This window comes from Schistocerca nitens, chromosome 1 (genome assembly GCF_023898315.1).
Source record: "Schistocerca nitens isolate TAMUIC-IGC-003100 chromosome 1, iqSchNite1.1, whole genome shotgun sequence".
NCBI classification, from domain to species: Eukaryota; Metazoa; Arthropoda; class Insecta; order Orthoptera; family Acrididae; genus Schistocerca; species Schistocerca nitens.
Genome location: NC_064614.1, coordinates 1,162,004,742 through 1,162,148,920, shown reverse-complemented (window position 1 = coordinate 1,162,148,920; position 144,179 = coordinate 1,162,004,742). Strand labels below are relative to the sequence as shown.

The 144,179-nt window shown below is 42.4% G+C and overlaps 1 pseudogene; it reads left to right on the top strand.

Annotated features, from left to right (window-relative positions):
- The first annotated feature begins 38,520 nt into the window (after positions 1-38,520).
- Positions 38,521-116,711, top strand: LOC126232832 (coenzyme Q-binding protein COQ10 homolog B, mitochondrial-like; annotated as a pseudogene).
- The last annotated feature ends 27,468 nt before the right edge of the window (positions 116,712-144,179 follow it).

Genomic DNA, 144,179 nt, shown 5'->3' with positions numbered 1-144,179 from the left:
ACTGAAGTGTGCTTGGCAGTAGTCCAACAGCTAATAACTCGTTCGCAATTGATCGTGTTGGCACGCCTTGCCCGTGAGCCCTCGTATATGTCCTACAGTAGCTGTACATTCTGCCACGGATACCCTTACAGTTCGACATTCTGGCAGGCGTCGCTGCTGCGTGAAGTCCGGAAACTCATCTGTGGGTTTGAGAATGTTCACTTGACCACTGATACGAGAATTCATTGCAAAACTGACGCAGCGTTTCCAACTTGTGTGGCAGTACTCCGATAGGACCAACCCGCCGCTCGGAAGGCCACAGTTTTACCCCTTTCTAACTCGCTCATTTTGCTGTGGGAAGCACGAGTGCGTCTCCATGCCACAGTTGCCTGCTTGCTACACACGTTTACCACACACTAAACCTTTTGGCTATGAGCATTCCATATTAAAGTGTAGACACAGATGGCGCTCTTATAGCCATGCCACTACGCTATCTGTTCGAGGACGACACTGAAACCATTGTCGTCAGTACATCTACTAAACCCCGTGTGGCATATGCCATCATTGGATCCATATCGACGACGTCTTTCGAACTGTACTAACTACTTTTCTGGAAGTCTACTGGGATATGCTGCAACAATGCCATATTTGAAATCCTCTAGGGTCGTTAAACTTGTGCATAGTCTTAATCCTTGGGTTTCCCATGAAGAAAGAGTGCATTGGCGTCACATCAACCAAATGTGCAGGCCAGCTGGTAACGGCTGGTTATCCTAATCAGTAACTAGGAAGAAGCTGGGTGAAGCGCTTTCCTAGCCACAGCCGAGTAGTGGGCTGGGAACTCAATTCGCTGATACTGCATACATCTACATACTGGATCTGGTACTGGTACTGTAGGAGAGCCATCAGCATATATGTAAGAAATTGTGCCAAACTACAACTCGTAAAGGTTTCTTGAATTGAGTCACAACAAATCACATAATCTCCAATAACTCCACACCAAACGCTCACACTGCACTGGCAGTGATGTTCTACCTGCCTCAGCCTTTGCGGATTCTCAGGGGACCAACAATGCATCCTCCTTAAATTCAGCTTTCATTGATTTGTGAAGACAGATTCATCGGTGGAGAGAATTATTCTTTGAAGAAATATCCTTCTCTGCCGATGTCGAAATCAGAACCGAGCAACATAATTCCACACACCTTCCGCTGTTCCGCTGATCAACCCTCTGCTCAAAGCGAGCGACGTAACTGAGGCAGTGGTCAGCACATTCGGCAGAACGACGGCTCACACCCGCGTCCGCTTAGCCTGATTTAGCTTTCCTGTGATTACCCTTAAACCACTTCACGCAAATGTCGGGATGGTTCCTTTCAAAGGGCATGATCAACTTCCTTCCCCATCCCTCCCTACGCCGATGGGACCAAAGACCTTGCTTTTTTTTCCCCTCCCCCAAATCAAACAACCAATCGACCTCTGTTGAAGCTACCCATGATACAGATGCAAGCTATCTGCACACAAAATGCGAACGCGGCTGGCTGAATTATTCCAGAGCCACTCACTGTTTTCTCTGGAGCTTACATGTTGGTTTCAGAAAAGCCGTTGAACCTGTATATTTTAAAACTACGACGCTACAATACAAATTATTACTGATCCATTCGAAAAACTGAGTACGGTACAGATATCTCTGCTATCATAAGAGTCTAGGCGGCATTTACTAAGGACAGAATCAGGACATCTTAAACAGCTCTGTAATTATTTGGGGTTACCAGCTTCGCTAACTGACCATACATACATCGGATGTGAAAGAGTTTGCTGAGCATGCTTCATAGTGTCTTTCAATAATTTTTACGATTTCGTTTTTGTGATGTGTAAACAGAGTCGGCACAGACAAATACTGCTGATCACGTCCTTCAACTGACGATCAATGTCAACAAACAGCGTCAGTTTGTTTCTCGTTACGTATAAAACGATTTTTTAAAGCGTAATTTCGCGTACTTTTTGTAGAGCGTTCCCAAATTAATCCAATGGTATGTTCCGTTCAGTGATACGTGTTAGCAGGGACATTTGAACACGAAGAATAAGCTGCACTGGTAGCGCTGCAACATGCAGAGCAGACATCCGTGGTCAGGGTTACATTCGAGACGACACGGGGCCAGTCAGACAAGCAAGACGTGACGAAGAAATGATTATTGATCTTCCCGTCTTTCGTGATGGTCCACTGAATCAGGGACTAGTTGAGATCAGTGGACGCAACATCAGTAGTAATACAGTCTAATATATCATCGTTTTTAAGAGAATGTAAAGGAATGGCCTGGTGTTTCTGTTGCTATATCCCTAACACGATAATATCTACAGTCTTTCACTAAGGGTTGGGATTAAGACATATGGCAGAGAGCAAACGAAAATCCTTTAATTTATCTTAGTTCCTATGCTTAGTGAAAGCAAAGTCAACACTTTTACAATGCAATTTCTTACCCACTAACAATCAATAAATTTTCTGCAACTGGTTTGTAGTCCAAAAATAACAATGAAATTTTTCTACTCTATTACTGATGGATACGTGATTCACTAACAGTACAAGTAATATAAAAATTTAATCTCGAATTGTAGTCTAAGTAAACTATCCGATAAACGTTTTGAATAAAAATGAAAGTAAATAAGTGAAGCATACAGGAAATGGGAACTCTAAAGTAATCGGTATTTGACTGAATCAGTCTCCTAAAGTAAGTGCTCAAACAAACTGCCGGGCTGTTGATGACAATGTTCCAGTCTAAAAGCGGATCGCCCGGTTTCCCGGGTTCGATTCCCGGCGGGGTCAGGGATTTTCTCTGCCTCGTGATGACTGGGTGTTGTGTGCTGTCCTTAGGTTAGGTTTAAGCAGTTCTAAGTTCTAGGGGACTGATGAGCATAGTTGTTAAGTCCCATAGTGCTCAGAGCCATTTGAACCATTTTTAAAAACGGACGCTAGCTGTTGCGTGCAGTACATCGTATGACTCATTTAGTTCAGAGATCAGTCTGACATGTTTCTCATTTCTTCGCGGTTTGCACGTTTCTCTGCGATCACCATGTCCTTTACTGCTCCCCAGAAGTACTTTTACGCAAGTCCGTTTCGTGTACCAAGAGTAATTGATGCCAGTGCTGTGAAGACTGAAACATTATGGATTATAAAGTAACAAGGATTACGCCACATCTAGAGTGTGAAACCATTTAGATTGTGAAGTTTGTGAGTATAAGGGCGAGTCCAGTTGCTACCTGCGATGTGTTAGAAACATAGGATGATGGAACAGAACAGCGCTCAGTTCAATGTGAGACGGGCGTCGGATGAATTTTAGTAAATGCTGATGCCGTGTAGTGGTACGCTTGAGAATATTTGAGATGTATTTTAAACAGTATGCCGTGTTTGCCCCGATGGAGCGCTAGGGACTTTTTTATGATTTTTTCCCCCTCATTACCGTATATGTGTGCTTTATAGCCCTGAGGGTGCGCTTATGTTGGGTCGAAGAATCCTGAGAGAAAGGTAAGTCCGGTCATTGTTTCAAATAAGTATAGTGTACTGTAACCGCAGCAAATGCAAGGTTTGAGAGATGACCAGAAGAAGCTGACACCTGGACCTAACATCTCAAGGCAGTAACGAAAAAGGTGTAGTGAGACCAAACGTCGAACAGAATGGAGTAGATTTTTGGATTAAGTGTGTTGATTAACAAGGACGCTCTATAACTGTAATTTTGAATTTAAAGATGTGTTGAATAGTGACTGTTATAACCTGGCGTAACTCATAAAAGTAAGTAACGATACAGGCTGTTGTGTTCAGCGGGTTTTCACAAATCATATTGGTATATGTAGCATGTGGTATACAAATCAATTTTTTCGGGTCCACCAGCCAAAGCTGCCGAAGGAAGGATGATTAAGCAGGTCCATTGCGTACCATTACTGGTGACAATCAATAAGAGATGAAAGCAAGGAGATGATGAAAATTGTAAAATTATACTGCTGTAAAATGATGTATCGCAACATATGATAAGCCAGGTTGTGAGAGGTGGAGAGAGTGTAATTATGTTAAGTAATTTCTTCATTAGTTGTGGTGTCACAAACCACTCATTGCTTTATCTGGTCACTGCACCAACTGAAACCTAGGGAGAAAATTATCATCTGACATTTTCCATTCCTTTGTTATATCAAGATGAATTGTCATATCAGAAAGTATACAGTAATGTTAATGGTTGTAAATAAGTTAAGATGACAGAAGTTTAAGGATTCATGACATGATAGAATATATGCAACTTGTTAAGAGGTTGAAAAAAGGTCTTCAATTTTATATATATATCACTCTCTTGTGGGATAAGCTCACTATATATATATATATATATATATATATATATATATATATATATATATATATATACTCCTGGAAATTGAAATAAGAACACCGTGAATTCATTGTCCCAGGAAGGGGAAACTTTATTGACACATTCCTGGGGTCAGATAAATCACATGATCACACTGACAGAACCACAGGCACATAGACACAGGCAACAGAGCATGCACAATGTCGGCACTAGTACAGTGTATATCCACCTTTCGCAGCAATGCAGGCTGCTATTCTCCCATGGAGACGATCGTAGAGATGCTGGATGTAGTCCTGTGGAACGGCTTGCCATGCCATTTCCACCTGGCGCCTCAGTTGGACCAGCGTTCGTGTTGGACGTGCAGACCGCGTGAGACGACGCTTCATCCAGTCCCAAACATGCTCAATGGGGAACAGATCCGAAGATCTTGCTGGCCAGGGTAGTTGACTTACACCTTCTAGAGCACGTTGGGTGGCATGGGATACATGCGGACGTGCAGTGTCCTGTTGGAACAGCAAGTTCCCTTGCCGGTCTAGGAATGGTAGAACGATGGGTTCGATGACGGTTTGGATGTACCGTGCACTATTCAGTGTCCCCTCGACGATCACCAGTGGTGTACGGCCAGTGTAGGAGATCGCTCCCCACACCATGATGCCGGGTGTTGGCCCTGTGTGCCTCGGTCGTATGCAGTCCTGATTGTGGCGCTCACCTGCACGGCGCCAAACACGCATACGACCAACATTGGCACCAAGGCAGAAGCGACTCTCATCGCTGAAGACGACACGTCCCCATTCGTCCCTCCATTCACGCCTGTCGCGACACCACTGGAGGCGGGCTGCACGATGTTGGGGCGTGAGCGGAAGACGGCCTAACGGTGTGCGGGACCGTAGCCCAGCTTCATGGAGACGGTTGCGAATGGTCCTCGCCGATACCCCAGGAGCAACAGTGTCCCTAATTTGCTGGGAAGTGGCGGTGCGGTCCCCTACGGCACTGCGTAGGATCCTACGGTCTTGGCGTGCATCCGTGCGTCGCTGCGGTCCGGTCCCAGGTCGACGGGCACGTGCACCTTCCGCCGACCACTGGCGACAACATCGATGTACTGTGGAGACCTCACGCCCCACGTGTTGAGCAATTCGGCGGTACGTCCACCCGGCCTCCCGCATGCCCACTATACGCCCTCGCTCAAAGTCCGTCAACTGCACATACGGTTCACGTCCACGCTGTCGCGGCATGCTACCAGTGTTAAAGACTGCGATGGAGCTCCGTATGCCACGGCAAACTGGCTGACACTGACGGCGGCGGTGCACAAATGCTGCGCAGCTAGCGCCATTCGACGGCCAACACCGCGGTTCCTGGTGTGTCCGCTGTGCCGTGCGTGTGATCATTGCTTGTACAGCCCTCTCGCAGTGTCCGGAGCAAGTATGGTGGGTCTGACACACCGGTGTCAATGTGTTCTTTTTTTCATTTCCAGGAGTATATATATATATATATATATATATATATATATATATATATATATATATATATAGTGAGCTTATCACTCAAGATATCAATTTACTAAAATTAATGATAAAATGATAAACTATGTCTTGGAGGTAGTAATGATAAGCTGTTCTGTAAAGTCACAACGCCACGAACATTGAAGATGGAGGAGAATGATGATTATCTGAGGAGCAAAACAGTAATTCAATACTAATCTCCATGTATGACAATGTTGCAAGTGACGCGCGATCATGGGAGAGGGAGAGAGGACGCCCTCTGGCTGATGGAGCGGGCTCGGCAATGCTGGGGCGGCGCGCGACTCGTAACGGGATGTCAAGGGGCACTTTGCTGCCGTCTGCCAGCCCTGCCCCTCCTGCAGAATCGGACGGAGGCAAGGCGGAAGAATTACTGGCTGGTTGTGGCTGAGGGCAGTGCACGCCAGCTGGTCATGCCAAGTGGTCAGCACATAGCTGGTCGGTCACCGATGGAACCTGACATTTCGAGCAGAAGACGCGAGGGTAATGAACGACATTCCGGAGCCGTGTGCATTTACATATCTGTGACGAAAAGCAAAGCCGAGTTCATGCCCAAGGTGGCACGGGAGGATAAATACTGAGCAGAAACACTGTAACTTGGTGTTTAGCGCCATAAAGTGGACATAGTTAAAGGAAGGTCACACTAGCAATGGAGTGAGATAGTTAAGTGCTTGGACAATGCCACTACCGGATTTTTGTGAACTTTGTTGAATGAAAGACGAAATTTAGCGAGATTTATTATGATTATTAATATTATTATTCTCGTGTCAGAAACACACATAAAGCAGTGTATACAATTATTGACAGATCAACACAGTTTATATAAGTTTTGACAAAAATTGTCGACTAACTGGAGGAGGTCATTTTCCGCACAGTCTGTTCTTCCCCGCTGTCGTGCATGGTTTTATGTTCTTCAATGTATCCCCATTTTCAGAGGTTATGCCATGATGTTCCCACTCTTGACCTCAGTCTGTTTAAGGGCTACCGGGTTGGCCAATTCTCTTCATGAGCAGGGGCTAAAGATTCCGTAAATCTTTTCCAACCAGGAGGGTGGGATGTCTCAGTCCTCCATAGTTGTAGCGTGGCTTTTTAATCAGTAATTGTTAGTTTCTCTGATGTTCTGAGGAAACTTTTCCTTGACGTTAGTCGTGGAGGGTAGGGCTATTTCCCATTCATGGGATCGTTTTTTCCTGCTCTAGTTCCATTCTTTCCCTGTTTGCTGCTACTTCTCTTGGAATATGAGGCTGTGCAGTTCCTATAAAGTGGTAGAGCCAGTCGACTGGAGTTGACTACCAGCAGCCTGTTACAATTTGCATGTGTCGTTTATGGCAACATCCACCTGTTTGGGATGTGCTGACTTATACGAGACGGGACAGGCATACTCTTCAGTAAAGTAGCATAATGCCGTTGGAGAAGTGTGAATGATTTCAGTTTGGCTTCCCCACTGTGATCCGGCCAGTTTTACCAGTAGATTGTTCGTGGTGGAGACTTTTGATTTGAAATACAACAGTTTTTTTAAGTGTTAGAGATCTGTCGAGTGTTATACCCAGTCATTTTGGAGTGTCAAAGTGTGCCAATTTAACCCCTGGCCATTCTATCTTTAACTTGTTTGTTGTTTCCCTAATCATCATCATTTCATCCCCATCGACACACAAGTCACCGAAGTGGCGTCCTACTTGTACCAGGCAAGCGGTCTACCCGACGGGTGGCCCTCGTCACACGCCATTATTATTAGTATAGATGGAATGCACATGCTTGTGTATTGATAGATTTGTGTTAAGCTGCTTTGTTCTGTAGGACCTTGACGGATCATCAAGAGCACTCCTTAAGCTGATTACTATTGAATAAAAGTTTATGCTTTCGGTTGCGAGAGGGAGATAATCAGCATGCAAGAGACCTGTCGAGACTGTGGGTTGGTCGTTCGTATAATGAACAATAATGGAGCCAACAATTTCCTCGGGAAGGTTAGTTTTCAGTAGCCTCCGTCAGATGTGCTGCCTTTGGAAGTCAACGATGAATCTTCGGTTCTGCAGAAGGTTGATGATGAGCCTGGTGAGGGTGAAATCTTTGGTTGGGCTGTTGAACTTGTTTAATAGTAACTGCTGGTGGAAGGTGTCGTGCGCTGCTGTTAAGTCCACGAATACCACTCCTGTCACCTTACGGTCTTCAAAACCTTCTTACATGAGCTGTGTAAGACTGAGTAATTGTCGTGTGCCGCTTTTACCAGGGCGGAATCAAGCTTGCTGAGGTATAAGCAAGGAATCATTAACATGTGAGAGATGGTTTAAAATCATTCTCTCTAGCAGTTTGTAAATGAGACACATTTAGTGTTATTGGTCTAAAATTCTCTGGACTGTTTCCTTCTTTACCAGATTTCAGCACAGCAATTACTCGACTCTTCCGCCATATCTTTGAAATTTGACGTCTATCAACACATTTATTGAGGAGCTGAAGAATACATTCTTTTGTTGCTACTACAAATCACTTGATTTTCTCAGTTTGTACGTCGAAACCAGCTGACTTAACAGTTTTACTCTGTTTACTAGCCTTCTGTAATTCATCCATCGTTAGTAGGAATACAGGTTGTTATTATGCTCTTGCTCGTCAGCAATTGCTGGTGTGCTATTTGGTTGGCGGTGATATTTTTGTGTGTAGTGGTCTTAGTTGGATCATTGGACAAGTCTCCAGCCTTACGAACTGTCTCTTTTCAGATCCAGATTTTCTTTTGTTTTTATCCATTTTTCCCTTTTTGATGCTCTTATAAAAGAAATGGGTTTGTTTCCTGTTGCTATAGTTTTTCACTGAAAGGCTTTTCTCTAAATAAGTTGCTATATTCTTTAACTAAGGCTGCCTGATCTGACGTGAGCCAAGGGATCTAAAGTTTTCGACAGCTGCGACGGATAGATATTTTGGAATATCTTTTGTGGCTGTGGTGAAGGTGTCATAATGTCCTGGTTTTGGTTCTACAGAAGACACATAGGCGTCCAGTTAATCTGCAGTTCTCGACCACTCAGCCTTTCTAGAGTTAAACATCCTCCGAAATGGGATTTTTTAGGTCTAACAGCAGCAACTATTTGGAAGTTTATTGGTTTATGTTTTTCATTTGAACTTGAGAACAGACAGACTTTATGCACTGTTAGCTAACACTGCTGGTGGTGAATATGAGGTCGGAATTGTATCCTGGCCTCCACCTGACGCTGTTAGATGATACAGGTAGTTTTGCATCGTGGATTATGGTAAGACGATTCATATCTTCCCACTCTCGTACTACTGCTCCATTTTCATCTTAATTATCATAGCCCCAAATGTTACTATGGCTGTTGAAGTCACCAGCCACAATCTGCACGTGTTTATTTTGGTAATTTGTTGATTTATTAATGGTCGTTCAGATTAGTTTACATGTGATGTGTCTACAAAATAGTGTAACTTAATATTTCTGATATAGTTGCTGTAACTTAATATTATAATATAATTTGTGTTTCACTAAATGTTACCTATCTCTTCTTTTGAACCATGATGGCAGTCACTCAAATTAGTTTACATGTCACGTGTCTGCAACATCATATATTGTATAGTTCATTCTGTTGGCCAGATTCTGAACATTGGGAATGCCGTACTTGAAGTGACACAGTTTTCTCTTATTGAATGATGGTGTTTACACAAGGGAGGTTATCTTGTAATCGATTATTGTCCAGTAATGAGGCGACAGAATTTTGATGGTTGTGATAAATCAGAACTACAGACAGTGTATATCAGACATATGTATAGATTAGATATTATTTTTATCATGAGTTAATTCTGAAACTGAAGTCCTTAGTTGTTGGTCATTTTTGAATTGAGTACATTAATATTTGAGTACTGAATCATAAGTAACGAAGTAATTGCATGTTATGTTAGTCAATACATACTGAGTTCACAGAATTGGAGTTTGCCGTGGTATAATTAAGGAATTGACGGTATCTTACATTAGTCGTAACATATTGAGTTTAAAGAACTGGAGTCTGTTGTGAATATGAAGTTTATGGTATTGTAACTTTTTCAGAAACTATCGTTTGTCGTGGTACAATTAAGGAATTAACGATATCTTCCATTAGTCGTTACATATTGAGTTTAGAGGACTGAAGTCTATTTTGAATATGAAGTTTATGGTATTGTAACTTTTTCAGAAAATATCGAGTCCTTTGGAATGAGCCATTTTAGCCTTACAGTACTGTATTAGTGTAACATGTTCATTATGTGGTCCACAAGGGAAAATGCTAGGTATAATTTAATGCTTGTCATTCACCAGAGAGTGCAATTTGTATACGATATCGCACTATAAATTGAAATGTGTATCCTAGTGAAAGTGACATGGGGCACTCCACATAAGTAGTTAGAAGAATGAAGTACTAGGTGTTAATTCATTTAGATGTACATAATGTATGGAAATTGAACGCCTTGATAAAAGTCTATATTTCAAGATATTTTCAGTAACAGTGGTAGACTAAATTGAATCATAATGGACGCGAATGATGTATGGACTGTTTATGCAGAATTATTATGATCAAGTTGATTTCAGATTAATAAGTATGTACCTGAAGCTAGAGAACCCATTCTTGTCGTTTTATTTGATAAACAAAAAGGGAAAAAAACGAACGAATCACTCGTTCCATTGTAAGGACATAGTCAGCCCATTTTTCACCGTGAGGAACATGTGGTGAGACGGACCTGGTAGTTCCAATCCATTACATTATCTCAAGGTATCAGTATTCCTTTACTAGTAATGACAGATTGGTCTCTGTAAGTATTTGCTCTGGTACCGAAAACCTCTGGTGAAGAAGTGGACGCCACTGTTCTTAACTGATTATGTACTAATGCAAATCCTCTTCCCATTCCTGTTACGTTGCTTTTAAATTTCAGAATGGATGTTTGTTTTGGGTGTGATTGCTCGAGTATGACAGTCGTAATGCAAAGATTTATTATTTGTTTGCTTTGCTGCCAACCTAACTCTCGTAGGTAGGCCGGCAAAGACGCACTACTAGCGGCAAAACATAGGGGGGGTTTGGTAGCATGTCCTCCTCTTCCGCCAGCCGAGCGGTTCTAGGCGCTACAGTCTGGAACCGCGTGACCGCTACGGTCGCAGGTTCGAATCCTGCCTCGGGCGTGGATGCGTGTGATGTCCTTAGGTTAGTTAGGTTTAAGTAGTTCTAAGTTCTAGGGGACTGATGACCTCAGAAGTTAAGTCCCATAGTGCTCAGAGCCATTTGAACCATCTGAACCTCCTCTTCCCTTCACGAATGAGAAGACTGACCGTTAGGGTGCTCCTATATTTTTCGTCACCCAGGTTCCGGAAGATTGAGAGTATGGACGGAACCTGTACTAGCCTTCGTCAGGAAGTTTTCTAATGTTACGGCAGTATGAGTTTGTCATAAATAACGTCACTATTCCGTTCTTTTACAGCACCATCACGTTTAGGATTATGTAACGACCACGTTATTTAATCGTTTTCCGAGTATACTCGACAGTTGGAATTCACGATTCAAACATGAGCGTGGAGAGATTTATGATCCAGTTTTAAGTTGTATAGAACAGTAATTCCACACCCTGTCTCGTACCCAATAAATGTAATCCTGAAATGCCCCCTCAGAATGTAGTAATCTGAAATCAGAAATTAATGACAGTAAAGATCCCATGGGGTAGTATACCGTGTCTCATAGTGGTGTAGATAGACTCGGTTAGCTACGTTCTTTGGTTGCATGTGTCCTCCCGCCCCCGCCCCCCCCCCCCCCGCCCCAACTTTGCGTTGTCCGTTTCGAAATAGATTAATTGAATCTTTTAATGTAATAACCAGTTACACAAACCAGGGTGTCTAATGATTATTTGCAAAGCATTGACCGAAGAAACGCAGTGAGTTGCACAGTGCTAGCTTAAATAACACGAATGAATTAACAACGTATTGAGAGATTCGAGACAGAAGAAAAGTGAGTCATTAGAATTATCTGTCAGTAAAGAACACACATTGGCAAGCTAATCTCTTTAATAAGATCAACTCCCACCCAGAATAAATCAGCCTAATGTCCATGTCGTCACTAAAAGCATTCGGCGCACTTTTCGGCATATTCCCAGTGTCTCTGTCTCGTCGTACTATCGCTCAAAAAATTTCTGCACAAGTGTGCCTCCCTTTTAACTCCAGATAACTTTTTTCAACATACACCCGCGCAGCGTTCCTGGTGATATTAGTACACATGTCTAAATAAATAAAAGTAGTGTTACGGAACTCTGTCAGAAAGATTAACTAAACAGGACGCTAGCATAAGAGAGCCTCGGTAGCACTAGAGCACGTTCGTTACTGCTGAAGGCGCGTGCGTGTCGTGTTCCAGAGTGTAGCGTGCTGGGCAGAAGATTCGGGTTCGTCCCCTGTCAGCTCCAATGTCTTAACGTCACTTCTCAGACCGATAAACAATTGTTCGCCTCGTCTTCCCTACCCCACTTGCCGTGTCCCGTTAACTCTGTCCCTGGTGGTGCGCCAATTATTCTTCATGGTTTCAAGCACTGTCATTACATATATATAAAGCGAATACCACACTTCACTAGCAATGGAGACAGCTGTTAATGGGCACGAAAAATTGCGTTTTAGACATCATTCTGTTTGGGATGGGTAACCATCCGGCGCCCTCCGTTGACCCTGGGCATCGTAGGAAAGACGTGGTGAGCAACAAATCTTTGGGCCGACTCCATCTACACAGAGCAAAAACGAAATTGCAAAATTCTGTCGAAACAGCAGGGAAAATGCACCTCGCGATTCTGATGAGGGACACCCTATATTTACGATGTTAGTTCTCTTCACACGTTCCTCATCATGATATTGGTAATGAATGTGATCTGTACAACACGTGACTCACTAGGGAAGGACAGCAGACTGCCGGCCGCGGTGGTCTCGCGGTTCTAGGCGCGCAGTCCGGAACCGTGCGACTGCTACGGTCGCAGGTTCGAATCCTGCCTCGGGCATGGATGTGTGTGATGTCCTTAGGTTAGTTAGGTTTAAGTAGTTCTAAGTTCTAGGGGACTGATGACCACAGCTGTTAAGTCCCATAGTGCTCAGAGCCATTTGAACCATTTGAACAGCAGACTGATAAAATATTTATGTAATTAGTGAAGAAACAATTAGATGTAGCACTTTCGTAATTCTTTTTCTTGCATGGAACAGATATTTTAGTTTGATTCCCGTCTCATAGGTATCCTCTATTTCACCTTTTATACACATCGTTTTTCTAACAATTACTTTTTCGAGTAGAAACGTATTCGACGATACTCTCACCCCCTTTTTCTTTCATTGAAAGCAAATTCTGACCTCTTTTTTATATACACTCTCATTTCTGACCTTCTAATCGTCACTCCCGCTTTTATTCTTCTGGGCGTCACTTAACATAACAACATAAAAAGCAAATCATTGCAGCTGTTCATCAACTATTTTCTTCTGCCACCTGTTATTACTGCACAGTACTACAAACTAGCCGCACAAGCCACTTTGCACACGACCGTGATTATACCTTGCCACGCGACATCGATCGTTCTTCTGCAGCTTGGTCCATATTGGATTTGTCGTTTAGTACGTTAATCAGTGTTCAAAGATTGCATATACTGCACAGTTGAAACTTTTTACATGCATTTGTGTTGTTTAACAGTCGTTTTGTAGGAACAGGTTTCGTGAATGATAAATACCTGTCCACAGCAGATCGCTGAGTGGAACATGTATGATACTTAGTCCCATGATTGTGTTGTTAACGACGACCAGCGAACCACCGAAAACAGTGTCACATCTCCTCCGTCCAAGTGATGTTATGCAGAGCTACGGAATTAAACGCAGAATATTAAAGCAAGGTCTCTCTCAGTACCATCACACAATCGAGGTTTCGATTTCGGTTGCAGACTGTGTGTTCATTTTATAAATAATATGTCTCTGACAGCGCGAAAAATTATATTATCGCTTCCGCGTGCACATGAGCGTTTAAAATTCCCACTACAGCGATCAACGATGTAGTAGCCAACGTATTGATGTAAAGGCCTCAGCGTAATATCAGTTCTACTTACTATTGTTCATCCTATTTTACTGACGTAAGTTAATTGTACTGCTTAATTATCACTTAAGGGAAGTCTTGTATACCATGCTAACATCTTTGTAGAGCTGTTGACTGCTGGTATGTTAACGATGCAAAAATGTGTGGTTAATATTGCTTAGCAGATAAAATTAGAAATATTGCACAGACTTTTAACGCTTTATTTGTAGTAGTAGTAGTATTTTTATTCATCAGTAGATCTCTTTTTACAAGGATAAAGGACATGTCAAACAATTTACAAGTTTAGACCAATTTAAAATAAGGTAATTCGTTTACACAAACCTTTACAGACGTTTAGGTAGAGGCAATAATTAGATTTATTCCTGACATACAATACATTTTTTTACAAACGTAATGCCACAGTGTTCACTCGTAAATCACTATCAGTCACTGCACACACTATACAGGGTGGTTGTAAATTCCCGTTACAGACTTCTAGGACTTTTAGAGACTACAGAGCGTCAAAGTTATAGGCGCGGGCGTCTGTAAATGTACGTATACACGAAGAGCGTAGGGTTGGTAACTTTCAGTGTTAGTAGCGTGGACAAAAACGAGAAAAAATATCCAATAAACGTGGGCTCTGAAGTGCGTACATTAACAGCTATGAACACTCTCTCAGTAGAGGCGGTGTGTTTCGCATTAGCGAAGATGAACGAATGGTCATAGTCCTCAGGTATGCAATTTGGAGCCAACGTTTATTGGACATTTTTTCTCGTCTTTGTCCACACTACCACCACCGAAAGTTACCAGCCCTACACTCTGCGCAGCACAAGAACCGTTACATGTATTCAACGGTCAGAGGCATCAGAACGCTTTTCGTTTGTAACTTTCGACTCATACGTTTCCGGTACAGGGGTCCTTACTTCAGATTAATACATTTATCGTTCTCCATCATCCTAGAGCGTCTGTAACACCGTCACGGAATCACCCCGTGTATACATACATTTACAGACGCCCGCGCCTATAACTTTGACGCTCTGTAGTCTCGTTGGATGACGTTTCCGGACATGGGTTCCTATTCAAAATACGGTGTACTCACTCCCCTCTATAAGTCCTAGAAGTCTGTAACGGGAATTTCCGACCACTCTGTATACACATCGTTTCATAACACTTAACTCACTACTCGCACAAACACACGCACAGTAGTGATATCTGGGCCATTTTCTGTACCGCGACTTTCCGTTTGCTATCCTGAAAAACTAAGTCAGCACCCCATTATAATGAGTGAGATGTTGAACTCGGATAGAGAAAGAGGTGTTAGTACTGTGCTATGCATAGCTTGCGGATAAGTTTCTCTAGAAAAGGAAGAAAAGCAGGAAAAAAAAAAACATAGTGTGAAGGTGATATGTGGAATCTTGGATGTTTTATAATCATTATTATTTATTTGTGTAAAATTTTTTTAACAAACCCCTACTCTGTTTTATCTAAGTCATCCTTCAATGTATAAAATGTATTGAATAACAGGTACTTTTCAGCTACCTTTTTAAATAAGTGTATTTTTGCAATTTCTTTAATCTCTTTTGGTAATTTATTGTACAGTTTTATTCCTTGGTAGAAAATGCTGTTTTGAGTTTTATGTTTACTTTTTCTTGGTAAATGTAGCTGAATCTAGCTCTTGTTCCATGGTCATGGACAGTGCTGTTTGTGCAGTAATTACCAATGTTATATTTTATGTGTACAACTGACTGGTATATGTATTTCTACAGAGCAGTTAAAATCCCCAGTGTTTTGAATAAATCTTTACAATGAGTACGACAACAGTTTTTGATTATTATTCTTATGCTCTTTTTTGGAGTTTGCAAATTGTGTTCATATTTTGTGCATATGTTCCCCAAAACAGAATGCCATCGCTAGGAATTGAGTTTACATTTGAATAGTGTGTAACTAAAAGACACTGCATGATACACACTGATGATAGGATTCTAAGGGCATAACATACTGATGACATTCTGTTTGCAACTACCTTTGTGTGTTCACACCACTTCAACTGAGAATCAATATACATTCTTAGACATTTTGCAATTGTTACACGGTCTATAGAGGAGCCATCTACATTTAATTTAACATTATCATTTTCCTTCCTCAAACTGTAGGTCAAGGCATTAGCTTTCTTTATGTTCAGTCTCACTTTATTGCTCACTGACCAATCGTAAATTTCCTTGAGAGTTTCATTTGCTTTCCCTGCAAGGAGTTGTCCTGTTTTCTCAGTGACTATAATATTGCTGTCATTAGCGAAGAGAATTGTTTCACCATTAGTAAGACTATGGGAAAAGTTACTGTTGTATATCAGGAATAGTATTGGTCCTAATATGCTACCTTGTGGAACCACTATATTAATGTAATTTGGTTCTGTTAGCTGTTTTACTAAATGTTTAGATCTATTTGAAGTATCTGTTATCTCTACTCCCTGTACGCTGTTTGCTAGATATGATCGAAACCAGTCATTAGCTACTCCTCTTATTCCTAATGCTTTCTAATTTACTTAATAGTATCTTGTGGTCGACTGTATCAAAGGCCTTGGGAAGATCCAAAAATATGCCTGTGGCAGTATCATCTTTATCAAGAGCACCACATACAACTTTTTTAAATTCTGCTGTGGCTGATTCTGTACTTTTTCCACTTGGAAACCAAACTGTGATTCACTTAAAATATTTTATTTATTCAGGTAATTCATTGATCAGTCTTTCATAATTGCTTGTATTATTTTTGAGAATGATGACATCAGGGAAATGGGCCAGCAATTTTCTATGTCTTCTGCATTACCTTTCTTAAGCAAAAGTACAACTCTTGCCTGTTTTAACTGATCTGGAAATGTCCCTGATGTGAAGGATTCATTTATTATATTTCTTAAGGGGCCTTGTATAATCTCTATGCATTGTTTCAGTACACACATTGGTACTTCATCGAAGACTACTGGCGTTTTATTTTCTAGTTTTTGAACCGTTTTATTGACTTCATTCTCTGTGGTTGGAAGCAACGTCATTGTATTTAGTGCAACATTATTTAGAGGTGCTATATTTGTTTTAGGGAATTTTTGCTGTAACTTCTCTGCAATACTTGAAAAATGCTCGTTTATATAGTTTGATACGCGTTGTGGATCATTTATTGCCTTACGCCCCTCCCCTGCATTTGTTTGCCTATCTCCATTTCCTTTTTTGTAACATCCCAGACTGCTTCGCTTTTATTCTCTGGATTAGGTATTATTTTGTCATTAAATGACTTTTTTGCTGGAATCAGCACCTTCCTATAGATCTTTTCGAACATATGACAGAAATTTAAGAATTCTGCATCACTACGACTCTTTTTCGTGGAACTGAGGTATTTAAGTGTTTAGGAGGACTTCTTAATACCTACCTACTATCCATCTGTTTTGTGAGATGTTGATACAGACATGCATACTTTAGAAAATGCCTTTTCAAAGTTCAATTTAAATCATGTGGAGGATTTAGAGAATTTCGTATTCACGTTGGTTCCTCTATACACTTCATCCCAGCTTTGATTTGCTAGTTCTTTTCAAATATCTTTTATTTTGATTTATGATAGATGTCGTTTTTAGGCTTTTAGTTTAAGGAATTATTCAATTCCTGGTTTCACTGTTGTTATTTGACAGAGATGGGCTGATAGTCTAAGATCTTTTACAGCTACATCACATTTTTCTCTGTCTATATTTGTGGTAACATGTTCAATTACTGGTGCAGTCATTGTAGTAAGCCTTACTACACTATTGACCAATAGGGATATGCCAAATCTTTGAAGGATATTTATGAGGGTGCTGCTGGATTCATTTACGATATTAGTGTTGATGTTAATGTCCTCACTCACAATTATGTTGACCTTTGTACTTCAGACTTTATCTAGAACCTCTGCTAATTCATTGAAAAAAGTGTCCACACTGCCACTGGGAGACCTATACACACAAAATGATTAATTTCTTGGTAATATCAAGCCTTGTTAATTCAATAGCTGATATGTCAAAGTGTTTCTCTTCACTTCAGACACTGAAATATTATGTCCTGAATATACAAACATTCTATTGTGAATGGTTGTTTATCATTTTTGATAAACTTCTTAAAAATGGTGACAGATGGGCCTGGAAATCCTTAATGAGATCTTGATTCACAAAGACAACTTTAATCTTCTTTGACGCATTCCTTACTAGAGAATACCAATCTTCTGGACTGAAGACATACTCATTCTTTCTCTTTAATTTCTCAATAAGTACTAACATCCTTTCACATGGAAAGAATGAATGGCCACATTCAAGACAGTGATATATTATTTTGTCAAATTTTCCACTTGCAGTTAAAGTAGGCAGAAACTTCAGCATGACTAGATTCTTATTCTGACCTCCACAGTTGTCACTGTAGAGATACAAAGTTTGGGCCTCTGGAGGTACAAAGTTATCTATATGAAGTTTCAAAAATAAGGTTGTCTCACTACAGCTTTTGTTTCCCGTCACTTCATCGTACATGTACATCTTGCTCTCATTAACTGAGCAAGGCAAAGGAAGAGTCTGCTGGAAGTCAAAACACAAAACCTCCATAAAACTATCTAATTTGGTAAATTAAGATATTTCTTTCAAGTCCTTATAAAAACCATCAGCTTTGGCCAAATGTAGATCATGCCATTGCATAAGTAGCATTTTCGTTGTTTCATCTCTTTCACTCTCGATGTCAATTTTCAGGGAATCACACTTAGGATGTGTGTCTGACCTCAGTGCTCCAAATGACAGATTGAATCGTATGCGAAAACTTTTGTTGTAGTACTCATAACTAACGCTTGGTTTTACCTTAACTTTACTGACAGTCTTAATTTTTAAAAGTTTATAGGTTCATATTCCTCCAAACAAAGGAGATGCATCTTCTTTACTGTCAACTCTGAACTTAAATATTTTCTTTTGGAAGTATTTCTATAATAATGTGATAATTGGGATGGGAAAGTCCCTATGTGATCCTCCACTTGAGCTATGAGAGACTGAGATTTCTTACTACATCCTGAATTTTCAGAGAGACATCAGATGACAAGGTGGGGAAGCACTGTGAATCCTATGCTGCGCTAGTCTGTCGATCCTTCCCTTTTTTATGCCATGAAGACCAGAGAATGCTTGTTTACAAACAACTACTTCCTTTGCACCACCATGAACCTAAAATAGATAAATAAATAAATAATTAAAACAATGTAGAACTGGTATTATTAAAAAAAGGGTGTTAGTGCCAAGGTACTCACGAATATATTGAAGAGTAAATACGTGAGTTCATATTAGTTTGTTTAGGGAAAATAATATTTGAGGTCACGCACTGGTTTTGATCATAATCATGTTTTGACCAAAACAATAAAACTATGCGAAAATAGCGTAAAAATGGAATAATATTATTAAAACAGGACGGTAGTGGCCAGACCCAGCACAGGCTGCACTACACTCATTCTTAATAAAGAAAGTAATATTAAAAACACAAAATAAAAGCATCTGCGTGAATCACACGGAACTTTATTAATATTCATAATACAGTGTACACGAAATCAATGAAATGACAACTAACTATGGGATCGAAGTACAACTTCTCTTATGTGGAATATAAAGTCAATCACCGAAACAAATGTAAATTTATAAATATTTCACGAGAATTATTTATACGTCTGACATTCGAAGTCTCAGCTAGCCCCTATCGTGAACCGAGCGCTAAGATGTTTACACCTCAATAAAAATGTAATGGAATATTGTCAGGTATATGCACTGTAGTAAAATGAACACTTTCTGTGCTTTGGAGTATATGAAGACTCGGTTTGGTTGCACTGTTTTACTTCTTTCCTTCCATGTATTAAATAAGGCCGTCTCCTGATATATTAAATTGAAGATTTCTTAATTCATACAATATACAAACACATTTTCATTGGTAAATCTCCAATAACAAAATAATTAAATAACAATATATGTTATACATACCTTGCAACAGGCTTCACTGATATCAAACGTTCTGTATTTTCTTTGCTTTCAATTTATTAAAACTGTCGAGAATAATTTTCTTTATATCCTCAGAAAACCTCTTTGTGCATTGCCTCTTGCATTGGCAACTCTCAGATCTATGTTCTGGAACCAATTTTCCACTGGTGGACATGTGTGCTTGTCCACTAATGCGGTTAAGTTTTCTGTTGACTTGTTTCCATTATGCTATGTTTCTAGCTCTTTTCTTGGATTTCTTACGAAATTCTCGAAGCACGTTAACATTACTGGCACTAGAATTAGGATCATAAACCCTTTCATCAGAGGTATAATAACTCATTGTGGTATAACTATCACATTCAGAGTGAGAACAGGATTTTGCAAGTATTTTGTCCACTTCTCATTCTCAATGGAAAGTGGATATCTAGAGGTGATAACTGGCAGAGCCCCCTAGCGCCTCCTGTTGGAGGTATTGTAGTACCATTCACACACGAGTAGCTGGAGCATGCACTCTAATTGCATTCTGTGCTAATAACTCAAATTCAAAAAAATTGGTCTGTATCCAATCATTCTCATGCTTTCAATTCTACGGCAGATAGGTGTCTGCGTCGCAGGCCTACAATTACGTGCGTCTGTCCTGAGACACTTCTTGAAAGCGGTAATGGCCGGTGCTCTCCTAATTGCTTGATACTCTTCGTCGCTCCAACGACATGCGATACACAGCTGCTACAAGCAGCACAAGTATTTTCGCTAAACCTTTGTAGCGCCTCACACGGCCCAGATACCTTTCCACTACAATGATATTAGTTGATTTTCCAGTCATCTAACGCTTACCTCGGTATGTGCCATTTGAGAATTTGTGCCAAAACTGAAATCAGGTACCTTGTTACGAAATTCCGCGATGAATCAGTGTCGTAAGACCGAATTCAGTACTTCGCCTTATTCCGTTTCGTTGCCAGTACAATCATTTAGTGACTAAATGGATGACTTCGATCCGCTTGCCTTCCTTATGTGAGACCATTACTTCTGAGGGCCTTTCGTCTATCAGTTGACACAATTTTTGTTTCAGATTCTATGAACGCTTTTCCTAATGCTCTCCTTACGCTTAATCCATCTGTTCTTCGTCAAGTAGGCATTGAATTCGCTTAAATCCGTGATGAAAGTCTTTTTGGTTTCATATCAACCTTCCAAGACGGTTACTGAGCGACCTCTTAACACATTGCTCGGCATATACTGGTCTAAAGTGTACTGAAAACGTTTATGAATTTTATTCATTTTTAATTACCGTCTTCCTCAGAGCTGAACATTTGAGGGTAACTACTCAAGTGACGTGTAATCTATATCGTTCCACAGCTGGTAAGTACAAGTATTTTCCCACCTTTCTCGACGTTCCTCGTAACACTCATAGGCATCGACGCTGTCGGTATTATGATCACTCATGCACTCTTCTACACTAATTGATACCAGAAGTTCCGCTCTGTTGCTAGAAGCTATAAGACGATTCCCTCACTACTCAGTTCAGTAACTATCTGTTCAAAGTAATCTTCAGGCAAGACATTCGGAGCAATAGCTCACATTTCCCTGTCTCCGGAACCAGTTTGGATCGCATGACTTTCCACTTGTATAAATAGAAAATTTAAGTCTTCCTCTACAGTGAAGGTAATATCAGGAACCCCACTCGTATTTTGCGAGTTCTCACAAGCGTTCTGCCATTAAAGCCCCTGAAAATGAAATGAAAATGATTGAATGGCATTGATGGCCGGAAGTCCCCACCTGGCAAAATCGGCCGCCGAGTTGCAAGCCCTTTCAGTTCACCACATTGGGCGCCCTGCGTGTCGATTATGATGCGGAAGACATTGCACCTAGTCCCCCAGTGACGAAAACTCTGATCCCACCCGGAATCGAACGTGGCCCGCTGGCCTGCTACATGGCAGTCAGACGCGCCGACCACTCAGCTAGTAGGACGGACACAGCTCCTGAAGCAGATGGTTATAAAAGCATCCGATTTAACATCGTTCACCCACCTTTGACGCATTACGTCACCTACATTATTTCACATTCGTAATCTGCGATAACCTAACTACATATTTCTACACTGAAGAGCCAAAGAAACTGGCACACCTGCCTAATATCGTGTAGGGGCTCTGCGGGCATGAAGAAATGCCGCAAACGACGTGGAATGTATCCGACTAATGTCTGAAGTCGTGCTGAAGGGAAATGACACCATGATCTTGCAAAAAAATGGCTCTGAGCACTATGGGACTCAACTGCTGTGGTTATCAGTCCCCTAGAACTTAGAACTACTTAAACCTAACTAACCTAAGGACATCACACACATCCATGCCCGAGGCAGGATTCGAACCTGCGACCGTAGCAGTCGCACATGATCTTGCAGGACTGTCCATAAATCAGTAAGAGTATGAGGAGGTGGAGATCTCTTCTGAAGAACACGTTGCCAGGCACCCCAGATATGCTCATTAACGTTAATACCTGGGGAGTTTGGTGGCCAGAGGAATTGTTTACACTTAGAAGTCTGTTCCTGGAGCCAATCAGTAGAAATCTCGACGTGTAGGATGTCGCATTGCCCTGCTGGAATTGCCCAAGTCCACCGGAATGAAAATTGACATGAATGGATGCAGGTCATCATACAGGGTACTTATTTTCGTGTCAGCTGTCAGAGTAATATATAGACGTATCAGGGGTCCCACATTACTCCAACTACACACGCCCCTCACCACTGCAGAGCCTCCACCAGCTTAAATAGTCCCCTCTGACATGCAGGGCCCATCCATTGATGAGGTTGCCTCCATCCCCGTACACGTCCATCTGCTCGATACAATTTCAAACGAAACTCGTCCGACGAGGCAACGTATTTCCAGTCATCAACAGTGCAGTATCGATGTTGACGCGTACAGGCGAGGCTTAAAGCTCTGTGCCGTGCTGTCATCAAGCGCACACGAGTGGGCCTTTGCCTCTGAAAGCCCATATCGATGATGTTTCGCTGAAGGGTCCACACTGACCCTTACTGTTGGCCCACCAATGAAATTTGAAGCAATTTGCTGAAGGTTGCACTTCAGTCACGTTGAACGATTCTCTTCAATTGTTGTTGGTCCCGTTCTTGCAGATCGTTTTCCGGCCGCAGCGATGTCGGAGATTTGATGTTTCATCGGATTCCTTATATTTACGATACACTCGTGAAATGGTCGTGCGGGAAAATCCCCACTGCATCGCTACCTCGGAGATGCTGTTTCCCATCGCTCGTGCACAGGCTATAACACCACGTTCAAACTCACTTAAATCATGATAAACTGCCATTGTAGCAGCAGTAACCGATGTAACAACTGCGCCATACACTTGTTGTCTTATATAGGCCATGCCGATCACAGCGTTCTATTCTGCCTGTTTACATACATCTGTACTTGAATATGCACGCCTATACCAATTTTGTTTGGCGCTTTAGTGTAAATCAGTATGGAAATAAAGGCTACGGCACCATTGGCGTCTACTCTGTCCTTGCGATACGTATTCCAGTCTGAATTCGATGGGTCGTTGCTACTCACTTATGTTTTCACCAACTCTGTGTTACTGTTACTTTTAACAAACGTATTAACGTTGGGACATGGCCCTGGATGTTCCCACAGTTGTGTGATACGTTACTAACCTTTTTCTTTCCGATCTAAGAGGACGAACGTTTTCCGAAATTAATGTAGTTGATCTAACGTCGATTTCTAGAGCCACAATCACTGGTCCCAAGGAGGGTTTCGTCTAATCTAAGATAAAGAGGAAAAAACAGTGAGGACGCCATTACGCAAAATTCCGTATTCGCATCAAGTGTACCCGATTAGCTGCTTCCTTTGTGTAGTGCACGCCTGTCCTGTTGAGTAGACCTTTAAAATTTCCACCCAATAGACGAGATCGAGAAATTAGCATCTAACATCTTTAGATCGTCGTAGGACCGTATGGGCCTCTGGATTAGATCCTCAGGATTCTGCGAGGTTCATGCAGCCCGCCGTCCTAATTTCTCTCTTGTGTTAACTTCGTCATCTCAGAACAGCACGTATATAAAGGTTCGCGGTTGTCTATTGGTTTTTATAAAAAAAAAAAAAAACTAAAACTAAAACTACATGGAAAAATGTATAGGAAGAATGATGAAATGCGTACATTGACCAAATGAAATATTTAACTACCTATTGTTGCACATAAGAAACATTAAACGAGCGTACTGCCACAGACGCACCTATCTTCTACAGTAAAGCGTGTGCATTGAAATAGAGAAGTCCCACGATCGAATCCTGGTCGACCACTGTTTTTTCAGTCTGTGTTTTAACAGTCTTCCCTTCTCAGCGATGTGATGAGTCACTAGAAATGACAAGTTTTTCGGATTCCGCGTTGAACCGTAGATCCCTTTTCCCCAGTGTAAGACGTCGTTGTCTCCTGACTTTCATTGCTTACATATTCCGCCCTCACAATCATATTCTGCACATCAAGACACTTCATTCAAACCCAAAGTCGATAAGATAAAGTCAATGTTGTATGAATTCATGTAAACGATACACAAATAACAAGTGTGCACCGGGGTTGAAATACTCGAGGCTGGCGTACACACACACATTCAAGACATGACGGTCACAAGAGCTTTTAATTCGGGAGAGGCGGACCACACGCCGAGAGGCCGCTCCCTTCAGAGGACGATTCAGCCTATCTATGTCGGACGGCTACTGCCCGTGGAGCGGACAGCATTTGCCCGAGTGAAAGGGAAGAACGACCCCGTGTTCGGCTTAAAAGCAAATTCCACTACACTGTGTGGGAGTGCCCAGCCTACGCATTCTTTACAAACATAGCACACAGTTTCAGAGGTTTTCACAGGGAGACAGCAAACGCCAAACGCCGATGCTACGGATTTCCGGATGGGTCGCCTTAAACGAAACGTCATTCTCCAGTTTTAGAAGAGCAGTGCTGATTGCAGACGATATTCCTGATGCCTTGAGCTGAAGGAGTAATGGAAGGGACAGAAAGATATACCCCTTCACGTCTGGCGTGGAGAGGGCCGTTCCGTTGTCGCTCTTGGAGCAAGAACACGTAACGAGACCGTGTGCGCTCATACATGTACGCAAAGAGCGAGGAACAAGTCTGTTGTGTCTAGACCATACAGCCCAGACACAATGCTGTAGCCGATAGGGCACGCAAGGCTAACGCAGACGGGCGTGAAGTCTGGAACATGAGACTTATAAATGCACTAAAGAAAAATACGTAGCTTTTTTAATACTTAACTTTATTCTCTTGTTGGAATACATCTCTCCTGCATACTCGTAAGCTATTGGCACTGATACAAATGGCGCCTTGCTAGGTGGTCGCCATTTAACTTAGCAGAGGGCTATTCTACTGTCTATCTCTCGGCAAATGAGAGCAAGGCTTAGCACGTCCAATCGCTAGCTATGTTGTCCGTACAACTGGGGACGAGGTCTCCTCAGTCTCTCGAGACCTGCCTTGTGGTGGCGCTAGGTTTGCGATCCCACAGTGGCGACACGCGGGTCCGACATGTACTACAGGACCGCGGCCGATTTAAGTTACCACCTAGCAAGTGTGGTGTCTAGCGGTGACACCACATTCCTCCCCCGCAAATCGGCGAACGGTCGTGAGATAAGGCTTCCGCCCGCCGTGGGGAGGACCGCATGTTGACGTATGCGATGAGATGGGGAGCCTAACAACAGGCGAGGCTGTGCCACCCGCACCCTGCCATTCGGTCCGAGGGGAGCTAGGAAACGCCTGAAAACCTAGTCCAGGGTGCACGTCAACATGCGGTGTATGCGCACGTAATGAGACAGGAGGGGCCGAAGGGTCGACCTCCATTGCGTCGGGGAATCCGACGCGCGATGACGACATCTGGTCCGGAGCGGGCAAGAGGTCCATGGCGAAGGACGGCTGGTCACGGGAAGCGAGCGGCGGCGCGTGACCCTGGGAGGCGCCGGGCGGTTGCAGCGAAGCGTCCACTGCGGGCGGCGCCGGCGGCGGCTGCGGCGGCGGCGCGACGCCACGAGGCAAAAGGGAAGGCAGCGTCGGTAACACCTGGGGATGAGACGAGCCAGTAGATGGGTCCCCAAGGCGCTGACCGGACGGCTCCGTCGCTGAAAGCAGACGGGGAGCGGCAGAACCCAGGCGACGACAGAGGCGCAGCTGATTGAGATGCCGACGCACCTCACCAGAGGCCCCCAAAACCAAATACATCGCGCGGCCGAGGCAGCGAAGAATGCGCCCTGCGAGCCAACGCCGTGAACCGCGATAGGTGCGATAATAGACAACGTCGCCAGGAGCAACAGCAGGAGTCTGCCGCTGCACAGGAACCTGATGTGGCGGATGCAGCAAAGACATCAAGGTGCGATGAGAACGAACATGGAGCAATTCAGCCGGCGAGCGACCATCGCGGGGCTGAGAGCGATACGAAGACAAAAAAAGCAACAAAGCGTCCTCCCGAGAATGCGACTCTTTCAATTTCAACATCTGTGACTTGAAAGTCCGGACCAATCGTTCAGCGGCACCGTTTGACTGAGGCGAAAACGGCGCGGATGTCAGATGTTGAATACCATTGGCCTCGCAGAAGGACTGAAATTCTGCGGACATGAATTGTGGGCCATTGTCGGAAACAATAGTCTGTGGAAGACCTTCAATGCAAAAGATAGCAGACAAGGCTTGGATTGTGGCAGAAGACGTCGTGGAAGACATCCGGACAACAAAAGGAAAATTACTGAAAGCATCGACCACAACCAACCATCGAGCATTCCAGAATGGACCAGCAAAATCGATGTGCAAGCGTTGCCAAGGGGAAGTGGCTTTCGGCCATGCAAAGAATTGCCACGGCGGTGCGGATTGCTGTTCGGCACACGCCACGCAAGAGGAGCACATATGCGTAATCGCAGCATCGATTCCGAACCAAGTACAGTGCTGACGAGCAAGTTGTTTCGTACGCACTATACCCCAATGTCCTTGGTGAAGAAGCTTTAAGACAGAGGACTGTAACGAACGTGGGACCACGACTCTGGATTGATCATTATCGGAACGCAACAACAAAACACCACGTCGTACAAAAAGTCTCTCCTTGTGAGCAAAAAAACGGCGAACCAAAGGATCCTCGATCCGTGACTTTGACAAGGGCCATTGCGTAGCAACAAAACGCAAAACAGTAGCAAGGACAGGGTCAGCAGCTGTGGCTGTAGCTACACGACGAAAATCAATCGGAAACGATTCGACCACGTCATCGGTTTCCGAATCAATGAACATGCAAGCAAGTTCGGAAGAATCGAATGCTTTATCCTCAGCAACAGGCAAACGGGACAACGCATCAGCGTTTCCGTGCTTAGCAGTGGACCGATACAAGATATCGTAGCGGTACTGCGAGGGAAAAAGAGACCAGCGAATGAATTTCTGCGCTGTACGTGGAGGTACAGGCTTGTTCGGATGAAAAAGCGATGTCAAAGGTTTGTGGTCCGTGATGATTGTAAAGTGACGACCATACAAGAAATCATGAAACTTTGTAACACCAAACACGAGAGCTAAAGCTTCTTTCTCTACCTGGGAATAACTTCTTTGTGCAGATGAGAGCAATTTGGACGCAAAGGCAATAGGGCGATCATGCGAACCATCTTTGTGCGCAAGCACAGCACCGATCCCGAAATCCGAGGCATCTACCATCAACAAAAGAGGTTTTCGGGGATCGAATGGCGTAAGGCACGTATTTGAAAGTAACGCCGATTTCAACTGGCGAAAGGCGCGGTCGCATTCCGTCGTCCAGACGAACGGAACACCTTTACGGCGTAAGCGATGAAGCGGAGCTGAAATGGAAGAAGCGCGCGGCACAAACTATGCATAATAATTAATTTTACCCAACACACTCTGTAGCTGTTTCAAGTTCCGTGGTGCAGGTAAATCCTGTATGGCACGGAGGTGCTCTGGACTCGGATGTATACCTTGGGCATTTATGACATGCCCCAGGTAGGGTAAGTCACGAGCAAAAAACACACATTTGTCCTTCCTCAAGCGAAGACCATTCTGACGCAAGACCTGAAATAATGTTCGGAGATTGTGCAAATGTTCGGCTTCTGTCTTTCCTGAGATCACAATATCGTCCAGATAGTTCGCAGCAGTAGGGACCGACGCACAAACAGTTTGTAAAAATTGCTGAAACAAAGCAGGGGCGGATGCACACCCGAACGGCAGTCTTTTGAAGCGATACAAGCCAAGATGCGTGTTAACCACTAAGACGCGCTGGGATTCTTCGTCCACAGGTATTTGCAAGTACGCATCTGCTAGGTCCAATTTGGAAAAATACTTTCCCGGGCACAGTTTGTCAAAAAGATCTTCCGGGCGGGGCAAAGGAAAAGTGGCAGTCACAAGTTGTGGATTCACTGTTGCCTTGAAGTCCACACAAAGTCTCAGTTTACCGGAAGGTTTTGGCAAAATTACTAAGGGTGAGGCCCAGAGAGAAGCCTGCATACGTTCAATTACACCTTGAGATTCTAAATCGGCTAATGTTCTGGCGACCTCATCACGCAATGCGTGGGGAACATTGCGCGCTTTGAAAAATTTCGGTTGCGCGTTGTCTTTCAGTTCCAAATGTGCTTCATAGTTCTTAGCGCAACCAAGGCCCGGTGCAAAAATGTCTGCAAATTCTTCACAAAGACTAGAAACACTGGCGGAAGGCACAGTCTGATTCACTGATAGGACCTGATTTACTATAGACATATTAAACAATTGAAATAAATCTAAACCAAACAAGTTCACTGCAGAAGTAGAATGAAGAACGTAAAATGATACAAGTTTTGTCTGTCCCATGTATGTGGCAAGAAGGCTGCACTGTCCTAACACAGGGATCTGCTGTCCTGAGTAACTAGTTAACTTAACATTTGCGGCACGCAATGGCGGATTGCCCAGTTGTTTGTACGTGTCGTGATTGAGAATGAAACTGCAGCTCCGGTATCGAGCTGGAAGGGTATCACTTTGCCTTCAAAGTCTAAGTCCACAAAAAGTTTATTGTCCTGCTGACAACAAGAGCGACTGTCACGTGCAATTTGAACTGATACAGGTACAGAAGCACTTGCGGCTTCACGGGATTTTCGGCGACGTCGACGCACACTGTTTGTGGGACGAACACAGTCACCGTTAGCTAAAGTGTCACTGGACGGGTGGGAATGAACTACATGAATGTCCATGGGCGAAGGTCCACGAGCCTGATTGTCCTGGGTTCGATTCCAGCGCGAAGCAAAGGGCCTGGAATTATTGTGATTGTCTGATATAAGCTTTTTCTGGCAAACACTTTGAACATGTCCTTTCTTTTGACAGTAAAAGCAAATAGCTTGGCGTGACGGGCAATTTTCACGCGAATGTCTAGCTGCACACCGCGGGCATGATTTCACTACAGTTGCTTGCTTACGCGGCGCACGTGTTTGCAAGGTAGGCTGCCGCTGCTGTGACGGGCGCGAGGGCCGCGTAGCGTCCCGTGCAGCGGGCCCGGCGGGCCGGTTAATGTGACACACTGCTGGCGAAGTTTCAAATGAGTCCTGAGCAGAGTCAAGTGTGTCTTGCCTATCCAATATGTCTATCACTTGTTGAAGGGAGGGATTTACTAGTTTCAAAATCTGTTCCCGTATGCGAACATTAGAAACGTTCTGTGCAATTGCATCACGCACCATAGTATCTGAATAAGGGAGGCCACATTCACATTCAAATGCACACTCCCTAGTAAGTCCTTGCAATGTTGCAACCCACTCCCTATTAGTCTGACCGGCCGTACGTTTTGTACGAAAGAACGTATACCGTTTTGCAACGACATTCACTGTTTCTTTGAAATAGGCATCGAACGCCGACAAAATTTCTTCGTAGGACAGAGTTGCTACGTCGCGCCTGGGAAACAACTTCACTATCACACGGTAGGTGCACACACCGACACAAGAAAGCAAAAACGGCTGCCGCTCATTACCTTGAATTCTGTAGGCGGCTAGATGAAAGCTGAACTGGCGGGACCATTCCGGCCAGGACTCCAAGGATGAGTCAAAATGACGGAAGGGCGGTGCAATGGCGTGTTGTGGCTGCGGTAGCGATGAAGCGGCGGCTGCCGCATCGTGTTGCAGCACACGTTGACCCTGGACGAGCTGTCCCAGGGCATCCAATAATGCCTGCGACTGCTGATTCTGCAAGCGAAAAAATTCGGACAGTACATCCGGAGATTGGGGCGAAGCCATGACACAAACGAATTAATACAAACTCATTTTCTCGTCGCCAATAATGTTGTGTCTAGACCATACAGCCCAGACACAATGCTGTAGCCGATAGGGCACGCAAGGCTAACGCAGACGGGCGTGAAGTCTGGAACATGAGACTTATAAATGCACTAAAGAAAAATACGTAGCTTTTTTAATACTTAACTTTATTCTCTTGTTGGAATACATCTCTCCTGCATACTCATAAGCTATTGGCACTGATACAAATGGCGCCTTGCTAGGTGGTCGCCATTTAACTTAGCAGAGGGCTATTCTACTGTCTATCTCTCGGCAAATGAGAGCAAGGCTTAGCACGTCCAATCGCTAGCTATGTTGTCCGTACAACTGGGGACGAGGTCTCCTCAGTCTCTCGAGACCTGCCTTGTGGTGGCGCTAGGTTTGCGATCCCACAGTGGCGACACATGGGTCCGACATGTACTACAGGACCGTGGCCGATTTAAGTTACCACCTAGCAAGTGTGGTGTCTAGCGGTGACACCACAAAGTCTCTCCTCAGTACTTCACTGGGAGAGCACCTCTGTCGAGAATGAATCGGAGTACTACTCTATATTGACACTCTAACAGATGATGAATAGTTGAGCAGGTGCGGCTCTCAGCCATTCTGCCAAGTCAATAACAGTCTTAAACTTTGTATAGAAATTTCATTAGCGAATCCTATCCTTAAGAAGTAACTTCCATTCCGAAAAGAACCCGGAAATAACTTGTTCAGTTCATAACTAAAAGTGCCATTGTGATTTCTCTGAATTTTTGCAAAATAAATAATAATTTTCGTTAGTTTCGTGTTTTTCTTACACTAACTAGCACTACTCCAGAACCCAAGTATCCCACTAGTTACGTAAGAAATTTTGTGAATTTTTGTGTCATTTCCTTACAGCAGATGGCTCCAGAAGATATTTATTGCTGAAAGTTTTTCAGGCATTTCTCTTTAGAACGTTAGGAGCGTCTGTGTGACTTCTCTAGTAGTGTGGGGGTGGAAACTGCATCTTGCAGAAGCCACAGGGTAAAGGGTACAACTCAGATTAATCCGTTGCGCAGAATGACAGAATAGCACCTACACACTCACACTGGTTGAATAACTGGGGCAAGTTAGAGAAATAACGGAAGTGGGGACAGTTGAAAGACTTGCGTCACCCCATCGAGTTACAAGAAACTATTATTGTTAGCTATACTTTGATCTCTATCTTCCCCTATATTTGTTATTCTTTACGGTTCCCTCTAGTGCCACGTAAGCTATTCCCTGATTTCTTAATGTACATCCTATCGTCCTGCTCCTTTCTTGTCACTGCTCTCCTCATGTCCCTTTCCACGCCCAATCTGCGGAGAACCTCCTAATGCCTCATCTTGCCAGACAAGCTAATTTTCAACACCTATAGCACCACATTTCTAACGCTTCGATTCTCTTTTTTTCCAGTTTCCACACAGTCCGTATTCCGCTACCATATAATTCTGTGCTTCAAATGTAGATACCCTGACATTTTCTCACTTGGTATGATGCGAGAACAGCTAGGAATGCTTGCACCTCACGTTACCAATGTAGCCTACCTCGTAAAAGAGCCGTGAACGACTTCAGTACCCAAGCGTCAAGGTTTTTCTTAGAGCGTTCAACAGTCTCTCGTAGTCACCTTCACATCTCTTACGAGACATGACCGCCCTGAAATCATACTGAGTGGCCACACTGACGTGCGCGGCTGCATTATTCACCTAACGCTGCATCTTCGAACAACCCTACCACAACAAAGGTCAAAATTTAATAATGATTGTGGTGTTGCTCACGCTGCTAAGTACTGCATTTTCGGGCAACAAAATAGTTATTATGTGGCAGGTGTCATTAGAGCACAGTTAATAAAGTCATTTCATGTAATAATGAATAAACTAGGCACTCATCTTTTCGTGTTTCCCACGCTGGTCTCGTTGTAAAATCATGGCTCAATCGCCGCTAATCTAGGTGGTGATGATTCCAAGCTCGGATGCAAAGAGGCCTAGGTTTTATTCTATGATATTCAAAAGATTTGTAGATGCGCTTCACAAACAATTCTTGAAGATTACACTTTTGCAGGACAATGGTGATGTAAGAAAGTAATCAGCCCTCCGAATTTAAGTTACACTTCTTTTTTATTACTTTTGCTGCAACATCACGTAAAACACAAAACATCACTTCACAATACAAAAAATACTTGAAAACACCTTCCTCACTGTTAAAGTTCACATTTTATAAACTGGTTACAATATGCGTCTTTCCAACATGACGTCCAAGACTTGACCTCTAACAAACTACTAATCGCTTAAGCCCCCAAAATTCAGAGTTACAAGTACGTCAAACATCATAGTGACAAAAGAAAGAATACACATAAGGATAATATCATTGCAACATAAACATATCGACGTATCAAAGTACCTCTACATTAATTAAATTAATTCTGAATGTTGTCTCAGAAACATGTTAACTACTTTACAGAAACGCAGTAGAATATTGCTGGTATCGAGAGGTTCAGGTGAGCCGCCGTAATGGTTACGTAATTCAAGTACCCATTACAGCCACCATTTGTGCTTGTCAAACTCCAGAGAAAAAACCATGACAGCTCCGACAATGCTCTGCCCTTTTATACCTTGTGTACGCCAGACTACCACCATCTGTACATGTGCTTACCGCTATTCCATGATCTGTGTTACATCAGTGCAATTGCACTGAAGATATAGCAACACAGCAGTTGAAGTTGATAATAAACACATTAAAAGTTCACGACCGATGCTGCCTTCCTCCTCTCCTGGATATGCAGGAAGGTTTCCTCTGCATGCAGCAGACGTCGGCATCGTGCAACCGGCCGCCAGGCGGTCTCTTGCGCCTTACGCCAACAGCCAGCACATGCAATGGGAAGCATTAAATTATGTTTTTACACGTCCGAAAGAACAGAGAACAAACATACGAATGTATGCGCCTTCACAGCAGTTAATTATCATTCAGTGCAGGTGCATTCTTCGTATGAATTCTTGCGGGAATGAGCGTGAGACTACGAGCAATGAGGGCACTGGACAGGGCACACTACATCTGTAGTGCCCGATAAGAAGAGTATTTGGGTTGAACAGGCAGGCTGCTCGAATAGCCGAAGCATTCAGTCCCGCCTCATGCGCCAAACGGGAATATTGATTATTTACCGTCTCACCGTTGCGTCACGCATGCCTGGATGGCTCTTCTGCGGGATTTTTTCTTCGTGTGTGTTATATCATGGTTTGATTCGTCGAGGCAGCTCTTGCGTGTGTCTGCTGGTAGCGGCGTAATCCGCTCCGTAATGTCGACCACGACTTCTAAGTATGTTCTGTGATAAGATACAGTAAGCTTTTTGGCAAATCCAGTTCTGTGCAGTCCGGCTCTTTGTAGATTCATGACTTGCTCGTCAGTACCAGTCTTGTAACGTCCGATCAGTTTCATACTGCCTGTCTCGACTCTGACAATTGTGTCATTTTCGTTGAGCGTTTGGATCCCGTACAAGTAGACAAGTTCCTTTTGCGTCATGGTACTCAAGTTCCCTTTCAGAATCGTGATGGTTCAATAAGCATGGTACTCTTTACCTAAGAAGATTTTGATCCCTTATGTTGATGTGAGTGGTATACGACACGAACACTGATCCAGTCAACACTGGTTGCAACGTTTTAGTGGTGTCCGATCAGTGTAGATGGTAGCCAAAATTAGCATTTCTTCCCATCGACAGGTCTGAGGTTACTGCGTTGATGTAATGTGTGGTATCGATAGCTACGATGCCACGGCATATGTGCAAGTTCGTAGGTTGTACTACGACACATAGACGACAGCACCCTAGCCGGAGTTGTGCAGCTCTACGAGTGCCGCTCCAGATTCAGCCATTTTGAATCCGAGTAGACGACCAAGCAACATTGTTTCTACATCATAGTGCGCGAGCTACTACACATTTTGCCTTTGTAACTTGATGCACAGCTTCGCACCTACGTGCTCATTTCATCCAAAGTTAAGTACAATTGTAGTATTCAAGTTATTGTGTTGTGATATAGTAAAACCACTTTTAATTGCAGTATGAGAGTTCTACCTGACCTGCTCCTCCTAGCTTCCTACATTCGGCCTACCCTTCAGATTACAGGAGGAGACCCACGCGCCGCCAACTAGGCGGGATCCAAAACTGGCGACGAGGATATGTCTTTTTTGCTCGGTATTGCTTTATCTTTTTTGTGCTATCTCCGTGTGACTGAGACAATATGCGTTCCCACCTTTCGCTATAAGACTTTCATTTGTGTAAACCATGGCTTCGCTACAGGAACAGGTTCGCTGGCTCAGCAAATGACGCAGCTGCTTGCTGCCATAAATGGACTGGTCCCACAACAAACTGCAGCTACTTCGGCGTCTCCGATGCCTCCGCCTGTACCAACGCCGTCGCCGACGGCGCCACCATTTCGTGCCTTCAGTCCTGACGTTGAACGCTGGCCAGAATACATCGCCCAGCTCGAGGCACACTTCGCAGCATACAACATATCAGGTACAGAGCGGCTTGCCTTTTCCATTGCCAATGCGGGTGTTGTGTTGTACCGTGTGCTCGTAAAATTGTTTCCCACCACCCGAACAGAAACTAAAAGTTACGACGAAGTGATTGACGCTTTGTACTCCCACTTCTGTGACAGTGTAAATGTGGTAGCTCCACGATACAAATTCTTTCGTCTCCGGACGTGGCCTTACTCAGTCCAATAAGTCTTGGTTAGCGGACCTTCAGGGACTAACTTCTGATTGTGACTTTAATTGCTCATGTGGAAGCTCATATGCGGATATAATGGATAGAGATGCTGTTGCGCAGAATATGGAGGATCACCGCATACATGAGCAAATCCTCAAATTTAAAAACCCGTCTTTGCAGGAAGTAGTGGACTTGCTGGACAGACAAGATACGTTGTACATGGCTACTTCCGCGTTCGACGTGACCCTGGGTGTGTGTTCTGTTAGCGCGGCATAACACAGGCCCTCCCGCCCGGCCCCAGCACGGCCAGCCACGCCGTGTCGCTTGCGCGCACGTAAACAAGTTCACACCAGGCACCCACTAAGAAACTAAAATCTTCTCTGAACTGTTTTCGTGCCCACCCACGGGGCAGTTGACCATCCCGTCAAGCACAGTGTTATTTTTTGTAATAAGAAAGGACATGTGCAAACTGTGTACAGTAAGAGAAACTCTAATTCACAACTCGTCTCCCGTTAGTGTGACTCACGTGGGCGTCACCACAAAGGCAACCGCTGTGATCTTGATTCCTATAGACATTAATGCCTTCTGCTTCACGTGCGTCAACAGCTCGTCGTGTGAATCAAGTTTTGCCAGACTCTTCCTCTCGCATTCAGAGCGATGTAAGGAAACTTTTTGTGACTTTGAACATGTGTGGACGTTCTGTTTGCATGCAGCTGGACACTGGTGCGTCAGTTTCTATACTGAACAAATCAACGTATGACTTGCTTGGTTCGCCCCAGCTTCGTCGTTCACATTTTACACTAACTGCATTTACTGGACAGGAAATCTGTGCACGGTGTGTGTAGTTTGCTAGCCGCATATGGTGCAATGACCCGTACAGTGTATTTCCAAGTGCTCCACTCTAGTGATACTATGAACATTTTTGGCATGGACGCATTTGAACTTTTTGGCCTCGCCATTCAGGACGATGTACTTTGCATCAACGCTAGTGACCATTCAAGACAGTGTTGCCGCACTGTGCGATGATTTTGCTGACCTCTTTTATGATGGCCTTAGTTGTGACACAGACTTTGCACCGCATGTTGTAGTTAAAGACAATGTCATCCCTATTTTCCGACACTCAAGCCCGGTACCGTACACACTGTACGACGCTGTAGCTGCTGAACTTAAGCATTTGCAAGACAGTGGTGTCATTGAACCTGTTTCTACTTCGCCATGGGCTTCGCCTATAGTGTGTGTGAAAAAAACATACGGTCGTCTCCGTATTTGTGCCGTCTTTAAGTCTACAGTAAGTCCCTAGACAGTGGTAGCTACGTTTCCCTTACCGTGTCCTGAAGACATTTTTGATAAGCTTGGTGCGGGTTAATGCTTTTCCACTATTCGCTTGCGGGGGACATACTTTCAGATTCCACTCGACGAACAGACACAGCACTATTTTGTGATCAACACCCACCTTGGAGTGTTCAAGTTTCGCCACCTTCCGTTCGGTTGTGCTTCGGCTCCTCTATTTTTCAGTCATACTTGCAGTAGTTGTGTGCCACTGTCCCTGGTTGTTCCAATTATCTGGACGATATTGTCGTATCAGGTCGCACCCCGGACGAACATTTGCAGAATTTGTGTGCCTTATTTACTGTACTTTTGCAGGCAGGACTAAAATGTAGCAGAGACAAGTGCAAATTTTTTCAAACTGTGATTCAGGACATATGATTAACGGACAGAGTATCCACCCCTCACCGTCACATCTCCGTGTAATTATAGACTTGCCGGCACCCAATAACTTTAAAGAACTTCAGTCTGTGTTGGGCAAAATTACATATTGTGTTCGGTTTATACCAAATGCAGCGCAGATTGCAGCACCTTCACATCGCCTTAGGCGTAAGAACGTTCCTTTTGTTTCGTCTTCGGAATGTGACGCTGCTTTCCACAAGCTCAAATCTGCTTTGAGTGATTGCTGTTTGATTCCTTTTGATCCCTGTCGATGCATCTTCTCACGGCATCGGAGTGGTTCTCTCGCACCGCATTAATTCTGTCGATCGCCCGATCGCTTTTGCGTCTAAGTTCCCAATTCTGCCCAGCAAAACTATTCTCAAATCGAGAAAGAAGCTCTAGCTATTGTATATGGAGTGACAAAGCTACATGATTTTTTTGTACGGTCGCAAGTTCTATTTGGTCACCGACCATAAGCCTTTGACATCGTTGTTTCACCCGTCAAAGCCAGTTCCAGCCCATACTGTACAAAAATTGCAACGTTGGTCCTTGTTTTTCTCTAACTACAATTACAAAATTTTGTTTCGGCCTACGGCCCAGCATGGCAATGCTGATGCTTTGTCTCGCCTCGAGTTTGATTCTTCCGACTTGTCATGCATGTTTATTAATTCGCTGGATAATGAATTAGCTGATGGTTTCCGGTGGATTTTCATCGCATTGCTTCCGCGACAGCCGCCGATGCTTCTTTGCAGATTGTTTTGCAGTGTGTTCATACTCAATGGCCTCCGTCTCCTACGCAGATTAGTGATCCCCTTGTTCGACGTTATTTTGCGCAATGACACAGCTTGTCTGTACACCACAGTGTTGTTTTGTTATGAGCTGGGAATGATCAGTCTCCTGTGGTTGTACCTCATTCGCTGCAGTCGGAAACCCTCAGATTACTGCACGCTGGTCATTGGGGTATAGTGCGGACGAAGCAATTAGCGTGTCGTCCCTGCACTTGGGTTGGCATCGATAAACAAATTGAGAATTTGCTTGCTAATTGTCACTGTTCCGCAGAGCATCAATCTGCTCCCCGCCAGCGCTTCTTTGCGTGGCTTACTCCTACTGCGCCTTGGCAGCGCGTTCATGTTGATTTTGCGGGTCCTTTCTGAAGCGCCTGGTGATTGATAGTTACTGATGCGTACAGCAACTTCCCTTTTGTTGTGCCTATGTCTTCTGCTACACTGCCAGTACTATTCGGACTTTGACGTCTATTTTTTGCATTAAGGGCCTTCCTGAAGTTGTCTCCGACAATGGCCCCCAATTTGTGTCCTCAGAGTTTGAAGCGTTCTGTGCTGCTAACGGCATTCGCCATCTGACCTCAGCCCCGTTCCACCCCCAGTCGAACAGCGAGGCTGAACACTTGGTGCATACATTTACGTCGCAGATGAAGAAGCTGCGCACCACGCACTCTTGCGAGCGCGTACTATGGACTTTCCTTGCTTCTGCTCCCAGCCACGCGGCGCCCATTCCCCGGCGGAACAGCTACATTGCCACGCCCATAGGTCACTCTTGCAGGTATTCCACCCACTGCTGCGCGCTCCCGCTGCTTCGCCTCGTTCTGGCTTGGCGCCGCATGCTTTGGTGTTCTATCGTGTTTTCTCTGCCAGGCAGCGCTGGGAGCAGGGGCGCATTTTTCGCCAGCTAGGCCGCCCCTTATTTGTCATTTCTGATCCCTCTGGCACTGTCAAGGGACACCGGAACTAGATCCGTTTGTGCCGTCCTCGGTTTTCTGCCGCTGGTTGTTTTCCGGCAAAATTGGATGGCTCGCGGCTTCCGCCGCCACAGTCGGCGACTCCACCGATGGCGCCTCCACCGCTCGCGCCTACAGCACGGGCGCTCCTGCCTGCGCCACCGCCGGTCTGGTCTGCTGGGCCGGGCGGGCCCCACGGCCCCATCTCCGGCCTCCGTTGCCGGCGTGTTCCTCCGCGATGCCGGAGCCGATGGACGCTGAGGCTGCCGTCACGCCGCCGCCGACGCCGCGCCCATGGAGGTCGTTGCTCCGGCTCCTCATCCGAGCATACCCAGTGGCGGTGCGCGTCCCGGGCAGGCTTTCCACGGTGCGTCTTCCTCGCCCCCCTCGCGAACAATTCGGGGACGCGGGTGGACAGCACGCCCCGGCCGTTCCACTGACCGCCCCTCAGTTGCACCGCCCCTGAGTCTCACCACCTGCTGTCGGAAGCCCTATTCCATTACGGTGGGCCGTTTCAGGGGGGGGGGGGGGGGGGTGGTATTGATAGTTCCGATGCCACAGCGTAGGTGCACTCTCGTAGGTTGGCAATACGAGAGCGGACGAACTAGCCGACCACAGCGCCCTCTAGCCGACGCTGTGGAACTCAACGAGCGCCACTCGACGTTCTGCCCATTTTCATCAAGTGCTGACGGCCGGAAACATCGCTTCAGCCTAGCTTGCTATAGACACTTTGTATCCGTTACGACGTGCTCATCTGTACCAAGTCAAGTATTGAGTTGTGTACTTTTTGTGGACTATAGTAAACCTCTTTAACTTTACTTGCAGTAGCGAATGCTTTACCTCACCTGCTCCGACTCGCTTCCTTCATTCGGCCTACTTTACAGATCTCCGGAGCAGACTCACGCGCCGCCTTCCAGGTGGTATACAAAAAAGACGATTATAGCTGTTCCACATGTTGCAACTGAAGAATGTTTTCGTTCTGGAATCTAGCATCTCTTCGGACTGTAGATTAAAGCCCTGAATAGAGAAAGTACCGCCAACTGGGCGGCGGCCGTCATTTTCGACCAAGCAGCTATGGCAGCATTATGCACAGAAGTATTAAATTCTCTTTTACGAGGAAGTAAATGGGACTATATGGGCGTGTGGTATTCTAGTGCGTAAAACTACTGTTTTTAATTGTTTCCTGGTTTCTACTGGAAATATAAAGAGAATGAAATGAGAATTTCGTAAGTCCGTCACTGACATAATGGCATTTTATTTTCATTTAAAAAACGCTTAAAGCTTCCTCGCACTTAATTTTATGATAATTTCAGTTAGAGGCGGATATTTGGGAACTGCAGACCCTACTGAAACACAAATACATAGGCCTACTTCTGTTTACATGTTAACGTCTTTAATGTTTCAGTTAGTTTTTCCGATTATAGCTCTCCTTACTCTTACATAATATAACTAGAAAAAGGTACTGGAAATAAATTACACGCCTGGTGGCTGTCTCTTAAAGTGACCTTGCCCCATTTCTTATGCCTATACTTTTATTGCCACATTTCGCAGTGTCTCTGCCTGGCGGCTATACTTCTTCTGAAGAATACACTCTCTTTCGTCAAAAATATTTACATGCATCTCCCTTCAGTATTTGAAAAAAAAACTTCGAGTCTAAATTTGTTTTTCATTGTTTCGGAAAACTTTTTCTGGCAGTTGAGTAATGTTTAACGCTGCTTCGGATACACGGTCTAACCTGTCGCCGGTCGTGTAGTTTTGGGTTCGGTTAGTCTCATTCAGACCGTTCACTTGCTGGATGTAGTACACAGTACACAACACATAACACGTATTTCTGCGTAACTTGTTTTAGCGTTCTGCCAGCTAGATAATTCAGAGACTGTTCTTCCTTGTGTGCAAACGTCATCTACGTCGCGTATCTCTGAATTTGCTCTTTCAGGCATGGCTCTATCATTGTTGGTTTGTGATTCATTACAAGTATTCTTCTCTTCCAGCAGGTCGATGAGGAACTTTTTCTGACTGATTACTGCCATCGCGACTGCAACGAGAATACTGTGACACAGCAATAAGTCGCAAAATTGTCTTAAGACTGAAGGAATCTAGAACTGCATTATATGCTCCAACCATGCCGAGAAGTTTTTCCTCGGTATCTGATGAAAGTCTCCATAGTAAAAGAAGTGGAATCTTCTTCTTTCAGAAGTTATTTCTGATAGTTAATTGGTGTGATTGTTACCAGAACTACTAACCTACATTTTTTTGGGGCAACTCTTTTCCAAATTTTTCAATTCTCAAATAGCGTAATAACACTGGTAGACAACTACATACCATCATCGTGTTTCCCTTTAACAGCTTTGCGCATGGCTGTTTTTCCGTTCCTACAGCTCATTAATGTAAACCAAAAGAAAATTATGTCTATGAAACGTGTAGTTGACAGCGTGAAAGGTTGAAGTACCAGTTCTTCCACTGCATACTTAACTGCTTTAAATACTATGATTCAAAAGTACTTAAGAAGGGCCAACTTTCGTTTTATCGTTATGCCCTGGTCTTACCACATTTTCTTGTAGATTCGCGATGTTCAGTCCTTTCTCTTTCTCAAGATGATTCAACTTTACAACAGACTTAGTGGAAATAAATGTAAGTGGGAGCGATCTGTTTGCAGAATATAACGTGGTCAGAAACTGTTAAATGGTTTCTCAGATTCTTCAGGGTAAGGGCTACATCAGGCATGAAATACAGTTTCTTAACACCATTCTTGAGTTCATCTCAAACTGACAAGGTGTAAAATGAACATAATGAAAAAATTGATTTTAAAATGTACTACGATACGGAATTTAAAGTTCTCACATAACCGTATTAAGAATAAAATAAACTTAGGAAGACGGTGCTATTAAGGAAAAAAGAACAGAAAGGAAAAAGAAAACGAAATTGTCGGCAAGATGACCGAGCTTCCAACCTAGCATTTGCAGTGCACTATCTGTCTACGCTACAAGAGCTCACACCTTGTGACTACTATGTAATAGATTATACAAGTTAATTGAGAACGCTTATTTATTGGCAATAGTCTAGCAGATTCGCATGGAAACATATCTTCCCTTTCAATTTGATGCAGTCATATTATGCATCTTTCCGCCTTGTGGAACTCGATAAAACCTGATACTACGCTTTGCCCGCGAACAGCAGTTTATTGCACAAAACTGCGGCATTCTTCACAGCAGAAAAATTGAGCCGTTTTGTTAGGGTCCGCATCTCGTGGTCGTGGGGTAGCGTTCTCGCTTCCCACGCCCGGGTTCCCGGGTTCGATTCCCGGCGGGGTCAGGGATTTTCTCTGCCTCGTGATGACTGGGTGTTGTGTGCTGTCCTTAGGTTAGTTAGGTTTAAGTAGTTCTAAGTTCTAGGGGACTGATGACCATAGATGTTAAGTCCCATAGTGCTCAGAGCCATTTGAACCATTTTTTTTTTTTTTGTTAGGCTTCTAAAACGACACAAAATTTGTCGGTATATTTCATACACCCCTATTTGCTAAGATAGCCGCTAATTAGATCAATTTTCCCACTTACTCTCGTGTATTACTTGCGTTCAACATGGCCGACCCGTACCAAGTGATGTTCAACGGACCAATGTCAGCGCCCAATATCAGAAATCCACACATAAAAGATTGCCCTACTTCCTTTGTTGAGGGTTTTACTGCCAACCTCACATTAGCGCATCCTGTCGTCGAATCTCTGACTTGACTTACTGTAGTTCATTCCACGTAGCCTTCAGCCTGATCGCTTTGCATAATCCCCAATTCTCATAATTGTGCGCTGATAATGGTAGACATGTATGATCCAATCGTTCTACATGAGATATCCAAGTCTGTCAGTATTCTGTTATTTTATCATTCAACCGCCCAATGGTAAACGTTTTCACGTGTGTCTTCTTCATGTACAACACTCGTCTCCTCATCCCCCCCCCCCCAATTGATCCAACAAATTACTCTTTCTGAGCCAGGGACCCACGAATCAGCACATAAGTTGCGATTCGTATCAAAGATGGCTCTCAAAATTTCACGGTCGTTCCCCTCTTCACCAAGGCGATATTCACTTCGCTCTAAATGTGGACTAATTCGTTAAATACCTCGACTACTTTGGGCTTAATATCGACTTACTCAAACGATTCAAGCGTTCCAGATTAGAAGATCTACACGAAAATTTGTGTAGTAAGTTTCTTAGTAACAACCAAGTTTGAGCGGACTAGAGTAATGTGCTATGCAGATATAATATGATTGAAATATGTACGAGGAAATCCAAGGGTGCTCCTGACAATTCTAGCAATATTAGAAAGTTTATAGTTCTGTTATGAACTGCTACAGCGGCCATTCTTTATGCCGTCGCACACAAAGTAATAGCTAGTCCGTAGAGTACCCCAGCACTTCGCGACTACATGGCCAAAACAAAGCATGACCCTGACCAACACTTGATGTATTGAGCACCTCCTACCCATACTATAGTCTGGAGTACTTACGTAAGTGGCCGTGCGGTTAAAGGCGCTGCAGTCTGGAACCGCAAGACCGCTACGGTCGCAGGTTCGAATGCTGCCTCGGGCATGGATGTTTGTGATGTCCTTAGGTTGGTTAGGTTTAACTAGTTCTAAGTTCTAGGGGACTAATGACCTCGGCAGTTGAGTCCCATAGTGCTCAGAACCATTTGAACCATTTTTACTTACGTAAGTAATCAGTGATCATCATTTATATGCATAAATGGTGAGCAGAAGATCTGCCAGTATCGATCCAAGTTTACACCTTGCCAGTACACGTTTACGTACATACATCCACCCTTACGCAATTTTGTATCTGACTCATGTATACCTAGCTCAAAGCTCCATATATCGCTATGACGTTACGTGAACGTGTTTGAATTTCTAATATTAAATCGCGGTTTTCCTTCAATGCAGACTCCAGTACGACATATCAACCTTCTTCTTTTCCTTTACTGCAAACCTACTTAGTTTCACTCCTATAATACACCTTTCAGTTTGTATTTAAGTAAAATGATGCAACCAATTTTAGTTCTCCAGCCTAATTTGTCGTCGGAATTGAGATACTCATGTATATTCGTGTAACATACCTCGCCCTATAGACAATTACTGGTTTCAATTAACAACTCGTTTTGCAGCTATTGCTAACGCTTAGTCGGGATATCAAGTAATTAAACATAAATCCCTTGTACTCTTTATGAGTCAATAACAATATACGAAAGACCACATTAGGAATTTATATGTGGTTATTTATAATTAAGTTATACACTACATTAGCAGTTGGACTTATATCGCTGACTCGGGAAATTTCTAACAAGCGTTGCATACCGAAGTCGCGGCGTGCCTGCGAACGATACATACTGAGCGGACGTCTATATAGCCGGTAAATATGGGTATTGTTTACAACGCTGACAAGAGCGACTACAAATGAACGTTATGTAACAAACTTATTTACAAAGGGAACTAGAAATTTCGCTTGCTTTATTCGTCAGCCACATCTTCAGTGTGGACAATTCGGCGTGTGGTGTAGGGTGCCCGGAGTATTCCCTCTCTCCATAGCCAAGATACACTGTTGATACGTCTCTCAGAAATATCTTCAGAGTCTTACAGGGAACAATTTTGCCAGACAATCATAAATTGTGGAAGTATAGATGCTGGAAAATATATAGTTCGTCTCGGTCTACTGGTCGGCACCCTCTCGTAATTGAGGATTTAAAAAATTTCCACAACAACTCTGTCTTTTGCGTGTGGATCCATGGATCGTCGGAAGACACAAACTCAACTGCATGGTTCACAAATTCGTGATATATGCCTTTTTTTCTAAGTTTTATAAAAGTGCAAGTATTCAGCTATAATTTTGGTGGCGGGCAAAACCAGATGTAATTCCTTTACTTGCACTTTGTGCAGTGCTACTGAAAAGGAACGCCTGCATTGGCGTGTCTTCTCAGAGAGTGTCACGCGCGTTTAAGCAGTTCCTGAGATCGTGAATTGGCAACGAACCATACTCCCAACAAAACTGTAAACAACTGCCTACATCACACAATAGCAGAATTAACATCCGCCACGTGAGAGTATTGGAACTAGTTACTACACAGGATGTAGTCATCACTGGAAACAACGTTAAAAGACGTTCTGTTGTCAACGCAGAAAACAATATCCTTATCGCAACCTCGAGAGTCATGCACTCGATATACCGGGTGATCAAAAAGTCACTATAAATTTGAAAACTGAGTAAATCACGGAATAATGTAGACAGAGAGGTACAAATTGACACACATGCTTGGATTGACATGGGTTTTATTAGAACCAAAAAAATACAAAAGTTCACAAAAGTCCGACAGATGGCGCTTCATCTGATCAGAATAGCAATAATTAGCATAACAAAGTAAGACAAAGCAAAGATGATGTTCTTTACAGGAAATGCTCTATATGTCCACCATCATTCCTCAACAATAGCTGTAGTCGAGGAATAATGTTGTGAACAGCACTGTAAAGCATGTCAGGAGTTATGATGAGGCATTGTCGTCGGATGTTGTCTTTCAGCATCCCTAGAGATGTCGGTCGATCACGATACACTTGCGACTTCAGGTAACCCCAAAGCCAATAATCGCACGGACTGAGGTCTGGAGACCTGGGAGGCCAAGCATGACGAAAGTGGCGGCTGAGCACACGATCATCACCAAACGACGCGTGAAAGAGATCTTTCACGCGTCTAGTAATATGGGGTGGAGCGCCATCCTGCATAGACATCGTACGTTCTAGCAGGTGTTTATCAGCCAGGCTGGGGATGATGCGATTCTGTAACATATCGGCATACCTCTCACCCATCACGGTAGCAGTTACAAAACCAGAATCACGCATTTCCTCGAAGAAAAAAGGCCCGATAACGGTAGATGTGGTAAATCCAACCCATACCGTGACTTTCTCGTCGTGCAGTAGAGTTTCCACGACAGTTCTAGGATTTTCGGTAGACCAAATTCTGCAGTTGTGGGCGCTGACAGACCCGCGGAGCGTGAAATGACCTTCGTCGGTCCACAACACGTTACTCAACCAATCGTCATCTTCCGCCATCTTTTGAAACTCCCACACCGCATATGCCCTCCACTTCACTAAATCGCCAGGTAACAGTTCATGATGCCGATGGATTTTGTACGGATAGCATCGGAGGGTACGCCTAAGTGCCAACCAAACAGTAGTGTATGGAATGCCGGTGCGACGTGCGACCGCATGAGCGCTGACTTCCCGTGCATAGACGAACCCGCTACAGTCTCCATTTCTTCCTGAACTGTCTCAGCAGCATTACGCCTTGTGCCCGGTCGGCCACAACGGGGTCTATCGTCTAAACAACCCGTGGCTTCGAACTTCGAAATCATTCTCGCCACAGCTGCATTTGTCAACGGACCTTTACCCGTTCGAATCCCCTTCCTATGGCGATAGGATCGTAACACTGAACTAGCACATTCCCCTTTCTCATAATACAGCTTCACTAAAAGCGCCTTTTCAGGTAACTTCAACATGCTGCGACTGCTGGCACATCTGATTCTTTCTCTCATTACAGCTCCTTTTATACACGATTGTCATGCGCAGTCACTGACCCTTTGCTGTCTAGCGCCATCTGTCGGACATTTTGTGAACTCTTTTTTTTTGTTCTTATCAAACCCCATGTCATTCCAAGCATGTGTGTCAATTTTTACCTCTCTATTACATTATTCCGTGGTTTAATAAGTTTTCAGATTGATACTGACTTTTTGATCACCCGGTATATCGGTCAGAGGCAGACTGCAACTTCGTTATGCAACGGTTGTTGGAAATTACCATGAACTGCTCTAAAAAACATAATCAGTTTTTATAAACACCAGCGTATAATCTATCTCTCTTGTCTCTACGGCACAAAATGATAAATACTCGACGAAGCCTAATGATTGCAAACTTTATTTTACGTGCAGATTCGAAATTATAGGCGTAATAATTGCAGACCTGGCTTCTTTTGTCGTATTTTGAGCTATCTTTATGCAAGGATCAAATTTACCACCAAGTTAGCGATATAATTTTAGTATCCTCTCTGTTCACAAACGTATATTTTACCTATATCTTTTAATATTGTAAATTTACTGTCACGTATTTCTTTTCTATTTGTCACCTACATCGATGAACTATTTTTCAGGTTTATCTCGTTTTCTCAAATAGAGTTTAATAGATTACACCAATCTAGATAGACACAATACAAGTAAATTGCATTTCTGAACTGTTACTCTGTAATAATGAAGACATGCGCGGAAAAACGGGCTAACCTTAAATGTAAAAGCTTAGAGATAAGTGTTGCCACCTGTTGCTGGGTACGGGAACTATTAAAATTGACATTGGTCTCACCCATAAATATGACATGAAGATGCTTAGGGGTGTGACAAACGTCAATTTTGGTAGTTGCCGTACCCAACAACAGATGGCAACACTTACTCCAACAAGATTGTTTGCGTGGCCATCCTCCGCAGCAACCATAGAAATACTTGTTTTGTAAATTTGTATTACTTTGAGTACCGCAGAAATATAGCAAAACCTGAGGGTAACAGTATTGAGAATCCGTATTTCAGTAGTTGCGATGAAGAAAGGGTATCTATCGTTTATAGTAATCTATAGATTTAGAGGAAGCTTTTGCAATGATAACTGATATACCGTCTCCGGAACTTTGGAGATGTTAGGGATATGACACAGGGACGAAAGCTTATCTTGACTCTGTACAGAAACTACTGCCATAAAACTTGAAAGCCATGAAAGGGAAGTAGTATTTGAGAGGGCAACGAGGTAGGTTCGCAGCCTATCCCCGATGTTATTCGATTCCTACATGGAGCAAGCAGTAAAGCAAACCAAGAAGATATTTGGGGGCAATGCTCAAGTTCGTTGTATTCGTCCGCGAGATACAGAGCACGGCAAACAAAGAAGACCAGGTTGACATCATGTTCTTTCACTTCCGGAAGGCCTTCCGTAGAGTTCCACACTGTCGTTTCGTGGGAAAAATACGAGCCTACCAGACATCGAATTAGATCTGCAAAGGACTCAGGATTTTCTAAGAAACACCAAGTGTGTAACACAGGACCATTACTGTTCAAATGTTCAAATGTATGTGAAATCTTATGGGACTTAACTGCTAAGGTCATCAGTCCCTAAGCTTACATACTACTTAACATAAATTATCCTAAGGACGAACACACACACCCTTGCCCGAGGGAGGACTCGAACCTCCGCCGGGACCAGCCGCACAGTCCGAGACTGCAGCGCCTAAGACCGCTCGGCTATTCCCGCACGGCAGGATCATTACTGTTAACACTACAAATAATTAGTGTGGTGTGCAACGACGGACACTATAAGAAGAGTTTGCAAACGATGCTGTTGTTTATAGCCAGGTTTCAGAACGAAAAGACTGTACGGAATTGCGGAATTGCCTTCAGAGAATCTATGAATGGTGCAGGTAATGTCAGTTGACCCTGAATATCAATAAATGTAACATAGTGTACATTAATTCGTAGTTGATAAGAGATTTTACTGATAGTTTGCACTATTGGTGGAAACACAGTGGAAGCAGTGAGTACCGAAGACACCTAGGAGTCCCCGTCGACGGCGACCCAAAGTGGAATGACCACGTTAGACAAACAGTGCGAAAAGCAGGTGGCAGGCCAAGATTTTTCTGGTGAAGCTTAGGGAAAGGTAATTCACACAAGAAAAAATTTTCTTTCTTAACAGTTGTCCGACCAGTTCTTGAGCATTCTTCATAAGTCTGCGCTCACAACATACGATTACCAGAAGACACAGAGACGATCCAACGAAGAGCGCAAGTTTATTTGGTGCAGTGAATACACTTTACCTAAATGAGGAGTTACCCAGTATTATTACACCATAGGATATCAGTAAACGAAAACATGCAGAATACGGTAACTTCTGAGTAATTAGAGGATTTAGAGGAATTAGAGTTTTACCACGAAACAAACAAAACTTATCCGAATCATCGGAAAAAATTTATGTCTGGGTCAACATTTGTAAAACTCTAATACCTCTCTCTCAGATCCCAGACCTCTCAGAGAGAGGGAGAATTTTAGTTTTAGCGATTCAAAATTTACGAAGTAAATAAGTAATTTTTATTTATCCATAACCATTTTCCACGCAAAAAATGAGAACATGGATTTTCTTGAATTACAGCGCCAACTACCAAGATTCAAAGTAAATGTTTAAGACAGAATGTACGTAGATTTTTGTGTAGAAACTGATACTGCAATAAAAAATGGTGGTTCACATTTGATATTTTAAGGTTGCCTCCCGCCCCACCCCTCGGGGGCTGGGGTGGGGGGCTAATTGTAGCACCAGCAGATGTCCCCCTCTAAAACAATCAACTTTGCATTCTACACATTTTTTCGTGTGAAGCTTATTTTTCGAGTTATTCTGGTTTGTCAACTTAAAATTTACACCCTGTACATATTTTTTTCATTTATGTACTTTGTAAACTCATTCAGAAGGCATCAAAAGGTACTGTAATTCCCCATTTGTCGAAACATCCAAGTGCAGTGATTAATTTGGTCGAGATTTAGACTTGAAGATTGATAACGTAACAATGTATGATTTACTGATTTTTCTTGAAAGATGGATAGCATGCATGTTTGTTAGAAAGTAAAAGAACTTGTTCAGGTTTCTCCACGATTAATGTAAAGCGAATTTTTAACATTTCAAGTGTTAAAATAGGTTTGTGCTTGCGATGTAAAGTTTTGTTAATACAGCTACTTTATTGTTTCTCCATCAATCAACATTCGTCCTGTAATGTCTCTTGCAGCGGTCTCTCCGCGATATTTCCAGAAATTTTATAAATTATATAACTCAGTACATATCTCGAAATATCTCTTCTTATCTTACCGATTATCAATGCAAAGTAGTTTCAAGCCTAATTATTCCTTGGAGCGTCCATTTACTCCATGGAAAAGCTTCTCTGCTATCTATGTTTTCTCTTATGAAAAGAATAGGGACTTTTTGCCGATTAGTCGTGAAAGGAGGATGTATATGTATGTATTGTTGAGCTAGTCGCCATCTTGATGAGACTCTGTATGAGAAGGAATTTAATACATGAACTAAACTAAAGTAAGTGTGTTCGCGTATTATTTAACTGTTTATTATTGACAGTGTCTGCTTACTATGCTGTGTTGCACGGGATCAGTGGGGAACGCCTGATTTACACTGGACGAACCTGCCGTTTTGTATGCTCAAGATATCCAGTTATTTCAAATAAATAGGCTAACACGGTCTTACCAGCAGATCTCCGGTCTTCCCCATGTGATCACCGAAAGCTAATAATTATTACAAATGTTTCCAGGAGATCGACTGACAATTTTCGTCGCACCGAGACTTCGAAATTGCTTCACTGCCTTATGGAATTTAAGTTAAGCTCAATTTAATCAGGATAGAACAGTATTGAACTGTGTGAATGTGATAAGCCTGCTTTGTCAATGAAAATTCCCTTAATATACGCATGTTTTTTACTATCCTGATCAGTGAAGCTAAATCAGGCCGGTGTGAAAGAGAGGTTTTTTTAAATTTAAGAATTATTAAATTTGGCTTCACTGTGACAGGACACATTTTTGAGCATTACTTAAACATTGTGTGAATTTTATAAAGAAAACATTGAGAGATCTTTAAATCTATCTTGAGAAGATTTGTGTTCCACGCAAGGAAATAAACCCATAACAAGATCTATCAATGAAGCTACATTATTTACCCGACCAAGTACAGACAGGGATATTAATACACACGTTCGTTTTTGCAATCAACATCAATCACAACACTATGAGGGTAGTCATAATGACTGTAATTGTAAAAGCAATACTGAAGAGAAAATGTTGAAACAGCGTCAATTCCCGATCTACAACCCAGACAAGAAAAATGTTCATCCAGTAGTGTTTATAAGAAGTTTTAGGGGAGTATTGCCAAAAAATTGGAGTGAGTGGCAAAAGGTTAGTTTCGTGACCGGCTATATTCAGGGGCCTGGAGCTATATGGGCATCTGATATGATATTAACTTGGGACACATATAAAGATTTTGAACGAGCATTTTTATCCAAGTACTGGTCTGAAGAAGTACAAGAACGTTTAAGGCAGGAGGTATTATACCCGGAACCTTTTTCCTTTTCACGTGGGTCTTTAAAGAAATACTTTGAGAAATATATAAACAAATCGCCGTATTGGGATAAGCCTATGCCTCTACAAGACGTGATTGGCATATTAAAATCTCGACTTCCGGCCAGCATCAGAAATAGAATGCTGTATATTAATGAGCATGACCTTGACTCTTTCATGACTACGCTTGACACTATAGATATGATCGAGGAAGATGAACATCGGCCAAGACAACCGGTTACGCAGAGGAGAGCGATTGAGGCGCCAAACGCAAACCGGAACGGAAACGGATTTAATAATTATTATACTAGGAATAGTCAGAGATTCAACGGAAATGGAAATTTCAATAACAGTGCTGCGAGGGGCAGATTCAGAGACAATCGAACGGGTCGCAGATACAACCCAATGTTTGGAAATGCAAGAGATTACCAGAACCAGCAGTCTTCAAATAATAATAATGCGTACAGAAATTCTGACCCTCGATTTGAAGCAAATAACACAACCAGTCATCAACAACAACCAGTCATAACAGAAGTAGTAGATGATTCAAGAGGAAATAATAATCGACATTTAAACTGAAGAGGGCCGCTTTATGCTCCGTAAAATCGGCCGGGGAATACAAAAGGGGCAAACCTGTTTTAAACGAAATTAATTCCGTGGCAATGTTGAGATATAATGAAGCCGAATTAATGACAGATGAATTGACGAGAGACTTAGAGGCCTGTGTAGTCGAAGATATAGGGGTTCCTGTGTCTGAGATCATCACAGAAGTGGGAGGAATTTTAACCAATGTTGTATTGGACACAGCTTCATCTACAGTAGTATCTACGTAGTATCCGGAACTTTGTTTCGCAGAATTAGTAAAATTAAGAAAATCCCTGTTCTACCAGTACAAAATTGCAAGCCTGCAATTGCAAGTTGGACTTGGTAGAGGGAAAGGTGCAATTTAAAATCGAACATCAATTTGTTACACTGATCTTACTGAGAAAGGAGGCAGTGTATAAGCGATATTTCCGTGGTGCTGCTATACAGTTGATTTGTGCTGAAAATAATAATATGTACCGACTACCGATCAAGTCAATTCAAGAAGAGGATTTCAGACAAACAGTCGAACAGAAGATTGCTGAGTCACATTGCCTAACGGATAGTCAGAGGGAACAATTATTCAATATATTAACAGAATATGAGTCAGTTTTCGATGAAAAGCCCGGAATTATTAGAGGATATGTTTGTAAATTACAGATTAAGCCCCATAAGACATTTTGCCGCACACACTATCCCATTCCCTGGCGATTAAAACAACCAGTTCAGGAAGAGATACAAAAAATGTTAAACTGGAATCTTATTGAACCGTCGAACAGCCCATATTGTTCTCCGTTACTTGTTGTACCAAAGCCAGGAGGAAAAGTTCGATTGGTATTAGATGCAAGGGACATTAACAAAATTATAGTACCTGTGCGCACACATCCGGAGAACATCGATGAGTTAATACAGAAATTTCAAGATGTATCCTATTTAACCAGTATTGATTTGAGAAGTTCGTTCTGTCAAGTCCAGTTAGTCAAGGACTCAAGAAAATATATTGCTTTTGTATATGGAGGAAGAAGCTATCAGTTCAAGGTCGTTCCGTTTGGTCTCAATATCAGCTCTAGAGTTTTTATTTCTGCGTTGGACTATGCCCTAGGACCAGAACTACGTAGTCGAATAACAATTTTTGTGGGCGATCTATTAATTGCCTCTAAAACTTGGGAGGAACATGTACAACTTATTAGGAGGATTTTTGCTGTGTTCAAATAAACTGGTATAACGGCAAATCTAAAAAAATCCCAATTTTCTCTACAGAGAATTAAATTCTTAGGACATATGATTAATGCAAAAGGCATCCTTCCTAACGAAGCGAAGATAAGAGCGATAAAAAATTTTCCAACTCCAAGAAACAGGAGACAACTGAAAGGCTTTATAGGCTTGGCTTCATTTTTTCGTCGATTTATAAAAACTCAAGTAATGAACTCTGAAGCACTAAACCGGCTCCTGAGGAAAGATGTACCATGGCAATGGTCTAATGATTGTGAAAAGGCTTTTTGTGAAATTAAGGATCAACTGATAAATGCTCCGTTATTATACCACCCTGATACGAATGTCGGATTCTGTTTAGCCACTGATTCATCAGATGTGGGATTAGGATCTTGTTTATTTCAAATTAGGTACATCGATGGTGTAAAAACCTTTTGTCAATTGCATTTGCTAGCAGAGTTTTATCCACCTGTGAAAGAGCATTTACCACTACGGAATTGGAAGCTTTAGCAGTTATTTGGTCTTTGAAAAGGTTTAATAATTATGTATATGGCTCAAGGGTAGCCGTTTATTGTGACCACCAATCACTAGCCTTTTTACAAACTTGTAAGTTGCTGCATCCTCGCTTGTCAAGGTGGACGCTGGCGCTGCAAGAATATCAGTTTCAATTATTCATGTAGCCGGAAAAGAAAATATTATAGCTGATGCGTTGTCAAGATCTCCAGAAGGAATAACACCTGAACTGGATGTAAATAATAAGGCAGAATTTCCAGTGCTTCTTCTTCAAGAAAATAATTACAAGTTATATTATATTCATTTATGTAAGACAATGGCTCAGCTTCAGAAGAAGGATCGACGATGGAATGCTATAATACGACAATTCAATCAACAAAATCCTATGGTCAATTTGGAATACTATCGGCTTGTGAATAATATTTTATTTTTTAAATCTGGGAAGGCTGAGAATCCGAAGTGGTGTGTCTGCATACCCGAAGAATATGAAGAACGATTAATTTGGTTTACACATTTGACCTGGAGTCATGCTGGTGTTGTAAAGTGTGCTAATAAGATTAGATATTATTGTTACTTCCCACATATAAGGCGAAAAGTGCACAAAGTCATACAGAAATGTGTTCTCTGTCAAAAGGCTAAGCCGGACAAGAAGAGAAATAAACTTGCGCTTCACTCAATAATACCTGAAGCACCAAGATCACTTATTTCATGTGATATTTGTGGACCACTTCCTAGAGCCAGAGGTGGTGTTAAGTACATTATTGGATTCTGTGATGTGTTTACAAAATATGTTAAACTATATCCTATAAAATCAGCAACTGCAAGAGCTGCCGCAGTAAAGTTTGTAAATGACTACATTCCTCATGCAGGGATTCCAAAATCTATAATCTCTAACAATGCGAAGATATTTACTGAATATTTATGGAGAAAATTAGTATCTGAACTAGGAATAAAACAGGTATTTACATCTTGCTATCATCCATAAGGAAATTTAATTGAACGGGTTTTTCGAGAACTAAACAGATTCATGAGAACGTACTGTCATGATAAACAAACTACCTGGATAAACTATTCGATCGAGTTTGAGCAGATTTATAATAATTTACCTCATAGTTCTACAAACTTTACCCCGAATGAACTGATGTTCAGAGATAATAAAGAAACTTTTGGGTAGATAACTTGCCTAAACTCGAGGACACCAAAATGCCATGGGAAAAAAAATCGCAATGCTCTCATTAATATTACGGAGAAAGCAAGACAGCGAAAGGAAATCCATGACAGAAACATCAAACAGATTCAGACTTTCAATATCGGACAAAAAATTCTTTTAAGAAGACACATCAAGTCATCAAGGTTGAAGAAGACCATCAGAAAACGGAATCTAATTTATACAGGTCCATATATAATAGTTGATATACCGAATCCTGGTGCGTATTTATTAGCATATCCGGATTCTGGAAGAATAAAAGGATTATTTCCCCATGTAGACCTAAAGAGGTACTTTTAAGGAAAGTGTTTCAAATTAAATGAAAAGTCTGTATGAAGTATTTGGGTGTTTAAAAAAGAATGAAGTGCGAAGGACAGTATGCCTCAGCTACTGTGATAGGTTAAATGACAGCATGCCAAGCATCTGTGATAGTTTAATGAACAGTAAGCGATTGCTTCTGTGATAGTATAGGAATATTTAGAAAAGTAAGTGGAACTCTAGCTATTGCTGCTGTGAAGACTTACGGATTATCTGTCTACACGATGATCACCAAAGAAGCTTGTGCGTGTGAAATAATATACATTCAGGGAGTGTTAATCTCCAGTGAGAATAAGCTTACTGAAACTATATGATCGAATACGGCGCTTGCGTGTGAAGTTAGTGTTTGTAAACTGACAGTTCACAGGAGAACAAATGAACCGCGTTAGGAAATTGGAATCGATTGCTACTGTCCACAGATATAAAGACTCGCTGGGTTTTTTTTTTTTTTTTTTTTTTTTTTTTTTTTTTTTTTTTTGCGCGAGCTAAACTCTATTCAAGAGAATTTAATTAACCAGCTTACTGAAACTATATGATCGAATACGGCGCTTGCGTGTGAAGTTAGTGTTTGTAAACTGACAGTTCACAGGAGAACAAATGAACCGCGTTAGGAAATTGGAATCGATTGCTACTGTCCACAGATATAAAGACTCGCTGGTTTTTTTTTTTTTTTTTTTTTTTTTTTTTTTTTTTTTTTTGCGCGAGCTAAACTCTATTCAAGAGAATTTAATTAACCAGCTTAGTGTGTGTTTATAAAATTTGAGTTAATAACAAAGTTCTTCATTGAATTTGTAATAATGTGTCGTTTTCCAGTTGGATTTGTTTATTGTTATATTGCATTCATACATGTTCATGAGAAATTGCGGCATTTGGAGTATAAAAGAGAAAAATTTGATCGTCAATAACAAAGATTAATTTCAGCTGGAGAGATCATGCAGCAAGACTTAATTGAACGTTCTCTTTCAGCAAAATTTCATTTTAATCATGTATGAGTAAGATATAATTTTTTTTTTTTGGAAATTGTCTCAAATAATAAAGTTTTTAATATTCTGACATGCTATCCACATTCGTACTTGAAACCAAATTAGGAAAGATTCAGATCTACTTCCACCTGGAAAAGCCAACGAAAAACCAAATTAAATAAATAAATGATTAAAACCAGGATTAGAACCTTTCGGCTTACTCAAGAAGATGGATGAAATTATCCATGTTTTCAAAAAATTGTTTTCCGCTCTGGAGTTGTGATATTGTGCAACTACAGTATCGATTAAGACACCTAGGTGTGGAAAGTATAAGACGAATGGATTTTCCCATTCCTCAGATGGAAGATTGGATGGATCAGGTCCATATTTGAGTTCAAAATGAATCTGGAGAAATTCGACTAACCCTTCTCTTCCAGGAATCTTTAATAGTTGACCATTCCTTAGACGAATTTCGATTGTTTCATGCCACAATCCTGAGTACCTTCTAGTCTCTCAAATCCGTTACGTCTCCTGTCCGGTACGCCAATGCGACGCCTGTCCTCCGTGCCGTGTCCCATGTTCCTGTTCGATCAGTTTCACCGCAGTTCAGCAAGACATCGATGAAGAAAATTTTTCAGAAGATTGTAAAAAATTTGCATGTGTAAAGATTTTTTGTTGGCTATGAGGCAGATTTTATCTTTCCTATGAATTCTAGAATATCTCTCAAATTTCTAAATTATTCTGTCTTTCCTATCATCTGTGATAGCTAGTTGGGGTCTAAGCCTCCAGGTTTTCCGGGGTTTCCCAGTGAAGGCCACTTCCTGAATAGGTAGACCTGATTAACAACTATATAAGTCCTTCTTCCCTGGTTGTGTACGTGGGATGCGGGTATGCCCCAGTACACGTGAAAGCAACAACTAGGTATCTAGGTAACGAAGATACCAAATCTCTTCCAATTCTTGTAATCAAAAAAAAAAAAAATCTTACTAACTTCTTAAAATTTATAGAAACGTATGTTCCACAAATTCTAACGAGTTAGCTAAGCCAATAGTTAGCTCGCAAAGCGGATACATATCAACTTTGCTCGCTGCGAGGGGCGACGTAATGTCTCTTGCAGCGGTCTCTCCGCGATATTTCCAGAAATTTTATAAATTATATAACTCAGTACATATCTCGAAATATCTCTTCTTATCTTACCGATTATCAATGCAAAGTAGTTTCAAGCCTAATTATTCCTTGGAGCGTCCATTTACTCCATGGAAAAGCTTCTCTGCTATCTATGTTTTCTCTTATGAAAAGAATAGGGACTTTTTGCCGATTAGTCGTGAAAGGAGGATGTATATGTATGTATTGTTGAGCTAGTCGCCATCTTGATGAGACTCTGTATGAGAAGGAATTTAATACATGAACTAAACTAAAGTAAGTGTGTTCGCGTATTATTTAACTGTTTATTATTGACAGTGTCTGCTTACTTATGCTGTGTTGCACGGGATCAGTGGGGAACGTCTGATTTACACTGGACGAACCTGCCGTTTTGTATGCTCAAGATATCCAGTTATTTCAAATAAATAGGCTAACACGGTCTTACCAGCAGATCTCCGGTCTTCCCCATGTGATCACCGAAAGCTAATAATTATTACAAATGTTTCCAGGAGATCGACTGACAATTTTCGTCGCACCGAGACTTCGAAATTGCTTCACTGCCTTATGGAATTTAAGTTAAGCTCAATTTAATCAGGATAGAACAGTATTGAACTGTGTGAATGTGATAAGCCTGCTTTGTCAATGAAAATTCCCTTAATATACGCATGTTTTTTACTATCCTGATCAGTGAAGCTAAATCAGGCCGGTGTGAAAGAGAGGTTTTTTAAATTTTAGAAATATTAAAGTCCCCTTATTCCAAGTTTGACATATATAATTGTGCTTTCCCGAGTTCCTCATTAACAGAACTTTAATTGACAATGATCACTGCAATAATTAAAATTTACTACCATAAATTTTTGTGAGCGTGTCTATAGTTTAAGGGACGCATTGCATATTCTCATTTTTTAACTACCTCACCAGAAGCAGCTGTAGTAGTTTGGAGATAGAAGCTGCACAGCATTTATTTGGAGATAGCTGCCGCACAGAATTTATTCACTGCGCAAACACTTAGGCCATTTACAATTTACGTTTGTACAATTGACGCTTAGCACTGACATACTTTTCAGACAGCGCGTTTTTGGTAATTATTTATATTCCTTATTTTTCTCGTAGTCAGGTTGCTTGTATTGTTGCTAACAGGACAAATTTCTTAAATTTAGCAGAACAGACTGTACTCTCGCCACGAGCGTTATAGAACATAGTTTAATGTTGGATTTCTGATTAACTTCTGCATATTTGATCACTTTTCAAGAATTACGAGATTACTTACGAACTTAAATACGAGCTTAACTGTTTCTCTAATCATGAGTTTAACTTCACATTACTACACGGACAAAATACCAGTATATATAACTGTACATTACCACACAACAAAAAGTAATTACACACCTTCAGTATGACTACGGATGACCACTGAGCGTAAGGAGACGCCTGTGTTCTCCTTTACGACCACACACCGGTGCTGGAATCTAGTAGTAGTAGTAGTAGAGGGGTTTTGTGGGCGCACGACAGCAAGGTCTTCAGCGCCCGTTCAGTATCCTAGTGAGACGGGTGTCAAGAAAAAAAAACCTCAGAACATTTACATAAAACGGAACATAAAACACGGGGAACAATCATTGGAAAATATGTGCCCACCCACACCGAAGCGTGGGATGAAGCAGGGCGTCAGCAGTAAAACATGGACAACACAGGAAGAAAATGAGAGAGGGAGCTAAAACAATGTAGCAGATGGAAGTGGCTGGCTGACCGCAAGGAAAAAAAGGGAGGAGTCAGCCACTCTGCAATACACTAAAACCTCCAGCCTAAAAGTTTAGGCCAGAGTCCAGACACATCACAAAACTTAAAAACCCTAGACACACACGTCTCATCGTTTGCTAAAACACAAGGCAGATCCCCATCAACTTGTGCTTCTGCCCTTGCATCACGGTATAAAATGCAGTCTGTTAAAATGTGGCGGACGGAGATGTGCACACCACAAGCATCACAAAACGGAGGATCCTCCCGCCGTAATAAATAGCTATGCGTCAGAGGACAGTGCCCGATCCGAAGACGTGTGAGGGCCACCTCTTCCCGCCTGAGCAACCGGCAGGAGGAACGCCACGGCCGAGTGGTTGACTTTACCGACCGCAGTTTATTGGCCGTCACCGCCAGCCATTCGTCCTCCCACAACTCCATGCACTTCCTGTGGAGTGCAGCGATGACTGACTGCAAGGGGATAGTACACTGGACCACATCCTGCTCTCTGCAGGCCTCCTTGGCAGCCCGATCAGCCTGTTCATTGCCCCATATGCCGACATGACCAGGCACCCAGCAGAAGGATACCTCTTTACCCCGCCGTTGGAGCAAGTACAGTTGGTCATGTATCAGCTGGACCATCTCCTCAGTCGGGTATAGGTTCTGCAGTGATTCTAAGGCACTAAGAGAATCGGAGCAGAGGGTGCTGGAATCGTCATAGCCCCCAGCATTCGATACAGCTGGCTCCTGCTCCTCTATAACGAGTGAAAACATGCATCTTTTACGTGTGGATGACTCGATTAACACGGTTTTACGTATTTTTGTAACTGTTCATGTCATATAAACATGGCTCAAACTGAAACATAGGACCGAAGAACACTTCACAAGAGGCTGCTACTTCCGTGACAGAGGATGTACGTCACTTCACACGTAGTGAGGGGGGAATTTGCCATATTACTGCTAACGAAAGGATACGAAGCAAAAACTAACAGCAGTGGTGCAATAACCAGTAATTGATCCCATTGCGACAGCTCCAGTGCGAGTTCCGTCCGGCATGCCCTAATTGCTGCAGTTCTGCAAATGAATTTGTGTGCTCTGTAGCATGTCATGCAGATTATTTACTTCTGATATACCGGGACAGAAAAACTACGTGTCAGTAGATAAGATTACCGGCTCATTGTGTTCTACCGAAGGCTGTTTGCTGAGATCAAATAACACTCAACGTGATATATGTCACGTCAGGAAGTGTTGGCCTTTCATCATGTGTTTTGTCCCTAAGTTCACCTTCAGCGTTATTGTTTTTTTAGACAGACATCCTATCTGTTCATCTATCACAGGCAACAAAAAATAGCAGGGCATCTCTATATGCAACACCGGCACGTGTAGAGTGCAAGCAGTTCTTACATAACGAGTCGCACTGGTATTTGTCAACCTGTACGAAACAGCGCTGTCTACGGAGGACGCATCTTCACATAAAATGAATAAATGTACGAAAAGCGAGCGCACAAGGCAGATCTTTGTTTAAAGGAGACAGTAATCAACGTAAAATTCACATGTCGTTCATGGTCTGTCGTAAAGAATGTTGAGCAGTACACATGAAAGAAAATAGTAAACGTTACATCGAAATAGTCATTAAGTATCTAGAGGACGTTACTCGTTACACCTTTACTTGTTTCATGTGAAGGAAATCAAGAACAGAACACCTATTTGTCGATAAAAACGTATAAACAAACAGAAAACTTAAACTTATTGCTCGATTAGGAACTTATCGTTTTATTATAATTCTAATAGAGGACATCAACATGAAAAAAAAAAATTGGTTACAGGAACTTGCACTAAAATCCTTGAAAAATTTTGCAATTGCGAAGAGATCATGAATCGACATACAGTCATTGGAGTCAGACATTAATTTGTGAACGATTTTTTAATGCACGCGCGATCGAGAGCAGAAACTCGTTTTGCAGCTATAAAATGAAATATCTCTCAAGAGAAATAAATTAGCCAAGGACACTGGCTCGTTGTCAGGTAAGAAAAACTGTGTTCAGGTCCATGCTACAGAACAATAACTCTAGTAATAACTATCTTAAACGCTGTATTTTCTGTGCTATAAAATGACACAGAAAATTACGACAGGACATCTGTAAAAGAAACAAGAAAAAATCCAGAGGTGACAAGCCTGGCGAACGAGCCCGCCACAACACATCTCCTCCGCGTCCAATCCAAAGATTAGAGAATTGTCTCTGCAACTCATCTCTAGCCATCAGTGAAAAATGTGCCGGATAACCATCGTGTTGATGCCACATTGCAGGCCGCTGTGACCGAGCGGTTCTAGGCGCTTCAGTCCGTTGCTACGATCGCAGCTTCGGATCATGCCTTGGGCATGGATGTGTGTGATGTACTTAGGTTAGTTAGGTTTAAGTATTTCTAAGTGTAGGGGACTGATGACCTCAGATGTTAAGTCCCATAGTGCTTAGAGCCATTTTTATACCACATTCTGTTCCTTGCTCCTCTAACATTCTGCGTGGTGTCTGTTTGTTCTAAGTCGTGTCTCCCTACCACTTTCACGCAACGACGCTCTGAGCGTGTTTTTTAGGGAATTGACTAGTTTGAACCTGGGACCTGTTGCTGGTAAGGAGACGCCAGACCACACATGACTTGTAGAGTTCAGAAGAGTTCAGTGAAACTAACGATGATATAAATAAATACTTAATGATTTCAGCGTCAGCTCAACTGCACTCCCTGTAAAGGAATCTTAATACTAACTAAATTTAGTGGAAGGGGTTCAAGGCTTTCCTATTTTTAGTTAGCTGGTAAAATAACGTCGAAAAAGCAGTTAAGTTTACCATTGGAAATTTTATTCTACTCACAAAACATTGTTTATAAATTGCACTATTGATAAAAGGAAATATTTTAATACAGGATGATAAAAACCAACTGCGTTCAAGAAAAATGTGAACGAATATTCCCTGAATGGGTTTCCAAGTTCTACAATGGATCGAAGGATGACCTATGCCATGTCACATCTATAATCTAGGTTTAAATTAAGTTTCACAAAAGAGAAAACTATCAAAATTGTCTGCAGTGACCCTCAATTATCTTTAATTACTTATCTAACTTGTCGTAAATTACAGTGGCGGATGTGGCTTCTCAATAATTATATAACAGAAAAATCATCGCGTTTCAGATTTTAACTTACGTAGCAAATGTGAATACCATGAGCTTCAATTGGCGATCGACACTAGTATTACGTAAAAAGGGGATGTAACAGATGAGACTTCTGCAGTTCTGAGTGAAGCCTTATGCGCTCAAAAATGCGGCATCGTGTGCGTTCATTACCTTGTCGGTGGACGTCAGGGGGCGGCGGACGGCAAAGCTCCACTCACCTCGCCGTCTCGGAAGCAACTCTCTCCTAACTTCTCCTTACTACAATTTACCGAAGTTGGTTTAAAAAAAAACTATCTGGCTGTGTTTTCATATGATCAATCAGGGTCTCAATGTTAACCTTAAGCTCTGCCTACAAAAATTCTGTCTATCCAATGAGAAACGTTATACTTTTCGTGGTGGGGCAATATTTTTAACGTTTGCAACGTAACAGAGACGCGAAAAAGTCTCACGCTAAAACTTGCAGCTGGTATAGCCCTTTTAGTGTTATCGTAAGATCTATACTGTTCTTCTGGAGGGCTCTATCTTTTAACATGGGCTGGGGGGTGGTCCTGGCGGTTACTTTTCGTGGTGGGGCAATGTTTTTAACGTTTGCAACGTAACAGAGACGCGAAAAAGTCTCACGCTAAAACTTGCAACTGGTGTGGCCCTTTTAGTGTTATCGTAAGATCTATATTGTTCTTCTGGAGGGCTCTATCTTTTAACATGGACTGGGGGTGGTCCTGGTGGTTGGCTGGTGACGTGGGTGTCCGTCCCTTATCGTAGGGCCTTCTACCTTAACACGGTTCTGCTCTCGGCTTCTGTTCTCGTTTCTTCCCTCGGAACTGCGTCTGTTTCACGGTGGGAAGGTATGACATGCATTTAGGCGTTTTTGTGTTAGTCTGTAGTGTTCCATTTGCTCATTCGTTGATCGTACTACTTTGGTTAATTTAATGTCAGGATGTATTCGCAGCTATGTGCTATTTGCTTATCATGTCAGGGTTTTCATGGAAGGTGTTGGATTTGCCTGACACGTTACATTCCTAAAGGTATTTCTTCTAATAACAGACCTAATGTTTGTTGCAGGAACGTAGTATTATTCCTACCATTAAGATTTCCTTCCATGAAATAGGGGCCAATAATTATGTCCTCCAGAATCCCACACAATACATTCATCGACCACGGTTTTGGCGTACAAACTGCCGCAGCCAACATAGATTTCAGTGGCTCAATAATGCATGTTGTGCAAATTAACATTTCCATGGTTCGTGAATGTAGCCTCGTCAGTGAATAAAATCAAATTAATAAATGTGTCATCCCTCCGAACCTGAAATTGGGCCCATCGGCAGAATTCAATGCGACACATACAATGCATACCAATTAATTCTTGGTTCTGACTGATGTGGTAAGGATGATATTATTGGCTATGCAAAACACGAACAACACTACTCTGTCTCATGCCAGATTCCCTTGCGATTTGACGCGAACTCTTCGAACCACAGGGGCAAGAGTGCCAATTTCCGTTTCCTCCTTAGTAACTTCCCTTTGCCGGATATATTTCCGATGCGTTTAAGATCTGGTTGTTCTCAATTTATCACACACATATTTAAATGTACGACGTGTAAGGTGAGTACGTTGAGGATATCTTTCAGCGTATGAGTCTCTAGCTCTGACTGAATTTCGTTGGCATTCTCCGTAAATGAGAAGCATATCAACTTGATCTTCGAAGGAATACATGATTCGTATTCGCTTGATTCGACGATACTAGTCTTACCGTTCCTATTAGTGTTGTATTGCGAAACCGTCAAATGGTGTTTTCGAATCAATGGCACATTAGATGGATACGACGTATTGGGCGAATATTTATTATTTGCACAATATGAGAGAGAGAATTGCCAGAGCGTGTGCTTCGATAAATGCCGATGTGATAAGGAATACCACTCAATTGACGATCAGAAGATTACAACACCGCAGTGCTACCAATTGTCATCACTTTGAACACCTTCTGTAAATGGACGTTCATGCCACCTTTTTGACCTATGTTGACCTTCAAAGATCTTACTATTACACATCATTGGAGTCATCTCGATAGCCACTATCAGAAAATAAGTACCACACTACAGCATCTTGATATCTCTGAAGCGAGACATTATAGCCCCCGTAGTCCCATGCAACATTTGTCCCACAAACTTGTCAGCTACTATCATACTTTCGGACTTATTCGAGATGGTAATGGTTAGTGACTCACCCCGTATCAGGGTGTCTCGGATCACGTCATGGGAAACACCTTTCGTTAGAGGCAAAATGTTTACAGTCGCTCCCTGGTGGCTATAGGCGTCCAATTCCCGGGCCCTGAATTGACGAGATTTGACCGTATGGACAAGTTCTACTAGCCGGGTGTGCTGCATTTTTTCTTTATTTACTTATTTACACCTCAAGTTCTTTAGGACCAAATTAAGGAGCAATCTCAAGAACATCGAACGTGTCAGTACATGAAATTACAACACAAAAGTAATAACAAATAAAAATGAAATCTTTAAGAAGCAGCCGGCCTCTGTGGCCGAGCAGTTCTAGGCGCTTCAGTCTGGAACCGCACGACTGCTACGGTCGCAGGTTCGAACCCTGCCTCGGGCATGGATGTGTGTGATGTCCTTAGGTTAGTTAGGTTTAAGTAGTTCTAAGTTCTAGGGGACCGAGGTCCTCAGATGTTAAGTCCCATAGTGCTCTGAGCCATTTGAACCATTTGAACCACGAACCCAGAAAAGGTCAAGCGATAAGTTTAAGTACACGCATTCAGCAATGTAACTTAATTTTTCAAGGGACTCATTAACAGAATAAGAGGAATGGCCCATGCATCTGCGTACTAACTGCTATTGTAAATTAGTAGAGGGAATTTCAACAAGACATACTTAAGAATGAGTGTCTGTAAGCGTACAATGACGTTTAGGAACCAAAAGAGGAACTTTAACTTTTGTAGACTTGCCCTGTTTCATGCGGAGCAGATAACTCAAGGCACACACAAGCAATAGAGTGCCTATGCCATGCCGCCTCTCAGAGGTGTAACCGATACAAAAGGACACCAAGCAATACCGAGAAGCATCAGTGAGAATTTTGTCTGTAAAGAAAAGCGTTTTCCATGACGTGATCTGTCAGAACTACACGTTTGATACAAAGTCTCTGAAACACCCTGTATGTAGAACGTTTAACAATTCTATGAGTTTTAGAGGGGACTTTGTGGGTAACACTATGATCAGATACTCACATCGAGAAATGTATCGCTGGGGTATAAAATAAGTTAGAATATCTGTTCACTTTAGATATCCTGCTTCATTGAATGCTTACTGTTACTACCTGATGAAACTACAATCGTCGAGAGTAACTGTAGGTTGTTTCATTGCTCTGTGAGATAGTGAAGTGGATCTACAACATGTGAAATATTAGTTCACTTTACTAAAAGTTAAGATCGTAACACTGTCCCTCCTTTCAATCGTATTGTGAACGTCGAAATGGCAGATATTGAGATAACCGATCGTGAAACTGAAAAGCGGCTACAGTCGTTTAGTGGTGGAAAGGCTTCAGGACCAGATGAGATACATATAAGATTCTATAATGATTATGCGAAAATACTTGCTCCCCTTATAGCAGTACTTTATCGTAGACCGCTTGAACAACGAAAGGTACCTAACGACTGCAAAAATGCACAGGTCATTCCCCTTTTTAAGAAAGGCCTAAGACAGATCCACACAATTATAGAGATAGATCGTTGACGTCAGTCTGTTGCAGAATTATGGAACATGTTTTATGCTCAAGAATTATGATTTTCTTGGAAAACGAAAACCTCCTCTATAAAAATCAACATGTATTTCGCAAACAGAGATTCTGCGAAACTCAGCTCGCTCTGTTTCTACATGAGATTCACAGCGCAGTGGACAATGCCTTGTTCCTTGATTTCAATAAGGAATTTGACATCGTCCCGCATTGCCGTTTAATGAAAAAAAGTACGAGCTTACGGAGTATCGGAGGAGACCTGCGATTGGATTCGAGACTTTCTTGCACATAGAACTCAACACGTCGCTCTTAAGGGAACTAAATCGACAGATGTAAAGGTAATATCCGGAGTACCACAGGGAAGTGTGATAGGACCGGTGCTGTTCGCTATATATATAAATGATCTAGTAGAAAGCGTCGGATGCTCTTTAAGGCTATTCGCAGATGATGCAGTTGTTTATACCAGAGTAGCAACGCCAGAAGATAGTAAGAATTTGCACAACGATCTGCAGAGAATTGATGAATGGTGCAGACTCTGGCAGTTGACCCTGAACGTAAATATATGTACGAGTAACACATTGCGCATACACAGGAAAAGAAATCCACTACTGCCCAGCTACACTATAGATGACAAACAGCTGGAGACAGCGTCTGCCGTGAAATATCTGGGCGTAACTGTCTAGAGCGACCTTAAGTGGAGTGGCCATATAAAACAGATAGTGGGAAAAGCAGACACAAGTCTCAGTTTCATCGGAAGAATCTTAAGGAAATGTAATTCACCCACAAAGGAAGTGGCTTATAAGGCGCTTGTTCGCCCGATTCTTGAGTATTGTTCACTTATCTGGGAACGCTATCAGGTATGACTGATAGAGGAGATAGAGAAGATCCAACGAAGAGCGGCGCGATCGTATAGCCGGCGAGAGAGGGTTACGGAGATGATAAACAAACCCCATTGGCAGACGTTACGAGAGAGACGTTGTGCATCACGGAGAACTTTAGTACTGAAATTTTGGGACAGCACTTTTCAGGAGGAGTCAGATAACATATTACTTCCCCCCACATACATCTCGCGTATTGACCACGAGGAGAAAATATGAGAAATTAGAGCCAATACAGAGGCTTACCGACAATCATTCCTCCCACGCACTGTTAGCGAGTGGAACAGGGATGGAGGGATCAGATAGTGGTACCGAAAGTACCCTCCGCCACACACTATTAGGTGGGTTGCTGAGTTTGATGAAGATGATGTAAGAGAATGATTAAAAGATTTACTTCACTTTATAAAATTTGGAAATTTGTGTTAAGGCCTTATGGGACCAAACTGCTAGGGCATCGGTCTCTAGGCCTACACACTACTTAATCTAACTGAAACTAACTTACGCTACGCACAACACACACACACACCCATGCCCGAGGGAGGACTCGAACCTCCGACAATTGTAGCCACAAGGACCATGACAAAGCGCCTTGACCGCGCGGATACCCCGCGCGTCTTCACTTTATACAATGCATAGCCACAGGAATGTGTCAAATATTTTCAATCGTCTTTGAATACGGGGATGGTTTGAAAAGTTCTCACAATCACGACGAGAGGTCAGCGCTAGCGCAACGAGTTGTTCACGTGATATTCATTGGACTGTTGCCTGTAAACACGTGCCACGTGAGTGCTGTTGGAACAGAGCTGTGGCGGTGACGTGGTTCTGTTGTTGTTCCCGCATATTGATGTGCGAAGATGGAAAAAATCGAGATTCCAGCAGAGATTAAGTACTTCGTAAAGAAAGGTATGAAAGCAAAGGACATTGATGCCTATTTCCAGAGTACAATGGCGGTACTTTGCTCCTTCATATTCAACTGTTGCCAAGTGGACATATGAATTTAAATTTCGTCGGGGGAGCTGGTGATCTGCGCAGTGGACGCCCAAGATATGTCACTACTCCAGAAATCATTGCAAAAGTTCACAAAATGATCGTGGAAGATCACCGACTGGAATTGCGTGAAATTGCTCAAGCTTGCCAGATGTCATCTGAAAGGGTATATCACACTTTAACCGAAGAATTAGAAACGAAAAAATTATCTGCAAGATGGGTGTCTTGACGCTCGTCGCTGGATCAAAAACACATGCGCCGTACCAATGACAAAATTACACGAACTAAGGTATGAATTGTTTCCACACCCGCCTTATTCACCTGATATGACTCCGTCAGACTTCCGTCTCTTCCCAAAACTGAAAATTTTTTTTGGTGGACGAAGATTCACCTCGAACAAAGAATTGATAGGCGCAGTTATATTTTGCATGCCTGGAGGAAACTCATTTTCGAGATGGGATCAAGGCACTGGAACATAGTTGGACCAAGTGAATTAATCTGAAAGGAGACTACATTGAATATTAAAAAAGGATTCCGTGATGTAAGTACATTTTTTTCCGTTCCGAGACCTTAACAAACCACCCTCGTATTAAAGCAGCACTTGATGCACATGTTCACCAAACTCTTCTCTTGAAGTACAAAGTCACAAAGTTCAGAGTGACACCTGAATCGAAGACATGAGTAACACAAGTATCCTAACTAGACGATGTTGTCAGCTTAATCGGAGGTCACAGACTGGGGCAAGCCTACCTCTTATAGGCTGAACAGTATACCGGTGTCTCGGTGCGGTGGCGCTACGAAGCTGAGAGAGTTTGTGGTTTCGTCAGTGCCTCCAATTCGTCGTTGTAAGCAGCGAGACATCATTCTCTTCTGTGGTATTGATGCGAGATCTTTGAACGATACCACACGCACAAAGTGTTGTCAGCGCCGGGCGCGGTGGCCGTGCGGTTCTAGGCGCTCCCGTCCGGAGCCGCGCTGCTGCTACGGTCGCCGGTTCGAATCCTGCCTCGGGCATGGGTGTGTGTGATTTCCTTAGGTTAGTTAGGTTTAAGTAGTTCTAAGTTCTAGGGGACATGACCACTGCAGTTGAGTCCCATAGTGCTCAGAGCCATTTGAACCATTTTTGTCGTTAGTCCCTGTTCTAATTATGACCCACATATTTTTTTCGTGCGACCAGAAATACTTCTGCGAGGAACTACTACGTTCGCAACTAAGTCGACTGTGATGTTTCGTGGCCATGTCAGACTCTTTGCTTTGAAGAGACGTAGAAGACTAATGGTTCAAATGGCTCTGATCACTATGGGACTTTACTACTGAGGCCATCAGTCCCCTAGAACTTAGAACTACTTAAACCTAACCAACCTAAGGACATCACACACATCCGTGCCCGGGGCAGGATTCGAACCTGCGACCGTAGCGGTCGCGCGGTTCCAGACTGTAGCGCCTAGAACCGCTCGGCCACCCCGCCCGGCAACAGAGTCGGCATCTCGCATCGGTACCACAGAAGATAACGATGTCTCGATGCTTACAACGACGAACTGGAGGTACTGACGAAAATATATACAAGAGTGCTATTCGAAAAATAAGTTCCGATCGGTCGCGAAATGGAAACCACTGTGAAAAGCCGATGCAGATGTGTTGGATAGCTCTCCAGTATAGTATGCCCGTCAATGGTACAAGACACTCTTTTCAATTCTGAGAGCAGTCAGCATTTAAAGATGCCTACAAAATAAGGTCTACCGTTAGGTATGAGTGCCTAGTGAGAGATTTCGCCTGATGTCGTGCAGCCAACAAAACATTAACTGTCATGCGTTTCGTTCTTCATGACAATTTTTGGCAGCACTCTGCAGGAGCAATGAAGACGTTCCTGCAGCGTTTTCGGTGGGAAGCGTTTGACCACCCACAACTCAGCTCGTAATTGGCTCGTTCGGGGTTTCATATCTCCTCACATGAATCGCTGGCTGTGAAGACAACATTTGCGCACAGACAACCAGCTTTAAACGAGCGTAGATTATTGACGGAAAGCACAGGCGTCCGCCTTCTATATCGAGGGACTGGAAAGTTGGTACAGCAATATGACAAATGTTTAAGTCGGAGCACCGACTATATAGAGAAGTAGCTGTAAGGTGTAGCTAACTATTTATTTATTTTCACAGTCGTTTCCATTTCGCGACCGATCAGGACTTACTTTCCGAATAGGCCTCGTATATACGTGCCAGGTGTCTCTGTCATGGGCCGTGAGGCGCATTTTCTCTAGTGTTTCAGCAGATATTTGCAACTGCGTTGTCGCAATGACTAGCTGCATTCAGCCCAATTAAATAGCGCTCGTTACGTCCCTCATGGGTCTCCCAGTTTAGATAGAAAGCGTCGGTTTCCTTCCCGTTACAAACAAAATGATTTTTAAATCGCAATTTTATGTACCCATTCGACAGAACGGTCCCAGATTAGTTCATGCGATTAACAGAGACAGAAAGCACGAAGAATAACCTAGTACTCCAGCAGCGGCTGAGCAGTGCTGCTGCATGGCGTAGCAGTCAGCGCGGACCAGGGCTGTCCTGTAGCTTTCGAAGTACTGGGTATTCTTTGTGTTTTACCGTCCCTGTTAATACATGTCGATAAAACAAATGTCATAGTAGACTAACTTGGGAGCTATCTGTTGATGGGTAGGTAAAAATCAGATATAAAAAACATTTACTTTGCAACAGGCAACAAATCGACGCTTCCTGTCGATTCTAGGCATAATGTGAACGACGTGAGGAGCTGTATTTTTTTTTTTTTTTTTGGGTTGCCTGGAGCTACACTTCGCAAAAACGAAACTACAATAGTCTGTTGGAACAACATAGAAAAATCGCCTGACGACTCTTAGAAGAGACATACCGTATATATATTTCAAATGGAGTTACAGACTTTCAGGGATGACGGAGAATTGGAAAGGTATCAGTGTTGTAAGTAGGCTGTTTAGGTTTTTTTATTGGTAACGCCACCTCAGTATGAAAATCACTGGCTGTGCTGTGTGCAGTCTGTGGCTGCTTTGCATTGTTGTAATACTCGCCATTGTAGTGTTAGGCAGCTGGCTGTGAACAGCGCGTAGCGTCGGGCAGTTGGAGGTGAGCCGCCAGCAGTGGTGGATGTGGGGAGAGAGATGGCGGTGTTTTGAAATTTGTCATGAACTGCTATATTTATAAATGATGATATCAAGGTAAATACAATGTTTGTTCTCTATTAATATCTTTCATTTGCTAACTATCCCTATCAGTAGTTAGTGCCTTCCATAGTTTGAATCTTTTATTTAGCTGGCAGTAGTGGCGCTCGCTGTATTGCAGTAGTGGGAGTAACGAAGATTTTTGTGAGGTAAGTGATTTAGTGATTTGTGAAAGGTATAGTTTAATGTTAGTCAGGGCCATTCTTTTGTAGGGAATTCTGAAAGTCAGACTGCGTTGCGCTAACAAAAATATTGTGCGTCAGTTTAAGCACAGTCCTGTATAAATTTTTCAAAGGGGACGTTTCATATGGCGACCCTTAGCCGAGGATACCTCACTGGAATCGTCTGATTTTTTCTTGTAGTTTGTGTAATTAGTGTAGCTTTTGTTTATTGCCAGCGCGTAATTATAGAGAGAATTTCCATTGTAGTTGCAGTCTTTCATTGTTGTACAGTAAAACAGTTGTGGTATGCATGTAGATTTGCACCAAGTATTTCGCAGCTGCAATTAACTAGATATTATTTTCAGTGTTATGTTAATGTGTTCTCTTATTTTTGCTATTCAAATTGTGTTTTTCTGTGTTGTCGTGTGAAATACTGTGACAATAATGGCGTGTGAAAAACGTAATACTAGGCTCCAAAGTAAACTGCGAAATGACAGTGAAAACGAAAGCAGTGTGTTAGCGCCACCGAGTAATGAATTAACTGATGTTCAAAGTAATAATTTGATAATTGTGCATAGGGAAATGGAGCGGGCGGCATACAATGGCGTAGACAGTGAAACAATCAGTGAGCAGGGAAGCATTATCGATCGATCGGTCGGCAACAGCTCGCCTCAGGAATCGGGAATGACAGGACCCAATTTTTCAAATATTGTAGACTCAGGTTTTGGGTCCTCACCGTTTTCTCAAATGAGTCAAGACACATTTTCTGCTTGTCAAAATGTGAATGTTGCCGGTGCAACTTCACTGCCGAATAGCACTGAGGAACATGTTTCAGACACCAGTGCACTGTTATTACAATTAATGCAACAAATGGGACAAAAGCTTCAAAAGTTAGAAATAATGGAACAAAATCTTCAAAAGTTAGACATAATGGAACAAAATCTTCAAAAGTTAGACACAGTGGAACAAAATCTTAAAAAGTTAGACACAATGGAACAACACCAGAGACAAACACAGCAACAGTTAGACGCAATGGAACAAAATCTTCAAAAGTTAGACTCATTGGAGCAAACTCTTGAACAAACACGTGAGGATTTAACTACTGAGTTACATCACATTGAATCGAAATGTCAAAAAGTCTGTAATGACGTAAAAACACAAATTTGTGAGCATTTCCAACCTATTTTTTCGCGTCATGAAAATGCACTACAGAATCACGAAGCAGCCATAAAAGAACTGCAAATTACTGTTCATGAAAATCATGAGACCTTGCAAGCTAAATTTGACTCAGTTGCATCTACCGATTCGGTTACGCAACTTGCAAAAACTCAGGAAAACTTAAAGGACACAGTAGATACTCTGAAATTTGGTTCAGAAAAACACACTGAGGAAATAAGTACATTATCGGATAAAGTAGCCGAACTTTCAGATCAGTTCACTAACTTATCTACGAAGGTAGATGATGATCTGAATGACACAACACCTGTAGCCTTCACTGACACTGAAGAGTATGAAGAAATTAGAAAATTCAAACAAAATCAAAATCAATTCAATACACAGTACAAAAGAGAAATCCGCGAAGTACAAGATCAGCTGACACAGGTAATACAAGAATTACGTATTTCAGAGGACACTCGCGCCCCAATACGGGAAGAGGGACATAGAAATGCGGAACAACCACAAAATAATAACACAGGACACTTCGGAAATTATGAAAGAAATTGGCAAGGCACACCGAATTTTGAGATGGAACCGCCGACACGACGTAACAATGACCGATATGCTACTCGCCGACACGATGACTTTGACTATAAGCTGTTCATTACTACACGTAAATTCAAAACGTTTAAGAATTCTGCCAACGACATTCATCCACAAGCGTGGCTTCATCAATTCTCTCATTGTTTTCCTCCCAACTGGTCGTTAGAACACAGATTAGAATTTATGTGTGGCTATTTAGAGAGTGAACCAGTTGTAAGAATGCGTTCGGTCATTCACGATTGTCATAGTGAAGGAGAATTTTACCATGCCTTCCTCTCAGCATATTGGTCTCAAGCCACACAAGACCGAGTAAAACATGGCATCATAATGATGAAACATTTCGAACAATCTGAATTCTCCAGTCTTGTGAAATATTTTGAAGACATGTTGCACAAGAATCAGTACCTGTCAAACCCATACAGCCCCTCAGAACTCATCCGCATTTGCTTAATGAAATTGCCTGAACATTTAAGAAATATTATTTTAGCAGGACGTTGCAAAGACGACATTGAAGCTTTTCAGGGACTGTTACAAGAACTGGAAATTGACACTGACAATCGCGGAACGCGAGAACAGGAGCACAACAATTACAGGTCACATCTGTCAGAATTCCGCGATGACAGAAATAATACACGACAAGGCTATTCTTATAACGTAAATCGTGACCAAAACAGACACCACCCGTATGACAACCGTTGGCAGAGTAGTAATAATTACAGGGAAAGATCACCTCTCCGCGGTAATGACTATTACAGAGACAATCAGAGAAACAGACAATATGGGAACCAAAATAATTATTATTACGGGAGACAGAATAACTTTAGACGCAACGGTCCAGCGCGCAGTTACGATTCAGGGAGAAATTCTCCACCACTTAATCGACAAGAAAGAAACCACAGAAACTACCGACATGACGATAGACGATATGATCGTAACGACAGACCTGAATTACATCAAAACTGGCCGGACTTAAACAGGGCAGGGCCTTCTCGTCAAAGTGAATTTGTAGAAGTTAGGTCTCCTAATCCCAATAACGGCGCGCGCCAACAAAGAGACAGACAATGACTCGCACAGCAGGCAGCCGCGTGCGCCAGCTGGCTCAGGGAAAAATAACATAGACGCTAACCTTGAGAAAAATTCCAGTATTCTTTACCGACGTATACCACTTGATAATTGCGTTAAAGTTAAAACTCTGCGTACTAGGAAGAGCAAAGGTTTACACCAGATTTCACACGTAAAACCGTTTATTGAGAAATAATGTGCTTTTTTAACTTGAGATTTTAATGCAACATTTTGGTTTACTTGAAAATATATTCTGGACTCAAGGTGCTTTCTGTGAGATACCAGAGGACACAGTGGTTAGTTTATGTGACAGCTACACGATGTTATCACGACGCTACTAATGAGTGACAATTTACAATGTTGCTTTTGCAGTGTATCTGTTTTATATCTGCACAATTTTTCTGAATTCTTCTGGAAAGTAAAACATGTTTTAGTATTTAACTTTTGTGGTATAGCTACAATGAGACAGCCTTTTCCGTGGCACAACAATACGTCACAGCACAGTACTTTCTTCATCACAACAATAAGCGTAATAACTAAGATATCTATACGCAAAGCATTTCACTTTTGTTTATCATGAGGTAAGTACATTGACTTCTGCAGAACTTAGCTTTCGGAGGACGATAACTACGAGACTTCCACAGAGATTATCTTACAACATGACGCACAGTTTAGCGCTACAGGACACGTATTTGAGTGATTAATTTTGTACTTAAAACATTTATTTTTAAAGATTTTTGAATTGCAAAGAAAGTTTTCCGTGATACATTTCATTCCATTGCTGTAATCTGTAACACCTGAGGGTATAATTACATTAATCCTCAGGGGGGTACACGCTTACTTTGTGTACCATATGTTTGGCGAGCACAAGGAGCCCTAGCTAATATGGTATTTGCTTATACAACTTTAGACATCGGTTCCATATTTTTCCAACACATAAATTACACAGCTATCTGATTATTTGACAGAGAAACAAACATTCTTTTTACTACGTCAGTGACAGATGTTTACGCAATTTCACAGTTGGGTAATTTCACACTTATGAAATTGTATTTTGTCTGTACTTTGTGAACTGTTCATATTTTTTCGGAACCATTGTGATACTATGAGAGCTTTGAATGATGTATTTGGTAAGGGAGCATGATTTTAAAGTACATTTGAGGTAGATGACACTTTTGACATGAGCAGAGAATTTTTTTAAGTTTTGATATTATTGGAGGAAGCTACGACGATTTTGAGATTTGACTGAGGTGTTATGATGTTATTTTTACGACGACGATGTGTATTATGCTGTTGAGGTATGTTTATGACCAATAAGCTGATGCTATATAAGGAATGTGATTACGTGTTTATATGTATATGAATAATGAATAGAAGTTAGGGACTATGGTTTGTGAAGAAGGTTGTTGGAAACCAAGAATCGTACTTTAAGAGTTATGAAATGTGTGTCAATGCGTGAATGTATCACAATGCCGACGAAAACTTTTTGAACACTGTTATATTCATAGGATTTTGTTTCTACACATTTGCAACGCAAATTCTCGACCTGTGAAATATTTTTATATGAGACTGCCACTGTCCAACACAATTTGTAAAATTTTTTGTGGGTAGCATGGGGGCTATGTAAGTAGGCTGTTTAGGTTTTTTTATTGGTAACGCCACCTCAGTATGAAAATCACTGGCTGTGCTGTGTGCAGTCTGTGGCTGCTTTGCATTGTTGTAATACTCGCCATTGTAGTGTTAGGCAGCTGGCTGTGAACAGCGCGTAGCGTCGGGCAGTTGTAGGTGAGCTGCCAGCAGTGGTGGATGTGGGGAGAGAGATGGCGGAGTTTTGAAATTTGTCATGAACTGCTATATTTATAAATGATGATATCAAGGTAAATACAATGTTTGTTCTCTATTAATATCTTTCATTTGCTAACTATCCCTATCAGTAGTTAGTGCCTTCCATAGTTTGAATCTTTTATTTAGCTGGCAGTAGTGGCGCTCGCTGTATTGCAGTAGTGGGAGTAACGAAGATTTTTGTGAGGTAAGTGATTTAGTGATTTGTGAAAGGTATAGTTTAATGTTAGTCAGGGCCATTCTTTTGTAGGGAATTCTGAAAGTCAGATTGCGTTGCGCTAACAAAAATATTGTGCGTCAGTTTAAGCACAGTCCTGTATAAATTTTTCAAAGGGGACGTTTCATAGTGTGAGCTAAGGGACTCTCGTCCGGAAAAGACCGAGTCAAAAATTACAAGCGGCGTTCTGATACCTCTAACAGAAGAATACCGAACATGTACTGGTACTGTCTAAGATTTTAGGGTAGCCAATTCCAGAGAGCACTTAGATGTAGAGGTTGGGGTAATAATGCCACTAATTCCAGTGCAGATGGTTTACTGCGTACTGATACGAGTACTTCTGGTGTACGATTTCTGTACTGTAGTAGACTGCAGTCTGCGTTTATAGGTTGAAGTGTTAATGTCGATCAGCTCAAACCGGATGAAGATGTACCCAGTGTCAAAACTTGTAGACACCAAGCAAATGGAAGCAGCAATCAAGCGAGTAGGTTCTATAGGACCAAATATCCGCGTATAAGGCATATGGCTCTCATTATGTGTGCAAGACTCTACCACCTATTAAGTGAAACAGGGTATTTTTTGCCACAGTACATCGACCGAAGAGGATGGCCAACTACATAAAGTCCCGACTTAGAAGACATAGGGCTTGTCCAGTGCTTGAGACGCTTGCCCTCGATCACCTGCCCCTTAAATAAATGTTACGCAGAGTACTGTATGGCTAGCATTACGGGAAATGCAGCTAAATTCCTATCATCAACACGAAGTGCATGCTTTGACTCCTGCTGACTTCCGATCTTCTTTCGTGTTCAGATAATGGTTCCTGCAGCGCCTTACAGCCTGTCCTTACTTCCCTGCCTATGTACTTCTCACGGGTGAAGTGTGTTTCACCAGAGAAGCAACCCTAAATAGTCGCAATAGCAACAGCATAGAAGTGCATAGGCAAGTCATTTATAACAGACATAAGAAAAACTTGGATAAACTTCTTCGCCTTTTACCTGTAAACAAGGCACAGTGCACTGATAATTTTGAAAAAAGTGATCATAAGTTTTGTAATAGGATTTTAAATAAAACTGACATAATTTTTACTAAAGGTGAAATCTCTTTATTAAGAAAAGGTTTAAAATACAATGTCAAACCAAACTTATCTGATCAGCATATAATAGAAAATATCATTGTTGAACTTAAAACTGGTCTAGATAGTGTAAAAATCGAAAGATCGCAACAGACCAGAATTGCTCAAGATGTATGTAATTTGCTTAGTAGAAATGTAGTTCGCCCTGAAAATGTCAATTATGATAAAAAATTAATCAACTCTATTAATGTTAAACTTAGAGATAATGATGCTCTGATACCAAAATCAGATAAAGGTAATTCTCTTATTATTGCTACAAAAGATGAATATGAAGCAAAAACTTTAGAATTTTTTGAGGAAAACAATATTTCTGAGCTACAGGTAGATCCTACCCCAATTTTACAAAAAGAAATTAAATCCGCGGTCAATGATGCAAATTCCTTACTTAAGCCATTCCAGAAAAAACAGCTGTTTAACATGAACCCCCAGCCGCCTAAGCTTCGGTCCCAGTTTAAGGTCCACAAAATAAATCACCCTATTCGGCCTATTTCTAATAGTATGAACAGCGCTTACCACGATCTGGCAAAATTCCTTCATGATAAATTAAAAAGGTCTTATGTTTTTCGAAATAATTACTCTATAGCTAACAGTAAGAGCCTTATCAACAAAATAAAAGACATACACTGCGACGGAAACACAAAGATGTTCTCATTTGATATTAAAAACCTTTATACCAATGTGCCTGTACTAACGACTTTAGATATCATAGAGAATAACTTACGTTTGTTCAAAAAAGAACTCTCTGATGAACAGATCACTGATTTCATTAACCTAATGCAGATCGTAACAAAGTACAATTATTTCGAATTCAATGGACAGCTGTACCAACAACCTGATGGTCTTGCTATGGGCAATCCCTTATCTTCCATCCTAGCAGACATTTTTATGAACTCTCTAGAAGAGACATTTTTCAAAAATTTTTCCAATACCACCTTAGGAATTGTTTCATATTCTAGGTACGTCGATGACATTTCAATCATCTATAACGGAACGAACGATGGCATTAACCACCTGTTCGAGATCTTTAACAAACTACATGAAAAAATCACCTTCACATGTGAACTTGAAAACAGCTCCCGTCAGTTAAATTATTTAGACTTAACTTTGACAATAGTGAATAACAATATCTCTTTCAATGTTTTTCGTAAGGATTTTTTTTCTGACGAAACTGTGCCAGCCTGTTCCACACACCCACGATCTCACAAAAAAGCATTTTTTCACTCTGATGTTCATAGAGCAATCTCTACCCCTTTGTCCTCTGAAAAATTAAAACCCGAATTGAATCTAATTAAAACCATTGTAGTTAGTAATGGTTACGAACCAAATATAGTAGATGATGTCTTCAGACAGAAAACCAATAACAGAATTACCACGCTTGGGACCACTATTGACGAACCTAGCGACTTGAAGAAATACTTCTCTTTACCGTATGTAGGGCCAACAACCTACAGATTGCAACGTCTCCTTAAAAATAAATATGGCTGCAACATAGTTTTCTCTACCAACAACTCTCTCAAAAATTATCTTATCCATAATTTAAAACCAAGACGGTCGCCTCTGCAAAACTCAGGCGTTTATAAAATCACCTGTGATACTTGCTCAGCTCATTAAATAGGACAGACTGGACGAGCTTTTTCGATTAGATATAAAGAGCATCCATTAGGGAAAACAGGTACGAACGTACATAACTCGTCATTCGCTGACCACCTTCTTATCACAGGACACAAACCTAAAGATCTTCATGATATTAGTATCTTACATACGGAAGAGAAAGGCTTCAGACTTGATATTCTTGAACAGTTGGAAATTTTCAAACATTTTTCCCGTAAAGACCATTTAATCCACAATGAGCAATTACAATTACGTGATAAATATTTCTTTGATGGTGTAAAGCCCTTGCTTAAACTCACTTAACGCGGAATATTGCTATTATGCTTCCCGTACTGTAGCCTTAAATATTGTTGTCTTTCTCCCTGTTTTACAGTATAATATTTTGATCAACTTTCGATCTGTTACATACTATCTGACATAATGTAATCAGCACATTACGTGCACTCCTGTTCCAATGCTTCTGACAGCTGTTGTCACTGTAAATTACAAGCATTCAATACTAGATGGCGCGATACAAGGTGCCGACTTGCTAACATCGACGGCGCGCGCGCCTGTCAGTCTGATGCTGCTTACAGTGCCGGCCGCACACGCGACCCTTAACGGCGCGTCTTAATCAAGTTGTGCATTCCTAAGAAAATTTTGTAATGTACAAATATCAAGGCCAGAGGTGGTTTTCTGGGTACTGATTTCTCAGGATCTATGCACCCAAATTGCGTGAAAATGTTATCACATGTCAGTTCCTGGACAATATATTTGTCCAATGAATACCCGTTTATCATCTGCATTTCTTCTTGGTGTAGCAATTTTAATGGCCAGTAGTGTATAAATAAAACCAAGAAATGTTACTTGGTACCATGCACCATCAAACGTCAAAAAAGGTAGCTTTTTGTTACGCTTTACAAAAGTTGTAAATTAAATATATGAAATACCGAGTGTAGTCCTACATCCCAAAACATAGAATATAAGACACAGACAGTTGAAATTAGAGACGGGCAGGGAAAGGGGAGGGGGGGTGAGGAAAGAGAGGAAGGGAGGCGGGACAGGAGTGATGTACGGTACAAAATTTAGAAGGAAACAGTAGTGTTAACCGGAATCAGACACTGGCACCACACACAGCCATGCTCATGAAAAATCCTAAAAAATATCGACAAACTATTTTCTATAGGAGCGAATCTGTTCATTCAAGGTTCCATGTTGGTTAGCACTAAAATACTCATATACTGTATATCAGTTTCTTCCAAAGTATTTAAATTAAGCCTTTTCGCTGTATGCGTATCTAACCAAGCTTCTCGGCTGGTTAAAAAGTCACGCTCTATTAACACTATCACAGCATCCACAACTGACTTTATATACTCCCAACAGATGTACGCAAAATTATCGTAATTTCTTGAGCGTCTGGAAGCCAATTTGCATATTGGCCTTTAAATGTATTGGCGATTCGTTCACAGAAATGCCCTGAATAGATGAAAATTTAGGTGGAAAAAGGTTTTTTTCTTTCCATTGAAAACCGATTCACAAATGCCGCGTTCTCACGTTCAGTGTAACCGTTCTTCAAACCCATTTGTGTGACTATATCAATTTCATGCTGAGTTTAAGTCAAGTTTAGCTAACCTATTGAATACAGACGGGGCCGGCCGGTGTAGCCGAGCGGTTCTAGGTGCTTCAGTCTGGAACCGCGCGACCGCTACGGTCGCAGGTTCAAATCCTGCCTCGGGCATGGATGTGTGCGATGTCCTTAGGTTAGTTAGGTTTAAGTAGTTCTAACTTCTAGGGGACCGATGACCTCAGATGTTAAGTCACATAGTGCTCAGAGCCATTTGAACCAGTACAGACCGGAAGAATCCACGCTTATGACCCCTTGGGTGGCAAGAGTCCACATTCATAATTAGATCTGTGGTGGATGGTTTTCTGAAAATATCCGAACAAAAATCTGTAGATTTACAGTAGTATTCAGGCCTAACTAGTTAGGACCTCTTTTTGATTCCAACCCTACCGTGACGCATGCTTTTGAGTGCAACAGATTAAAGGAGCCTGCTACGTCTATCATGCTTTATTCTGTTTATCTAAGTGCTAGAAAAGTCATCTAAATGCCTACGATACCAACTTATATTATTAGACACTTACCAAGCATATGCAAGGAATTTTCTTTCTATCATTAATAAAAATATCGACAAACGTCAGAAATGCAGCAACCCATTGCCAGGCCGTCTTTTAGAAGATAAGTCTTACTGCTAAAAGTAATACAGTTGAAGGTTGGCGCTATACGCAACAAACCTAACAGTTCAATAATTTCCCCTACTGCAAGTTTCAGATATTTAAGAGAATTCAATCTTACGACTTTCAAATTCTCTTCAGTTGGCGCAGGATTAGCCGAGCGGTCTACGGCGCTGCAGTCATGGACTGTGCGACTGGTCCAGGCGGAGGTTCGAGTCCTCCCTCGGGCATGTGTGTGTGTGTGTTTGTCCTTAGGATAATTTAGTTAAGTAGTGTGTAAGCTTAGGGACTGATGACCTTAGCAGTTAAGTCCCATAAGATTTCACACACATTTGAACATCTTCAGTTGGAACATTTGTATACAAATTGGTTGTATAAAGGGACATCATTACTGTCTCAATTTGGAATCTTATTTTATCTTGCCATAACCATTTCATAACTATTTTTTATGGACCAGGTTTCCTCAAAAGCGAATGCAGATTTTAGCTTAACACAGCAAAAACCGTTAATTTTGTAATTTGGACTTTGGCATTCATCCACAATTTTACACATTGGAAATCACTCTTACGCAGCTTTATATGTGGCCGAATAACTGGTAGTTTTGCATTCATAGGTATCTGGCAGCGTATAGCATCCTAGGATGCAAAAAGAATGCTCGAACCATTGACACATATCTTCAACTGACCAAAGAATTTGATAGGAGGGTTGCTTGTAAGTTGCGCTATGTCATTAGAACGAAAAAAAAAAAAAACGATGTCTTACGTACGTAATCATCGTGTGGTATACGGACGATAGAGCTATCTTTATCTGCTTTTACGATAACTATCTTATTTTCAAGCAAACTTTTCACTGAAGTTTTTTACGATGGCGGAGAGAGAACTTCAGATTTAGCCTGTACGAACAGGTTTGTAGCAGACATAGTGATCCTGGTCTGTCCACAGTTCTAGTATTTATCTTTGTGCAAAGACAAAAGTTTTGGCTTTTTGTAACAAAGAATTTTCACCAAGAGAAGTTGTAAAACTTTAACGATGGCATCAGGGAGGAATTCATGGTTTGGCCGCCAGATGATACGCTCTAGCTGTCTATTGAGATGCTCAGTCACATGTGGAAACGTCTTCGTAAGACACAAGTCAAGTATTAACCATAGAAAATTATTACGTTTCTCCCTAAAGACATAAGCAATCAAGATTACCGAGCAGTCTTCAGTTTTTCTGCAATCAGCGACGTGAAGAAGGAATGTTCTGGGAGAAAGCTAGTTCTGTAATCCATGGAACAAATGTGTGATATGATTTCTGACGTTGAGAATTGTAAGAAATTTGTTCCACTGTGTAAAAAAACTATAGTTTTCTCAAAACGATCAGGATATTTTAAGGCTGATCTTGTTATTGGTTTTCCTCCAGTTAATGAAAGCTACACATCAAGTGTACCTCTTGCGAAACCACATCTGGTGAGAGCAGTGTGTAGAGAAGGAAAACCATTTCTTCATTTGCTAACGATATGGAAATTTAATCCTTCTTTTAAAAATAATCTTAACTCTTGCATTATTGATTTTTCTGCACCTTTACAATTTTGATCGGCATTGCATTCACAGCTTTCCTATATATTTCTCAGTCATATAGTCAGACAAATGGAGGGTGCCTTTCTGACAGAAGCAAAAAGACGCTATGGGAAGGCATCGCTTCAGAGAAAAATAATTGGCGTAGTTTATTTACAAATTCACTAGTGCGCAATAAATTTTTGGAGTACTATTACTACCCATGCTTGCCACATTTATATTATTTGGAATTTTGTTTTCGTGTTATAGTTGCATCGGTTGCAAGAATTGTAAGACTGGTGACTAGAGGTGTTTTGGAAAATTGTCAAATGATCCGCAATGAAAACTGCACACGTCGATGATTTCAGAAAAATAACGGATTATTATTTGCAATACCTGGAATTTTAAAACTGCTTACGATCTTTAGAAGGAACACGCATTCGAATTATTTCTCCTGCTCATTTTGGCCCAATGTTCAAAACCACAAACAGCATGCTGTAAAGTGATTAAGGACTGTTTGATGCCAATGACAAGTTTACGTACTGACTACTTGCCTATGTGTCACCTCTGAAATTTTTAGATGTGATTATGGCTGCAAGGACGAAACCAGTTATCAGTTTTGTGGTGTCACCGCCAGACACCACACTTGCTAGGTGGTAGCTTAAATCGGCCGCGGTCCATTAGTACATGTCGGACCCGCGTGTCGCCACTGTGTGATCGCAGACCGAGCGCCACCACACGGCAGGTCTAAACGTACTAGCACTCGCCCAGTTGTACGGACGACATTGCTAGCGACTACACTAACGAAGCCTTTCGCTCATTTGCCGAGCAGATAGAGTAGCCTTCAGCTGGGTTAATGGCTACGACCTAGCAAGGCGCTATAAGTAACTTCATGTATCTACTGAGTCTCACTTGTATCATCAAGAATGCTGTATACCAAAGGACGATGTAAAAGTTAAGTGTTCTAGTAGCTACGTTCTTTTCTTTATCACATTCATCACGTATCCTGTTCCAGACTTCGCGCCGGTCGGCGTGAGTTGACGCGTGCCCTTTCGGCTACTTCACTGTGGACTGGCTACCTTAACAGTCCACAACAAGTTTTATTAAAGCAGAATGTCACCAAGACACTGACGTTTATAATATATAAAACCATATACAATAATGTTGCTCTCAATAAAATACTTAGGGGTATGTCATCGCTTGGTCAACATGTAAAATTATGTGACGTTTCAAGCACTGCTGCAGACGGCGTTCCGCAGGGCCTTGAAACGTCTGAGAAGTTACACATTGTCAATGTAGTCGTAAACGCTTAAGAATTTTATTGCTTGTGCCATCAGTTGCGGAATCCAACTCTTGCAGATAATGTTAGTGGTCGCGGAACGTAAAGCTGTGATAGAAGATATAGGTTTTCAGCATTTTTTCTACATTTATGAGACGGAAGAATGGAAATTCGTTATGACACTGCTTAGCAAGGTTCTAAAATAGCTGTAACTTTTGTTATTCTAAAATGTGAGGCCTGTCTTCTCTTACCCAGTTAGTTAAAGCATAACACTAACAAATAAAACTTCAACACTATGTTATCACGAGCACAAGAACTGTAGTCTGTGCTTTTGGTGCGGTGTATTCTAAATCGAAAATATTATCTACAAAATACTTCAGATGTCGTGGACGATACTGTTAAATGATTTTGCATACTCCATCACTTAATAACGATTATATTTTATAATTTATAGCTATCCGACATTGTCTTACATGGGAAAACCCTAAAAACCGATGAATATGCCATCTAAGCTAGTTTCCACTGGAAGACGAAATCAGATAGCCGGAAATTTTCACGAACCATTGGGATCATACTTTACTGAGATCCTAATCAGTAATTATAGCTATTCCTGCGAAAACAAACTGTCACACATGTCTTCTCTTTAACTTAACTGATTCAAAAGTTTTACCACAGCGAAAGAACTACGCTGCTTTTTCTCTTTGTGCTCCGCCAACGTAGCTTGGTAAGTAGCCCATTATACCCATAAAGCGCCTCGACTCCATACTGAATACTAGCGATGAAAACTCCGATAAGATTTTCAAGAATCCCTGTTTAACTCGGAAACTGTCACTGTATTTCACAAAATCCCTAAATTTTCTTCATATTCCGAAATTATACTCTCCCAATCGTTTTTACAATGAAAAAGTTTTGGCTGTGATCTTAACTGAACTTGGGTCCTGTGTATACAGTGGTATAGACTAACAAGTGAGCTAAGAAAGCAGAAATGCTTGCAGACAGACATAAATGACATTTACATATATTATGGGCACATTTTTCTCTTATTCCTTTTTCCAACAACGCCAAAGTCGCTACATAACAGAGTTGTCAGTGAATTAATCGAAGTGTTCTTGCTTTTATTTCGCGTTAAGCTCCAGTCGTCAAGGTGCCTGTCACTTCTGTCTGTCACGTCAGACATTGTGGGAACACGTTCTGTTTATCCAGCTCTTTACACAAAATTAATTCATGTGACCTTCGATCGATGCAATCCATTAACGATATTGGGATTTGTCGGGCACATTGTGAGGGTTGCGCGTTAGTACTGCCACTGAGGTCTGTCACTAAGGACAATTCTAGCTGAGAGGAGAATACGCTGTGACGACTGTTCTTGTGATAAGCTGTGTGGTTAGTGGAGCGGAAATCTCACCAGTGCATTCAGTGGTTGAGTCACTGTGCACGATCTGAGACAGAGACACACGTGTGACTTACACAAGACGAAATACAAGGGAGTATCATCCCTGGTGTCTCAAGAGCGGCGTCCAGATACCTTCCTTCTAGATTCAGTGTAGAGATGAGTCCCTGTAGTTTGAGAAACGCAGTTCGCCCCATATCTCTGTTGTTCCAAATGTGCGGCTTGGCTCCGAATGTCAGAGAAAATACAAATTCTACGTCAACAAGTCGCAGATCGTCATTAACGAGAATGACAGTCGTTGTCATTCCTTTACCATGGCTTACCTGTATCTTGGCCGCTGGTCTTTATTCCAGTTATGTCGAAATACACACAAAAGTCCCTCCAGGCTCTCCGCCGATAATATATGTGATAAATGTGTTATTTCCTTTACTGAATTGGTTAGAACCGCTTACAGCTATATGCACTTGCCTCTTTACTCGTTATAAAATTATAGACGAAATCCATGAACTCTTGGAGCAAGCAGACACATTGCTCGCCAACCGGGAACGTAATAACATTACGAAAATTGGAAACAAAACGCATTTTGTATCAATTCTTCTGTTGCTTACCGTCCTGCTTTACACTGGTGTGTGCGTCATAGTAGCAACAGCATACATGTCGATACACCAACCGGCGGAAGCTGTCTTCGTATACATCCAAGGATTCGTAATGGTTTGGCGCGTGCAGTTCTTTGGCATCGTCCTGGTACTTCGACACATGATGGGGATCGTCTGTGGGCAGCTGCTTAGGAGTACCCGGCCGCCGGCGGGCAGCGAGGCTGAGCTGGAGGAGCTGGCGACGCGCATAGGACAGCCGGGTGAGACAAGAAAGGGGGAGGCGGTGGGGGCGGAGGTGCGGCGGCTGCAGCGCGCCAGGATGACCCTCCACCGCTGCGCCCGCCTCTGCACTCTCCACTTCGGACCCGCACTGTTTCTGGCGGTCTTCGGTGACCTCGTCGCCATACCTTGCCTCACTTTGTGGTGTCACCGCCAGACACCACACTTGCTAGGTGGTAGCTTAAATCGGCCGCGGTCCATTAGTACATGTCGGACCCGCGTGTCGCCACTGTCAGGATCGCAGACCGAGCGCCACCACAAGGCAGGCCTCGAGAGACGGACTAGCACTCGCCCCAGTTGCACGACGACTTTGCTAGCGACTACACTGACGAAGCCTTTCTCTCATTTGCCGAGAGACAGTTAGAATAGCCTTCAGCTAAGTTAATGGCTACGACCTAGCAAGGCGCCATTAACCATTTGTAACGTTGCATGTACCTCCAGATAGAGTCTCACTTGTATCATCCAGAATGCTGTATACCAAAGGACAATATAAAGGTTAAGTGTTCTAGTAGCTACGTTCTTTTCTTTATCACATTCATTACGAATCCTGTTCCAGACTTAACGCCAGACGGCGTGAGTTGACACGTGCCCTTTCGGCTACTTCACTGTGGACTGGCTGCTTTGTCAGTCCACTACATTGGCGACGAGTCTACAAAGGGACTTTAGCGTTCGTATTGTATTAAATTGCTTGTGTCATGGCTTCGCCGCAATCTCCAGATGTACTGTCCGAATTTTATCGCTTGCAGAATCAGCAGACGCAGGCCTTGTTGGATGCCCTTGGACAGCTCGTCCAGGGTCAACGTGCGCTGCAAAACGATGCGGCCGCCGCCGCTTCATCGCTACCGCAGCCACAACACGCTGTTGCACCTCGATTTAGGCCCTACGAGGCGGCCAACGTGACATGGCCGGAATGGTCCCGACAGTTTGGATTTCATCTCGCCGCCTACAGAATTCAAGGTAATGAGCGGCAGCCGTTTTTGCTTTCGTGTGTAGGTGTGTCCACCTACCGTGTGATAGTGAAATTGTTTCCCCGGCGCGACGTAGCAACTCTGTCATACGAAGAAATTTTGTCTGCTTTAGATGCCTATTTCAAGGAAACAGTCAATGTCGTTGCAAAACGGTATACGTTCTTTCGTACAAAACGTACGGCTGGTCAGACTAATAGGGAGTGGGTTGCAACTTTGCAAGGACTTACTAGGGAGTGTGCATTTGAATGTGACTGTGGACTCCCTTATTCAGATACTATGGTGCGTGATGCAATAGCACAGAACGTTTATGATGTTCGCATACAGGAACAGATTTTGAAACTAGTCAATCCCTCCCTTCAACAAGTGATAGACATATTAGATAGGCAAGACACACTTGACTTTGCTCAGGAATCATTTGAAACTTCGCCAGCAGTGTGTCGCATTAACCGGCCTACCGGGCGCGCTGCGCGGACCTGTAAACAGCCTTCGCGCACGTCCGCACCGCCACGTGTCCCGCGCAAGCAAGCAAATGCAGTGAAATCATGCCCGCGGTGTGCAACTAGACATTCGCGTGAGAATTGCCCGTCACGCCAAGCTATTTGCTTTTACTGTCATAAGAAAGGGCATGTTCAAAGTGTTTGCCAGAAAAAGCTCAGATCAGACAATCACAACCATTCCAGGCCCTTTGCTTCGCGCCGGAATAGAACCAAGGACAAGCAGGCTCGGGAACCTTCGCCCATGGACATTCATGTAGTTACATCCACTCCGCCCAGTGTTCCTCTCGCTAACAGTGACTGTGTTCGTCCAACAAAGTGTGTGCGTCGACGTCGACGCAAATCCCGTCACGTCGCGCGTGATTCTGTTCCAGTGTCTGTTCAAGTTGCACAAAACAGTCGCTCTTGTCGTCAGCAGGACAATAAACTTTTTGTAGATTTGGACTTTGCCGGACAAGTGATACCGTTCCAGCTCGATACCGGAGCTGCAGTTTCATTGCTCAATCACGCCACGTACAAACGACTGGGCGCCCCTCCGTTGCGTGCCGCAAATGTAAAGTTAAATAGCTATTCCGGACAAGCTATCCCTGTATTAGGACAGTGCACTCTTCTTGCCACATACAAGGGACAAACAAAACTTGTGTCTTTTTATGTTCTTCGTACTTCTTCGGCAGTGAACTTGTTTGGTTTAGATTTATTTCAGTTGTTTAACTTGTCTATCGTCAATCAGGTCCTCTCAGTGAATCAGACTGTGCCTTCAGCCAGTGTTTCTAGTCTATGTGAAGAATTTGCAGACATTTTTGCACCGGGCCTTAGTTGCGCTAAGAACTATGAAGCTCATTTGGAACTGAAAGTAAACGCGCAACCAAAATTTTTCAGAGCGCGCAATGTTCCCCACGCATTGCGTGATGAGGTCGCCAACCGCTACGATATCTTGTATCGGTCCACTGCTCAGCACGGAAGCGCTGAGGCGTTGTCCCGTTTGCCTGTTGCTGAGGATAAAGCATTCGATTCTTCCGAACTTGCTTGCATGTTCATTGATACGGAAACCGATAACGTAGTTGAATCGTTTCCGATTGATTGTCGTCGTGTAGCCACAGCCACAGCTGCTGACCCTGTCATTGCTACTGTTTTGCGTTTTGTTGCTACGCAATGGCCCTTGTCGAAGTCACGGATCGTGGATCCGTTGGTTCGCCGATTTTTTGCTCACAAGGAGAGACTTTTTGTACGACGTGGTGTTTTGTTGTTGCGTTCGGATAATGATCAATCCAGAGTCGTGGTCCCACGTTCGTTACAGTCCTCTGTCTTACGGCTCCTTCACCAAGGACATTGGGGTATAGTGCGCACGAAACAACTTGCTCTTCAGCACTGTACTTGGTTCGGAATCGATGCTGCGATTACGAATATGTGCTCTTCTTGCGTGGCGTGTGCCGAACAACAATCCGCACCGCCGCGGAAATTCTCTGCATGGCCGAAAGCCACTTCCCCTTGGCAACGCTTGCACATAGATTTTGCTGGCCCATTCTGGAATGCTCGATGGTTGGTTGTGGTCGATTTTTTCAGTAATTTTCCTTTTGTTGTCCGGATGTCTTCCATGACGTCATCTGCCACCATCCAAGCGTTATCTGCTATTTTTTGCATTGAAGGTCTTCCGCAGTCTATTGTTTCCGACAATGGCCCACAATTCATGTCCGCCGAATTTCAGTCATTCTGCAAGGCCAATGGTATTCAACATCTGACATCCGCTCCGTTTTCGCCTCAGTCCAACGGTGCCGCTGAACGGTTGGTCCGGACTTTCAAGTCACAGATGTTGAAGTTGAAAGAGTCGCATTCTCTGGAGGACGCGTTGTTGCTCTTTTTGTCTTCGCATCGCTCTCAGCCCCGCGATGGTCGCTCGCCGGCTGAGTTGCTCCATGGTCGTCCTTGAACCTTGATGTCTTTGCTGCATCCGCCGCATCAGGTTCCTGTGCAGCGGCAGACTCCTGCTTTTGCTCCTGGCGACGTTGTCTTCTATCGCAACTATCGCGGTTCACGGCGTTGGCTCGCAGGGCGCATTCTTTGCTGCCTCGGCCGCGCTATGTATTTGGTTTTGGGGGCCTCTGGTGAGGTGCGTCGGCATCTCAATCAGCTGCGCCTCTGTCGTCGCACGGGTTCTGCCGCTCCCCGTCTGCTTTCAGCGACGGTGCCGTCCGGTCAGCGCCCTGGGGACCCATCTACTGGCTCGCCTCATCCCCAGGTGTTACCGACGATGCCTTCCATTTTGCCCCCTGGCGACGCGCCGCTGCCGCCGCCGCCTGTTCTCCCGCCGGCGCCGCCCGCAGTGGACGCTTCGCTGCAGCCGCCCAGCGCCTCCCTGGGCCGCGCGCCGCCGTTCGCTTCCCGTGACCAGCTGTACTCCGCCATGGCACTCTTGCCCGCTCCGGACCAGATGTCGTCTTCGCCCGTCGGGTGCCCCGACGCTATGGAGGTCGACCCTTCGGCCCCTCCTATCTCATTACGGGCGCATACACCGCATGTTGACGTGCACCCTGGACTAGGTTTTCAGGCGTTTCCTAGCTCCCCTAGGACCGAATGGCAGGGTGCGCGTGTCACAGCCTCGCCTGTTGTTAGGCTCCCCACCACATCGCATACGTCAACATGGGGTCCTCCCCACGGCGGGCGGAAGCCTTATCACACGACCGTCCGCCGATTTGCGGGGGAGGAATGTGGTGTCACTGCCAGACACCACACTTGCTAGGTGGTAGCTTAAATCGGCCGCGGTCCATTAGTACATGTCGGACCCGCGTGTCGCCACTGTCAGGATCGCAGACGGAGCGCCACCACAAGGCAGGTCTCGAGAGACGGACTAGCACTCGCCCCAGTTGTACGACGACTTTGCTAGCGACTACACTGACGAAGCCTTTCTCTCATTTGCCGAGAGACAGTTAGAATAGCCTTCAGCTAAGTTAATGGCTACGACCTAGCAAGGCGCCATTAACCATTTGTAACGTTGCATGTACCTCCAGATAGAGTCTCACTTGTATCATCCAGAATGCTGTATACCAAAGGACAATATAAAAGTTAAGTGTTCTAGTAGCTACGTTCTTTTCTTTATCACATTCATTACGAATCCTGTTCCAGCCTTAACGCCAGACGGCGTGAGTTGACGCGTGCCCTTTCGGCTACTTCACTGTGGACTGGCTGCTTTGTCAGTCCACTACACACTTATTCCTTGTAAACATATCGAGTACATCCAGTGTTATGCTAGGGTTGACGTGCTTTTGGCTAGCAGTCGTGCTGTGTCGCCACCTGCTGGTCTGCTGGCTGTGTTCCTCGGCGGCCGACCGAGTCGTCAGAGCTGGCCTCGTGATGTCCAGGCTGCAGCCGATGTTGCACCCAGGAGCGGTTGTGGAGGTCCTTCGGCTTCCGGTTGACACAATGCGCTTCTCCTCCATGGGCTTTTTTTGACATCAATCTCTACTTGTTCATGTCAACTGTTAGCGCTGCTGTGGCCTATCTTACAATATTTGTCGAATTTCACAGATACAGGAGTATATAGGAAACTATACGCTTCTTGAATTACTTAACTGCAGAGGCACTTTACCAATACAGCACGTGCTAAACGCCTCCTGCTGTCAGGAGCCGCACATCGCACTGTCTATCTTACTGCTGAGAAATTAACTATTAGCAACGTTGAAATGGTAATAATAGCTTTCTCTGGGACTGATGTTGTAATTATTATACCAGTATCTCAGTATCTAGGATTATGTACCCTTGAAAAATACATTGACTTCATTATCTTTTATTAAACTAAAATATATTTATTACAATTTTTTATTTTTTTATTTTTTTATTTTATTTTTTTTTTTTTTATTTTTTATTTTTTTTTTTTGCTTCTGCGCATTACTACGAATTCACACCAGAGTATTATAGTCGAAGATTATTTGCTTCACATTGTTAACAAAACTTGCCTTAAAGTCGATGACGATGTAACCTCGTAACAAACAACGTAAATCATTCAGGAAAATAGTAACACAACTAGAATACACCTGAAGTCTGATATCTATTCTTTTCAGTTAAGTTTAGTGGTAACGTGGCACACCTTGTCCATGTTATTCTAACTGTATTGTGTTCTTGACATTAATTTTGAATTCGGAGTGTTTCTTTACAGTATATTTCACTACCATGTTTGATCGTATTCCTGTGACACCAGGGTTGTCATACTACCCTGCCGAACGTCGTAGTGTCACGTGTCCATACACCAGTACCATTTGTTCACAATACTCTGAAGCAGAGCTACGCAACTGTTAATGGCCATAATTTGGCTGAAATCGGTCGACTTCGTCCCACTACTGGCTTGTGTGACACCGCTGCCAGCATTGACCATCTACATGTACCATTATCGTTATGAAGTGATTGTTTAAGAAAACAGTAGGTAGCTTGAAGTGGCAGCACTGCGAGAGAAAAGTGCAGTTTGTTGTCCCCCCTCCCCCCCCCCCCCTGCACAGCCTCTCACCCCTCGGCTGACACTGCTACTGCTCGGAGTCAGTGGGTGGACCTTGCTTCCACCAGTAACTGCAACCTACCCCCCTCAAACTCCTCCCCTGCCACCGTCCGCCTCGAGAATTCTTCAGGACGTCTGGATCAGATTTCCCCAATCGGTAGGTGACGACATTTTACTGAATGTCTGTTTACTATAGAGTGATTCACGAAATTTTGTTCTGACCGGAGGTCTAACTTCACAAGTAGATAACACAATGAATTTTGCTTTTCGACATGACATCTGCTCATTCAGAATCAGACAGTCTGTACGTGTCAGCATGTCCAATGGCAGACCAGCGTCAGTTCTGTTTGGTGGTAGTTCAAGTGATGGCAAAAATTAGGTACAGTAAATGCCAGAGAAAAAGGATCTTGGTCACTTGGCCCATCTCAGCCAAAGTAGGCTTATTAGTAAATAATGATTTCTCTGTGTTATGTGGACAGAAGTAGCATTAATCGACAGTGGTGTGTAATTTTAGTGTCTTGAATATGTTAGTTGTTTGTTGTGGTGGTCTTCAGTCCAGAGACTGGTCTGATGCAGCTCTCCATGTTACTCTATCCTGTGCAAGCTTCTTCACCTCCCAGTACCTGATGCAACCTACATCCTTCTGAATCTGCTTAGTGTATTCATCTCTTGGCCTCCCTCTACAATTTTCACCCTCCACGCTGCCCTCCAATACTAAACTGGTAATCCCTTCATGCCTCAGAACATGTCCTACCAACCGATCCCTTCTTCTAATCAAGTTGTGCCACAAATTTCTCTTCCCCCAAATTCTATTCAATACCTCCTCATTAGTTATGTGATCTACACAACTAATCTTCAGCATTCTTCTGTAGCACCACATTTCGAAAGCTTCTATTCTCTTCTTGTCCAAACTATTTATCGTCCATGTTTCACTTCCATACATGGCTACAATCCAAACAAAAATTTTCAGAAACGACTCCCTGGCACTTAAATCTATACTTGATGTTGACAAATAACACTTCTTCAGAAACGCTTTCCTTGCCATTGCCAGTCTACATTTTATATCATCTCTACTTCGACCATCATCAGTTATTTTGCTCCCAAATAGCAAAACTCCTTTACTACTTTAAGTGTCTCATTTCCTAATCTAATTCCCTCAGCATCACAAGAGTTAACTAGAATACATTCCAATATCCTCGTTTTGCTTTTGTTGATATTCATCTTATATCCTCCTTTCAAGACACTGTCCATTCCGTTCAGCTGCTCTTCCAAGTCCTTTGCTGTCTCTGACAGAATTACAATGTCATCGGCGAACCTCAAAATTTTTATAGCTTCTCCATGGATTTTAAAACCTACTCGGAATTTTTCTTTTGTTTCCTTTACTGCTTGCTCAATATACAAATTGAATAACATCGGGGAGATGCTACAACCCTATCTCACTCCCTTCCCAACCACTGCTTCCCTTTCATGCCCCTCGACTCTTATAACTGCCATCTGGTTTCTGTACAAATTGTAAATAGCCTTTCGCTCCCTGTATTTTACCCCTGCCACCTTTAGAATGTGAAAGAGAGTATTCCAGTCAACATTGTCAAAAGCTTTCTCTAAGTCTACAAATGCTAGAAACGTAGGTTTGCCTTTCCTTAATCTAGCTTCTAAGATAAGTTGTAGGGTCAGTATTGCCTCACGCGTTCCAATATTTCTACGGAATCCAAACTGATCTTCCCCGAGGTCGGCTGCTACCAGTTTTTCCATTCGTCTGTCAAGAATTCGCGTTAGTTTTTTGCAGCCGTGACTTAGTAACTGATAGTTCGGTAATTTTCACATCTGTCAACACCTGCTTACTGTGGGATTGGAATGACTATATTCTTCTTGAAGTCTGAGGGAATTTCGCCTGTCTCATACATCTTGCTCAGGGCTGGCTCTCCCAAGGCTATCAGTAGTTCTAATGGAATGTTGTCTACTCTCGGGGCCATGTTTCGACTTAGGTCTTTCAGTGCTCTGCCAAACTCTTTACGCAGTATCATATCTCCCATTTCAATGTTAGTCATGTTACCAAAACAATGGTTCAAAAAATCAAGGTGTATAACACTTGTTAGTGCTTAAATTAGTGAGATAAAATTTAATTTATTATCGGCTCTTATATGCAAGTAAACGGATTGTTTTTAAAAAATATGATTCTATATGCTGAATATGGCCCCACAGTTCATCAGTGGTTTTGGCCCCGTTACATATTCAAACAACCTTGGCCAGACAGGAAGGCTAAATTCTGTGGCTATCAAACAATGCTGGTTTCTGAACTTCTGACTGCCTCGCATGTCTTCTTTAGTTCATTTCCAGCGGATCTCTCCTACGTGCTTTACACAATTTTCCAATAATTCAACTAAACTTAGTCAAAGCGAATTTTCGTTTGAGACTATATTTCCACTAGTCACCAGTTGATAATCAGCTTCCTGATAATAAATCGTACAGTTACCACAACTCCACAGACTTCAAGGATTGGATCTTAAATGAACAAGTGGCTGTACTGCAAGATACATACTTAAAGCCAATTCGAAAATATTTTTCCACACAAGCGACAAATAATTTAGCTCCCTTCCCTCCAGCCCACACCTCACACTCTAGTCCCTACATCCTACATCAAGCGTATGTTGCTTTCTTGAAAATTTCATCATTGTGGTGTTATCATGAATGTAATTGACCTCCTCTGAAACTGAAAGACAGTGATTATGCTTTCTAGACAGGGTTCCATTACTGGTGACATCAACAACTTCAGCTGATACATTCATACACTGCCGGCCGAAGTGGCCGTGCGGTTAAAGGCGCTGCAGTCTGGAACCGCAAGGCCGCTACGGTCGCAGGTTCGAATCCTGCCTCGGGCATGGATGTTTGTGATGTCCGTAGGTTAGTTAGGTTTAACTAGTTCTAAGTTCTAGGGGACTAATGACCTCAGAAGTTGAGTCCCATAGTGCTCAGAGCCATTTGAACCACTCATACACTCATTTGTGAAATAGTGTTGGGTGAAAATATTTGTACCAAACTGTGAGCCACAGAGAACTTATTATTTATTTAATTACTACCTATGATCAGCATACGTTGTAAGGACTCTTTTTATTTCGAAGGAGGCACACAGATACAATGCAGACACAGGTAGATGTACAAAATAAATGATAAACAATAATTTTTCGTGCACGAAACGTCACCCCTTCTCATCATGACCCCCAACTCTAGCGGTAGCAGGGCTATCTTACTCCAATAGTATTTTTATACAAATAATGTGTATACTAAATGTATTTTCCAAATTTTGTTGAAATTGCTCCGCGATTTACATACTGGCGCTTTTATATGATCCATTTTGACCCCAAACCCTCTATCACAGGTTGCTGTAGATGCCTTAATGTCGTAATAAATTTTTCCGTCTAGTAAGTAATACATGTGTCAATTTTGGTAGAAGTTCCTTGACGCGTTAGATGTGATACGTCACAGCCATTGCATTCCCCTCCCTCTCTCCAATTCTAGGGGTCAAACCTCATTGTGCCTGAAACTTCCTGGCAGATTAAAACTGTGTGATGGTAGAGCACTTGCCCGCGAAAGGCACAGGTTCCGAGTTCGAGTCTCGGTCGGGCACACAGTTTTAATCTACCAGGAAGTTTCATATCAGCGCACACTCTGATGCAGAGTGAAAATCTCATTCTGGTTTCTCATTGTGCCTATTACCAAGAAGTTTATCGACCCCAAAACCGTTGATATGATTCTAATATCATTGTTAGTCCAATATTTTCTCACGTGACGTCTTCTCAATGGAATCACACCCCTTGTCTAGTTATGACTGGCAAATTGTAACCCTACAATATTTTTATACAAATAATTATACAAATAGCTAGTCATACCCTCTTCTCTCCCCAACATTATGGATATTCTGTTGTTGTTACCACCACAGGCATGAGTACAACAACTCACCAAAGATTTATCATAATCCAATAAATGGCATAGGAATGCACAGAGGACGATCAAACAGATATCCATTTCTATGTATTTGGTAAATACTTTAATCCAAGTTTTTTGTCATCTACGGTATCCCAGGAGGAATGGTGAATATTCAGGGATATGACAGGAACGATCATTTGAAGAAAAAAAATCTTACTAAACATGGGCTCAAGAATGTTAATAAACAGTATGATTAACAACGGCGACACGTCGTGACAGGGAAGCAATGTTGCCTCGGTAGGTCGCTGGATGGATTTGGCACTACATCGGCAGATACAAGTCACCTAATTTCCTGAAATTCGGGGAAGGGAGAGATGAGTTATAATGCCACGTTCAGTCACGTCCCATATGTGTTAGATCTGGCGATTTAGGGGGCCAGTACATCAATTGGAACTTGCCACTATATTCCTGGAACCACTCCATCAGACTCCTGTCCTTGTGACATCCAGCTTGTCTCCAACCCGCAGTAAAGATGCAAGAAGCCGTTCCCTTGGAAGACAGCGGATTCGCGCCCCCTCATCGGAATGATGAAGAAGGTATTGGGATTCATTAGTCCACGCAGCGCTCTGTCCTCGAATCCATTTCCGATGGTCAAGTGCCCATTTCAGCCGTAGTTGCCGAAGTCGTGGTTTTATCATTGGTACATGCATGGGTCGTCGACTGCGGAAGCCCATCGTTGGGAATTTTTGGTGCATTGTTGTTCATACTCACTTGTACCCTGCCCAGCATTGAAATCTGATGTTACGAGTAGTTCCACCACAGTTCGCCGCCTGTCCTGTTTTACCAGTCTGCCCAACCTACGACCTCCGAAGCCTGTAATGAGGGGTAGACGCCGAATTCCACGACGCTTGACATGGTGTCATCTTGATTTCGCCACGTGTTGGTGGCACTCACCACAGCAGTCCCCGAATCTCCTAAAAATCGTGCAGTTTTCGAAATGTTCGTGCCGAGCCTTTGGAACATCAAAATCTGTCCTCAACTAAACTCAGATAGAACGCGCGCCTTTCCCATTCTGCACGCGCATTTGTGTGTCAGATTGGCAGCGATTCCTAGCCAGGTGACGCAGCTGTAGCCTGGACGGGTTAATATCGATAGCAGGTACGTGGTCATAATGTTAATGGCTGGTCATACTATGAGCGCTTCCTTTTCTTCGATACTGTGAAACAAATCTCTTCTATTGCCAGCTATTTGCTTTACATATGTTTGGAGGAAGTTCTATAGACCAAAACGAAAAAAAAAAATTCAATAAACATGTGCTGTAAATTGCATACCTCAAGAGCATTGAGCACTTTTTCAGTAGAAGAGATGTGTACTACGGTAGTGAAGAGAAACAAGTGCTCGTAGTTCTTTAGGTATGCACTTTAGAGCCCACTTTTACTGAATATATATTTTTGTTTTGTTCCATCCTGTAACATCTCAAAATAAGGAAAGCAAAGAGCTTGATATTGAAGGCAGCTGTTTCCCACTATAGAAGATGAAAGAGTGCTCATTGCTCTTAAAGTGTGCATTTAAGAGCCCATGTTTACTAGATTTTTTTTTGCTTTGAATCATCATTCCTGCCGTATCCCTGAATATAGACCATTCCTCCAAGGACGTCCTGTACACTAAATATGGATCAAAATTAATGGAGAAAACTGACACAAATGAGAGTGTACAATAATAGCCGCTAAAAAGTCCCAGTAAACATTGGTCTGCAAGTGAAAGGTTTGCAGAGATAAACAAGCACAGGTGGTTAACTGCCGTTAACGTCGGTATTAAACATTGTCTTGGTTAATATAAATATACATGAAGTGTAAAGTTTTCGATTAAGTCCGCAAATAATTGGGGTCATATTTCATCACTAGTGTCTGTATATCGGTTGAAATTTGAACTCAATTAGATGAGGACTTGACCAAAAAGTTTACTTTTCGAATACATTGATATAAACCTGGATAACGCTTCATACAGATGTCAGTGTTGGCTAATAATCACACATTTCTAATTCTTTTGCAAAAACCGCATTTGTCGACAGTGTTAAGTAGAACACTTCAGCATCCACTGTAGTATCTTTTCATGTGTGTCAGTCTTCGCTGTTAATTTTGATCCACCCAGTATACTAATGTAGCACTTTGCACATTTCTGGCGCCTGTAGCTTGAAGTCCCACGCGGCGACTTGTGGGGCTTTGGCGTTAAACGGCCTTATCCCTATAAGCGTTTCAAATAAACCTTATGCAAGTAAATGCACGATACCTAAACTTTAGGCTTGGAACGTAAATTGACGGCATAAAAATTACTTAATGCGTTCTATATGCCGGCTGACTAGGGCATCGTTCGCAGAGCCTTTTTAAACTATTGCTTATAATTTAATGGACAGGAATGACAGAAAGTATGTATATACTCATTTGGCAATGGAGTTATTTTGTTTAACTGCTGGCTATACTTCCTTAGAATAAATAAACATCGGCTTTCCTTCTCTGGAGCACATTTTTGAATGTGTACTTTTATCAGTACCAAGATATTCTTAGAAATTCATGTTTTATATCTCAAACATTTAACTTGCTCAATGTTGGTCTAGTAAATGTAAGCTTACACATTTCTGAAAAGACGGAATACTAGCCTATAGTATCATAACACTAAAACTATGAAAAGACTATGTTTCAGGACTTGAGAATTCTTGAATTTTATGTCATTAATCATTTTAGTAGAAACAGTGTTTAAATTAATAACTTTTAGGGAAGGTAAGATATTCTATGTGAAGAAAAGCTACGTCAATCATGTAACAAACAATTACTAGTGAGGCGAAAATTTTAAGTACACATTTATCTGTCAGATATTAGATTTTGAATATTTCTTTAAAGGAAACGATCTTTCACGAACTATTTATACTTCTTTTCAGTTAGACGTAAATTATAAGTTGCAAAATAAACTTTAAGAAAATACAATTTGAAATAGAATTTAAACGTTTCACATGTTTGTGGTACATGTGTCAAGTATGTAAAAGAGAGAAGAAAAGAGAAACAAATGAATTTATGTATTAGAAGTCGTATTTTAGATGGTGGAACCATCCGTCTTCCATTTAAATAATGTCTGGATCTCTACCCCTCATATGTTTCACCAAACTCCCCAAATTCTTGAACTTCATTCACTCTGCCTTCCTTTCTGCATATTTTTACTTTGCCCTTCCTCCATCGTACACCAATTAAACTTTTCAACCTCTTTTGACCCTCACCAATATTCATCCCGCATATTGTTTTAATACCACTTCATTCCAATCTTATTCCTTCCGGATCCCTTGCATAGAAAGTTACCAGTAGCCAACAATACCAATAAGTTTACAGGTTTCATAACCACACATATATAAAAATCATTTCAAGTTGCATGGATCTCTTCTTCTCCAAACTGCCTGCCAGCCCACTTGCTATTTGGGGAATGTAAATTACGTGCAAATAAAATTAAACACTTCATCTATTTAGGTAGATTCAAGAGTTGTAATCTCTAGGCCTCCTTAAGCACATCTGCCCAGGACATTCTTAGTGATATCATGTTCCACTATTAATTGTTCTGTAGCCGTATATGTTTGCCGCAGCATCTCCTTCATTTTCAGAATGTAAGTCTTGTCATCATTAGGCTGTTCTGGAATAATCCCTTCTATAGTTCAATGTTTTCAACATGGACATGTGCGTGACTGTCCATGTCACAGGCACTATTCTTCGGCATTTCCCCTGTCTCGTCACTTGTGTGATACTAATTTTTGATAACAAAATTTTTATTTCCATTCTCCCTACATTTGCTTGGAGACTCGACTTACAATGGTATTTTTCGGGCAAAAAGAGAGATTCTGTTATGGAGAATGTCTCATAGTCTAGATTCTTGCAGGCAATGTGCCTCCTATTATGCACTCCACGCTCTCCTTATGGACCAACTCGCAGTTTCAACTCATCAATTCTCAATGATGGCAAAAGGCAACTGAACTTTCGAATTAGTCCTTGTTACTCGTGCTGCTAACACCTTCCACAAACGATATTGTTCCGGATCCAAGTGCTTGTCCATTACAAACGTTCTTCACAGTTCATAATCCACTAAAAGGTAATGGTTCACTACAATTGGATTTTGAAACTGTGCGCACAGTGTGGGTATTGCGCTACATGTATAACCTGTATGAACTGATAAGTGATGTGAGTGACTGTGATAGTGGTGTTTGTCATTTTCTGTTCTGGTAACTTGAGCTGGATTTACTTTTTATGTGTCATAAGCTCAATGAAATTTAATTTTTGGTCAGCTGTTTCTTTTCTCAGCATGAGTAAAACTTTTATGTTAAAAGTTATCACGAAGTTGTTTTCCTTGTCAGTCTAGAAAGACTATATCCTCAGTGTTACAACTACATTATATTCCACTTTCTGTCAGAACTTCGCTGTTGCTTCACATATTTTTGTGTCTGTACCATTTTAAGCATCTATACTAACAGTTCACTCACTACTTTTGCTTTAAGAACACTACCTAACAAACCAGTGTTACTTTTACACTGTGTTTATAATTATTGCATATTCGCTGACTACTGCAGCAGGTAAAATTTTGTGTATAGTTTAATGTGTCACACTGCTGTCTCTAGTGAAGAATGTAATTACTTACTTACAGCTCTATGCCAGATCATTTAATAAGTTAACTTATCTAGGTGTACAGGAAGTACTGTGTCGTATATCTGATAAATAATTAATAATGTATCCAAGAATTTTTAATATTGTGAAGCCCTTCTGTGGTGCAAACGATGGAATGACTAAGGAATAAACATTAAATGTTCTCTAAATTAGCATTGTTCAATATAGTTTTCTCCATCATAACATGTCTATGTTCAATTAAGGTATGAATCTGATTGTAGCAGTGCACTTACCCAGCTTGTGAACTTTCTATGTTCTCAAACATTACATTATTGCAGAGCAGTCAACGATTAACTAAAACTTTTTGGAAGTTACTTCATTACTCTCTTTAAGGAAAAGTGGAGGGAGGATTAAGCATTCATGCACCACTGAGTATTTAATTCTAATGCTGTACTAGTAGTTATATGTATCGTATGTTACCGTGAATTTCAGCATTGGCATAAAATAAAGAGTCCATATTCCATTTTTCATCTCAGCTCCACTTTGTAATTTGACGATTCTCTGCTGTGACTGAAGGAAGGAAGAAAGGTTTAACGTCCCGTCAGTAACAAGGTCATTAGAGGCGGAGGCCAAGCTCAGATTGTTTCAACGAGAATAATGGAAATCGGCTCTGGCGTTTCAAATGAATCATCATGGCATTTGCGTGGAGCGGTTGAGGGAAACCTCAAAAAAATCTAAATCAAGACGGTCAGACGAGAATTTGTACCATTGTCCTAAGTACAGGTCCACTGTGCCAACCACTGCTCCACCTGGCATTGTTGCTGTGATTGAGCTGCAAGGTACCAATTGGTATTGTCATTGTTTGGTGGTTTCGGCTTGCAAAGTCAGTTGAGTAACTGTTAGGGTAGATGAAATTCTGCTTCACACCCTTAAATGAAATGATGATTTATGTGGACTTTCTTATTATAATTGCAGCCTTTTTGTACTATTATCAATCTCATCAACAACAATTCCATTCATGAAATGGTCGTACCACATGAAAGTACTGTAAAATAATGAGCAGTGGCATTGCACAGAAAGTAAACAAGTTTGTACAACTAAGACCAATTGTGTTACGCTAGATCTTCAAATGAAATCTTCAGACAACATTTAATAGAGATATCCAGCATTATAATATGTAGGAGAGCCCGTCACATTCTGAACTGCTTTTGATGTCAAGTTCGTTACGCTAGCACCTTTCCAAATTGTCATCTGTTACTTGTTGCCACGCAAAGTGGAAGGTTCCTACCGCATTCCGCTGTAGAAGCTAGATGGTGCTGAGGTCTAATGATGAAAGTCTCTGTTCCGTCGTGGGAGTGACCTCAGTTGCTACACACCATGCCTTGCCGCAAACTGCCATGCCTGGAACATATGCGATGCAGCATGTTGGGACGGCTGGACCACCGAGGTGGTTGCGTGCACTGTAATAGGCCCTGACAACTGGCTCTTGATCGCGTCTGTGAAATATGTTATGACATCCTGCCATGACAGAGAACGACTGGGGGCCATAAATATCACCTGCTCAAGCCATGTGGTATCTGTCACTGACGGTATCCTACACCGAGACTTATTCTACGCTAACCATCAACCTGAGGTTCTGTACGCCATCTCGCCTGTGACTAAACACTGCCTCAAGTAGCCTTTATCGGCCCTGGTGTCTCCCAGCTGGCCGGCCGGAGTGGCCGTGGGGTCCTAGGCGCTACAGTCTGGAACCGAGCGACCGCTACGGTCGCAGGTTCGAATCCTGCCTCGGGCATGGATTTGTGTGATGTCCTTAGGTTAGTTAGGTTTAATTAGTTCTAGGTTCTAGGCGACTGATGACCTCAGAAGCTAAGTCGCATAGTGCTCAGAGCCATTTGAACCATTTTTGATCTCCCAGCTGGTGGCCAATTGTTGGCTGATATCAATTCACTCTGGATCGGCTTCCGACTTGTCCTTAGCTCTCTGGCTACACGTGAGTGCCACCTGCACTGCAACCAAAGTGAACTGCTGGCTGGTCGCTGAATTAGGTGTCTAAAGGCGAGGCCAGCCGATTTTGGAGTTTGCTGTTGCTGCATCTTGGTGTTGGTAGGTCTGATGTAGCTCCACAGTTCTGAGGTTCTGCCTGGCCTGTCTGGCCCCACATCTTCATGCTGGTGGCCATGTCTGCTGCCGCATGCTGAGCCAAGCAAGCACTGCCACCCAGGGTCAACCCGTGTCACTTGGGATGCTTCCTACCTCGACTACATGAGTTCTCCTAATTAAATTCTATTATGATTTTCACTTCATTTTTGATTCAGCGAGGACTAAGGAACTGATTGTGCCTACCTGCTATCCTGTCTACCATCCTGCGTCGTTAACATGATCTCTTACAAGATCAGTAACAGTCAGGACCATTCTCGTCCATTTAGAAGTTGCTTCAGAAGTAATCAGTGACATCGAGTAACATTATCAGCCGGCAAACAACCATCATTACAGTGCGATGAGTGAAGAACATCTGCATTTCATGGCTGTGATTTCTTGGTGTATCGCATCAATGCACGGGGAATGCACTGTCGGTCTTATCTGAAACTGAAGTTTGTAAAAACTGATGAGGGAATAGATGTGGAGGGGCTTACATCAAGTACGTGGCAACATCAAGCTTGTGTGTGTTCTGTTAGATGTACTCAGTGTACCTTTTTAGCTTATAGTGCCCCTATAAGGAGTGATTCCCTGTGAGATGCTTCAGGTATAGAAGATGCTGACATTATGCCACACAGTGTGACAGGTGCTCATGGCTAGCACTTAGGTGGAAAAACTAAGTTGTGTTACATTTAAGTGTCCTTGTGTTGATCTCATCCTGTTTTTCCTATTTTTAGTCCTTTTATGTTACGTAAAGACTTTACAATGTCTGAGTCAAAAGCGCTTTATTCTTTCTTACATCAGGTACCTCAACTGAGAGCAGATAATACAGTTCTGGTTAACCAATTAGATGCAGTGAAATGGAGAACGTCGTCCAGTTTAGCTGTTCTTACCCTAGATTCAAATACCACTAGCCATGGTGGTCCTTTTTCAGGCAGCGCACGAGAGAATATTTACTAGCCTTTACAGATAACCTGTTGTCAGTTGCTAATCTGGATTGTTGATGGGACGTTCAGATGTTTCAAATGATCAAATACGTGTGAGGGATTGGGCGTGTATACAAAAACTTCCGTAATATACCATAAGGGCCTGAGAAACATACAATCATTTCATGAACTGAAGAGAGAAGACAGAATAGCTGTAGATAATAATGCGAGCAGTTACATGGGGTGTCACAGAGAAGGAATGAAGCTGTGGAGAGTTTCATGGACAGGCCATGGAAACTTAATGTCAATACCTGTGAGCCCGTGGACAGCAACAACGGAAAGGAACCTCCTGCTCGAAGCAGAGCAGAGGGATTCTGATGTATTTTTAAAGGGATTGCCATCCAGTTTGTTGCACAAGGTTGATGTGGAATTTCCAAGGATCTTGTCTGGAGCCATTGGTGTAACAACGACTTTGAAAGAAATTGATGTGATAATTCTATTCCGTGATAGGAGAAATGTCTTTCCCGCTGATGCAACGATTTTACTGTTGTGGTCATTCAGGTCACATATAGACAGATTGTCATGAACCCCAGTATAAGAGCTGTGGCAAAGTTGGACTCCGAGAACAATACTGCAGTCAAAATAAAGGACGTAATGGAAAAGGACAGAATACAAAAATGGCAATGGGAGGCACAGATTTACTGTGCAGCAATCCGAGTAAAGTTCAGTACTCCAGAAACGTGTATAGACGCTGAATGTTGCATGGTTGGCATGGCTTACATAAGGATGGATAAATTTCTGGTAGATTCAGGGGCACATGTGTCATTGGAAAGTTCGAACCTCATGGAGAACAGATGGCGAAATACTCCACTGGGGGGGGGGGGGTCTGTGAAGTTGGAGGTAATGATGTACATTCAATAGGTTTGGCGATGTTAAGTTGTCAGGTGGGACAGAAGCAACCTCGAGAAAATATGGAACTTTTAGTCCACATATGTGGTGGGTACTCTACAATCCTAGGACCAGATTTCCTGCACAAACGTCACGCTTAAACTAACTTTGGACGATGGACGGTACAACTCAGTGGAACATCGTTCCAATTGTAGAAAACTGTTGTCAACGATGCACTCGTGAAAGATGCACCAGTTAAGGTGTATTCAAGAGCACTAAGGATCAAGTAATATGATGAAGTACCACAGGCTACAGGGAGCTATGGTGTTTTAGCATGAAAATATATGTACCTGTAAATGTGTTACGTTTTATTGAGCTATTAGAAGAAAATATGCATTAGTTAAAGCACAGTGTTTCGTATGCAATAGTATTTTATTCATGCAAGAAATAGACAGTGAGTGAGTAGTGTCTCTCAGTACTGACAATTGAGGAACTGAAGACATGGATTTCTCTTACGGATTTGTGGTCAGTAGTATAGATCTTCTGCACGAAGGGAAGCAAGATGAAATTAAACCGCAGCCCTAAGCAAGCTGACTACAACTGCGATAGGTCAGAGGGAGAAGCATTTAAACGGACTGTTGCTAGTATTTTGGGACTTGTTTAATACTCATAGGTAACTGACAGCGGCTCTGATGATAGAAAACCGACTGGGAATCCATCAATTATGTACAGTAGCCATATCATATACCCTATCAACCACAGCCAGCGATGGGGACATTCATTATTGCTGGCGAAAATACCGGTCCATGGAGTGCACCTGTTGTCATAACATCGAAAAATAGTTCAGAGGGAACGAGGATGTATTTATTCTTCTGGGACTGTAGATACTTCAACAGTCAACGATTACTGATATGTATCTAATACTACATATAATGAAAACTCTGGTCGGCTTGGGGCAATGCATGTATTTTTCTGCTATAGATCTGTGGAATAGGTGTCATTAGCCAGAAGCTGTACCAGAGGGATGTCGAAAAACTGCATTTACGAATCCTTAGAAACATTATAGGTATTGGCGGATTCCATTTGGTTTCTAAAACGAACCAGCCACATTTCAGCATTTTTTATTTTTTTATTTTAAGTGTTTAAGCCCGCAACAGTTATAGAGTATCTGTATGATACTAAAGTGTTGGCGAAAAGTATGAAAGAACATGTACAATAGTTGAGGGAGATGTTTAGGGGGTTACATGCAGCACAACAACTCTTAACATAGCGAAATGTCATTTTGTAAAATGCTAGGTACCTAGATATGCTTAACCGTATGGTAAATTGGTGTGGTACAATTTTCAAGAGTTTTCATTTGTTTTGCTGCTAATTATATGTTGGCTAACTCGTTAGGTACACTAGTTTCTTGTGCTCTGAAATATTTGGCACTTTTTAAGCCATTGTAATAATGTGTTTCCTATTTCCAATTTTTATGTGGAGATTTATGAAGAGGCGCCTCTGTTTTGTAATTCTGTGTTTCTAGAAATTCTTTTTTTATGTTATTCTTCCAGATATTGTCGCACTATTACATTCTTTTATTATTCATATGTTCTTTCTTGCAGTCTGCTCCCTCGTAGACCTTATATTGAAATTAAATACTCAAAATTATTCTCTTGTTGGTTAATTTTGTGACATGCGAGCTGATATAGTGTGTTTGGTTGTTTTGCTATCAAACACTACACTTATTTTGTGAGTTTTATGCGAATATTTCTGACTAGACCTGCGAGAAATGTGTTTTACATATCCTTTTTTTTTCATTTACTTGGAAAATCTTTTCGGATGTGTTCTAGCAGAGATTCAGTATGTGATTATATTTTAGTGTTGGTAGTAGACAGCAGCAGCTGTAGCAGTAGTAGTGGTAGCAGCGGCAGTAACAATAGCAGTTATATTCATGTGTGCATCACTTTTATACGGGTATTAGACATGTCATGGTATAACTTACAGAACAAACAAACAGAAATTTGTATTTACTGCCATTCACAAATACGAGAGGTTTAACACCGAAAATGTAGATAAAATACCTTCTGCGCCATCCAAAATTTTTCGCCGTTTAATATCCGTTGATAACTTGTATTGTGCTTCTGATTCTGAATATGTAAGCTTCATTGGAGAAACTATATTTAATACGTAATAGATGTAATAGTGTATTTATTTCTGACTGTATATGATTGATTGTAAATTGCTGGGTAATAGTCAAGGAAACTTTATGTAAATGTACTAACAGCAATGACCAAACGGCAGTCGCTGTGCCGTTGTTTACCTTTGCGTATAGAGAGTATTTGTCGCGTTGTGAGCAGAGAGGAAGTAGAGCAGCGTGAATGATGAAAGTGTGTCGAAGTGTTTGTTGGGAGCTCCCACAGACGCGGTGTGCAGCTAAGATCGCGCCTGTGTAGATGCACCTACTTTGTTGAACGACGAGTATTGAGGGTACGGTAGGAGTGGACAGGCGAGGAAGTTGAAATTTTAACTACTGCCTGCCCCGTAAACATCCATGGTTCTGGAGACGACTCGCGGTTCTCAAACAGCAGCGGCAACAGCGGCATCTCAGCATTGTCGTCGGCCGCATTCTTCGCCGTCCGCACAGCTACTGCACCGTAAGACTGTTACTTACAGATATAGGCATGTAGGGGCTTTACCCAGCTACTATTCTTTCACAATGACCAACTTAAATAATAACTTGCAATAGTTAAAACTTGTAGGGCACCCGTGTTTTCATTGTCCTCAGACATTACTACCAAGCAGGGTCTCCTTTCCTTTCCATGCAATTGCCGAGTGTCATAATAATATGTAAATTGATTAACTGTTTACTGCTAGTTTTGTGTGTTTGGTAATGACCAGTTTCGGTCTAAACTTTCTGCCTCAATAACTATTCATTCTTGCATTCTATAACAGAATCTTAACTAATTTGCTGTTTTGTGTATTAACTTCATTCACTTAAATTAAAGTAACACTTCACTGGCAAAACTAGTAACTAAAGATACAACACAAATTAAGAATGCACAATTTCATTCACTTTGTATTTATCTTAGTGAGTAACTTCTGATGGCTTTTTATGTATTTCAATGTCATTATTTTAAAAGTAAAATCAGTTGCGCATTTTCTTAAAGTAAATTCACTTCTATTTCTCAATAACCAAAAGTGAATTGCTTGCCTTTTTCTAAATTTTGCATTGCATTACACTGAGGTTACTGGTTGTCATTTTTTACATAACAGAGTTTAAGTAAAGCCAGTCATTTGTTTAACCAGTTACTTCATATGCTTTTACTTTCAAAATTTGGTATTTCAGAATAAGTTACTGCAAACTCAGTGCTTTGTGATTCATTTATTTTCTCGTGAGTTGTTGTCCTGTGGAAAAGCGAAACAACCATCTGTTGCCGCGCCAGTGATTATTTGCTTAAATTTCTTTGCCATTACCTTTCTTAAGATTCTGCAGACTCATTGACTGAGTGGGCTGGCGAACCTTTACTTGTCCCCTTTTAGAGTTAATCAGTGTTTTCTTTCTACTATCAATAGTTTTTTGTAGAAAATACACTCCTGGAAATGGAAAAAAGAACACATTGACACCGGTGTGTCAGACCCACCATACTTGCTCCGGACACTGCGAGAGGGCTGTACAAGCAATGATCACACGCACGGCACAGCTGGTAGCATGCCGCGACAGCGTGGACGTGAACCGTATGTGCAGTTGACGGACTCTGAGCGAGGGCGTATAGTGGGCATGCGGGAGGCCGGGTGGACGTACCGCCGAATTGCTCAACACGTGGGGCGTGAGGTCTTCACAGTACATCGATGTTGTCGCCAGTGGTCAGCAGAAGGTGCACGTGCCCGTCGACCTGGGACTGGACCGCAGCGATGCACGGATGCACGCCAAGACCGTAGGATCCTACGCAGTGCCGTAGGGGACCGCACCGCCACTTCCCAGCAAATTAGGGACACTGTTGCTCCTGGGGTATCGGCGAGGACCATTCGCAACCGTCTCCATGAAGCTGGGCTACGGTCCCGCACATCGTTAGGCCGTCTTCCGCTCACGCCCCAACATCGTGCAGCCCGCCTCCAGTGGTGTCGCGACAGGCGTGAATGGAGGGACGAATGGAGACGTGTCGTCTTCAGCGATGAGAGTCGCTTCTGCCTTGGTGCCAATGATGGTCGTATGCGTGTTTGGCGCCGTGCAGGTGAGCGCCACAATCAGGACTGCATAAGACCGAGGCACACAGGGCCAACACCCGGCATCATGGTGTGGGGAGCGATCTCCTACACTGGCCGTACACCACTGGTGATCGTCGAGGGGACATTGAATAGTGCACGGTACATCCAAACTGTCATCGAACCCATCGTTCTACCATTCCTAGACCGGCAAGGGAACTTGCTGTTCCAACAGGACAATGCACGTCCGCATGTATCCCGTGCCACCCAACGTGCTCTAGAAGGTGTAAGTCAACTTCCCTGGCCAGCAAGATCTCCGGATCTGTCCCCCATTGAGCATGTTTGGGACTGAATGAAGCGTCGTCTCACGCGGTCTGCACGTCCAGCACGAACGCTGGTCCAACTGAGGCGCCAGGTGGAAATGGCATGGCAAGCCGTTCCACAGGACTACATCCAGCATCTCTACGATCGTCTCCATGGGAGAATAGCAGCCTGCATTGCTGCGAAAGGTGGATATACACTGTACTAGTGCCGACATTGTGCATGCTCTGTTGCCTGTGTCTATGTGCCTGTGGTTCTGTCAGTGTGATCATGTGATGTATCTGACCCCAGGAATGTGTCAATAAAGTTTCCCCTTCCTGGGACAATGAATTCACGGTGTTCTTATTTCAATTTCTAGGAGTGTATTACGTGGTACCCCTTTTCGCCCTTTGAGGCTCGTGAGCAGGGGCGCCGGCAGGGTTTTGTCTCAGTAGAGGCAAAAAATTTTCGCCATATATATATATATATATATATATATAATCAGTGTTTTCTTTGTACTATCAATAGTACAATATATATATGGCGTAAATATAAATATATATATATATATATATATATATATATATATATATATATATATATTCTGCCAATAAATAGTTTTCTTACCACAACCAGTTGTTTAAGCGCTTAAAAACATTGCTCATGCAGTTGGATTTAAATTAACAGTCCGCAAAAAAACGGTTCACTACACTCAACAGTGTAAACCTTGTCAAATTAACTTACATTACTGCGAAAGCTACTTTTATGCACTTAACAATAGTGTTCTGCAGCTGCGTAGTGTACTAACTAAGAACGATTCTTTCATGTGATACAGCTCTATTTTGGAATAGGCCTACGCATTCTAATATGCTTACTGAATTACTATTGTTCTCTGAAGAGCATTTGTCGTTTCACGGTAAGCCAGTTTTTTTCCCCTTATAGCAATTTAGAAATACTGATGCACTTTTAGTACCATGCCAGAGTTATGAACATAAAAAACTAACATTATAACTATAGTAAAACCTGTTTTTACATTAGCAGACTGTACGTTTTGCCGCCATTTTCGTTTGGTCTTGTCCTAAGCTTTTTCTCTCTGAACTACTTGTTTTCCTGCTATTAAAAATCTACATTCGGAAGTAACTGAAGGATATCTTGTCATCCTTCCCTTCAAACAACGTTTAGAAAGCTCCATCCTCCCCTCTTATTAAATTAATTGGATGATGGTCCCAAATTATTCGGTTTTTCCTTCTCCTTTACATTAGTCGACACAATAACAATACTTACATTTTACTGTCTGTTCATTTCAAACAAAACTGTACGTTTAAAAACAATGAATAATTTACGTAACACATTAAAATTAAATGAATGGGTTCGATGATGAAAGTACATTGCCTTTAATCTGCTGACTCGTGCGGTGGCGACGGTTATTTTACCGCCGTGTGTGTAAACACTGGACTTCTGACAATGGCGACGGTCAATTGACCTGGCGGAAAATATCCGCTGTGAGTGCAACCGGCCTTAAAGACCAGGTCAGAAGGAGCGCGGCCTGGCGGTCCGACCTGTGGCCTTGAACAGCAACGGCAACGGCCAGGCCACATCGTTGTTGCATATAGGTATCGGTAACACAGAGCGCGACTCTGGCTGGCTCACCGAACCGGCTGACGTTGAGTTTCAACACAGACAGATTTGCAGCAGCCCGGAGCGGCGCGGCTGCTTGCATTTGCTGGCGCATTTGACAGCAACGGCGCGAGCCAGATCTTTGATACCACGATACACGTGCAGGCTGCTATGTGATGAGGTTCCGTCCGTTTCCACGGTGTGGCAGCTGACGCAGCAGTAACCGCTTTTGCCTGTGCGGCGTTCCTTGCCCCGGTCATCCGCCGTGCCTGACCCGCACAGGCAGACTGCGGCGTTGTGTCTGACCATGCCTTCAAGACGCTGAAAATCAGTTTTTATCTTTCCTGTATGTTTGGAAACTGGCACATCCAGGATATATTATAGGAACGAAGCCTAGAATACAGGTGGCCCTTGTGACTTCTAAGGGATTGAGACCACAGCTTTAATCTGCCAGGAAGTTTCATATCAGCGCACACTCCGCTGCAGAGTGAAAATCTCATTCTGGAAACATCCCCCAGGCTGTGGCTAAGCCATGTCTCCGCAGTATCCTTTCTTTCAGGAGAGCTAGTTCTGCAAGGTTCGCAGGAGAGCTTCTGTAAAGTTTGGAAGGTAGGAGACGAGATACTGGCAAAAATAAAGCTGTGAGTACCGGGCGTGAGTCGTGCTTCGGTAGCTCAGGTGGTAGAGCACTTGCTCGCGAAAGGCAAGTCTCGGTCGGGCTCACAGTTTTAATCTGACAGGAAGTTTCATATTAATGTAGTTTGAAATACTGTTGTAAATTTAATATGAAGAACAAAAGAGGGCATACGATTGTGGAAATCGGTTCTGTTACTAATAATGTGCAAAACTTGACTACTCATATACCTGAATTACTTAAACAGAAATTGAATTCGTCTCGGGTCCTTCCCATAACTATCTACCAGTTTTTCGATAAAGTATTCCTCCTCTGATTTTATCTTATCACGATGAACTGACACCATACACAAACAACTGAGTCGATTATCTGCCATGGTAGTTCTTAGCCACGTTTTCTCGTGCCTGAGAGTGCTGCAAACAAACATGACGTAGGCCTATATTAATTCATACAGTGTAACCTTCTTCAACTACTCTATTGTGATAATATTTCAAACAATATTTAAAAATAATTAGAATAAATGTTTCATCTGACTTAAGAAATTGTTTCAAAGTCTTTCTAATTAAATAATTACAATGAGAAAAATGTTACTGTGGTAATTAAGTACCTGAACGATCTTCCGCAGAGCAGGTGGTTGCCGGTAAGCTAAGGGCTATCTTCAATGCTGAAGCTATGGCGGGCAAGAATTTGGCTTTGCCCAGTAGATCAGTCAGGCTTAATTCAGCAATATCTCCTTCAGTTACTTTATCGCGTTTCCACATACTGATCCATGTCCGTGCTTCTACAGTGAAGTTACCTAAAAGATCGCCATAAAATCTTTTGATATTTTCAGTTATCCTTTTCATATCTAGGTCTCTTTGGAATTTAATTACCTTTGGGTGCAAGCAGAAAATCTGAAAAGATGCCTTGTTTTCTTCTGAAAACCGTTCTTGAATGGACTGGACTAGGGAATCCAAGTATGGAATAAAGAGAGATTTTCTGTAGTACTCAGTGACAGAAGCTGATGGATGATTTGAACGATACATTTGTCGTGCAACAACTCGCGGTTGTCGAATGCCAGTGACATCTATTCCAAGTGCACTATAGCTGCTTTCAGCACTTTTCATTATCATTTCAAATTCGTCTTCTGCATTTTCTCTGCCATCCAATAACATTTTTACAATTCCTTGAATGTGTTCTGAAACTTCTAACAAGTTAATGTTTATTGATTGTAGGATATTGGTGACAGGTTCTAGTTTGGCTGAATATTTTGCTATGACTTTTAATGTAACAATAAATGTTGGAGAAATAAGTGTTCAGTAATGTTGCCAGGCTTTCTGCCTAGTTTCACGATCTCCTTCTTTATGTAAAATTGCTAATGCTTCAACAATTTCTAAAAACTTATCATTAAATTTCCTTATAGACTTATGCTCCTCAGACCAGCGTGTCTCACACAGTTTTTGAAGGTTCCCAACTGGAACTTGGCGTGCTCCCCCGGAGAAAAGAAATTCCTTTTTCATAGTACCAATGGCATTTCTAACCTCTGGTAAGATGTTCAAATCATTCACAACCAAATTAAGTCTATGGCTAGCACAATGATAGCAGAGAACCTTGGAATATTTCTCAGCAATTATCTTCTGTATTCCGCCAATCCGCCAATTTTACCGGCCATCGTACTGCACCCGTCATAGCCCTGTCCTACCATTTTATCTAGATTTAAACCCCAAGCAGATAAAGTAGATATTATTGTGTTGGAGATATGTTTTGCACCTAACCTTGCTAATGGTGGAAATCCAACAGTCTTCTCTGACAACATTAGTTGCAAGGTCAAAATAACGTGCAGAAACAGAAAGTTGTACTGTGCCTGCAATATCCATTGTTTCGTCTGCCAAAACTGAAAATGATTCGCTGTTATTGATGGTATTAATCAAATCATTTCTTAGTACTTCGGCGCATACATCAATTAAATCATTTTGGGTTCTATGAGAAACATAGGTAGCATTTTTAGGCACACCCTCAAAATGTTTCCGCAATATTTCGTCACCTGACTGTACTCTAAATTGTAACAAATCATCAAATACAGCATTTGAATTTGCTTTTCCTCTTGAAGGTAAGTCATGTAATGCACAAAACAGTATACAAGAAACAATTAATTTTAACTTTGCACGATTAGTTTGTACTAATTTCGCAAGACTATCGTTGGCGAGCTCTACCACACTTTTAGTTTTGTTTGTCACAACAATAATGAAATTATTTGACTTTTCTATTGTATCTTTATGCCACTCGGAATTCATATGCATTTTTGCACATTCATGGAACTTTTTGAAATTTGTGAATGGACGGCTTATGAATGCGCCATGATGACTACCATGCGTTATGCGTGGGCAGAAAAGCACACAAAACTTGCAGAGGGCACCTTTAACTGACAAACTGCCTATTGGCTTCTGTCTCGGGTTCTTCGGCCGACGTTCATCTAATGATTTTTCTGACGTTTCGCCAGCACGAGTGGCTGGCACTGTCAAATCTCCACCCTCCATTGCCGGTGGTGAACTGGAGGCGAGCTCGCGGCCGCAGACTATATGTACCTGGCGCGCCAACGTCCGAGGGCTTCTCCGCGGTCATTTCCAGTGCGGTTCTCCTCTTGCTACCTGTGACGGTCGTTCGCTGCAGTACGGGAAGCCAGGATCCGTTTACCTTAAAGGCTTTTCTCTTTCTTGTTGAAACTGTTCGCGTGTTTTTGGATTTCTACAGCTTCTCTGAACAAGCGCGTGTGATAGTGCTTCTCTACCGCCAGAACTTCCGTGTCGGCGAATTTTATTACGTGGTCGGTCTCATTCAGTGCGTGTTCTGCCACGGCCGATTTCTCCACCTGCCCCAACCTGCAATGTCGCTTATGCTCTTTGATCCTGGTGTTAATTGATCGTCCAGTCATTCCGACATAAACTTTTCCGTATGTGCATGGTATACGGTATATTCCCGACATTGCAAGTGGGTCTCTTTTCTCCTTCGCCGATCTAAGACACTCTTTGATCTTCCTTGTCGGTTTGAAAATCGTCTTTACGCCGTGTTTGCGCAATATACGGCCGATTCTGTCCGTCACTCTGGAATGTATGGCAGAAAGGCCGTACCCGACATTTCTTTTTCTGGTTCCTTACTTCGCCGAGTGTTTGGCTCTGTTACACTTCTAATGTAATTTGTGGAGTACCCATTGCTCCTCAGGACAGTTTCCAGGTGTTGCATTTCTCGTTTGAGGTGTTGCGGCTCACATATTCGTCCTGATCTCGTTACTAGCGTACTAATCATGCCTTTTTTCTGGCTCGGGTGGTGGTTTGACAGTTTGTGCAGGTATCGGTCCGTGTGTGTCGGTTTTCGATACACGCTTTTACATTCACAACGCACAAACGTCTATGCAAACCACAATCATGCACCAGTGTCCACTTACAACTCACAATGAATTTACACAACCCTTAACGCGATGCGATGCCGAACCGAGCTGAGCGATGACTAAAGAACAGAAGCTGAAATCGTATCACAGTGGTGGGAGGGAGGGAGGGGTTTTGGTTCAGCAATGAAACAGCGCGGTGTCCATTAGACCGCAAGCCAGCGACTTCGAGTTTCGCGCGATCGTTTGGAGCGGTTTCTTTAGTGGCCACACAGTACCCTCGAACACTTCTTCAGCAAACGAAAAGGAACATAATACAATACGCTAATTTAAATTGGCGTCTGACAATTGTTAACCATTATTTGAAATTTCAAAGAATAAAATTTTGCCGAATTTGTTTTGTTGTGCAACTGTATTGTGTTGCCAGTTGAGGTTTATGAAGAGGTTTGTACCTAGTGAGGTGGGAACAGAGAGGGTGACATTTTAGTACCCTATAAGTCAACATTTTCGAGATGGAACTCTCACCATGGGTACCATTCTTAATGGGACCACGTACACATGTATTAGTTCGTCGATCGGCAGATTCGCTTTATTTTATTATAGCCTATTAGTAATGCCCAGTTTTTAACGTGTAAACGGCCTTTCCTTATCAGATATGCATTGTTTACAGTTACTAAAATCTCGAATATTCCGGCTATAGATATCTATCTTTAATTTTGTATGTTTCGTTATATAGATACTGTATCGTAAACTATTTTTCAAGGAAGATATCATATTTTTACGTTTTTGTTTAACGTCCCTTTATGACACAACTGATTCTTTTAATACGTAAAGAACGAACAATGGGCGTGCCTTCAGGAAAAACGCTTAAATGTTGCTCAAGAATGCAATTGTAAAGTCCGCAGCTCGTGGTCGTGCGGTAGCGTTCTCGCTTCCCACGCCCGGGTTCCCGGGTTCGATTCCCGGCGGGGCCAGCGATTTTCTCTGCCTCGTGATGACTGGGTGTTGTGTGATATCCGTAGGTTAGTTAGGTTTAAGTAGTTCTAAGTTCTAGGAAGTTGATGACCTTAGATGTTAAGTCCCATAGTGCTCAGAGCCATTTGAACCATTTTTTGCATTTGCAAAAGTTAACAATAAACTGCTGGTTCATCTGATTATTCCCATTGTTGCCTCACTTGCTGTTGTTAATTTCTACCACGTGTGGGAGTAGAAATAAAAATAAAGATACTTCATAGGCAATAGCTGTGAGACGGATATATAACAACTTTGCACATCTCCAACGAACGAGATTTCTTAAAGAAAAACGCACAATTTTTAAATTTATCGTTTTTTAATTTTAGTTCGATTCTCCTTTAAAGTTTTTCATTGGTCTAGTTCCTCCTGTAATTCTGTTTACATATGTTTTATATCATTTTTACGTCATTTTATCGATATTTTCCGGTTATTTTAGTGGTAATTTTACAGGTGTTTTAAATCATACATAACTAAGCCGTAAAGTTACAGGTATTTTTTATATTCGTAAACTGAATGAATTCTCACGAGGGGCAACTGGCACCCACCCCCCCTGCGGGCGCCCCTGCTCGTGAACGATTGCACTATATTCCGCCCATTTCAAAATTATCATCAGTAGCTTCAGTTTAGAATAGATTCTTCCTTCAGAAGGGCCTGTTGTACTATTTCCTCCAACTAACCGGTGTTATTTTGCTTCGATAACGATAGCATTCCTCACTGTAAAATTACATTAGGCATATGCGATCACAGTTAGTTATATCGAAATCCAGTAGGCTGACTAGGAAGGAGGAGGTCTAGTTTGACATGGAAATTTTTGGAATTTGTGGTGAGGTCTTGTGGGACCAAACTGCTCAGGTCATCGATCCCTAAGCTTACGCGCTACTTAATCTAACCGAAACTAACTAACGCTATGGACAACACACACACACACACACGCACGCCCGAGGGATGACTCGAACCTCCGACGGGGGGAGCCGCGCGGACAGTGGTTCACAAATGGCTCTGAGCACTACGGGACTTAACTTCTGAGGTCATCAGTCCCCTAGAACATAGAACTACTTAAACCTAACTAACCTAAGGACATCACACACATCCATGCCCGAGGCAGGATTCGAACCTGCGACCGTAGCGGTCGCGCGGTTCCAGACTGTAGCGCCTAGAACCGCTCGGCCACTCAGGCTGGCGCGCGGACCGTGACGACGCGCCCTAGACCGCGCGGAACGTGACAACGCGCCTGAGACCGCGCGTCTACCCCGCGCGGCAGTTTGACTTGGACCACACAATCAGTCACTTATATCCTTCCAGTATGGACCATCAAAGTATTAGTCTAAAGTACTATAGGGAAACCACAGAAGCTTTGATCAGTATGGACGGATGAAGATCAGAGCGTCCAGCTTCTTGTATGATGGTCAGTCTGTTTAGAACAGCAAAAGCTCATTCAGGTTTTCTCTAGAGTATAATACCATTTTAAACAGTCCATGTTAACAGGCACCGGACTCCACTGCCCGTCGCCGGATTCGAAAGTGGGATCTCTGCAGATGTGAGGAAGAGGATGGTGGGGGCGTGTCCACGGATGGCTCCTGATGGGAGCAACAGTTATAGCAACTGCAATACAATGGTTGTGGCCCCTCTGAGCGGTGTTTGCTTCCGCTTGAAATATTCTCGACGGCGACGAAGGTGGTCGGCAGACCCTCACACGCGCCCCCGTTGCGGTGACAGTAGCTCCGCTGGCATAACTGGGATCTGCTGCCTCGCCAGCGCAGCAATGTCCTTGCAGTGTCGTATTACGGTGACAGAGGCCACACACCGCAGGCCTGTGTTGTGACTGCGGCTGCGGGCTGTGACAGAAGCGGTGGGATAGGTCAGTAACCTATCACAGCGACCATCCCCGGTGGCGGCTGTTTGGCGACGGTGAACAAGTGTCCCCGGCTCTGCGCCTGGTCGCGGCGTTTGTGGGGGCAGTGTCCCAGGACGAATGAGACAGAGCTTTACCAAAACACATCCCAAGTGATGACTCCCTTGACAGGCGGTTGCCTGTTGACTGCGTCTGACGATAGTTACAGCGGCGGCGTGACTCCGACGGATCCTAGGCGACGACCTATCTGGAATCATTTTGAGTGTAGTCCGGACTGATATTTTGGTTCGTTCACGCATCTGGGCCTGGAATTCAGGAAATCAGACCTGAAAACTCCAATCTGAATCTTTACACTTCCTCATTTTCGATGCTCTTTGATCAGACAATTTTCAGAAACGAGTACATTTATGTAAAGCGGAAAAAATATAAAATGAATACTCAGGACACAGAATAATATCATATCTTGCTTGCACAAAAACAAAAATTTAACTAATGTGGAGGTTTAGTTGATGTTTTGTGACAGGTCCCTAATATTTAGAAACCAGCTGAGTACCTGGCGTTTCCTGGTTACCTATTTATTCCAGTCTTCTGTTACCCCATCGCCTCCTTCCGCCTATCTAAGTGCATCTCCGCCACCCCTTCTTTGTGCCCGCTCCCTCCACGCCCCCTTTCTGTCCCTCCTCCATCTCCCCTCTTCCTGTACGTCTCCTCGTATCACCTCTCTCTGCCAAGCTACTCCTTCCTCCTGTCTCCACCTGCTTGCTCCTTCCCTCCTTTTTCCATCCTCTCCTCCCCTCTCCCGCCGTCTCCTCCTCCACTACTAATTTCATCTGCTCCTCCCCATTCTCTTTGTCTATATCGTTCTCCCCATCTCCCTGTTCATCTCCTCCTCCCTCCTTTAATTTTCTCGTCTTCCCCCCTCTGTCCATCTACTCCTCTCTCTCTCTTCGTCTGTCTCCCCCCCCCCTACTCTCTCTGTCACCCTCCTCTTCCCCCTGTCCCTGTTCATTCTTTCTTCCCCCTGTCTCTGTTCATACCTTCTTTCATTTCTCTGTCCACTTCCTCCTCTCTCTCTCTCTCTCTCTCTCTCTCTCTCTCTCTCTCTGTCCATCCTGACGTCTCTGTCCATTTCCTCCACCCCTTCGCTCTCCATGTTATCACACTCACCTCAGGAGGGGGCTGGCGCTTCTTACCACGACACTATTTCTTTCCAGATTGTAGCTAATACATGTTCAAATTTGGTTGAAATCCTTCCGAGGGTTTAGGACGAGTTTCCTATCCATGTACGTACATGTCATATATATTTCACATTTATGTAACATGTGCCACACGTATTTGTAGACATATCTCACCTGTATCTCTAGCGAATTTCGCTCTACTGTTTCGTTTTCACACATCTCAATGTTTATGTCGTTATACCTCCTGAACTATGAGCTGAAAAATTATGTGTCTTTGTAGGTACGTTCAGCAACATACATGGATACTGAGTACGAAATGTGTTGCGAATATAGGTAGTAGTAAAGAAGTAATAAATTAATACGTCATGCACAATGTGGCAGTTTCTCTCGCATGTCAGTGTTTTATGTCATATTTCATGAACTATGTTTCATGCAGTGATTTATTTTTGAACCTTCATCAAGCGGCAGATGAGTTACTGTCTGGGAAAAGTCCTGGGAATAGAGGTATTTGCAACGTAGTAATAAATTTAAACGCCGGCCGCGGTTGTCTCGCGGTTCTAGGCGCGCAGTCCGGAACCGTGCGACTGCTACGGTCGCAGGTTCGAATCCTGCCTCGGGCATGGCTGTTTGTGATGTCCCTAGGTTAGTTAGGTTTAAGTAGCTCTAAGTTCTAGGGGACTAATGACCACAGCAGTTGAGTCCCATAGTGCTCAGAGCCATTTGAACCAATAAATTTAAACGTCTTGCATGATGCTGTCGCTGTTTACGCATCTCTATATTTATGACGTCATATTTCCGGAACTACGTATCGTACAATGATATAATAATTACGGTACATTTTGTGTGATATGTCAACATTGTCTGCAAAATTTGTCACGAATATAGATAGTACTAAAGAAGCACTAAATAAAAACGTCGTGCTTCATTCGGCGGTTTTATTGGATGATGCACAAAAATATAGTATATGATGAAATTTTCTTATTTCATCGTTTTGTGCGGGTAGTGAACGAGCAAAAAGTTTCGTAAAGTTTCAAAATTATGTGTTAAGTTTGTTCCAAGTCTCCAAATGCTTTCCTTCTGAAATCTTGAATGACTGAAATATGGTAATTTGGGCGTCGGGTCTACTCTTCTTTCTCACCCCCACCCCTTTGATAGGCAAGTGGTTCTTTCCTTGACAGCAATGATTTCCAGACAGTAAGTGGTATGTGTACCACATTTGGTTGGAATCGTTAGGGTAGTTTAAGAGGAGACGTGGAACGTACGTGAGATATGTGTATACATACACCCATTTTTATAATTAGTATGGATTCATTTATGCGATTCTCATCATTTTCAGTATGGTTTTCTCTCCTAATTACTCCAATCAGATTCACAGGACACGATTTTGACGTCGCATTTCTACGTGGGAAGACTCAAAGCTTTGCCAGGTAAGAGACGGCGAGGAGGCATGTAATGCTGTCATATCGGCGACACGAGATCCACTGCAGTCAGTCCGCAGCTGTTGCCGCCTCTGTTGCTGTACATCTCTGGGTAGCGATCTGTTGACGCCAGTACCACTCGGCTGATGTTCTCCTTCGGGATGAACAGCCACTCATTGTGGGTGACTACATGTTACAATCGTATGGCAATATCAGTATCAGTCTTCTAGAGGATAAAGTATATTTTATCTTATGCTGAACAGCAATGATGTTAATACACGGTTTCCTTGGTTTACAATAAGTTAGAATATTTGTTTCAGATGTCTGCCTTTATTTATTTGATCCGTATTCGTCAATGGAGATTTTGGCTCGCGTCATGAAAAGTAGTGTACTTATAACAGGTCAATAACCTTCCATTTTTCTTATAAAGTTAAAAAGTTTCTTATTTATCAGGAAGTGGCATGTCCTCCTTAGTATTTATTCATTTCTGGATCACCATCGCAACGACTTCTTGAAGAGTCCTTGCATGACAGCTTTCGGTTACAATTTACAATTAGTTCTTAACTGCAGTGGTGACGCACCTAGGTTTCAAAAGTGGCAACTGATTTTCGCCAATAACTGTACTGTCAAAGCTGGCAAAAGCATTGACAGTAGCGCTGCGTTCCCACTGTTGTATGCGGTGATTCGTATCTCCAAAGTGTCTATCGTTGTGATTGTGGAAGTACGTTATTTTATTTGAAGAGCTCATCCACTGCAGACTCTGCCAGTGCTTTTAATTTACACTTCGCAGTTCGAGATCAGAAAAGTAAGTGATTACTTCATTAATTTTTCAGTCAATGTTCCCCATGCCTTTGCTCTTACACTGAATCACGAGTCTCACGCATAGTAGTATCCAAAGTTGTCCTTTTTCAGTTAATACGAATAGCTTACTCACAATATCAGATCCACTGTACGACATTTTTCCCTACTTTATACACACCTTGTGTCCTACAATACTTACGTTGCCGATGCGTACGTATTTTTATTCCCAAGGGATCTAAATTTTATTTTTAGCGATACTAAATGTAAAGTTTTTTTTTTTAATCCATTATACACAGCAGTCTGCACATCAACACATACATCAAAATTTAAAAATATATATAGTCATTTCTTTGACTCCCGTATATGATTAAGGGTCTGATACATACAGAGTGGTTTAGTATTCTTTTCTATTTTTAACATTTGTTTTAATTATACATATATACATATTTCTACAGTTACGTTATGATTTCATCAGTACATCCTTGTTTGTTCCCGCAGGTACCACGTTCCTACTTCTGCTGGGTTGACCACCTCGGATAAATGCAAAACATACCACACACGAAAAAACTTATGTGGTAGCACAAACATACTTGCCATATTTGGAACTTGTCCCTGAGTCTTCAAGCCCTTAGAAGATCCATAATAGCTCGTTTTGTTTATGGGCATGTTAAATTACACATACATGAAAAAAACGTATAAACTGACTTACAATTACTTGTAAAAACTTTTTCTCTTACAAGTGTTAGTAGAATATGCACATGTCTGTTTACATTTCATTAAATCCGATTGCTATTTTACTGCAATTGTCTCTGTCATTAACTCAACCCTGCTGTTTTTCTGTGTCTTATATTAATTTATGCCAATGCCTTGAGATGCATTTCATTGATCTCCATCTCTTATTCACAAATTGACGAGTGCACGTCGAATCACTATTAACTGTGCATTCTCAAGTGCGCTTGTCTAGTATCGCGCTTCTTAAACGTATAGCACACGAAAACATTGTAAGCAGTATCCTTATACTGGGTTGCAGAAGAAAAATATTCATTTAGCGTACAAAAATTAAATATCTATCAGTCTACGTAGAACCTAAGTTATGCAGTATTGTTTGTCTAGCCATTAATCACACCTATACTTCATATTCATAACGTAGTCATTGTGTTTAGCAAAATGGGTATCCGATTTATTGGTGACTTTCACAAGTTCATTTTTTTTTAAGCATCTTTCGTTTGGGACATTATTTCATATCAGGCTACACTATGCTATAAATTTTCACCGTTGTTTTTGTAAATATACACTCCTGGAAATTGAAATAAGAACACCGTGAATTCATTGTCCCAGGAAGGGGAAACTTTATTGACACATTCCTGGGGTCAGATACATCACATGATCACACTGACAGAACCACAGGCACATAGACACAGGCAACAGAGCATGCACAATGTCGGCACTAGTACAGTGTATATCCACCTTTCGCAGAGATGCTGGATGTAGTCCTGTGGAACGGCTTGCCATGCCATTTCCACCTGGCGCCTCAGTTGGACCAGCGTTCGTGCTGGACGTGCAGACCGCGTGAGACGACGCTCCATCCAGTCCCAAACATGCTCAATGGGGGACAGATCCGGAGATCTTGCTGGCCAGGGTAGTTGACTTACACCTTCTAGAGCACGTTGGGTGGCACGGGATACATGCGGACGTGCATTGTCCTGTTGGAACAGCAAGTTCCCTTGCCGGTCTAGGAATGGTAGAACGATGGGTTCGATGACGGTTTGGATGTACCGTGAACTATTCAGTGTCCCCTCGACGATCACCAGTGGTGTACGGCCAGTGTAGGAGATCGCTCCCCACACCATGATGCCGGGTGTTGGCCCTGTGTGCCTCGGTCTTATGCAGTCCTGATTGTGGCGCTCACCTGCACGGCGCCAAACACGCATACGACCATCATTGGCACCAAGGCAGAAGCGACTCTCATCGCTGAAGACGACACGTCTCCATTCGTCCCTCCATTCACGCCTGTCGCGACACCACTGGAGGCGGGCTGCACGATGTTGGGGCGTGAGCGGAAGACGGCCTAACGGTGTGCGGGACCGTAGCCCAGCTTCATGGAGACGGTCGCGAATGGTCCTCGCCGATACCCCAGGAGCAACAGAGTCCCTAATTTGCTGGGAAGTGGCGGTGCGGTCCCCTATGGCACTGCGTAGGATCCTACGGTCTTGGCGTGCATCCGTGCGTCGCTGCGGTCTGGTCCCAGGTCGACGGGCACGTGCACCTTCCGCCGACAACTGGCGACAACATCGATGTACTGTGGAGACCTCACGCCCCACGTGTTGAGCAATTCGGCGGTACGTCCACCCGGCCTCCCGCATGCCCACTATACGCCCTCGCTCAAAGTCCGTCAACTGCACATACGGTTCACGTCCACGCTGTCGCGGCATACTACCAGTGTTAAAGACTGCGATGGAGCTCCGTATGCCACGGCAAACTGGCTGACACTGACGGCGGCGGTGCACAAATGCTGCGCAGCTAGCGCCATTCGACGGCCAACACCGCGGTTCCTGGTGTGTCCGCTGTGCCGTGCGTGTGATCATTGCTTGTACAGCCCCCTCGCAGTGTCCGGAGCACGTCTGGTGGCTCTGACACACCGGTGTCAATGTGTTCTTTTTTCCATTTCCAGGAGTGTAGGTAACTACAAACATATCAGATCATTACAGATGGAATACATATAAAATTTTATTAATCTTCTACGTAGCTTTCGGGATCTTTTTTTCCGAATCTTCGTATGTTATTACGTAACGTCACTGGCGGGGTATTCTTACCACTCTAAATGGTCCAGAAGAAATCAGTTGCCACATCTTATTCATTTTCATCCTTAGGGAAGGTTTTTGATGGATTCTGAGCAGTACTTCGTCCCCTACGATAAATTCTTATTTTCTGTGTAACCTTTTGTCATAAGCTTCTCGTTTTTACGAGCGCTCTTGGCCACTGAGATCATTCTCTCCTCCTTCCCTCCCATGATTCGTCATCTGACAGTAATTGTCGCACGAGTTGAATCGCTCATTACTTTCACAATTTACCAACAATGTCTCAGATGGGAGTGCCTGCCCTGCGATTCTGCTGTGCCACGCCTCAACATCCACACCTGGTGCACCAAGTAGTCTTTCAATCACAAGGCCATGTGCTACATACTGTACATATGTATCTCTATTTACATCAATGTAAATACGTTTTCTGTTAAAGTACGAAACAAATAACGTATTCTAAATATATTATTGGTAGTAAGTCAGATATTTGTTAGATACACGTTATTATGTATGAAAGAAGATTCTCTCACTGGGGCACAGGGCGAAACTGACGAGGCTCAAGAGAGAGGAAAGGAAGAGTAGGGGTTTCCTGCCTACTTAATTGTGGTTCGGGGGAGGGGAGGGGAGGAGATATACAGGGTGATTCACTAACTATTGCCACCAAGAATAACTCCGAAAGTTGATAGGAGCTGAAAAGTTTGTGGGAGAAAGTTGCATGGGATAACGGGGGCCGTAATCTGACGTTGGTTTTTCGTTGCTAGGTGGGATCACGTCAGAGATATGAAGGTCAACTTCGTTTTGTTAAGTGGGACACTGTAGTTTGGTAGTTTTTTTTTTTCTGACAGCAGCTGTCGAGACGAATCCAGTGATGTGTCACAGTAAGGTCTTTGAAGGTCAACGAAGGTCACAAAGGTGGCATGAACTTCCATTTACGGAAGATGTTCCAAGTGATGACCAACGGTATCAATGTAGTGCCGCAATCTTCTTATCATGGACTGAGTGGTATTCCTTAGCATATCGGTACTTATCGAAGCACATGTTCTGACAGTTCTTTCTAGCATATCTTCAGGTGTAGGTGCAACGTCATATAAACAATGTGTTTTACGAATCCCCACAAGAAAAAATCCAGAGGCGTCAATTTTGGCGATCGAGCCGGCCACGAAGCATCTCCTCCGCGTCCAATCAAACGATTTGGAAATTGTCTCTGCAACTCATTCCTAGCCATGAGCGAAAAATGTGCCGGACACCCTTCGTGTTTGTACCACATTGTATTCCTTGTTCCTAAACATATTTCTTCCAGCAACAGACCTAATGTTTCTTGCAGGAATGTGGTGTTCTTCCGACCATTAAGATTTCCTTCGATGAAGTAGGGGCCAATAACTATGTCCTCCAGAATCCCACACAATATATTCATCGACCACGGCTTTTAGTGTGCAACTTGTCGCAGCCAACATGGATTTAAAAAAAATGGTTCAAATGGCTCTGAACACTATGAGACTTAACATCTGAGCTCATCAGTCCCTTAGACTTAGAACTACTTAAACCTAACTAATCTAAGCACAGCACACACATCCATGCCCAAGGCAGGATTCGATCCTGCGACCGTAGCAGTAGCGCGGTTCCCCACTGATGCGCCTAGAACCGCTCGGTCACAACGGCCGGTGGATAAGTTTCTGATGCGTTAAATATGTAATTATTCTCAACTTATCACACACATATTTAAGTGTACGACGTGTAGGGTGAGTACGTTGACGATATCTTTCAGTGTTAGTCTCTAGCTCTCACTGAATTTCATTGGAATACTTCGTAAATTAGAGGCATATCGACTTGTTCTTCGAAGGAATACATCATTCACATTCGCTGGATTCGACGATAGTAGTCTTGCGTTTCTATTAGTGTTGTATTACGAAACCGTCGAATGGTGTTTACATGTCAATGGAACGTTAGATAGATACACCGTATTCGGCGAATATTTACTATTTGCACGATATACGAGAGAGAACTGTGAGAGCGTGTTCTTCGATAAGTTCAAAAATGGTTCAAATGGCTCTGAGCACTATGGGACTTAACATCTGAAGTCATCAGTCCCCTGCTTCCATAAGTGCCTAAATGATAAGGAATACCACTCAGTCGATGATAAGATTGCAACAAGGCACTGATACCAATGCTCATCGCTTCGAACATCTTCTGTAAATGGGCGTTCATGTCTCCTTTGTGACCTTCGTTGACCTTCAAAGACATTACTGCGACACATCGTTGGATTCGTCTTGATAGCTGCTATCAGAAAATAAGTCCCAAACTATTGAATCCCATTTAAAAGAACGAAGTTGACCTTCATATCTCTGAAGTGACCCCATCTAGCAACGAAAAACCAACGTCATATTCTGGCCACCGTTGTCTCATGCAGCATCTGTCCCACAAACTTTTCTGCTACTATCCTACTTTAGGAGTAATTCTAGGTGGCAATAGTTAGTGACTCACCCTATATTTCCCGCCAGTTTAATTTCTTTCAGTTTTCGACTGTGGCTGCGGCGGCACATCACAGGTGTTTCAGGTTACACCAAATAACGCATGCAATCATCCAAGATGCATAGGTTTTCACGGGATGACGAGTTGCGGGTGGGAAGTCTTACCTTATCTGGGATCTTGAGACAAGATCGTTATCTTGGCTGGAACACGCATTGATACACTAATCTGGGCCCATACGATGTCGGAGGAGCATTTTAAGTGTGTCGGTTATTTCGATTTCTAGGTTGACATTCGTTTAAAGGAAACTTTGCTCAAATTTGTGGGATACGTATCCATTACTGGCCTTAATTACAAACCTAATTTTTGATTTACTGTTGTTACCGAAAGGTGAAACGTCACTAGCTGTCTATGGGCGTCCTTGGCTATGAAGTTTTTATACGTAGTGATGATCTCTGTTTTTCTGTATCCATTAGCTAGTACAATCTGTTTCAAGATGTTAATCTCTTCTTCAGTTTCATTTTGGGTCAAAAGCAAATGTAAAAGATGATGTATCAAGGAGCAGAAGAAGGCTTCCTTGTAGCATTATGAGTAGAAAGATTTTGCATTTATAATGATGTGAGTGTATTCGGGTTCTGAAAAATGCTGAATGTTTGCAAGTTATATTTTCTAGTGGTAGCCAAACCTAAGAAATTAATACAGCATTTCCGTTCAAGTTTAGGGAGAAATTATTTGTTTCATGCATAAGTTAGTAGAATCTTTCCATAAGTTTAATAAACACAACAGATGCACATAACAGAGACTTCAGTCATCAACAATATATTCTCCTTCACTGTTTGAACTACGTACCAACGCTTGTAATGTCTCTTGCAGCGGTCTCTCCGCGATATTTTCAGAAATTTTATAAATTATATAACTCAGTACATATTTCGAAATATCTTTTCTTATCTTACCGATTCCTAAACTTTAATATACGATGATTATCAATGCAAAGTAGTTTCAAGCCCTATTATTCCCTGGAGCGTCCATTTACTCCATGGAGTAGCTTCTCTGCTATCTGTTTTCTCTTATGAAAAGAATGAGGCAATGCTTGCCGATTAGCCGTGAAAGAAGGAGGATGTATATATATGTATGTATTGTTGAGCTAGTCGCCATCTTGATGAGATTCTGTATGAGAAGGAATTTAATACATGGACTAAACTAAAGTAAGTGTGTTCGCGTATTATTTAACTGATTATTATTGACAGTGTCTGCTTACTACGCTGTGTTGCACGGGATCAGTGGGGAACGTCTGATTTACACTGGACGAACCTGACGTTTTGTATGCTCAAGATATCCAGTAACTTCAAATAAATAGGCCAACACGGTCTTACCAACAGATCGCCGGTCTTCCCCATGTGATCACCGAAGGTTAATAATTATTACAAATGTTTTCAGGAGATCGATTGACAATTTTCGTCGCACCGAGACTTCGAAAATGCTTCACTGCCTTATGGGATTTAAGTTAAGCTCAATTTAATCAGGGTAGAACAGTATTGAACTGTGTGAATGTGATAATCCTGCTTTGTGAATGAAAATTCCCTTAACATGCGCATGTTTTTACTATCCTGATCAGTGAAGCTAAATCAGGCCGGTGTGAGAGAGGTTTTTAAATTTTAGATCCCACAAAAAAAATATTAAACGCTGGTTAACGTTTACATTCCGCGACGGTAAACATCAAATGAATTTGAGGCGAAGAACTCGTCGACCCATGCTCGTAGCGTATTTTCATCGGGAAAGGAAGTTTCTTGAAGGCTTTTCAATTGAGAGCGGAGAAGATTAGAACCTGAGGGCGCAACATCAGGTGAATAAGGCAAATGCGGAATGACTTCCCATCCCTTCTTCTGTATAGAGTTTTTTGTCAGTCTAGCAGGATGTTGCGGGCGTCATTGTGGGAAAGTCTTCCTGGTCGTTGTTCTTCCACTGAGTCTTCAAGACGTCTCCGTTGCTGACAATAAATGTCAGCGGTGACGGTTACAGCTCGGGGAAGCAATTCGTAGTACACCACACCGTTCTAGTTCCACGAGATGCATAACTTTGCCTTTTGTGGATGTGCGCAGGTCTTTATACAGGAAGTTACTGCTTTGTTTTGGCTCAACCATTCCTTTCTTTTTTTTTTCATCTTAGCATAAAAACACTATTTCTCGTCAACCCTAACGACACAGAATAGGAATGGTTGGTGTTGTTCAAGAACCAGTTGACGACGATCAAGGAGAATTACACGTATGGTCACTCGCTGATTTTTGTGATTTTGGCTTAGATCATGCGGTACGCACATACCCCATTTTTTAAGCTTCCCCGTTGCATACAAATGTTGCACGATGGTGAAGTGCTCATAGTTCATAACATTTACCAGTTCTCGTGTTCGATGACGTGGATGATTGTGGATCAATGCTTTTAAACTATCTTCCTGAACGGGGAGGGTCACTAGTGTCAGAACTATCTTCCTTAAAACGAGAAAACCATTCTCTTGCCGTGCTCTGTCCAACGGAAATATCCCCATACACGGCGCCAATGTTTCTGGCTGCCTCCTCTGCTGTCACCACTGCGTTAACTCAAACAGAAGAATGTGTCACAAATGCTCCGAGTTTTCCACTTGGTACGCCATCTTATAGAGCTCAAAGTAGCACTCATTATCTCCAAATGATAATATGTAAACTCAAATAGCAACAGCGAACTATAAATACGAGGGTTGGAACTTTAATAGTGGTAACTATTTATTTACAGCTCGTACAAAATACATACATGTTTCAAAGTTTATTCAAAGTTCACTGACCTTCAAAGTAGTTACCAACATTGTGTATAACCCGTTGCCAGCGATGTGGAAGTCGTAGGATACTCTTAGCAGTGCCAGTTGCGTTGATAGTTCGAGCTGCGCCGTCTATTGCCCGACAAATTTGCAGCAGTTCTGAAGCGAATGCCGTGAAGTGTTTCCTTCAGTTTAGATATCGTGTTGAACTCACTAGGGCTTAAGTCAGGGTAGTGCAGTAGGTTGTATAGAACTTAGCAGCTCCATCAGTCAAACAGTACAGTTTGCACTGTACGTGTTTGAGCATTGTTCTGCAAAATGATGGTCGGGTCCGGCAGAAGGTGTCCTCACTTCTGTCTCTAAGATGGTCGTAGGTTGTGTTCCCAAAATGAACAGCAGGACTGCTAGTTCTGCAAGTTTCTCAGAAGAGCTTCTGTGAAGTTTGAAAGGTAGGAGACGAGGTACTAGCAGAATTTAAGCTGTAAGGCCAGGTCGTGAGTTGTGCTTGGGAAACTCAGGTGGTAGAGCACTTGTCCGCGAAAGGCAAAGGTCCCGAGTTCGAATCTCGGTCCGGCAAACAGTTTCAATCTGCCAGGAAGTTTCAACATCGCTTTGGTTCACTCCGAGACGCCTGGACACCTCCCTTGTTGAGACCCCTTCCTGGCATAAAGTAACAATGCGGACGCAATCGAACCGAGGTATTGACATAGTTGAACTACAGACAACACGAGCCGTGTACCTCCTTCCTGGTGGAATGACTGGAACTGTTCAGCTGTCGGACCTCCTCCGTCTAATAGGTGCTGTTCATGCATGGTTGTTTACAGCTTTCGGCGGGTTTAGTGACATCTCTGGTCAAAGGGACTGTGTCTGTGATACAATATCCACAGTCTACGTCTGTCTTCAGGAGTTCTGGGAACCATGGTGATGCAACTCATTTTTTATGTGTGTATATGTGTATTTATGTACTGTATGTACTGAAAATATGTAGCATATGCTCGTCTGCACCTTTACTAGAGTATCGTATAACATTTGAAGTAAATCATTGAAGAGCTTTTCGACATTTTTGGCAATAGCGTTAACCTATGCTTGTGTTTATATAGGATGAAGAAAAAATGCCGCACTTCGATGTCGGCATGCGATACCTCGCTCAGGTTCAATACAAAATTTTATCTAGCAAAGACAGATGACTGCTTTTTAAAAAAATTTTGAAAACGAATATCTGGCAATACCGTCACATGGTGCAGGGCGTCGAGAAGTAAATGGGAACGTGTGTCATCATACACTACCGTACCAGCCGTCGTAGCTGAATACCCACATCCGACATGGAGCTACGTTTGAATCCTCGTGAGGTTCCTTTTTACTTTTTAGACGTCTGCCCCAGTTCTCGTCGCTTACCCGCAGGACAGAAGTTAGTCAAATGACAACAGCCTATCATGTGTCAGTGAGATCCGCTAAACTGCATGCGCGTGCCTACTAACCGCGTAGTTCGCAAACGTAACTCGTCCTGTCAGTTTCATACAGGGCGGTTTCCAGATCGAGTGCATCCGATAGCCAAGCTGCTGCTGCTGATCGTGGTATGCTGCACGGTATCCTCAAAGGCGCCTTCCCAATAAGAATGTTTTTCGTCGCCTGGTGCAACGCCTTCGGGACACCGGTGATCTTCATCCCCAAGTAACAGACGGAGGTCTTTAAGGGACCACACCGATTTCAGAAACAGAGACGCGATTCTTGAAACCATTCACTAATCACCTCTGTGAACTACAAGGTAGTTCCAGATATCTCGTCGACTGGTTGTTGAAATGTTGCATCGTGAAGAAATTTATCGCTATTATTACACGTTAACTCAACACCAGCATCCAGAAGACCGGATTCGACGATTAGTTTTGTGAATGGCTTTTGCACCGAGTGGAAGACAGCGAACATTTCATATATAAGATAACGAACCTCTCGTAAATAATGTGATGTGGACGAACGAAACTATTTTTACTCTTGACGGTATTTTCAACTTCCGCAACGGCTGTTATTGGTCGAAACACAAACCACAAATCACCCGTTAACGTGGATTTCAGACACGCTTTGGTATAAACATTTGGGCAGGAATCGTGCTAGTAGTGCTTTTGTGCCCTTGGCTATTGCTGAACAAGTTGAAAGAGCCCCAGCGTCGTACGTTCCTTTGCAATATTTTGCCTGACTAAAAGATGTCGTATTTAGTGTTCGGTGACAGGTACGGTTTCCGCATGATGTTGGACCGCCACACATTGAAATGAATGAGATTAACTGTTTAAATGAAGCGTCTCCTGGGAAATGGATTCGTCATGGATGTCCAGTGTTCTGGCTTCACATTCACCAGAACTTACTCCACTAGATTTTTATTTCTGGGGCGCTTAAAGGAACACGTTCATACCACTCCACTCATGGACGTACACGATCTAATGGCTCGTGTGAACGCCGCTTCAGCAATGGTGGACCCATGTGTATGGCGTAGGATAAACCGAAGTATGGCCTAGCGACTGGCGAAGTGTTTGCAAATGCAAGTTGGTCGCTTTGAATATCTTCTCTAAAGTGAACGTTGCTCGTAAGTGTACGTACCGGCCCTATTAATATATTTCTGGACGTCAAACATGCAGGATGGAATACTGCGCGTAGCACAACGTGCAATTTAGTGTAGGCTGACTGCTGTGTTTCCTGTACCTCGGTGGATCCACACGATGTTGCTGCATCCACTATTTTCTGTTAGCTTCACATGAGTAATAGGCGAAACGAAGCGGCCGTTTTAGTCTGTAGGAAATTCATGTTATGTCGTAATGTTCAAAAAAGGGCATCAGATGATGATGATGATGATGATGAGTCCCATGCTCCTTTACAGAGCGTAGGGGAGCGACGCGGGAGAACCGCGCCACCTTACCAGGCAAGGTCCTAGTGGAGGTGGTTTGCCATTGCCTTCCTCCGACCGTAATGGGGATGAATGATGATGATGAAGACGACACAATAACACCCAGTCATCTCGAGGGAGGAAAAATTCCTGACCCCGCCGGGAATCGAACCCGGGACCCCGTGCTCGGGAAGCGAGAACGCTACCGCGAGACCACGAGGGGCGGACATGCAAACTAATTAAATTGATCAATTAATAACCACCACCTCATCTCCGAATGATGTCATGTGTTTTCACCAGCTGGCACATGGGTCCTTGCCCTCTCCCCATTCCCGCCCCTCCTCCTCACCTACCTACCTCATTGGTGGGAACTTCGAATTTTGCTGGTAATTCCGAAATTTGTGCGGAATTTCGAATTTTGGTGGGAATTTCTTTGTCAGAGTGCAGAAATCGAAGACAATACACGCTAACACAACTGATGGAAAATACCTCACTGTTCTAATTACACTTTGAAATTGTTATGAGAAAAACACCACTCATAATAAATGGGATGGGTCATAATTCAACACATGTACAGAGGGCGAGGGGTAGTCATCGTCCTAAAAGATTGTAAGAGGTCGGAGGAGCGGTAAGTGATCGTGCATTCTCCTTGACATGCAATCAGAAACTAGCGAAATTAAAGGCACTCTTGCCATCCCTCATTCCTCATTCTCCATCCCTTCACCCACGGCAGGAAGGTAGGCTTTTTCAAACAGTATAAAATAACGATGCAGTTCAGCATCTGTACAGTCTATTAGTACATTCGAGAGAACTCTTCATTGTTATTTTGTAACAGTCAGAGAAGGCAAAAAAGTTCGAACTATCTGCATTCAAACCTTGCAGCAGGTGGCCAGTGATGAAAGTCACTTGCACAGACCTATTACACGTCCTCGCTGTTTGCGAGGCTGTAGCATTGTCGAAAATAACGTACAAGTGGTTGAAATGGAGACTCCGTGATTGGTACATGCATAGTGTCCATACGTATGTGTGTAGAGCTGTCATCGGCGGATGGTCGTGGTTCAGATGCGTAACTGGCTAACTATTCGTCTATAAATTACACTGCCGGGGATGCTCACTCTGTAGATACGGAGAAGGGGAATTCTTACATTCCAGGGTACTAAGTGCAGCTGACACACTGTCAACTAACGAATACCTTATTACTAGTATAAAAAAGTACTTGAATTCTACTGCTGCTGGCTAGCAATAAGAGCATGTAATTATGGAAAAAAATAAGACAACAGCAAGAGAAAAACAGCTGTGTAGACATGTCAACTGCCTGTTGCAGATCCGTGCACGATTGTGTGTAAGTAAGTAAAATGAATGTGTAGAACTGTGCTAGACTTCGAGTTTCTATTGGGTGCATCACACACAAGCACTCTGTTATGTCGTAGTAGTACACGGATTTGTTTCCAGACTTCGAGTTTCCAATCTGCACCACACATTGAGCCTCATCTAGGTATGAGGCGAGTGTTATTACACTTTTCATGATCTTCCTATCCAAAATGCTTGCATGTAGATCGTCGCTGAGAGGGGAGTTCTTAGGATTTTTTAGAAGGCTGGTGTAAAGGAAACGCAAATTTCCTCGCATGAAATCAAACAACAAATGGGTATGCCAGCAATATGACCAGACGGAAAACCATCGAAAAAATATAAATAAAGACATAAAATCGGTAAAAATCGAGGAAAACCTGGTATAATTATGACAAATTAATGGGAAGTACGTAAAAACGAGAGAAATAAGACAGAGTATGTAAAATCGCGGATAACCTGCAAAATTACGTAAATTGACTGGAAATACGTAACATTAGACAAAAAGTACGATGATGTGACGGCAACTGAGGTAAGCTGCGGATACCTGGATACTCAAGACCGAGAAAAGATTAAACATTATATTCTGTCTACATTCAGTTTTAACCATCCCCTTGCCCCTGCAAATTTCGTAACACATACTTCAAGGAAGACGATATAAGTATTTCACAGGGGTGCCATATTGAAGCAGGCGTAACTTACGCCTCCCAATCCAGAACTGTGTTAAAAAATGGTTCAAATGGCTCTGAGCACTATGGGACTTAACATCTGAGGTCATCAGTCCTCTAGAACTTAGAAAATACTGAAACCTGACTAACCTAAGGACAACACACACATCCGTGCCCGAGGCAGGATTCGAACCTGCGACAGTAGCGGTCGCGCTCTTCCAGACTGAAGTGCCTAGAACCGCTTGGCCACACCGGCCGGCCCAGAACTGTGTTATCACACATGCAGTTGAATATAGGAATTAGGGAATTATGGTTGGTTCTCACTATCAATGTTACTCCGTAAGTATTAACGAGAAGAATCAATGCCTTTATCAGACTTAAGCTGACCCTGGAGTGCTCTGCAGGAGAGTGGACCGATGCCACTTATATCACCTTTAATAGTGTGAGGAGGCTGTACTCGAGAAGCATGGTGTTAGGACGAAATTGCTATGTAATCCTAGACATAAGGACTTCTTTGTGCAACAGGAATGCTACGAGAGCCGTTGTGATGTTACTGTAAACAGCAGTAACACTGTTACATCTCCCTTGGTTACAGATTGTGGTACACTCTCCCTCGTAAGAAGTTGCTGCTTCTTCAAATGGTTCAAATGGCTCTGAGCACTATGGGACTCAACATCTTAGGTCATAAGTCCCCTAGAACTTAGAACTACTTAAACCTAACTAACCTAAGGACATCACACACATCCATGCCCGAGGCAGGATTCGAACCTGCGACCGTAGCAGTCCCGCGGTTCCGGACTGCAGCGCCAGAACCGCTAGACCACCGCGGCCGGCTGCTGCTTCTTCGTTTGCATTTTCGTGCGGCAGTGATTGATTGGTGACTCAATGTGTCAACCATCGAAAATATTCATGTCGTATTTTCCTCGCTCTATTTCCTAGTGCGGCACAGCCGCATCCGTCAATACCGCAGCCACTACTACTAATAATAAGCACGACTGATGTGGGAAGTGTGATTAAGGGAATGCTTTTTTCTGACTTAAATAAGACATACGAAATCCATTAATTTCCGAAGAGACAGAACAGTCACCTCCTGGCTTCGTTCTAGTTGGTTTACAAGCAGTTCGAGGAGCGGATATACACCGCCGATACCTTCCTAGGACTCCAGAATAGTGTCGAAGAAAGTAGTTTTCTCCTTTTAAAATTTGTCGCCGTAATGGTTAGGGTAGGAAAATTGCGGGGTGGTCGTATATCTGATGCTGGACAAATACATCCCGAATTAGAATATTAAGAGCGTTGAACTCTGCATGACTTATACTTCGGATACTACACGCACCAAAAAAAGTTTAGCATCACCTCGATTCCGAGTGTTCCGGAACCTGTACAGAAAACTGGAATAGAGATCAACATAAACATCAGTTCCGCCATTTTTATTGCTCATGAAAACCACACATTCATTGTTGTAACACGATACACTGGGACCTTCAGAGGTGGTGGTCCAGATTGCTGTAAACATTGGTACCTCTAATTACCAGTAGGACGTCCTCTTGCATATTGTATGCCTGTATTCGTCGTGGAATACTATCCACAAGTTCATCAAGGCACTGTTGGTTCAGATTGTCCCATTCCTCAACGGCGATTCGGCGTAGATGCTTTAGAGTGGTTGGTAGGTCACGTCGCCCATAAACAGCTCTTTTCGATCTATCCCAGGCATGTTAAATAGAGTGCATGTCTGGGAAACATGCTGGCCACTCTAGTCGCGTGATGCTGTTATCCTGAAGGGAGTCATTCACAAGATGTGCACGAAGGGCGCGTGAATTGTCGCCCAGGAAGACGAAAGCATTGCCAATGTGCTACCGATATGGTTACACTATCGGTCGGAGGAAGGCATTCACGTATCGTACAGCTGCTACGGCGCCTTCCATGATCACCAGCGGCGTACGTCGGCCCCACATAAAGCCAACGCAAAACAGCAGGGAACCTCCACCTTGCTGCACTCGCTGGACAATGTGTCTAAAGCGTTCAACTAGGTTGCCTCCAAACACGTCTCCGACGATTGTATGGTTGAAGGCATTTGCGACACTCATCAATGAAGAGAACGTGATGCCAGTCCTGAGCGGTCCATTTGCGATGTTGTTGAGCCCATCTGTACCGCGCCGCATGATGTCGTGGTTACAAATATGGACCTCGCCATGGACATCGCGAGTGAAGTTGCGCATCAAGCAGCATATTTCGCACAGTTTCAGTCATAACAAGACATCTTGTGGCTGCACGAAAAGCATTATTCAAAATGGCGGCGTTGCTGTCAGGGGTCCTCCGAGCCATAATCCCTTGGTAGGGGTCACCGACTGCAGTACTAGCCCTTGGGCAGGTTGAGCGAGGCATGTCATCGACAGTTCCTCTCTCTCTCTCTCTCTCTCTCTCTCTCTCTCTCTCTCTCTGTATCTCCCCCATGTCCGAACAACATCACATTCGGTTCACTCCGAGACACATGGACACTTCCCTTGTTGAGAGCCCTCCCTGGCACAAAGTAACAATGTGGATGCGATCGAACCACCGAATTGACTATTTAGGCATGGTTGAACTATGGATAACACAAGCCGTGTACCTCCTTCCTGGTGGAATGACTGGAACTGATTGGCTGTTGGAACCCCTCCGTCTAATACGCGCTGCTCATGCAGGGTTATTTACATCTTTGGGAGGGTTTAGTGACATCTCTGAACTATCAAAGGGTCTGTGTCTGTGATACATTATCCACAGTCAACGTCTATCTTCAGGAGGTCTGTATGGCAACGTACAAAGCTGTAGTCATACACTGCTTGGATATATTACAGCTGAAAAACAATCTATGAAACTGCTTATGAATGAACAGCACAGGTCTCCTCCCTTGTGGTTGATAGTCTGTTGGATATGGTCTTCCTCCACTACAGGCGACAAAACTTTATATAAGTCCGTGCAAGCGACTTCGACCACTGATAATCTGCTTCTATGGACCAATACATATATATGTAATATATTTGATGTCAACATCCACATGGTATTTGTTTTTCGAAGTATCGCAAGAGAGAGATGTGGTAAAATCTCATAGGAGTTTCTATTAAATGGAGTGGTATGACTGATTAAAGTCTGGGTGCTGATAGTTCATAGTTTTTTACATACTCTGGATGTTACAAAATAAAATGAGGGGTCCCCCTGAACATATTATATAACTGTATACATACTGATTTTAACGTTATTTTGTGCATCTGTAATGAATGTAATGCATTCGTGCACGAACACGCAATTACTATCAAACTGCACCGATTTTGCTCATAAAACTAACAGGAATCGGATATATCTATTCTCACGGAATCATGTCTGTTTTTATTACTATCATCACGATTGCGTTTTTAAATATAAGTGTTAGTGCTAGTCCTGTGTTATTTTATACTCCATAACCTCTCAATATAAAGCAGACACCTCATGAGTCATAGCTTGCTGAGTATAACACTACCGTCCGCTACTGCTATATCATAACATCAAAGCTGGAGCCAGTTTGCAAAACAGAATTATTTTGGTAGAGTAATTATGGTATAAAGCAACAGAGCAGTGTTACCCTCTGAGAGGAATTTTATTATGTTGACCGTATTGTACCTAATGGAAGTAGCTTATCGGAAGTGAAAGTCAGAATTACGTAAATATTTGAACAGTACCAAACAAAATTTTGCCTATCTGCACTGTTTAAAGGATAAAGAAAATGGTCACCAGCCTAACTAGGCAAGAGAATGATTACCATTCTCGTTCAAGAAAATAGTTATTAATAACTTTAATGGATAAACACAACCTGTACTTTGTCACACGCGAGTGCAATGAACTCTGACACATACATATATTTACGGCAAGATTGAAACTAACAGTTAGAGCAGCACAAACTATTTACAAAATTATAACATATACCGAAACACACTATTACTTTCAGGGCTTGTTCAAACTGAATGGTGTTTATAACATTACTATTAACATTTACTGCAGGATCATAAATTGGACAGTTAAGTACTTTACTATTTAAAATGAAAGTTAATTGGAATCCACTAAAAGGTTGCTTCTCACTATCTTTTGAATAAAGAACTTATGGTTTTCATAAATAGTGGTCTTCCCATTACTTGTTACCTAGCATTAGCATAATAGACAAACTGTGGACCCTGTTATACTATTAATATGGACTTCCAATACACAAGAGAGACAAACAGCAATCATGAACATATAATTTTCTACTATTGCAGTTTTCCACTTTTACTACAGTGAAACTCAATGTTGACAAAATTGCAAGAAACTGACTCACCTTTTAGAATTTATTACAGGCAGCAATGTGATCATTTACTAAGCAAAACTTTATAAGCCTCAATTTTAAGAGCTTTAATTTATAAAAGAAGCAGCAAAATGTTTTTATTACCACAGCCTTCTATTTTCAAGTAAATGAGTTAACTTCACAAAACTATATTTACTATCTCCCACAATTTCACTAAATCCACAGTAAATCTGAATATTCCCTTCTTATCAAAGATCAAACAACATTATGTAATTAACTGTCTAGCTTTGAGGCTTTCATTTTTTCCACAAAATAGGACACTCAGTATTCATAGTTCAAATGGAGAGGAACCTGAAAGGTGTTGTGATAGGGAAAAAATCAAGGTAGGTACATAAATTCAGTCATAAATTACTTTATATTTGTGCACACTAAATCACCAAATAAGCTGATCCTTCACTGTACATTATTATAGTACTCCCTTACAGTGATTGCGCAATGTGGTGGCAACTGCATGTTGATAGGTGCATTTGCAGACAGAATGGCTGGGCTCTGGCCCTTCTTGGTGGCGATGATAAATACCAATTCCAGAATCGTTCCAGCTATTTATCCATCCATCCGAGGCATTGTAAAATGACAGAAAAAGCCTCTCTCGGAATGAGCACAATATACAACTTTAACATAGCAGTGAACAGTTTGGTAGCTCGTCCCCGACTGTCTCTTTGTTCCACCTTTTCTAACTAGGCCAACCACAATTTGTGTGCGCTACACAGTTCCGTTCCCGAGGGGAACCACAAGACGTTTTACATACAAGATGACTAAGAACCCTAAGTGAGGATCAGCAGTTTACATAACAGCAAACAAACACATTATATAAAACAGAAAATTTGCACATATTGACATTTCTACAAAAAATTATTCACACAGAAATTACAATTATGTATAGTAAGTTTTGTTCCCTCCAAATGAGACAAAGAATTAAAATGACAGATACACTACATTGCATACAATCAAATCATGACATCAAAGTTTGTACAAAGAAAGGAATATACAATTTTGTGTTATCTATTCAATCAAACAACATTTATAGAAGCTCAACGATGTAACATTAAATAAAACAAAAGACAAAATAAATCCATACAGCATTAGAGCTATGGTGTTACATGTGGAACCTAGAAATGATAGTGTTTTTCACGAAATATGAGTAGATTGAGTGAAACATGCTGTACTCTGATGATCAAATTGCTTAGAAAACTAGAATGCAGGAATCTACTGCTACTGCCAATGATTGTCTGGACTACGGCACTACTTCATTTTAGCTTCATTTATCTTGCATTGTTTAGTGGGTGTTACAGGCTTTTGTGTTAGCAATGAGCCTCTGCCTGGACCATCTACTGCTGTCACCCAAGGTGGGCTGGGTGCCGATGATGAGCACCCACTCGTCTGCCATCAGGAGGCTGGTGCACTACAAATAAGAGAGCAACGCACAGTAGCCATTGGTCCTTTGAAAAAGCCTATCTCCCTGCCTTGGGTGATGTTATGAAGAATGATGGATGAGGGGTGGTAAGAATGCCTTTAATTTCGCTAGTTCCTGATTACACATCGAGTAGAGCGCATTTTCAACTGTCATCCCTCTCTCCTGTTGCAATCTTCTGGGATGATTATTTTCTCTAGTTCCCTGTACATGTCTTCCACTACGATCCATTGATTCCAAGTGCTGGCTTTTTTCACGACAAGTTCGATGTGTGATTAGAACAGTGAGGCATTTTCCGCCAATTGTGATAGCCTGTATTGTCTTCTGTTTCCTTTGCTGCATGGTGATTGTCCATCAATGCATCGGTAGCCTTCTGTAGCGATCTCTAACTTCAAACAGTAGTACATACGGTGCTCAGCTGTATGATTATAGGTAATAAACTTACTAAACACCTCCCTGTCGAACACCAGCATCTTATCAGTTGAACGCAATGCCCACCATAAAATAAAAATAGTAACTTCCGCTTCAGCATTTTTTCTTTCCAGCTTGTAGGTGAAGAATAGAGTTTGAGTACTTTTGCTACTACTTCCGTATTTTACTGTGATTTTTTTTTTCACTGCAGGATAACACCAGTTGTGTGGCATCTTTAGTTTTTGAGCTGTATTGCGATTTTAGGAGCTCCTTCTGTAGCGCTATGCATATTGTTAATTAATTAGGACCGATCTTTACGATTAGTTATATAATTATTACCGATTTTTGCTTCAGTTTCCCAACCAAAATAAATGAATTACACTAACCTAACCCTCTTCTCCTGCATCTGGGCTGTTCCCATGTGTTGAGGGGTGCACTTAGACCTTCTGTCCAGAAGGACCAGGGTTCAAATCCCACAAAAGGCACCGCCATCCTTAATTTACAGTCAATTCCCGGGTGCTGTGTGGGGTGAGACGTCATCACAGCCCTGGGGCAAGAAATTTCCACCAAAATTCGAAATTCCTGCCAAAGTTCGGATTCCCACCAAAATTCTAAATTCCCGCCAGTACATTTGGTGTGCGAGGGCTATGTTTAAGGAGGGGGAATGGGTGGGCCTCACGTCTGACTGGGAAAAAGACATGGCGTCATCTGGATTGTGGGTAGGGTGGGAGTAATTAATTGATGAATTTAATTAATTTGAACATCAATTTGATATCAGAAGTGTCCTCAGAGCCCCAGTACCCTGCTACATATGATAATGTGCATTACCATTTTAAGTATCAAAATTTTAAACATGACTGAAGAAGCAACTGTTGAAAATCTTCTCTGGTAAATGATAATAGCCAAAGCGATGCAGGATAAAGATTTGTTGAACTCTTTGACCACGGTTTCGGTGTATCTAAATATACACTCATCAGAAGCAAAAATACACCTGAACAGGAAGACACCTTCATTATGAAAAAACTTAGCAACATAACTGAGATACAATAACAAACAAAAACTTACAGCTTTAAGTAACCATGAAAATTAGCAAAGTAATTACAAGCCCAAAAAACTTTCAGCAACTTACTAAAATCACATCCTGCAGTGGATATACAAAAAACAACCGTGCCAAAGCGCGTCGTCAATAGTTAAAATTAAAGTATCACCTCTATCTGTTCAGCATAATTATGAAGAGATGGTCGATGCGAACAAGGCATATTATCAATACTTAGCCTGTGAACTAGCGTGAAGAGAGTGTGGAAGCACTAGGGCAGACAGTTTCACCGAGAGAGGGCACTTGTATGCGCGAGACACTCGCGCTCTTAAAAACTCAGGGATACATACTCATGCGCGTCAAAATTTTGAAGTTTGTGCTAATTCAAACCCTCTGTATTAGTAAATAAAACTTATCATAACCATTTAAAACACCTACATACAATAGAAAATATGAACACCTATTTGTCTGTGTCCTAGTGTCAAGCAGGTGAAGCTTGCGCTAAGGAACACATCTAATGAGAATGGGCACTAGTGTTTTGCGCGAGAATCTCGCGCAAATTAAAGACTAGGATACATACCAGCGGAAACGAACAAAATGTTGTAGTAAATCGAAACCATCTGTCGTCATGAATAAAAATCATAACTGACTAATTTAAACCACACCTACACACCGAAAACCGCGAATAACAGTCATCAAAAATACGTAAAATCCCAACAAGACAGGAAAGGAGCATCTCACCAAGATCAACAGACAAGAAAACTAGCTTCTAGTCGTTCGAAATAAATGAAAAAAGGCTTCCATGATGAATTTATGACTACATTGGCTTCTATTCCAAACACAAAATAGATACGTTGCTCATAACTCGGCTCGACGCTGTTCTTAAGGTTCCGTCCTGAAACCCTCGTTTGTATTGCTAATCGCCTAAAACGGTCACGCAGTGATTTGGACGACGATGATCAGTGGTTTAATTAGCTTAACGGCTAGATCGTCAAAGCACTTGCTTGAAATAAATACAGAAGAGGGAGATGGAAATCAATTAAAATTAAAAATAAACTTTGAAAACAAGTTACGTCTGTACACAAGAACTGAAAATACATATAAGTAATAAAAAGCACAGTAGAAAGCTACATGGTTGGCTCTGTGCACTATGGGACTCAACTGCTATGGTCATAAGTCCCCGAAAGCTACATAAAGTAAAGTATAAAATACCAATAGCGACACAGTTAAAAATAAGACAGACGAATGCTTAGAAACTTTGGGTGACCAAGCTACTCTGCGACGCATCGGTATCTTACACCCATTATTTGGGGAGGAAGTCTTGACATCACATAAACCATTAAAACAAGAACCACACCTGCATTATTATCAGTTAAAACAGAGTACAGGTCCTGTGGGGGAACAGGGCTTTCTCAGATCCTCGTATAAACCACAGTCAGTTAATATTTGTTATATCGACGTCTGTGACACTCTGGGTGAAGAATAAACATCTACTCTCTTAGACAGACTAAAAGTTCAAATGAGTGTACATGTGTGATCAAGATTTAACTACTACTTCATGCAGTAATATTCATCTACATTTCGTCACACAATCTGTTAATAACATAAAAAATCATGTTATTATCATGATAAAAAGCATTACATAACGTAGGAAGTAAAATTAGTTGTTATTGTTGTTCAAACTCACTTACATTAAAATATATGACTAAACTGTTCAAGGCAGCGGCGAGGAAAGGTGAAGAGTGAAGTAACAGGTGAATTATGTCAACAAAAGACGAATATTGATTTTTACGCAATGGTCCCGTTGTTCACTCTATTCCTCCAAAGTTCAACTGATGCCATTTATATGATTTTACGTTTAGAATCCATGGATCCTTTTCTTATTACAGATAACGTATTCCACAATCATACCACTATATCAGCTCTAAATAGCATAATAAATTTCATCTAATAAAGAAAGTAAAGAGAAAATACTATTGCGTGTCCATACTTCCTCCTTGATATAAAACATTCATACAAATGTCTGTTTGCGATCCGCAGTTATGCCTTTCATAATTTTATTTGTCTGACTCACACGTTGTACGATTACACGTAGATAAAAGATAAGTCTGTCGTCCATTATACTGAATCTTCAATGGGCTCAGTAATCTTAAATTTCATAAAGTCGTAGTATTTTGATTAGTGAATGTTCAGTCTAGGGATAACTAAACATTGGTGTAGCTTACAGTGTCTTTGTGTATCGTTTTGTCATTTGAAAACAACTTCTATTTGTCCGTTGAACGTTAAGAATGTGCGCGTCTGTATCACAACACCGACAGTAATTAAGTCTTATGTCACCACACTCGGCAGTCGACAGTTTGGACTGCGCCTTGATCTCACACGGACTGGCGTGTGCATACATACTTTTGAATTAGTGAACTTTCAAAAGGTGTATATCATTAGCAATTCACAGTCCTTGGTATTGTTCACTAGAAGAAGCGAAAGCTCCTTTTGTTACTGCAACTACCGCTTGCTTCCGCGACCTCCCACCACTGGTAAGTGAAATGTACTTTCTTCAGACTGACTTAGTTTATTCAGAATGCAACAGATTTACTTCGCACCGCCACCTATTACCGTTTCACTTTTTATCCATCACAAACAGATGCACGTAACAATATTATTCGCCAAGAGTGAATCAAACTAATCTATTCTCTCCTCTATGCCTTAGTTATAAAACATTTTACACGTTAACTAACATCCAATCAGGAATTGCGTCACAAATTTTATCTTCTTACAGCTCTCTTGTTTTGAACGGGGAAATTAACCGATTGCTCTGGAAGGTAACATTTCGTGCTTTAATTCCACTGAATCTTCGGACACAATAATCTTGTTCCTGCGGGTAGTGCACTTTTCACAACCACTCTCTGAAACACGCATGTGACGAGCTTAGAAGTCAAGCCGTAGCATCAGCGCTTAAGGAAGACTCAATCGTGCAATGATACCAGTGCTATGTTCTGAACTGATGCCTCTCACAGTAAACACATTCTTCTGAGTCACCTGGTCACGCGCGGTATTAATGGTCTCAGGCTCAGATAACCCGATTGTTGACACGGCGTGTGCATTCTCAGACTCGTAAGACTTTCTGTGAAAGCAGTTAAAATGTACGCGTGTGCAACATATGGACACTCCAGGAGTGCTTCTGGCATCACTTCAGTATGGATGTGAGTTTGAGGGACCTTTTTGCGCTGTCAAGCAGCGTTGTTTATTTAGGTTAATTTCTTTGAACGCTAATAACTGTTGAGATAGCAGACCGGCTGTATACTATTAACTTATAGTGTGTATAAAAAACAAGTCCCTAGTGCATCATATCGTGTCCGAAGTTTTACATGCAATAAAAATCTGTTTACTGTGAGAGGCATCAGTTCAGAACATAGCATTGACATCATTGCACGACTGAGTCTTCATTAAGCGCTGATGCTACGATTTGACTTCTTTCATAAATCTGGAGTACTGAGCAAACTGTTGGAAGCACTGCAGAGTTTTCCAGCGCATGTTGGCTCTGCATTCTGCCGCTGCAATGACGGTGTGCGTGGAGGGGCTGCTTACGGTCATCAACAACGGGAAAAGGCGATCTATCTCTCTCCCCCTCTTACTTAAAGTGTTTTTCCATGGGTGCGCAGAACATATAAACAACGAGTCAACACTGAATATATATCACCTACGCAAATGTTTATAAACCACTAAACCAGATGACCACGAGTCTGTATTGGTACTGTATACATCCATTTTTATGAGTATTTCAACACTACTCAGCATGAGAACGCCTCAAGTCTACTTTACTTTCGTATATATTCACCAAACTTGGACATATTTTCTATCAGCTAGGTCAGGAGGCTAGAAGTCGACTTGGAATTTATAGAAATTCACTATTCTTTGAACGAAATTTCTAATTTAACCACCAAAGACATCGAGTCTATATTGCGTTTATATAACTCAAACATATTTCTTGGACCATCGCTGATTGTTTATCCATGATGACGTCGAATCTGCTTAGTGTTATATGCAGCCAAATTT